The sequence below is a fragment of the Cygnus olor genome, chromosome 4 (genome assembly GCF_009769625.2).
Source record: "Cygnus olor isolate bCygOlo1 chromosome 4, bCygOlo1.pri.v2, whole genome shotgun sequence".
In the NCBI taxonomy this organism is placed as follows: domain Eukaryota; kingdom Metazoa; phylum Chordata; class Aves; order Anseriformes; family Anatidae; genus Cygnus; species Cygnus olor.
This window is the reverse complement of record NC_049172.1, coordinates 12,202,967-12,315,444: the sequence shown is the minus strand read 5'-3', so window position 1 is coordinate 12,315,444 and position 112,478 is coordinate 12,202,967. Positions and strand designations below refer to the sequence as shown.

General features: G+C 45.6%; 7 protein-coding genes and 1 long non-coding RNA gene across 12 annotated transcripts; 5 read left to right on the top strand and 3 right to left on the bottom strand.

Annotated features, from left to right (window-relative positions):
- Window positions 1-8,360: 8,360 nt before the first annotated feature.
- SARAF (store-operated calcium entry associated regulatory factor) lies at window positions 8,361-15,354 on the bottom strand. 2 transcript variants are annotated; one of them, XM_040555166.1, is made up of 6 exons: window positions 15,204-15,354; window positions 14,924-15,099; window positions 13,363-13,753; window positions 10,736-10,844; window positions 9,700-9,818; window positions 8,361-9,198 (listed from the first exon to the last, which is right to left on the bottom strand). In XM_040555166.1, the coding sequence occupies exons 1-6, from the start codon at window positions 15,286-15,288 to the stop codon at window positions 9,173-9,175; spliced, it is 906 nt and encodes a 301-aa protein (XP_040411100.1). In that variant the 5' UTR covers window positions 15,289-15,354; the 3' UTR covers window positions 8,361-9,172. The 2 variants fall into 2 exon arrangements, with proteins under 2 accessions (XP_040411100.1, XP_040411101.1); XM_040555167.1 differs by having other exon boundaries at window positions 9,700-9,815; window positions 15,204-15,353.
- A 55-nt stretch (window positions 15,355-15,409) lies between these two features.
- On the top strand, window positions 15,410-19,073 carry LEPROTL1 (leptin receptor overlapping transcript like 1). Its single transcript, XM_040555170.1, has 4 exons — window positions 15,410-15,539; window positions 15,768-15,843; window positions 16,500-16,686; window positions 17,754-19,073. The coding sequence occupies exons 1-4, from the start codon at window positions 15,524-15,526 to the stop codon at window positions 17,868-17,870; spliced, it is 396 nt and encodes a 131-aa protein (XP_040411104.1). The 5' UTR covers window positions 15,410-15,523; the 3' UTR covers window positions 17,871-19,073.
- Window positions 19,074-20,570: 1,497 nt separating this feature from the next.
- On the top strand, window positions 20,571-34,687 carry SRP72 (signal recognition particle 72). Its single transcript, XM_040555165.1, has 19 exons — window positions 20,571-20,779; window positions 21,418-21,538; window positions 23,366-23,489; window positions 24,281-24,424; window positions 25,203-25,314; window positions 27,092-27,123; window positions 27,740-27,864; window positions 27,956-28,013; window positions 28,211-28,342; window positions 28,739-28,867; window positions 29,375-29,447; window positions 30,025-30,089; window positions 30,517-30,612; window positions 31,078-31,181; window positions 31,778-31,855; window positions 32,494-32,631; window positions 32,881-32,918; window positions 33,250-33,409; window positions 34,434-34,687. The coding sequence occupies exons 1-19, from the start codon at window positions 20,659-20,661 to the stop codon at window positions 34,606-34,608; spliced, it is 2,025 nt and encodes a 674-aa protein (XP_040411099.1). The 5' UTR covers window positions 20,571-20,658; the 3' UTR covers window positions 34,609-34,687.
- A 1,825-nt stretch (window positions 34,688-36,512) lies between these two features.
- ARL9 (ADP ribosylation factor like GTPase 9) lies at window positions 36,513-42,642 on the top strand. The gene is made up of 4 exons (XM_040555168.1): window positions 36,513-36,653; window positions 37,164-37,332; window positions 40,193-40,368; window positions 41,443-42,642. The coding sequence occupies exons 1-4, from the start codon at window positions 36,528-36,530 to the stop codon at window positions 41,620-41,622; spliced, it is 651 nt and encodes a 216-aa protein (XP_040411102.1). The 5' UTR covers window positions 36,513-36,527; the 3' UTR covers window positions 41,623-42,642.
- THEGL (theg spermatid protein like) lies at window positions 41,753-48,741 on the top strand. The gene is made up of 6 exons (XM_040555301.1): window positions 41,753-41,759; window positions 43,517-43,706; window positions 46,241-46,295; window positions 47,080-47,121; window positions 47,283-47,405; window positions 48,198-48,741. The coding sequence occupies exons 1-6, from the start codon at window positions 41,753-41,755 to the stop codon at window positions 48,375-48,377; spliced, it is 597 nt and encodes a 198-aa protein (XP_040411235.1). The 3' UTR covers window positions 48,378-48,741.
- A 1,154-nt stretch (window positions 48,742-49,895) lies between these two features.
- On the bottom strand, window positions 49,896-53,727 carry HOPX (HOP homeobox). 3 transcript variants are annotated; one of them, XM_040555173.1, is made up of 3 exons: window positions 53,615-53,727; window positions 53,210-53,379; window positions 49,896-50,529 (listed from the first exon to the last, which is right to left on the bottom strand). In XM_040555173.1, exons 2-3 carry the CDS (start codon window positions 53,351-53,353, stop codon window positions 50,452-50,454), a joined length of 222 nt encoding a protein of 73 aa, XP_040411107.1. In that variant the 5' UTR covers window positions 53,354-53,379; window positions 53,615-53,727; the 3' UTR covers window positions 49,896-50,451. The 3 variants fall into 3 exon arrangements, with proteins under 3 accessions (XP_040411107.1, XP_040411105.1, XP_040411108.1); XM_040555171.1 differs by having other exon boundaries at window positions 53,563-53,717; XM_040555174.1 differs by having other exon boundaries at window positions 53,567-53,698.
- A 116-nt stretch (window positions 53,728-53,843) lies between these two features.
- On the top strand, window positions 53,844-104,183 carry LOC121069219. 2 transcript variants are annotated; one of them, XR_005819341.1, is made up of 13 exons: window positions 53,844-56,431; window positions 67,008-67,499; window positions 86,767-86,896; window positions 89,246-89,391; window positions 89,480-90,465; window positions 90,558-90,772; window positions 91,641-93,129; window positions 94,636-94,708; window positions 95,260-95,288; window positions 97,382-97,582; window positions 101,087-101,243; window positions 101,950-102,055; window positions 102,587-104,183. It is a non-coding gene; the product is annotated as an uncharacterized LOC121069219 (long non-coding RNA). The 2 variants fall into 2 exon arrangements; XR_005819340.1 differs by lacking the exon at window positions 53,844-56,431 and having other exon boundaries at window positions 66,031-67,499; window positions 89,480-90,772.
- On the bottom strand, window positions 71,143-75,691 carry SPINK2 (serine peptidase inhibitor Kazal type 2). Its single transcript, XM_040555169.1, has 4 exons — window positions 75,565-75,691; window positions 75,204-75,241; window positions 74,305-74,414; window positions 71,143-71,306 (listed from the first exon to the last, which is right to left on the bottom strand). The coding sequence occupies exons 1-4, from the start codon at window positions 75,611-75,613 to the stop codon at window positions 71,261-71,263; spliced, it is 243 nt and encodes an 80-aa protein (XP_040411103.1). The 5' UTR covers window positions 75,614-75,691; the 3' UTR covers window positions 71,143-71,260.
- Window positions 104,184-112,478: the final 8,295 nt, after the last annotated feature.

The following is a 112,478-nucleotide window of genomic DNA, read 5'->3' as shown; positions in this document are numbered from 1 at the left end:
TTTGACCAAGCAGTAAATCCAGTGTTCAGGCCGCCACTGCCGGATCTAAACCACCACAGTCACTTGACTCAAAACATTGTTTTGGCACAAGCTCGTTCTGTCAAGACCAATTTATTTCAAGATGTTCTAAAAGGTTAACTTTGTGCCCTCAGACTTCATGCTAGAGAGGGCATCTCCTGTGCGTGCCACGCACCTGGATCAGGTATTCCTTGTCCTCCTGCAGGAAGCACGAAGCCAGTCCAAAAGCACCAAAGCAGCGCTAACCCCAAAATGTAGGATCCGGCTGATTTGTTAGAAATGCGATCGTACACCCATCGTGTCCGATCTAGTTGAAACGTGTACTGCCAGCAGTAGGTGGCCGAACGTGAGCGATCACAGATTCATGGGCTGCAGCTGCAATTATGGCACACAGGCAGCTGGGGCCTTGCCTCCAGCACCGGGACAGGTCAATACGCACTGACGAGCAGCCTGTGCTGCTTAGCTAGGTGATCACCTTTAACAGCACAGAGCTAATTTAGATTAGGTGGACTTTGGCACAGTGTAGGGATTTTTTGGATATTGATGGTGGCCCTGACTGACGCTCTCGGTGCACGTGAGGTGCATAAGTGTTACCCTCAGATGGAAGAGCTGGAGCTGGGAGACAAAAGGAAATGCTTTCAAAAGCATCCCGGCATCCAGCAGCTCCCATTCATGTTTCTATGGGTTTCCAAAAGATTTCAGGCCACAGCAGAGAGCCAGCAAGGTGCCGAGTGCTGTAGACAAACTGCTCTCAAATTTGTAGCTGAAAACTTTGCAATTAGGTGTCAGAGACAGGCGCTACATGTAGGAATCGTAACACCTACACCGCAGTTCCCTGCTCCTAATTCCTACAAATAAAGTTGCCAGAGCAACTGCTCCAAGGGGAGGGCAACGTACGTGGGAGTTACAGTGCCACAACCTAAACACAAGTGCAGCTGCCACGTGTAAAACCATTTTTAATAGCCTTTCTAGTACAGAAGAGTTGGTGCTGGCGTAACTCAATCCTCTCTACAGCAGCTGTATTTGAAGCAGTGCAGCTTTTTGTCTTGGGTGATGGCAAAGCAGGGAACAGTGCCTCTGGTATTTGACAACATTTCTCTGGACGAGCAGTTGTTTCTTAAGCAATAGCCCTCTTTGTTGTTTACCCTGCCACTGGCTAATTGACAGCGACAGGGATTATGTTGGGAGGAGAGCATGTAATGGTGACATCAAAGCCAATTATTGGGTAAGAGGAACAATAACGGGGGAAGGCTTTATTCAGAAAGAATATGTTTATGTAGCGGGGCTTAGCCAGCTGACTGTGGGCCCTGTGCCTTGTTTTTGCCTTCATTCCCAGCTCAGGCCGCACGTCTGTTATCAATAACTTTCCTGCTGGGAAAAGTCTGGCTTATTCACATAAGGGTCAGGAATTCCACCTAACTTTCCTAACTGCCTCAGTTTTTAATCCACAGTCCTCTTCTCACAGGGCTTCCCGTGCCTACTGGCTTGGAATGGTTCTCAAACAGATTCGGTGTGTTCACCCCATCTGTAATTGCATGCTTTCTTCTTCCATCTCCTGCCTCATACCTTCGCCAGCACACCAGCCGCTGCCCGTCCCCTCCACCTACTGCGCTGCAAGCTCACACTGACAACCAGAAAATATTTCACCCCCAGTCTGACCCTGGAAGAGTTGTGCTTTTCTAGTACCGGGGTCAAAAAGGTCAGGAGTTGAACAGAAGTGAGGAGAAGGTACCCTAAATTATACTGCAATGCTGAAATTTTTTTTCCATTGAGAATGTGATCTCATTTTATCAGTTCAAGTAACTGTTTACTCCAAGCCCAGCTTTCCACCCTTTGCTGTTTGCACAAGTGCAACTATACTGGTGGAAAAAAAATGAAAACATAGCCTAGATAAACATATAAACTACGTGTCCTTTCCATTTCACCTTCGGCAGTTGCTTAATCAAGAGAAACCACATTTTAACAGCATGAAACGATCCTTAGGAATCAACACAGTGTATGAACACTTCTACGTAATTACACTCTTTTGTACACTTCCCTCGACTTTTACAGGCATTTCTAAAAGATGAACTCTTAGTGATGCTGTGGTTTCTAGCACTGGTGAAGCTGTTCAGAACAGAACAGCAGTTTACCAGCTGGACAAATTCCCTGATGATGGTTTTTGCCTGTATCCAAGGTAAGCTGTGGGGTTGCAGCACAGGTTCAATAGGGGTTTCACTGTTGCAGCCAGACTAGTCCGATACTAGCTAACGCCCAGATTTAAGCAAGGGCTAACATTTCTTTTGAATAAGGGAAATTTAGCACTGCGTGGAGAAAATGGCTCGTTGAAAGGTGTAATCTCGCCGATTGACCTGGATGGGCAGTTAAGTGTCAAAACCCGGTTATGAACGCATTCATTTTCTTTCTTCTGAGTATCTGTTCAGCTCATCTCAGCCTAACAAAACTCTGCCCACAAGGTAAGAAAAGAAACAGGAAAAAACACATCACATTCATCACAGCGCTGTAATCCCTGCCCCCACGCTCTGTTTGGGGGCCCATCAGGACGGGGATTGTGTTTTACTCAGGAGATACAGTGCCCAATACAATTGGTTTCCTCTCCCAGTCTGGGCCGGGGCCCTGAGGCGCTACTGCAAGTTCAGGGAAATAATGCTGCTCCTGTTAACTCTTCCCCTGCCAAACAGGCACCGTGCTCAGAGCATCTCATCTGGGACAGATGCGGTCATTTGTCCCCATTGGACTTCAGAGGCAAGGCAAGTCGTTAGGGAAAACAAGCTGGCACAGCAAAGAAAAAGCAAAATGCAAGCTCTATTGCGATCTAATGAAATATATTTCTTCCAATTCTCACCTGGCTTATAAAAGGAGACCACCATGAAAAAGCTGTGACAGCAATCCCATCCCAGGTGAAACTTTGCACTAGTGTAATGAGATTTTAGTTGTGAAGGCCTCGGAGGCTGGTGCTGTAGGCCTAAACATTCACATGACCAGCAATAGCATAGCACTGACTACAACTATATCTCTTGAAACACCAAGGGCATACTGTATACACAGTTTTTTGTTTACTTAGGACATGCAATAAAAATGGCACAGTTTTCAAAAACGTTGACTAGGCTTTTCCCTTGAATTTCAGTGGAAAATTAGGGCAATTATTGAGATGAAACGATTTGGGGATTTCTAAGCCAAAGCCACGTAATACGTGTCACTGATGTATTTACCTTCAACTCCATCCTACATTTCGGCCTATACAGTGCCCTGTGGTAATGAGCTTCATAAACCAAATGCCAGGCCTGCACTCTGAGGTGCACATAATCCCTGACCTGGTAAGATCAGGAAAACGCACGGTTATACCAACAGCCATGTTTCTGGGCAAGGGTGGAAAGGAAGAGAACAGCAGGGAGAGCCTGACCCTGCAGCTGAATTTATACGTTGCTCTTATAAGCCACGTGCGGACATGGGGGGTGCAATTCCTTTGCAGACGCAGGGCACAAGAATAACCTCCAGTACGTTGCCTGACTTTACCAGTGCACCCAACACGGTTTTTTCAAAGATCTCTCGTGCTTGCTGTTCCTCGTCTTTGCTTCATTTGCCATTCCAAAGAATTAAACATTCCTGTAGCTCAGCTGTCTTCCTGGCCCTCCGCAGACATGCTGCCCAGAGTTTACTGAATGTAATCTTCTCTCGCCCACATTCTCTTCTCTTGGAGGTCTGCCAAGTTTAGGCTAAGCAGTAGCACTCATTGCTCCATAGGGCCTATCAGGTGCTTGGGCAAACAAAGGATCACGGCAAACAGACGCCCCAATAGCATATCTCAGGCTAGAAATACTTACCAGTTCCTGTTTGGGATTCCTTTCTCTCCTGCTCTTTTCAGACTGAATGCTTTTGGAGACGGTTTGCATTGTATTTCTCTCTCTCGGCTGGTACAGAAGGGGAAAGTTCTGTTTCTCAGTTACACTCAGAGAAGCTCTGCAATATAAATTAGCAGCTATCCAAATCCTAATTTCTCTTTAGTTCACCTTATGCTGAATTGATAAAGGGCACACATTACTAACTTGGACAGAACTGTTTTCGAGGTTCAAATGTGGTTTTCCTTTCATGATTTATGTTTGCACTGTTTCATCTCTGTTGCTGTTACAGCCTAATCCCCGGCTACTTATTAAAAAGGAAAGAAATCCTCCACCTGTTATGAAGGAAAGCATGTAGAATTATCCAACCAAGTTTGCCAAGAAAGAATCAAACTGCATTGCAACCCACAGGGCCTGGCTGGTTTTGTAATAAGGAGGATGTGGGATTTGTTTACATAAGGAAAATTACACTTCACTGCTGACAGTAGGTGTCATCAGCAGGTGCTGAACAGGATCTCTGACTTGAAAGCAAAGGCAGAAGCAACTTTCTGAGCTACTTCAGCCTACTTTGAACAGATTTTGACCTCAATTTCTGAAACAGCACAGTTTGTCAGTTTATGCTAGTGACCACATGAATTTCTCTACTCATCCATCTTCATCTGTTATCGCTATGAGCACTCGATTATCAAAGATAATTGATATTGATCAATTGATAATCAAACAAGTTGATTATCAAACTACAGTGAGCTCTAACCTAACCAGATCTTTGTTGAACACCAAACCCGTTACAGATCTAAGTCTCCCATTCTTGATGAAGTGGTGCAAAACTCACTGGTAGCATTATTCAAATCCACTACAATAAAGCACTTCTCCTCCTGTGGGGAGGGGAAAAAAAAGAATGCTGATAAAGTATTCCCAGTGTGAAGATCAGCTCTGCAGTGTTGTCGCGCTTCAACATATTTCACCTACACTCATTACACTTTTTTTCCCCCCTCTCAACTATCATTTCTGTGTGTTAAACTAAATGTGATGAATTTACATTGCTAAAAGTTAAACCAAAAGGTGACTGGCAGATGGGTCACTCCCATTACTCAGTAGCAGAAAAAAGGTGTTTTGCATATTTCCAGTGCCTCCGCAATAAATACATCCCCACATGCTGATACAACGGTTCAAGCGGCCTATAGAAGATGGCTAGAACTAGAAGGGACCATAATCAGAAGATCCTGTACAAAGATAACAAAATAAGCAAAGACTGCAAGTGCCTCAGTACCAGAAGAGTCAAGGCAAATCCAGAAACAAACAAAATTCCCTGTGGAGTAACTCAGAGAACCAGAACCTGGTCTTAAAGGAGATTGACAGTATCGTTTTCACCAAATGTCACACTGGATGGCCTGAGGACTGAATTTAGCTATGGCTCTTACAGTCCTCAGATAAAAACATACATATCACTGATAATCACCCCTAGGACTTGTTCAGGAATGCAGGATGAACCTTTCAAGCCCAATAAGAATCCCGACACTGCCGCTATTAGAGCTACCTAGTATTTCCTGCTGTTGTGTGGGAAGGGAAGGCTCCATCTGTAATCCTGACTTTGGTATTGCAGGTGTAAACCTGCCATTTTTCATCATGCTTGTTTGCTGCCCTTTCCATTTCTGTTCTCAGTTCATTTCAGGACACATTCCAGTGGGGAAAAAAAATACAAATGTGGGGCCAAGTTCCCTTCCTTATGCTTGGTACTTATATTGTGGCATTTTCAGAAGCATCTGAAATCTTTAAAAAAAACAAACCTGGCCTGAAGCCACTATGTATGGCTGAGCTAGCACATCCTAGGCCAGCTACCTGGCTTACAAGTCTTAGTCATTCCCAAGGTACAATGGAGAGCATGTTTTCAGGTCTTCTATATGCTGCTAGTTCACCAGCCCTTAATCTGCTCCAGTTGCCATCCTTGACAAAAATCACTTATCTACCAGAAGGCTGAAAAAAGTTATTTTCAAAGCCATAATGACCACAAAGGTCAATTCACAGCCTGTCAGTTTAGTGTTTTGATTTCCTCTCAACCTATGACAGCCATTCCCAGCTCAATGTACTTTTTGCAAGTACTTGTCGCTTCATTACTGAAGAAACATTGACACATAGCATGAAAAAGAGTCAACTATGAGATAGAAGACAGTGGGAGATAAAGAAATAAAGGCACTTTAAAGGGAGTCCGCTGATTATTTTCAGTAGCCCTGTCAAAACACAGCTGCAATAGAAAAGATGTCAAAAAGTAAAAACTACTGTAGTCAGTCAGAATACTGGGAACACAAGAGAATCAGCTGCAGAAAAAGGTTTCAGCAAAATATGCTGAGGGATATTTGAGCTTCTCCCAAGCAGCCCTTTACGTTGGACCACCCTGGTACATATAGAAGAACAAGGGGCCTGAATGTTTCATTACATGCAGCATGAGACAACAGCACTGTCTGTTGGCACCGACTTCTTGTCGTTTTGCTTGTGTACTTTATAGACAGCTAAGCTACTTCTGTGTCAGAAACACTGGTTGATAGATACTCTGCAAAATATTCAGAACACCAAGTTGCTTTAGTAAGGAGGAAGAAATGCAACACAGCTGATGCTAAGCTCAGTCCCTGTGCACGAATACTGCATTTTCAGCTTTTAGGTGACTGCGCAGGCAGGCATTGCTTGCTACTTTATTCTAGCAATCATGCCTTGAAACAACTCCTAGTCCTAGTGCCGGAAAGTATGCCACCTAGCTTTATTTCTCTTTTGCAACTCTGTGATATGAAGTGATGATCATGGAACATTAAACAAAACTTAGAGGGCTTTTGTTTGTTTAACGCATACTTTGCACCAAAAGGAAGGAGAAAGTTGTAGAGCATGAGTCTGCTGAACTAGCTGAGATGTGACCTAGGAGCTGAGTCACAAGACAAAGTGGCATAGAGAAAGCTTATCTCTGTGTCTTTTTTCTTTCATCACATGCTTCAGAACAAGTCAGCTGTAAAACTGGGAGTTTCATGCCTGTAAAGAGCTTTAGTTTTGTGTGAAGGTATAAGGCATTTTAAGAGTATGAGCAGAAATATTCCTAAGTGCAAAGCAGAACTGCAATTACCACACAAAAGCAACTGAAAAACAGACAGTGCCAGCCCTGAAGGCCTCAGGATAGTGTTTAAAAGGAAGGAATACCCTCCACTCACTTGTTTTTATTGCTTTGACAAACAGAAGGGCAAAAATATCCAAAACCAGGTTCAGCAGACTACTGTAATTCAAGTTCATGCATCAAAACAGGTTTCATGCAGGATATAAATACAAACATTGTCTAAAGATGTATAGTACTTCATTATTTAGACCACTTCAAACTATCCAACCTGTAGAAGTCCAGTTTCATTGTTATGTAATTAGTTGGTGAGTGGAATATTGACTGTAATATGTTTCAACCTGTATATACTTACAAATAAGTAAGAACTCCACCACTGAAATTCATTACTATCCTTGGCTACAAAGATTTATCATATACTTCCCCTCACAAAACCAAGAACTTTCTAATAGCCTGGTTTCTAGGTTATTAGAACAGGCTGTTTATTAGGCTGTTTCCCCTTAATCCTCCAACAGCTCTCAGCAGCAAAACACTATCAGTTACCAATTTTATCACGATTGTGTTTTCATTGAGAGCACCACGCTTTTGTAACTTACGTTGGCTTCTTAAAGATTCTCATATGTATTTATATTGTTGCTTAAGCCAGACATTAAACTCGTACATTAACACTTCAGCCAATTATTTTTGCGTACACGAATGGACCCAGTCGCTTTCTCAAGGAGTAACGCTGAAGTCACTCACCTAGACTGAACATACCTGCTAAGCCTCCTCGGGGAGATGCAGCTTGTACCAATAAAGCAGGGCTGTGCTTTCGCTGGAATAGTTTACATCAGTTCCCACACACTGTATTATCTCAAGGGTGAAAGCTATGCTCCTCAGGCTGTTGCCAGCATAGAAGAGCTGTGTACACACATGCTTCTAAGCTGTGCTATGATAAAGGTACGGCCTCTGGAGAAAGTTTAGTGTTCAAGCTGCCCATTGTTCATTTCTGCCCAAATCCCGAGATTTTTTTTTCAAACAATTTCTTTCCCATGGTACTATCAATCATCTAAGAACTACATGACACTTCTCAGAGCCCCAAGAATATCATTACAGACCAAAGCAAGGCGTCCCTGCTTCCCACTAAAAAAAAGCACTGTCAAAGGAAGCGCATTCTAGAAAGTTTGTCCTATCAGACAGTGAATTTCCTTTCTCTGATTAGTCTCAAGGCCTGATACGCTCCAGAGATACCACCAGCTTTGGATTAAGAATGCTCTCTTTCCATTCACAACAATCACTTTTGGTTTATTGAGTCCTGGACAGGTCATCAAGCAGAGAAGTCAAGGGCTGAGATTTAAACTAGTCTATATCAGACATTTTCACAGCATTACTAACACCCACAGTAAAAAGAAGAGGGCGATGTAGGCAAAGCGTCCGCAGACATCTTTATTTAAATTACCTTAGTCCCCCAGAAAAAGGCCCAAATTACACATGATCTTGTCTCACTTCAACTTACTTATGCATTTTTTCATAATTTATAAAAAAATCCAGATTTCCATGGCCACTTGGATAAACTCTAAAGCATGGTGTGGCCTCATAACTGCAACTCTTGTCTCCAACCATCACACAGCACAGAGACAAATATTAATGTTATTCTCTCTATATATTTAATTTTGCCCTTTTTCACTACGGAAAACCCCATTAGACTGCCTGACAGCACTTACAGTAATATTCACATGAATTCTACACAGACAAACAACAGTAGTTTCAAAGAACAGCAACCCTTAGGTATCAGGTACATTACACATCAGGCATTTCAGATGCTGGACCACTAAAACCAAACCAAAACAACAAACCAACCAAACCCAGAACCACAAAAAATCTGGGTTAAATGAAATTGACCCCAGAACAGTAAACCACTTGCTCTGAAAATCTGCTAAGGCTACTATTGCATTAATCCATCAAGTATGTGCAACTGTAACTTTGTTCTTCTCAACATGGATGAGTTTATTTTGTATCTTATGAGAAAAAGCCATTGTGGTGAAACAGTGGATGTTCCAGCACCTGCAATACCCTAAACCAGAGTGAAGGTCCACATTTCCACGTGGGAAAGAGAGGGATTCTTTGTCTAGTTCTTTACACCTCTCTTCACAACTGCTTTTGAAGCCTACTGCTAATAAAAAAGGGGCTAGTACAGAGAAAGACAATTTAGTCCAATAACTTAGATGTAGTAGCGTCAAGGATTTCATCTTCGTTTTGTGCCCCCAAAGCCTGCAAAGAAGAAGAAAAAAGGCTCAGCTCCATTACGTACTTTCCACTGGGCCCTCTCCAGTTCTAAAAAGTCTAGAACTTGGGAGATGAGTTGAATATAAAGTACAACGTCAAGCAACAGCTGTGGACTGACTGGCCTGAAGAATGTTCTTTATAGTTTTTTTTTTTTTTTTTACACAAATCACATTTGCACATTTTCTAGAGAAGGGCATGTGTAGCACACAATGAAGGGGAAAGTCTTAAAATAATGAACCTTGCCAATAAAGAAAAACCCACTACTCGTTGGTACCACGCTCCCTGTAGGCCTGTGAAGGAGTTTCAAGCCCAGCAATGGTGCTCTCTTTCCGTAAGAAATAGAGATATGGTTACATGCTCATCTGTACCCAATTCCTGGCCAAAATAAAGGCAGGAATACTTGCTGAACCTCAACTAATATTCCATGCATTTTGGACAGGTCCAAGTTTCTTGAGTTTCGGGAGATTAAAAGGTCTCATGCCTTACCAGAAGCAGTTCTTGTTCCTGTACTGCTACCTTGTGTAGAATTGCTCGACTGCCCATACATTGGAGGTGCAGCTGGGGGATCTGTCCACATACTGAAATGCGATCGTGACTGTGCTCTGCTGAGGGAAACAGAGTAGGAAGACTTCATTAGTAACCTTATCAATAATTATGGTATTACCACTCCAAACAACAAGGGGAATGCATTTGAGGGAGAACTGTAAACAGGCATTTTTTTTTCAAACACAGAAGCTTCTCTATTTAAAAGAATTAACAGCAAGGATGACCTTAATATTTAAGTGCAGCTATTTGACAAATACAGGAAACTGCTTGGTCTCCGAGAAGTCCCTGCAGGTCATATTTTCTCTAGTGAAGACTACGACAGCAACAATTTCCACCCTTAAATAGCTTAAGAGTGATGCATTTTTAAAGTTTAAAAGTGTTTGGCAATGATCAGATGACCAGTAGATATTTACTCCAGCACTGAAACAGCTTTATTTGTATTATGTCTTTCCAAAAATGCAACTTATGACCTACAAGTCCTTTGAAAAAAATCACAACTCTTGGATTTCCATACATGGGACATTAGGAGACTGCAGATTAAAGGCTGTTTAGTTTGACTGCACTGAGTATCACACAAGAGCAACTGCCATCCATACTAAATTTAAGAGAGATGACACTAACACAAGACAAGCATAAAACCACCTGTAAACAGCTAATATTTTAATCTGTATTTTAAGGCAGTCTGTGGAGAGATTGTTTAAATGCTCATTTTAAAATTGCAGGCCACCAAGCCAGGTCTGAGTATGTACTTAGAGCAGAATGAAGAACCTTAGTCTTCCCAGTTCTTCTCCCTGAAAAGGACATTCAGAATATCTTCGCTGCTGGAGTTACAGATTGCACTTCTAAGTTGTTCTAGAAGGAGGGTTTTAGAGCTTGAATGAGACAAGTCTGAAAATTTACAAATAATATAAACGTAGTATGGGGTATACCCCCTGAAATCTTGAATACTTAAAATCTGACAGTATGCATATTTTACCTGTGACTGCCAGCCAAGTAGCCTAGCAAGCCTCCTGCTCCTAATCCAGTCCAAAATCCTGGTCCTGAATTGTTTTCATGACTGGACCAAGTCCCAGATCTCTCACCTCCTTGAACCAAATGGAAAAACAAAAACACATCAGTTAATGGCACCTAATTCTCCGGCCAGCTGTTGCAACAAAATTCTCCCATTAAACATAATGAAAAATTAGACACTGTGTTCCTCTTGATTTCAGAAGATTCTTGATTAAGTTTATCTTGAAAGGCCTCACAGTTTGAAAAGCAGGAAGAAACACAAACAAATAGTAAGAACAGTAGAGTTTTACATTAGCAATTAGCTTCCAGCCCATCTCATAGTCTTGATGTTTCCAAAACAGTGCAGAGTCCCTGCCTGCGGATTTTATAAGCAGACAGTTTAGATTAAAAATAACAGAGGAACTGAAGAAAAATTGATCTGCTCAAGGTCACACAGCGGGCAGACTAAGGCACAAAGTATTATAAAACTTAACAGTGACCCAATCACTTACACACACTGCATCTGACCTCACTGAAAACATCTGCTTGTTTTGAGTAAGAGTGGCTCAGTTTAGCCGCTAACATTCCTCCATATTGTTTCTGGTAATTCTAGTCTTGTACTCGGTATCAGAAGACATGATAAAAACTTTGCAGTGTGATTGCAGTTATTATGCATGAGTCACTAAGACTGACAAATACCTTGATAAAAATGAAAGCAAAGTGCACTGGGGGGAGGAGAGTCACAGGTTTTATATTTGAACTAAATAACATGGGGTTCTGTCTCTGAACCAGATGTCTTTCACTTATAATTAAGAGAAGGTGCAAAAACAAGGTAGAATAACTTCCTGGTCTAGAGAAAATCGGGGATGCAAAAATAAGCTCAACCACAGGTTTAACGCATAAGGAAGCATAAAAAGGCAAGAACTGAAAGCAATGTTAGAGTCCCTCTGAAATATGGCATGGGAGAAAAATCTCAACTTGAATCACCAGTTTAAGTCAGACTTCTACGTGTAATTTGATGTTGAATTTCATTTTCAATGATTTGGGAGAAAGAAGCTCTCGTTGGGATGATATACCTGTTAAACTACGCCGATACGGGATCCAAAATAATGCTTAATTTACGGTAAAGAACTACATTAATCAGGGAGATGAACAAACTCATTTGTCCAAAAGCACCACGGCTGAACACCAACTCAGAAAGCAATCGTCGCTGAAAAATCCAAGTAAACATTCAAGATGATGTCAAATCACTAACAGAGGAAAAGTCTAATTTAATTAAGATAGGCCAGCTAAACGAGTTTCACAGGACACATTCTGCATGCTAGGGGAATTTGAAATGAGGGAAATTAAGTATTAACAGCAATAAGTGAACTACACTGCTTTTCATAACCATCCAGATTTTCAAAGACAAATACATTCTTAATATGCAAAGCCATATGCACTCAGACACGCTTTCCTCTGCTGTCAAAACTGAAGGCAGATACTAATTAATCCCTACGTGCTTTTTAAGTTTTTCAGTTTTCAGAATCAATGAATAAATTTTCAAAGTCCTAGTCCTGCTAGATTTCAGATTCCTGTTCAGTAAAAGCACATTTGTGCAAGTAAATGACAAGGAACCGGACAGAAGTAATAAAGCAGCCCTTTATTCTGTTTCGACTGTGCCCAGTGGGACAGAACCCTGAAACTGCCACAGTAACACCAGAGGCAAGTGGCATGCACACACAAGGTCGCTAGTGCACGCACAGCACGAAAAAACTGCCCAAAGTCTGAAATAACCACACCAAAATCAATTTGCATAGCCACTAACTAGTAATAGTGAAGCACAACCCTTCTAATCTTCTGCAGCAGGTACATACGAAGCATTTCTGCTGCAAATGCCCTGCACAAGGGTATCTGAAAGAGCTATATTGGCAGCCCCTGTTGGCCAAGTGGTTTGAGCAAGCCTGGAAGAAACCAATGTTTGTTTTAACATTACTAAAGCATAAACTTTTGACCAAGTACATTTAATCCTTGCTATTTAATACTTGATTGGACCCCTCCTCTGTCTCACCAGAGACAGAGGGTTAAATGAGTGGGTCAGACACCAGATCAGTAACATTTCCTTGCCTTACATACTATGACTATCTATTTCAATCCATTATGTGACAGAAAAGTCATCTGTTTTCACGCTTCTTTTGATGTTGCCCAGGATACAGTTGGCTTTCTGGGCTACAAGCACACACTGCCCGAAAGACTCTTCTGTAGATTTTCAGAGAGCTTCTTTGGCATTACTTTTTTTCTGCCTTTACGATCTCATCTCATCTGGAAGAGAGAATGGTAATTACTCTTCCCCTGCTACAATCCTATGAAAAGGATGTTTGGAGAGCACTGCAAGTTGAATTTTCCCAGATTCAAAGAGCAGTTTGCTTCAGTCTGCCTTGAAAGCCCGTGAGAAACCAAGCTTATTTCCATTTTTGAACAAATAGCAGTTGAGTGTTGGCTGGAGGTTTGCAGCCAGTTAAACATAATACACTAACGATGTATTGGTTTCAAGCCTGTCCCACATGCACCTATTGCATATAACACAGTACAATCCTGCTTGCTTGCTAGCATTATAATGGCTTGGAGCCCCACCTGTGAAGCTGGGCTTAAAACCAGGAGGAGGAGGTGCCTGATGATTCTGCCAGGAAGGACGAGCGAATCCATCACCATCACCAGACATCTGCTGAGGCTGCTGGTTACTGAGGAAGAGCTTGTATACTCCAAAAGCAAGAACCAGAATAACAATTATAACAATTGCTCCGGCACCAGAATCAGAAGAATCCTTCCTTGACTGATAAAAGCCAGAACCGAAGCTTTCAGAGTTCTTCACTTTCCTTTCACCTTCCTCAGTCAGCTCTAACCTGAACAGCAAACTACAGGATCCTCTTAAGATGTAAGGATCATCTGGATAATCATAGCCTTCACAGCTCACTTCAATTTGTCCAAAGCGATAGGCGTTCTCCAAGTCTGCTTTGCACTGCCACTGGAAAAATAAACACAATATAAAATAGCAGCTACTTCTCCAGAGACGAGAATACCTGTCTGTTTTCCCAAACATGCTCAGAAATACAACTATCATTGCCAAGAAATCATTTAAAAGGCCAGAGTGTAAGGAATTTCTAAGTTCTCCTATTCTAAGGACTAGAACTTTGAAATTAATTTAGAACGATTTAAAAAAAACTTAAAAGTTAATATCTCATCATTCAGAGCAAAGAAGAGTTACAACTCTGCGAGATTTTCTGAACAGGTTTTTCAAGTGTGCCTTATTTAGGTGTAACATTTCTGAAAATAATCTGTATTCTGCATGACGAGGTGCACCATTAACAAACACCTGTCCAATGCAGACTGGAGAGCAGATACAAACATGGAAGACCATGGAAGTGTGAAAGGCAATGCACACGGTTATATTTGTGTTCAGACAGATATGAAAAGCAATTGGGACAGACATGATAAGGAATTCATATGTGATATTTAATAATCATATTGTCATTCTGTAAGTGAATATATACAGATTTGTCAGTCTCACAATTCTTTGAAGTATCTGAACTTAGGTGTCAACTCTAACTGTAACTGACATACTTTAAAAGAAGTAATTTCCAAATTAATAATTCAGGATAGCAGTGCCCACTGCCAATTCAAATTTGACTGTACTTTTACAATACCGTATCAATTTTAACAATAAACTTCAGCTTTGATTCCTGTTTATTCTATTGCCAGAAGCATAGGTAACAGATAAAAAAAAGGCTCTGTCTTGAAATACCTGACAAAAATATTAACGTGCAAGAAGAAGTCCTAGAAATCTGAACTAAAAGTTTTAAAAGGTAAAGCTGAAGTGCTGAAATATCTATAGTAATTTCTATTCCAAGTATGATTAATCATAGAATGGCTCGGGTTGGAAGGGACCTTAACGGTCATGCAGTTCCAAACCCCCTACCATGGACAGAGATGGCACCCACTAGATCAGGTTGCCAACAGCCCCATCCAGCCTGGCCTTGAACACCTCCTGGGATGGGGCATCCACAGCTTCTCTGGGCAACCTGTTCCAGTGCCTCACCACCCTCTGAATAAAGAATTACTCCTTCCTCTTTCAGAAGCTACCGAGTCAACACGAGAACTATTTCATTAAAGCTTAACGCCAACTTCAAACACTTACCTGCACGTCGTACCCATCCCAGCCTTTGTTGTAACACTGCACAACCTCAGGGACGCGGGAGCACCCGGCGCTGCCTCCCGTGCACTGCAACTGCGGGACGGCTGCCGTGCGCCGGGACGTGGTGTACTGACCCCTGTGCAGAGTGAGCGCCTGCACCTCCCTCAGCAGAACCCTGCCTGCAACGAGAAGCACGGCGATCAGCACGGAGCGCAGGCCCACCGTAGCCACGGGGCAACCGAAAACCCGCCCCCTTCCCCAGAAGCGGCTCCGCAGGCCTCACCCGGCTGGGCCCAGCCCCGCGCGGGGCCGGCGGCAGCGCCGAAGAGGAGCAGGAGGAGCGCGGCCCCAGCACCACCGGCCGCCATGGCGGCTCCCCGCTAACTGAGCTCTTCCGGGTCCGCGCGGCGCTGCTCATTGGCCGCCCGGCCGGAAGGAGCGGGGACCAGCCGGGGAGCACGCGCACTGCGCGCTTTCCGCGAAGCCTCGCCCTAGCAACGCGCGGCGCCTTCACTTCCGGGAAAGGGCGGGGCGCGCTCTGCGCATGCGCGCTGCCTCTCCCGGAAGCGGCTGCTGGGGCTCCGCCGGTGCGCTCCGCGGGCCATGGCCGGCATCAAAGGTGCGCGCGCGGGGGGGGGGGCGTTGCCATGGCAACCGCGGCGCGGGAACCCCGCGTGAGGGGCGGGGGGGGGGGGCCTGGCCCCGCCGCCGCCGCCGCCGCCGCCGCAGCCGCCGCCCCCGCCCCTGACGGGCTCCGGAGGTCCGGTTGTGCCCGTTTGAAGCCTACGGGCGGTGTTTTGTGTCGTTTATCCAGCCGTTTATCTGTTTTCGGTTTGTTTCTTTACAGCGCTGATCAGCCTGTCCTTTGGGGGAGCGGTCGGACTGATGTTCCTGATGCTGGGATGCGCCCTCCCCCAGTACAAGTAACGTAACGCTTGGGTTGTGTTTAACCTCGGGGTTCCCGTGCCGATACCTCCCCAGGCTGGGTCGTATCCACCAGGGAGGCTCTCGGCAAAGTCATCCTTCAGATAACGTAACAAATTTTCCCTTAATGTGTCTGAGGAATCTTGTCTAATTAAGCCACGAGCAACATAGGAAAGCATGGCCAAGTACGACGGCGTAATTTTTGTAATGTTGATTGCACTGACATTAAACAAAAAACGTATCAAAGGTTTTGGTGCTCCATGGCTCCTGAATATCAGCTGAGAGCAATACTCTGATGCTGTATGCACTGAAAGCTCACAGACAAAACGAGGTGAGGACTACACAAAGATAGCTCTGCAATTCTTGAGTAAAGCTGACAGGTTAAATTTAAGAGTTAAGATCATCTTCTGCTGGATTTAGGCTTGCTTAGCGAAGCCTTGCTTTACAAACATCCTCGTAATGAGGTCTCTGCTGAAGCAGCTCACAAACGTGCTGTGTTGGATTAATGTCATCTTGTTCCAAAGTAAAGGGTTTGCTTTGCCTGGGCTTTTGCCTTGTCTTTTCCAAATGTCCATATTAGATGCAGAAAGTACCTTATATTGATTTTCAGGAAGAGCAGGAAGTAAATTAACTTTTCTTCTCCTTTCTTTTTCAGCCAGTACTGGCCACTGTTTGTTCTGTTTTTTTACATCCTTTCTCCTATACCGTACTGCATAGCAAGAAGATTAGTAGATGACACAGATGCTACAAGTAACGCCTGCAAGGAGCTAGCCATATTTCTTACAACAGGCATTGTTGTCTCAGCATTTGGGCTACCTATAGTGTTTGCCAGAGCAGAACTGGTCAGTACTATTTCAATCTCTGAAAATACTCTTTGCTAGAAAACTTGTTGTTGTTTAAACTGAAGGTAGAGCTCTTGTGTACTAAGTGACTTTTATGAATACATACTTAAAATGCTTGCAGTGGAAGCAGAACAGGAATTCTTTCAGGGGAAAAAAAAACAACAATGGAAGCATGACAAAAAGTCATGTTTTCCAATTGCTTTACATGGTCATGGAATAAACCCTAACATCCTAGGATCCTATGTGTGATACAGAAAAAATGAGATAGAATATAGCATGAAAACTTAACAGGCAAGTAATCAAATGTACAAGTTACAGCATACCTTGAAGGTAATTTGTAGAATAGTTGGGTTAAAGAAGTATGAATAAACAGTGAATTTTTGTACTCACTGTGAAGGACATGTGATCTTGTTTGGTTTTTTTTAATCTTCTGAGTAATCATTGTATCCTTCCTGGTGTAGGACTTCCCACTAACATCCTGTAAAAGATGACCTTGTTTGCGTGAATTTCAATTTCAAAGAATACCAAATCAAAAAAAAAAAAAATGGGTGTACTTTCATAACATCTCTTTAGACAAGAACGTTTGAGATGGTCAGTTTGAATGCCTCACGGCCTTTGACTAATGCACTTAGTCTCCTTGGAAAACATTCAGCTCTGTTTTTTGTTGTTGTTGTTGTAACTTGGTTATCTGCTGACATTTTAAAGGCCTCCATCCTTGGCTGTCTGTTTAAAAACTATGGCTGGCAAGTGTAGCTGGTCTGCACGTATGTTTGATGCTGTTGCGTAGCCTTACTGTACTATTGCTGGATGTTAAGTAAAACATCTGTGCCTGCTAGCCAGCACTTAGAACTTAGACTAGAAAAACTTCAGTACTGCTTGGCTGACTATTATTAGGCAAAGCCTTTTTGGGTAAGCCTAACCAGCCTTCCCAGCATAACAAATAATGAGATACTGTCTTCTTTTATCGTGTATCTGTTGCTGAACTTTGTCTATAACATGACATTGAGAGATTGCTTTTTGTCTTGTTCAGTTCAGGATGTATCTAACTAAATTCCCCTTGTTTGCAGATTTACTGGGGCGCGTGTGCACTTGTTCTTACGGGGAATACAGTCATCTTTGCTACGATCCTAGGATTTTTCTTGGTCTTTGGCAGCAATGACGACTTCAGCTGGCAGCAGTGGTGAAAGGAAGATAAAGAACTATCACAGACATCTTGTCGTTCAGTGGCCATGCATACAAATGAGAGAATGGGCAATAAGAGAAGTAGTGTAGCAAGCCTCTCGAGTATTCTAGATACTCCTTTTTTTCTCCTTGTTCATTCTGAGTGTACTACTGTTTTCCTAATGGGTTTCTAGGTTTTTATGAAGTGAAGAGATGGTTGATTTCATTTTTACCTTTGGTATATTTTTAGGTGCTCTGTTTGTTTAAAATTTTCATTCTTGTTCTGCTCAGTGTGTATGTAAAGCTTTAAAGCTGGAACAAGAATGTTAAAAACAAGATTTCAAAGAAAATTTCAAGGCTTTTTGTTGTTTAGCATTAATACAGTGCTTCAAAATAACTTTTTTTAAATGGTGATTATATACAAGCTGAACTGACATAAGCAATTTTACACCACCATTGTCAATTACCAGTTATAAAGATTGTAGTTATATTTTACCAGAGGCAAGGGTGGGGGAGTACCAATAGCAGATTTTTCTTCTGCCCATACCTAAAACTGGGTGATGAATGTTGATAGCCTTCAGTTAAGGAAAAGGCTGAGAAGCAGGTAGAGTTCTTTGGGAAAAATCCTGAATTTAAGCACTGTTAGCACTTTACCTGCTTCTTTATCAATTTTTGTGTGGATGTGACATTCAAATTCTCTGTAAACGTGTTGATGCTATGACATACAAAACCAAATTGCGTTGTAGGGGAAGGGAAAAACGACGTTTAAATTCCATTTTTAAAATCTTTTTTTGAACTGTATTTATAAGTATTGTATGGTTTTGAGCTTTTATGTCAACTTTTTACCACAAAGAGGGTAAAATGTTCACTTACGGAACTACTGGTCTGAGTTAATTTGAAGCATGTACGAAACTTTTTCCTCATTCCCCTTTTTAATTTATTTTATACATAAATAGAATAAAGCTTTTCAAATGTAGATTAAAACTATGTTAAACTTGCCTAAGAATGATCTTGCCTAAGAATGATTCCCTCCACCCTTTTTTTTCCTTTGCACAATGCAGTTGAGCCATGACTTTTTTGGAAGTCACTGGCTGAACTGATTTCACTGACTGTTTTTAAGTTCTTATGCACTATGGGTTAATAAGATTTAATGTGTTGTCTGTAACTGTAGACTTGTGTTCTGTAAGTTTACACATGTAGCTTCAAATATTTCCGTCATTTCTGCATACCTCTCAATTGTCTGTATTTTTCATTTAAAGAAATCTGTCATTAGACATTCCATTGTGAGATAGCTGATGAGGGCCAGTTAAGCAGGTTTGGCTGTACCACATACAGTGATAAACCTCTAAACTACATTTTTATTCACTTCTTTAAAAGAGGTGTTTAATTTAAAAAATGTACTGTGCATAATTAAAAGGTGGTGATTGCTAAGATCTTACTTAACAGTGGAGTGGTATGAAAAGGCACAATATCAGGCCTTAGCTGTAATGTTTGTGCACAGATGTAAATGAAACACAAAGCTTGAATATTTGAAGTCAGACAGTAATAGTAGCTACTTACGTGATGTGCTTATGGAACTTATACCAGCAGGTAGGGGCAGTGGAGGTGTAGTTACCTACAAGTGCTGCTTCATTAATGTCCTCCTGTGCGTAAAATAAGAACTCAACGTTATCCACACTGGTAGAGGAACAAATGGTTGTCAAGACCATAGTGCAGAAGCCAGAAGGTAGCATTTCAGTTCTAAATAAGTGCTTCACCAAACTGCGATCATTCACAGATGCCTAAGAGCTGTAGAGCTACTCATTTCATGATAGTTTTCAGTGAGATGTCTGCACCCCTAGCCCCAAGATGATGGATTCTTCAGAAGATTTTCTAAACCAATGGTTATATTTGCACTCTTTACCCTTGTGAAGGAAGAACAATGAAGACTCGTACAAATCTGAATCTGTTACCAGCTCTTTTTTTTTTTTTTTTGTGGTCCGGAACTGTGGTAGTTGGTCCCCATCCCTTGCTCCCCAACTCCTGTGCTGCTAGCCTACTTCTCAATTTGATGCTACTCTGAAACACCAGGACACTGAATTGTGCGTGTATGCATCGGCTATGCATTTTGTATGTTAATTGTATTACAGTGTTACATTCTTTACCTTGCACACCGAGCACGCGCAGCGTGGCTCTGGTTTGAGCTAGACACTTGGGAGGTATGAACTTTCCGTGTAATAGGCATTGAGACAACATTGCCATCCTATAGAAGAGAATTTTGAACAATAAAAATTTTAAATAGCAATCCCAGTTCTGTACGTTTAATCAAAAATACTCTAATAAAAGAGTACTTTGTTTAAAGTATTATTTTGTTTATTTAATATAATTGTTGTTCCTATTGGGAAGAGATGTCACAAGGTTATTCAAGTCAGTCCTTCAGTGTGCTTGCTTCATTTACCTCAGATTATGGGCAATACCATTTTCTAAGGGTCTGGTTGGCGTGTGTGGCTATTATACCAAGACAGGGCTGGTATTTATGTATATTTTTGTTCAAACACATTCTTTATGAAATTTGGAGCCAGCCCCCGCGCTCCTGGCACCTGGAAGACGTTGGCAGACGGAGGAAGGGAGGGGAACCGTAAGCCGTAACCCCCCACCCCGCAACGGGGACCGACCGCCCCCAGATCCCTCAGCGAGGCGGCCGAGGCCCGGCCCTGCCCGCGGCTGCGGGGCGGAGCGCGGCGGGGCCCCGGTGCCGCCCCCGGGACGTGGCGGGGCGGCCTCACGGCCCTTCCTCTTCCGAGGGCAGGGCGGAGGGCTCCCGCTGACAAGATGGCGGCGGCGGCCAAGGCGGCTACCGCGGCGGCGGCGGCGGCGGCAGCGCTGTGGGGCGAGGTGAACCGCTGCGGGCAGAACGGCGACTTCGCCCGCGCCCTCAAGTCCGTTAATAAAAGTGAGTGCCGCCGCCATGGCGCCCTCAGGCGCGCGGCCGGTGCCCGGTGGGGCTCCTCAGGGAGTTTTGTTGGGCTAGGAGGGGGTGAGGAGCCGGGAGGGGGGGCTGAGGGTCCCGTGTCCTGCCCTGGTAGGTCTGAGATTTGGGGTCACGTAATAAAATCGTCAGAATTTCTCCTCGGTCTTTCTCTGTGTCTTTTTTTCTGGCAGGAAGTGTTAGCATGTAAGACGTGTGCTTGTCTAGAGTCGTGCTGTTCTTCTACGTCAGGCGCTTTTCTTCCTGCGTGTGCTTTATGTGGCACTGAGACAGGTTTTGGCACCGTGTTTTCTGTCTGGAAGTGAAGTGCTAATGAAAGGTTTGTTCAGGTGCACGCAGCTCCTTCGGTGCAGCTCTGTTCCAGGCATATTAGCAGAGCGGTCATTTCCAGTAAGTTCAGTGTTTATACCAGATTCTTTTACATTATCAGGGTTTCGTTCATGGCCTGAACAAAGGCAAGCCCTGCCAGGACCCTTTTAAAATGATGTGACTGTTTTCTTTAAAGATTTTTTTTCCAACTTTAACAATGTATGTCTCTTATAAAGCACTAATGTGTCTGATAACGAGTGAAATCATCATGTTTAAACTGTTTTATTTTCCAGTACTGCAGATTAGCAAAGACGATGTGACTGCACTTCATTGTAAAGTGGTGTGTCTTATCCAGAATGGGAGTTTTAAGGAAGCCCTCAGCGTAATCAATACCCACAGTAAAGTATTGTCCAGGTGAGTTGTGTCTTGCTGTGGCCTACAAAACATGAAACTCTTAAGTCCCTGAGAAGTTGCTTCAGCTGGAAGGAGTGATTGACAGCAAAATCAAGAGCAGGAGGTGCTCAGAGCCATTGGAATTGGGGTTCTCAGTGAGACACTGATTTCCTATGGGTGTGAGAGATGGTCTTGATCGGTTTGAGACAGCCTAATGGCTTGCTTTTTCTGTTGAAGAGATTGGTCGTGGAGGTAGCTGAAAACTAGAAAAGAGACAAATTATCCTTGTTGACATGGGTGAGCTCCATAGCTGGGACAAGGGAAGAAGACGTATTTCATGGGAGTGAAGAGAGGCAGGAGAAGCCCTTGCCAGTGGGAGCAAGCTGTTAGCTTTGCATGGCTTTCTCATCATACTGTTCCGCAGGGTCCTTTTCTTTGCCAGGCTGATAGCATTCAGCTTTTGAGGTGGTGCAAATGCTTTGTGTGCGTTCTCAAAAATCAGGACCTTGAAGACAACTTGCGTTTTAGAACAAGTCAAACTTCTGTATTCCCTTTTAAGTCACTAAGTAGATTTAATTCTCTTCCTAATAAAGATGCTCTTAGTGCAATGACTAAGATAAAAATTGCTACCCGAGAAGTGCCTGGCAGCAACACTTTTGTATTTCAGATGCTATTGTTAAGGAACTTCCCAGAGAAGTGCCTTTTAGTATCAGAGCAATGAAGCTCTTCCATGTTTATATAAGATAATAAATATTATTACCTTACTCACAAACTCCTCCTTTCCTGGGATGAAAGGGGTTTAATTTAAGTTTGTAGCTTGTTTTTTAGTATGTGATGGGGACAGGAGAAATTTCTCTGAATGTAACTGGCTTCAAGTTTTCTCTTCAGCTTGGCAGTACAGTGTGTCTCTCTGTCCTGCATAGCGGGGAAGGTGGTGGTTCTTGTTCTGTCCTGAAGTTGTCTTGTCCTTTACTCATTTTTTCACTCGTCCCACTCATTTGTTTTAATTCTTAATGCCATTTGTGTTTTTTTGTTTTTTTTTTCAGACTCCCCTAATACTCAGCTGGGCTGAGATTATTTTAAATAGGGAGAGAAATGGCTGGTCACAAATGTCAGTCACTGCATTTGTGGCACTAGTGATGAACTGAGGGAATTGCTGATTAATTTTCTTTTGGCTTAAGTGGTAGCTCAGGGGATAGCTGGAGCAGAGCACTCAAGGCTCTGCTTGCTTGATAATGTTTCCCTGCTGCTGTGAGCTTGGCTTTGAAGCCGATTTTATGCTGACATCAGCAAACACTTTTGCTGCAATTGCACTGTGCTGATATTTCAAAATAGGTTACTGTTAGCTTAATATCTAACAGCTAGGAGGAGCTGTGCTTTATACCACTTCCTTTCTCTCTCTGTGGGAGTTGATTATGTGTCTCTGACAGTTTGCAGTGACAATCTTCTGCTGTAGTGATATGCCTTCTCCTAGGGAAGGAGTCGCATAATGAAGCTTGCTGTTGTTTTGCCTTTAAACTTGATTCACATCACCAGTAGGAGGTCTGGGGAATTGCTGACTGTGTAAACATCTGATTTGAAATGACGTGTCAGGAGACACCAGAAAAAAAGGAGGCTCATCTTTAAGATGAAGTCTTGGTATTTCTTCTCTGGTGGATACGAAGTAGGTTAAAGATAGTTACAGCACTTGACAGATGAATTATTCAGTAATCTGGGATCATGCGCTCACCTCTGGTGCTTGGCTATTTGGGAACAGTGCCCAATTAGGGCTGCAAGCGTGTTCAGGTGGGTGAATGCTGTTGAATGAAGACTCCGTGTCTGCTATCAGCCTTTGTCTTGTCATTGCAGTGATGTTATTGCCTTCGAGAAGGCCTACTGTGAATACAGGTTGAATCGTATTGAAAATGCTCTCAAGACCATTCAGAGTGCCAGTCAGCAGACGGACAAACTGAAGGAGCTCTATGGACAAGTGGTAAGTACAAGCTTTTCTTCCTGGTGGCAGTTTCGTATGGATGCCTTGGCTCTCTAACGTGGGGCAACTATGGAGACAGAATTATCTTCTCTGTCTTAAAGGTATGGAGGGGTACAGTTTCCAGCTGTTCCAGTTTGCGCGAAGCCTCAGCTGTCTGTAGAAGACAGACTAATTTTCTGACTGCCACTGAGCCAAAGCACTACATTCGTGACTCCCTCTCCCTTCCTGGGTCTGGCCTGATATGGTTTTAGAAGCTGAGGGGATGAAGGGTGGAGGTCGACTGATCAATTTTTTTTTGTGGTTAAGCCCTCTTAATCTTCGCCATCAGATAGTTGTCCAGGAATGGTTTGTGGGACCTGATGTCTCAGGCGTTAGAGGTGAAGCAGAAGAGCTGTTTCTCCCAGGCTGATCAGAACAGTTTTGTGAAGACAGTTTTTGGCTGTCTTCTCTCAGTTGCATGAAAGGCTGTTCATTTAACTTTTCTTGTAGAGAGATTGATTAATCTGGAAAAAGGCTGTCTGAGAACAAAAGCTTATAAAATGCTGCTTCTAAAGAAGCTCCTTCAGGAGTTACAACTCTGCAGCCTTTATGTATATCTGCTCTTATTGCTTGAGTCCTAGCAAATAGAATTTGCCCATACAGGTAGATGCAAATGTTAGTAATGCTCAGCCTAAAATGTATGATGCTGTGCTGCTGCTGATCCATGAGGAGGGAGAAAGGAGGCTGCAGTTATTGGCATAAAAAAAGGCAGGGAAATGCTGTTCTGAAGGCTAACCCCCTCCTGTTCTCAGCTGTACAGGTTGGAGCGTTACGATGACTGTCTGGTTGCATACCGGGATCTCATACGCAACTCCCAGGATGAGTATGAGGAAGAGAGAAAAACCAACCTCTCTGCTGTTGTGGCAGCACAAAGCACATGGGAGAGAGTGATGCCAGTAAGTGTGTGCTTGTATGCGTGTAAGAGTGGCAGCCAGGGAATAAAGGATCTGGAGTCTTAGATCTCTAAAGGATGGAAATGCATTTCTGTCTCTTAATGACTTCTGTGTGTATTCAAGATCATCTAGTGTTTCCTCCTCTAGAGGAATAAATGCAGTTATTGTTCATCGGGCTAACAAGTTAGGCTTCATCTGTGATTTCTAAGAACCTTGTTAGTAGATGACATGGTAGAGTGGGTGCGTTTCCCTGAGCCTGCATTAGGCAGAGCACCTGTGACGACTAACATTTTCCTCTGTCTCATTATGCTCTTGTCCAGGGTAAAGCTAACTGCCTAGACCACCCTGTCATGATTGGGAATATTTTTGTTAACGAGTAGTGCAGATAGTGATGTTCTTGTTTTTCAGAAGTCTTTGTTTTGGAGATGTGCATGGCACGCTCAATTTTCTGTTCAGTGCTGCGGATCCTCTTCCTAGTTCTCTAGGGTAGTGGTTCTTACTCATCCTCTTCCAGCAGCATAAGCAGTCCCCAGGTCCAGGCTGGAGTTCAGTTGCCGCCTCGTTGATTGTGTCTGACTTCACTGTGCAGTATGAAGGAAGATCCTTTGCACTGTGACTTAAAATTTGCCAGTTGTATACCCTTTGAAAATTGCCTCTAAAGTATAGGTTTCTGTAGAAAACTTATTTTGCAAGGAATGTACGTGAAGACTATAGCTTGTCTGCAGCCTGTCGAATCTGTATAGATAGTTACTGTTTATGCTGTGATTGTTTGCCATGCTAGGAGGATCTGGGCCTTCGAGAAACTACTTACGAGCTGTGTTATAACAGCGCATGCGCGTTGATCGGGCAAGGAAAGCTGAACGAAGCCATGAAGAAACTACGGAAAGCAGAAGGTAAAATCACGGTGAGGTGTGAGAAGCTGCGTGTGATAGAAGTAGTTACTTGCTCTCTCGACACACTTAAACAGAGAGAAAGAGGTTTGGACCGTCAACTTAAAAACTGACCAAGAGCAGAATTTTTTGTAGGTGTCCAGATGGTTCTGGGCAGAAGTGGTGTTTTTGCAGAAGCGTTCCTCTGCAGCTCTTTTCCAGAGCCACGCTGCGTGTAGCATCTCCTGGCTCTTTTCCAGCCCCCTGATTGGGGTGGAATCCCTTTTCAGCAGTTTTTTTTTGAAGTGGGAAGCACATGTGAATGTGATTTCTTCTTGAAAATGTTTAGTCTATTCTGACTCCTGGTTTTATTAGTCTGTATGCATATGTGTGAGTTTGTATGTGTGTATATATATATAACACTGAGGAAAAAAAATGTCTTTCCAATCTGTTTGCTCTTGCACATGAATGTCAGTTCTATCCTGATTTTGATGATAGAATAGCAGCTCCCCCTTACAGCTGTTTTGAGCATGTGTAATTTTGGGGGGTTAGTGAATCCAAGTGCTGTTTATGATAGTCCTTTGGAGAGGAAGACAAGTGATTGGTTTGAAGGCTGGACCGTTCAGTGGATAAGGAACTGGCTTGAAGGCCTAACCCAGAGAGTGGTGGTCAGTGGCTCTTGTCCGGGTGGAGGCTAGTGACGAGTGCTGTCCCTCAGGGGTCTGCCCTGGGACCAGTGCTGTTTAATATCTTCATCAGTGACATAGACAGTGGGATCGAGTGCACCCTCAGCAAGTTTGCAGATGACACCAAGCTGGGTGGTGCAGCTGATACACCAGAAGGAAGGGATGCCATCCAGAGGGACCTGGACAGGCTGGAGAAGTGGGCCCACGTGAGCCACAAGAGGTTCAACCAGTCCAAGTGCAGGGTGCTGCACATGGGCCGGGGCAATCCCAGACATGAGCACAGACTGGGAGAAGAACTCGTTGAGAGCAGCCCTGCAGAGAAGGACTTGGGGGTTCTGGTGGATGAAAAGCTCAACATGAGCCAGCAGTGCGTGCTTGCAGCCCAGAAGGCCAGCTGCAACCTGGGCTGCATCAGCAGAGAAGTGGCCAGCAGGTGGAGGGAGGGGATTGTCCCCCTCTGCTCTGCCCTTGTGAGGCCCCACTTGGAGTACTGCATCCAGGTCTGGAGCCCCCAACACAAGAAGGATGTGGGGCTGTTAGAGAAGGTCCAGAGGAGGGCCACAAAGTTGATCAGAGGGCTGGAGCACCTCTCCTATGAAGAAGGGCCAAGAGAGCTGGGGATGTTCAGCCTGAAAGAGAGAAGGCTCTGGGGAGACCTCATTGCAGCTTCTCAGTACTTAAAAGAGGGGAGACTTAGATTAGATGTTCGGAGGAAATTCTTCACTCAGAGGGTGGTGAGGCACTGGAACAGGTTGCCCAGAGAGGTTGTGGATGCCCTATCCCTGGAGGTGTTCAAGGCCAAGTTGGACGAGGCCCTGGGCAACCTGATCTAGTGGGTGGCATCCCTGCCCATGGCGGGGGGGTGGGGTGTTGGAAGTGGATAGTCTTTAAGGTCCCTTCCAACCCAAGCTGTATGATTCTGTGTTTTGGTGAGATACATGAGAAAGTTAAGAAGTGAGTGATACTTGTACTGAAAGCTTTTCTAGTGATGCAGAAGTTTCAGGATCAGTATCTGCAAGGGATACATGAAAACAGTATGTACTCCCACATGCTTCTAGGCTGTTTTTTCCCCTAAGCGTTCTAAATTCTGTTCTTCCATTTGTTTTTGCTTCTAGAGCTGTGTCGCCAGTCACTCTCAGAAGACACTGTAAGTTGTTGGTGTTGTTCTGGAAAGTGTTTACTTTTCACCAGCATGAATGAGGGTGTGGTCATAAAATGTTAAAAAATAATTAAAAAAAATAGCCATATGACAGGCAAAGCTGCTAACGTGGTATTACCCAGCAAGACATGCCACCGCTGCTGGTACCAGCTGGTGAGGCTGGAGCAGCAGCAATCGTGGTTGTTGCAGAAGTGTAACACCACAAGTTGCTGCTGTGCTTCTTGCACGGTTGCACGTGCTGGTCCAGGCGGGATGGTTACAGGTTGTCTGGAACCTCCCCGTGACCTATCCGTGCTATGGGTGAACACGCTGACTGGGTGATGGGAAGCTTAGGTGACTTGCAGTCACTGGTTGGTTCAAGCAGGGGGTAAATTCAGTGCATAAACTAAGGGTATCTTCAGACTTAGAGTAGCAGGTGGAGCTTTCTTTTCTCTTGGTTCAACCCAGATGTGCTTGTATTTGTGCTGTGGCTTCACGTGTAGTGGCTGGGGTTCTTTGTTGCTAATGCTACTCAAGACAGCTCAAACATTTGCCTGCAGAATGCTGAAACAAGGGAAAGAGACTTCAGATTGCAGCTTTTTTTTCCCCCTCGATTTTCCTTCAGGATGTGACTGAGGAAGACACCGAGGCTGAACTGGCCATTATTCACGGTCAGATGGCGTATATCATGCAACTGCAGGGTCGTACAGAGGATGCCCTACAGCTCTACAATCAAATAATCAAGTTGAAGTAGGAGCTTTTCTAAAACTAGTATTCATTCTTCCATCTGTAGAGAGACCACTGTTTAATAGCAATGTGTTTTCTCCTTTTTTATCTGCAGGCCAACAGATGTAGGACTACTTGCTGTCATTGCAAATAACATCATCACAATTAACAAGGTATAGAATTACCGTGCTCCTTTCAGCGTGGCCCTTCCTTGTGGCTACTCAAGTTGTCTGTTTCTGTGAAGAGAGGGGGATAATCAGGGAAGACTTTTTCCCTAAACAGTAGTTAAATCACAGACACAGAGAACTTCTCTTGTTGAAGGAATGTATTGAAATCATGCTGTGTGATTTTTTTTTTCTTTTTTCCCCAGGACCAAAACGTTTTTGACTCAAAGAAAAAGGTCAAGCTGACCAATGCGGAAGGTGTTGAGCATAAACTCTCCAAGAAACAGCTCCAGGCGATTGAATTCAACAAAGCTTTGCTGGCGATGTACACTAACCAGGTAGGAGAAACTGATCTGAAGTAGTTGACTACAGACGTAGCACCATCCACAGGAGTTTGACTAGGCATAAATGGATGTGCAGCCAGTAGAAGATACAACCACTTGGCTTAGGCACATAGGTGGGGAAAAATCCCTAAAAAATAGAAGAGCCTGTTGTGTGGTGACTTGAGCGTTGCTGTAGGGAGTACAACGTGGAGATGACTAGGATGAGACGGAATGGGTTTGTGGGGTTCTTAGATGCATCTGAACTGCTACGAAGAGGTTTTGTTCTTGGCTCTCTGTACCTATTTCAGGGAAGCCATTGCTAGCAGCTGATCTAAGATACAACTGGTAGGTTAGTCCTAAATTAGGTGCTTGCAGAGGTTGAGCAAAGTATATTCTCTTCCCCCTCCTCAGGCGGATCAGTGTCGCAAGCTGTCAGCAAGCCTGCAGTCACAGAGCCCTGAGCATCTGCTCCCTGTGCTCATCCAGGCTGCCCAGCTGTGTCGTGAGAAGCAGCATGCAAAGGCCATAGGGCTTCTGCAGGTAAGTTAAGAGAAGTACTCCTTCGGTCTTGCTCCCTTTAAACTTGTTCTGTGTGTTCTCTTGCGTGCTCTTACCCTTTGTTTTGTCTCGTTTAAATACCCAGGGATATCTGACTGTGCTTATTATGGTTTAGTTTAACGCCTCTGGAAAGCATTTACACCCAAATGAGCCATGCTGCTTTTAAAGGGAGATAGTTCCCTTGCACCTCTGATATTTGTTAGAAAACTTCTTCTAGGGTAAGCAGTGGGCTCTGTGGCTCTACTCACAAGCAGTTTACAACAGCCTCCTTTTGGAAGGAATGAGCGGCCTGGGATTGAAATCTTGACAGGACACTGGGCCACTGGCACAGTTTGGGGTCCTCGTCTGCTGCATGCTGAAGCCTGCATGTACTGGAAAGCTTTCCTTGGCTCTTGCCAGCTTCCTGGGACTGAGCGTGAGGTCCAGTTCACCAGAGCAGCAGCCTGGTGCCCGTGCACATGCTGAGTTGTCCTGTCCTCTGATTCCCAGGACTTTGCAGAGCAGCACCCTGCCAACGCAGCTGAGATCAAACTGACGATGGCCCAGCTAAAAATTGCTCAAGGTATCCAGTGTCTTCCCTTCTTGCGAAACTGTCAATACGTAATAATGGTTTAAGGCTTGGGGGGAAATGGGCTTTAGGGCAATTTCTGTTGCAGTCACTCTTGTGGTAGGTGCAGAGCAGAGATGCTTTCAGTCAGGTATTCTATAGAGAGAGCTATGGCAGGATGGACCTTATAGCTTAGTGCCTGGATGTTAAAGCTCCACAGATCCCTCGCAGAGCTACCCACAATCTTTGTGAATGATAGGGCTGAAGCTGTTTTGAGGCAAGGGGTGTCTTGGGAGCAGAGTTGGGGCTTCTTGATGGTAACATTCCTGCGTAAAGTCAGAACTTTTTTGCAAAAGGTTGCCCCTGATCCCCCGTAGGATGTGGCAAGGGCAGGAAGGGGGTCCCCTGTGTGAAGGGGTGTCCTTCATTCCTGGAAATGAGGGAGATAGTTTTAAGAAGGGGATCGCTTTGTCCCCATTGTTTACCTTTGGCAGGAACCAGTGGAAGTTCACAGGCTAGTCCCTTGCCCTGTCCAGCAGCCAGGATGAAGTGTCAGTGTGGCACTAAGGGCATGTCCTTCCCTCTCTTACAGGCAGTGTCACCAAAGCCTGTATGATTCTGAGGAGCATAGAGGAACTGCAGCACAAGCCTGGTATGGTAAGTGAAACTCCTTGCTCTGGGTCACTTCTAGTTGTGTTTAGGGTGTCTGTACCTCATTTCTTCAGCAATGATTTTTTTTTTTATGGCTATTGGGGTAGAGACTAGGGGGGAGAAAAAAAGTTTCTAGTGAAATTGTGTCCAGTTGCAAGCAAAGGAAGTGTCAAGACAAGAAATTTCTTTCTGTGAATGCAGTCCTAAGCTTGTACTGTAGGAGAAGGATTGTCGGTGACATTTCTTTGGGAGGGACTCAGGTAGGAACATCTTGCCTGGGTATCCTGCCTGTCACCGTAGCTGCTTTTTAGGGACAGATCAAAAAGCTCACATTGACTCTGTCTTGAGGAAATCTTGTGAATTAAATGCTGGCTCTCTGTCTACAGAAAGCTTGTGTGAGGATCTGTTATAAGCTGCTCTTGAACGTTTGCAGGTGTCTGCGCTGGTGACAATGTATAGTCATGAAGAAGACATTGACAGTGCCATCGAGGTCTTCACACAGGCTATCCAGTGGTATCAGCAATTCCAGGCAAGTCAGTCCCGAGGAGGTAATGCAGTCTTTTCTAGGTAGTCCAAGCTCAGCTTTTCCCACTGATGCACAGCCTCAGCAGTTCATCCAGCTGGGGTTTTGGAGAGCTACGAGCTCCTGTTTTGTAAGCATTTGTTTTATCACTGCTGTATTATTTTAGATGTGTTGCAAAGAAGGAGAAGCAGATCCTTACTCTTCCTGTCAGATTAGGAGAGTGGGAGCTATGGGTGCCCAAATATAGCAGTCAGGCCTCCTCTCTGATTAGAAAGCACTGTGGATCAATGAGCAAGCTGCCTCATCCCATACAGTCTTGCCTCACGTTCTAGAGTGCAAAGATGGTCTGCTTTCTGTATGACAGTGCTAACTCAGTTCTCCCTGGCCAGGTCTCTGGGGCATTAAAGCCAGCTAGAGCTGGGCTCCGTGTTGTGAAATTAAAGACCTAATTACAGCTGCTCTGTCTTTCAGCCAGAGTCTCCTGTTCATTTGTCACTGATAAGGGAAGCTGCTAACTTCAAATTGAAGCATGGCAGGAAGAAGGAAGCAATCAGCGACTTGGAGGAGCTCTGGAAGTGAGTTGTGTGGTTGCTGAACAGGGAGGTCTGCCCACAGACCTCTGCAAGCTGCCTGGTGCCAGGTTGTTTTTGACAATGCTGGTTCACCAGTAGCCCTCTTATAGAGTTGCTTTTGTGCAGAGGTTCCAATGCAAAGCCATGTTTGTGAAGGTAGGGGATCATTCGTTCGGTCTGTAGCTGATGTTCACTTGAAAACCTGATTGACTTGTCCTGGAGGACTCTTACGTGCAGTGAAGGTTACTTTGGTGACTGGGACACGTGGTTTTTTTCTAGTGCTGCATAAACCATGGCTGTCTTAAGTTTTCTTTTTTTTTTTAATTCACTTGGTAGGATATGAGGGAGTTCTGTTAATTTGCCTTCGCAACTGGACCTTCAAGGGGTTTTGTCTTTCATTGCCTGCTTTGTGACAGTGTGATGATATCTGCTCCTCTCTCTGCATCAGTGATGTTTGGTGATGGTCTCTGTAGGAGACCACAGACTGGCATACCTGTCCCCACAGATAGCAGCCGTGCTCTGGTAGCGTGCAACAGGTGGTGATACCAGGCTTTGGGATGAGTGTATGACTTGATCCTTCTGTTTTTTCTTCTCCAAAGGCAAAACCCGAAAGATGTGCACACTCTGGCACAGCTCATCTCTGCCTACTCCCTTGTGGACCCTGAAAAAGCTAAAGTGTATCCTTTTGGTGCCAAGGCATTTATTTGGGCATTGCTTCCTTGGATTTCAGTTGTGTGGGGAATTTGGACTCGTTCTCACCTGAAGAAAGGCAAGGAACATCTCCAGTTGGGTATCCAGGGCAAGTTTTCTGGAGCTGCTTTATTTTCTAACTGGTGTGATTACTGTGAAATTCCAAGACCGTTTTGTCTTTGGCCTTCTCTCTGAGATGTAGTAATTTAAGACTGAGGAACCAAAAATAGGAGGTTCTCCATCTTTTCTGTTGCAGTCTTGGACCTGTGGTAGTAATGCAGGACTGTGCCCAACAGAATATGGCTAAACTCTCCCTGACCCAAAAATCAGGTTCCCATACAGCTTTTGCCATCTAGAACAGCTTTCAGAGTAAGTTGCTGCTTTTGTCCCCCACCTCAAAGAAGGGAAAAATGAGGCAGAGGGCAATTAAGCAGCTCACTCCAGCTTGGGCAGGGAGCTGGGGCTGGCCTTGTAGGTCTGCCTGGTATATTGCCATCAGGCTGAATTTGTTCGAGCTGACGTTTTCTTTTGGTACCTGAACAAAGATGGGTGTTTATCTCTGGTTGCTGCTTGCCAGTTGCATGTTACCTGTTCCGGTTTGCATCCCTGAACTCTTCCTTTGCAGTCTCAGCAAACATTTGCCTTCCTCGGACACCATGTCACTGAAAGTAGATGTTGATGCCCTGGAGAACTCCCATGGAGCGACTTATGTTCGGAAGAAAGCTGGCAAACTCACTGGAGACAACCAGCAGAAAGAGCAAGGGTAGCGTGCTGCTTTGGCTCTGGCACAGTCATTCTTTGGGATGGCACGAGAGCCACACCTGATGTGGCAGGGGTATTGGTGTAGCAGACGTGCTGGTGGAAGGGGAGCCTGTTGTGTAACTGCAGGGAGCCTCGGATAGCAGCAGACCAAGTTTTTAGAGAGATGGGGATGGTTTAGCTTCTTCCAGAACTAGCTTTTGGTTGATTTCTCTGCTGTGTCACAGTGGCTGTTTCCCTGCTTGCTTTTCAGACAAGGGGAGGTGAAGAAAAAGAAGAAGAAGAAGAAAGGTAAGTTGTACTTCCTAGATGTTGATAAGGTACAGATCCCAAGAGCTGGCCAGATTGTTTCTTCTGGTAGCTAACCCTGAGCTCCCTGGGAGCTGGAGCCCTTTGCTGGGACTAGTGAACTGAGGTGTTCGTGACTGATCGCTCATCCTGTGCGGGGCATCTCTCCACAGAAGCGAGAGCAGCTCCCTGGCAGGACATTTGCAATGTAATGTGTTGTGGGTTGCTGGGGTCTGTGTACTTCCTCTCTGCAGACAACCCCTGTGTGTCCCTTGTTGATGCCTCTCTAGCGTGTTGACCCCCATCTCACTTCCTGGCACTGGCTATTCTGCAGGAAAGCTGCCCAAGAACTACGACCCCAAGGTAACTCCTGACCCTGAGCGGTGGCTTCCAATGCGAGAACGTTCCTACTATCGTGGACGGAAGAAGGGGAAGAAGAAGGATCAGGTTGGCAAAGGAACTCAGGGTTCAACCACAGCTGGTTCCTCTGAACTGTAAGTACCCAATGCTGGGTTTGGTTTGGGGAATGACTCCTGGGTGGCTCGGAAGTGTGGCTTTGTGCTTTCCTGTGGCTCTGTCACCTCACCAGCCCTGGGTAGCACAACTGAAGCTGCGCTTTGTCACTTGAACCTTCTACCAGGTGCTCTTCCAGAAGTTCCCTATAATTAACTGAGAACCAAAATGATATGATAGGCGTGCTTGAAGGTGCCAAGGTGCAAATAAAATCCCGGAAGTCTTTTAATGTGCTTTTCTTAGCTTTGAAGACTAGATGAATTTTGCATGCCCCCTCTCAACCTATTTGCTTTTGTCTTTTGGTTACTGGAGAACCATTAGCCATTGTTTGGGAAAATACTGTACATTCCTCTAACCTGATCTTGATTTGAGCTGGAATCAGAGTTTTCCTTTATGTATGAGTCCTCACAGCAAGCTGGTGACTTACTAGCATCTGGGAGAAGGAAGTACGTTTAAAATAATAGCAACATAGGGAACTGATAGTTGTGGATGATACAGCTCTTCTTTATACAGCTCTCTCAAAATGGAAGCATGAAAAGCCTTTTGTGGTACCGTTAGTTTGAGCGGTGTTTGCAAAGAGAGCTGGCACAAAGGTGCCTTTGTCATTAAGGAGAAAAAAGGATGTTGGTCTGCAACTGCATGTCTGGGGGCCCTAAAAGGGTTTTCTTGCATTTGCATGAGTGTCAACTGTCTATTCAGAAGTTGAAAGCCTTGCTTTTGTTGTTGGGATTTCTGCTGTCTGATGAGAAGGTGATTGCCTGTCCTTCGAGAGAAGTTCCCATCATCCATCAACCCTTCTGTGTACACTGAAGCTCATTTAAGATGAGCAAGATCTCCTTGCTTGAGTGCTCTCACATCCATGGTGGTGTTGTAATGCTATTTTATATGATAGCTAAGCTACAATATCTTTTGCTCTCAGCTTCCTGCCCAGCTGTTGCTACAGTGCCATATCTTGCAGGTGTTTGTGAACCCACGTGGTGTATTTTTCTCTTGTCCTCCCTGTAGGGATGCCAGCAGGACTGCCAGCAGCCCACCTACCTCCCCTCGGCCCGGCAGTGCTGCAGCTGTATCGGCTGCAAGTAACGTCATCCCTCCCAGGCACCAGAAACCTGCTGGTGCCCCAGCCACCAAGAAGAAACAACAGCAGAAGAAAAAGAAAGGGGGTAAAAGCGGATGGTAAAAAGCAGGATGTGTAACCTCCCTCCCTCAGTAGGTGATGCTGGTTGCATAATAAAGGTCAAAAGCCAGTGGTGGTGAAAGACTCGTGGCATCCAAATCTCTCTGTGCTCTGGGAGGAGATGGGCTGGTATAGACACCATGATATGTCTGCTCACCAAGTTGTCTTCCTTACATTAGTTCCCACTGTGGCTCATCTTCCTCCAAAACCGTGTTAGTATGGAGCATAAATCAGAATAAGGAGCCCCACTGAGTATGTTTGGGGGGCTGCTATGCCTCCTGCTCTCAAGCAGGAGGCCTGGGGTGCTACATGCGGGAGCAGCTGTGGTACTGTCACAAGGGAACAAGGGTGGGTGAAAAGGACGATGGTCTTATTTGGTTCTCTCTTGTGCCTCTGGGGAACTGCATTCTGAACTGTAAATACACACAGAGCTTGTAGCTTATTTCTGGAATGAGATCTGTTCCATATGTGCAGCCCCAGGAGGTGCATGCTTCCCAGCTCCTGCTCCAACTCCTGTTTTAGTTGTTAGCAGCGATTACTTGCTGGGACAGCATACTGGATTTGCGAAGGCCTGTTTTTGAGAGTAGCAAGCTCCCTTGAAAGTTGGAGTAGTGATGCCTTGCATCTCTTCTCTCCAACGCTTTCACCAACTGCAAGTTAAAAGCTGGGTTGTTGGGCTTAACGTTTAGCTACATCCCCCAGTGAGGGTTAGGAAAGTCCTCTTTTCTTCATCAAGCTCTAACAGCCCTCTCTGCAGGTTGATTTTCATGTTTCCCCTTTCAAGACTGCAAATCTAACTTCTCTGCTGTTGCACCCCTCCCCTGTCATCCTTGCCACACAGTGCCCTGCATCCTGCGTAAAATGGTGCTGGTGGCATGGGACAGGGCTTCATACTGTAGCAGAGAGTTTCCTGGAGTTGTTAGGATAAGGAGAGAAAAAAATGATTTTCAAAATATTTAACTTTGCTTTGGGTTGTGTGCTGTATGTATGCCAGGCAGTTCTCCTGGACAACTGTGTGAAGGAACTAAACAGTTAAGAGCAGTCATTTTTTTTTATCAACAGCTAAGCAAAGAGCAGTCAAATGGGGAAGGAAACTCTGGCCTGGCTATGGCATCTGTCGATTCAGGCGGTAAGTATGGAGGGAACTGGCTGTTACCATAAAATTCAAATGCAGCCTGTAAAAAGAAATCTGTCCACGTTGCTTAACTTCCAGAGGTGTGGAATAACCAACAGCGTCTTGAAACATTAGATTTATGCTACTCTAGCATGTGCTAGTCAAAGCATTTAGCAGAGTTATCTGACAGTGTCTCTGCAAGCACTGTCCTCAGTGTTTTATCCTAGTTAGTCATTGACCACCAAACAGCACAGGCGCAGACGGTCTTGAAAAACAAGATTATACAGAAGATAATCAGAGGGGGAAGAGCAAGACTTAAGATAAAACATGGCAAAGCGTGTGGCGACTGACCTGGTGTCCCCTTTTCTGCTGCCCTACTACTGGGCACGGCAAAGTGAGAACTAGCTAAAGCAAAGCGTCTGGTTGCGATGGTTGCATTGAAGAAGCATTGCCCGTCTCCAATGGAGGCCGTCGGTGAGACGGAAGAAGTGCAGCTGCTCTCCTAGCACCCTACTGCTAGCCCCTCAAACACCTCTTGAAACTTGTGCTTTAGTCCGATGCTTGCAAAACCCTTTTTCCGGGCGTAGACTTGCAGCGGCTAGAAACAGCACCAGGGAGCGAGCCGTCAGCTGCGAGCCCAACAGGTAAAGCCTTCTGTATTGGAGGGATTTAAAACCCGTGCCGCTACCGCTCCGAGGGCGCAAGCATGCGCGCAGGGGCGAGCCGAGGACGCGCGTGTGTCTGTAGGGGGAGCCGTCTCCCCGCCGGCCCCAGCAGGCTGCGCTCCCCCGCGGCGGCCGGGCCGGCCATGGGCACCCGCCTGCGGCCCGCGGCGCTCTGCGCGGCCGCCCTGGCCATGGCGGGCGGCGCGGCCGTGGCGGCCTGGGCGTGGGCCCGCCTGCGGGGCCGGGCGCCGCCGCCCGCCGCCGAGCAGGTACCGGGGGCAGGCCGGGGCGGGGAGAGCCGGGCTCGTCGGCGGGAGAGACCCTGAAACCGGGGCCCCTTCCCTTCCCTTCCCCCGGTTGTGCGCCCACGTACCGCAGGGCGGCCGGGCGGCGGGCTGGCACGGGGGTCTGAGCGAGCCCTGAGGCACGGCGCCACGCAGCATGGCTCGTGTGTCGGAGGCCGTGTCACGACACCGCACGATGTGGCTCGTGTGTCGGAGGCCGTACCGCCAAATGCAGTTTGTTCCTCGTGCGTGCGAACGCGCAGCCTCACCCTGAGGCACGCTGCGCTTCGCAGGCCCCTCACATTCAGCGAACGATGTACTTCTGCCCCAGCGGCCCAGCAGGCATCCTTCCCTTCAGCCTAAAGCGGCTGCCTCTGTTCTCTCCGGACAGGCGTGGATGGATTCCTTGTTGTGACTCCTCCTTTTTTCCCCGGCCCCACTAAGCTTGGCGCTGCCCCGGGTGCCTGAGCGAGTGTGCCGCCTCTCGTTTCACAGGGTAAACGGCAAAGCAAGCAGATACTGGTGCTGGGCCTGGATGGCGCAGGGAAGACCAGCGTTCTCCACTCGCTGGCAACTAACCAGGTGAAGCGCAGCGTGGCTCCCACCGAGGGCTTCAATGCCATCTGTATCAACACCGAGGAGTCCCAGATGGAGTTTCTGGAGAGTGAGTGAACTTATTTTAGTACAGAACGTAGAAGAAGTTCCTATCCTGTGTGCTAGGGATCAGGCTTATATTTTAAAGCCTCGTATTTCCTCGTGCCTGCTCCGGTAACACAAAACTGTGATTATTTTTTCCTTGACGATTCTGCTTTCCCACCCTGCTCGTTTAAGAACATTGTATGCTGGTGTCAGAGGAGGTCTGTGCTCGTTCAGCTTGTCCTCCAGGGACTTTTGCTCAGAGACAGAGAAGGCTAACAAACCTGATTGTGTGAAACCGGCCCAAAGCAGAGGTGTCCCTGGTAAGGCCTGTGTTGTCTGCAGCTTCTGTTCATTGTTCTGTTCATCGTACAGCTTCTCCTTGGTGCTCATGCCTGACAAGGGCAAGTGTAGAGGAGGAGTAATAAGGTGAAAGAGGAGAACGTACAGAGCTTTTCTTTCTGCTTTTTCTTCAAAAACCTATCTAGGGGCCTTGGAGTCAGGTCAGTCCCTGGTATTGAGAAGCTGACATCCTAACCTCATCGGTGCTAGCTTTCTACAGGGACAGAGGCTGCCATTTAGTTCTTCCTGTTTCTGTGTTGTGCTGTGCCAGTTCTTGACTGGCTGAGTTGGCAGCTAGCCCAGGAACGCCTCACTACCTTTGTCAGCAAGCATAAAGCAGTTGTGTTGTTACTAGGCAGATGGTATTTAGGATGTGAGGATGAAGTCTCTAAGGCAGAGTGTCATTCCCAGTCCTACTGTGGAAGTCTCTGCACCATGCTAGGGAAACCACCTCTTCAGAGATGCTTACAGTCTGTGTCCCTCTCCGTGTTGGTATTAGACACTTGTATTTCCCACTGACTTCGCTGGGAATGAGGTGCTCTCCAAGCTAGAGAAACCCACAGTATTTCTGCTGCTGCCTGGAGGTTGCTTGGGCCCAGTGCAGTGCAGAATTGTTGTTTCTGAGTCATCCTTCCCTCTCTGGTCCAGGTTGGTAGTGACTGAGATGTGTTGGCTGCGATCTGACCCATGGGAGATGAAATGTCTCAAGCCAGTTTCAGCCAGGTAAATCCGCACATGGCGCTCTAATCTGTTATTTACCCAGTCTGTACCATTGCCTAGACCAGGGGTTAGCAGCCTGCACTGTGAACGTGTGGCTTATTATGATCTTCAGACGGTAGGGTTTTTATTTTGCTAGCCTGGACAGATAGAACAGTTCTTTTTCTTTGTACCGTCATGTAAATAAGTAGGTGGAATCTTGTCTCTTCAAGGGATAGGAGCTCCTGGCTTTTGCTGAGTTGCTACTGGTTTGGGAAAGAAAAAATGTTCACTATGAGGTTGCTGACCCCTGGTTTATGCTATGCATGAATGCACTGAACAAAAAGAATAGCGATGAGCATACAGAACATCACAGTACAGAGTCAGAGGTATCTGCCCCAAGTGTAATGTCAGTTACAGTCTGTTGGCTCCTTCCCACAGCGGCAGACTTGCATCTGCAGGCAGAACTGCACTGGGGCTCTTGAAGATGGGCACAAACACCCTAACAGAGAAATGGTGTTTCGCTTTGTGTGTTCTTGAAACTGCTAAATAATTTTAACTTAAGGCAAAATTGCTTTGAAACAACAGATTTACTAAGGGCAGTAAATTTGATAGGCTGGCTAGCAAGTCAGTTTTGAAAAGAGTTCCTAAATAAGACAGGAAACTATTATAGGGAAACCTAAATATATTGCTTTGGAAACTTGCTACAGTTGGAGTCAAGTCACCCCTGTCTCTTGAGCGTGGTGTTGTGCAAAGTACCTTCACGCACGCACACCCTCCCCGCCCTTGATTGCCTAGAAGTGATAGACCTGGAGAGCTGAAAATATACAGACGCACAGAATGGTTGGGGTTGGAAGGGACCTCTGAAGATCATCTGGTCCAACCCCCTGCCAAGCAGAATCACCTAGAGCACATTGCACGGGATGGCATCCAGGTAGGATTTGGATATCTCCAGAGAAGGAGACTCCACAACCTCTCTGGGCAGCCTGTCCCAGTGCTCTGTCACCTCACAGTAAAGAAGTGCCCTCTCATATTCAGATGGAATTTCCTGTGCTTCAGTTTGTGCCCGTTGCCTCTCATCCTGTCGCCTCCCTGAAATGCTTAGTATACTGTAAGCTATTCCTGCTTCTATTAAACTCAGCACCACCAATGTTCTCAGATGGGAACAGCAATCTCAGCCACATGGCTTCACCACAGAATTGTTATAAGCCCTGGTTTTGAAGGTGAATAGCTTTTTTCCATAGCCAACAGAAAAGAGTCTGGGTAGAATTGTATCCTGTGCAAAGATTTATCCCATCACCTAAGGACAGCTCAAAGAGTCTGCTGGAACTTGATTTTTATCTCTTCCTAAACACCTCTGGTGCTTTGACAATACGAAAGCTGTGGGAGTTTTGAATTAGTCCCTAGTGTAATACAAATCTGATGAGAGCCCTCCCCATGCCAGAATTAAATTTCTCTCTAGGAAATTGTAGGCCTGCTTTATATTAAGATGAGATGGGCATCCCTGTGAAATGGGGACATTCTCACGTTGTCCTTCTGGACACTGAACCTTTTTCCACTGTCCCTTCTGGCTTGAGAACAAGACCCATGGGGCAGAAAGCAACCGTAAAAACAAACAATCAAAAAACACAACTCAAGAGCTTGCAATGGAAAAATTTTTATTTTTTTCTGAGCACACCCATAAGCTTGCCTCAAGTGGGACTTGACTGGGGAAAATAAAGCTATTTCCATTCTCATGTGCAATAACACAAATTCCTTGGGTTTTCAACCCAGAGCCTACTGTCTGGACCTCTGGGAGCTGTGCTGCTTAGATTATTTGGTGAATCTTGTGTGGCTGTGTTCTCTTCCAGTTGGGGGCGGTGAATCTCTGCGTTCATACTGGAAGATGTACCTGCCCCAAGTGCTGTTGCTGATCTATGTCGTGGACTCAGCTGATCATGCTCGACTGCCTGTGGCGAAACAGCTGCTTCATCAACTGATCGAGAACAACTCCACCCTGCCAGTGGTGGTTCTGGCCAACAAGCAGGTAGGAGTTCCCTGCCCTTACTTGAGCTTGGGCTGGCAGCAGCTCTGAAAACAGCAAATAAAGCTTTTCAAAGAAGGCCACATGCTGGGGAGTTTTCTGGGGCACTGGTTGACAGCAAAGGAAAATAATCTGGCGTTGAGTTTTGGATCTGTAAGATGAAGGTCCTGTGCTCAGAGATGGTGCAAAACAAGCTGTGGGTGGAAATAATGGTGAAAACTGCTGTAGAGTTGCAAGGCTTGAGAGCAGCAAGGGAGACCGCAGTTGAACCTGGGATTAGGTTTCTGTTCTGAGTATCTGTCCCTGGGTACTGCTTTACCTAGTAGCCCCCACATAGCAAAGCACAATCGTTTGCTTTCACGTTGTCTGTTTAGTTGCTCCTATGGTTGCTTGCTGAAATGTAAGAGAAGAGGAGCTTTCTTCACAAGGCAGTGTTTTCTTCTATGATTCCTGTGAAAGTGTCAATGACTGATAACTGTAGTAGAACTGCGGTATGGTCAGATGACAGAACAACCCAAAGTCTTTAAGCACAGATTTATTTTTATTTTTGGAGCCATGTGCTTGGTTTGTTCTATGTTACCACCTAAATTTCTGGTAACTTAGATGTGTTACTAGCAGTCCTTTGTATTAGTCTTGTAAGTCTTGGCTTCATCAAACACAAACGCTACTGCTGATTCTCTAGGTCCCTGAGACAGAAGTGCTGGGGGCTGGGAAGGTAACGAGGGAATGACTGTTGTATATTTGCCCTGTTCTTGTAACTGTGTGGGGTGCTTGGGGTCTTGGACCAGTAATACTTTTTTTCTAGCTTGTACAGCTAGTCTTACGTTATTATTGGAAACACTGAAATAACTGGAAGCAGAGCTATACCATTATTTATTTGGGAAGAAATGAGGTTAAGGATAAACATTTTGGTTCCAAAGCATTTTAAGGCATGGGAACACGCTCTCATAAGGGTACATAGAAGAGCAGTGCCCCCAGATATTCTGAGACCCTTCCCCTCCCTGAGGAAAGGCTCAAAGCAGGACTGGTGCTGCCACCTCTTGCAACTAACAGGCTTGTTTTGGTTTTGTGTATCAGGACCTCGAAGGTGCATATTGCATCACAGATATCCACGATGCTCTGGCACTGTCTGATATCGGGGACAAGAGGAAGATGTTCTTGATTGGTACCCACGTAGCAGAGGATGGCTCAGAGATCTCCTCCAGCATGAAGGATGCCAAGGAGCTGATAGCAGAGCTGTTTTTGGAACTGCAGTGACAGCTCTTTTCCTTCAACGCAATACTTGCAGCTGTGGAAGATGAGGTGTTAGTGTATGGTCGGTTTGCTGCATGGCAGCTGAAATGTAGAAGTACCTTTTCCTTGTGGGTGTGGAATTCCTCTGAAAATGATGTCTAGTTGGTAAGAAAATCTATTTTATAGTGTTTTTAAAATACCTTTGGAAAATAATATTCGTAGCCTACTTGTAGGGGAAAGTGAAACTCTCAGACAGCAGAATTAGGGTTATATATAGCTTAGGCTGAGATGGCCTCTTGCCAGGTTGGAATTAACCATTGACTCTAATGAGACAAAGTTGTATCCAGTGAATTTAACCTGGCCTGATGTCTCAGGTTTAAATTGAATTATTTTTACTTCATAGGTAATGGATTTTACAGAACTCTGTTAGTAGAGTTGTTCTGTTAAAAATGAGACCACCTCTTGAGAGTGTCAGAAATTTAAAGTCCTGTAACAGAACTGCATTTTTGACAGTGATAATTTTTGTTGTTGCTCTGTAGGGGCTGACTTTCAGGGGAGTGACAGATTGGTAATTTCTGGAAATTGGGCTTGTTTACAGCTTCTTTAGTGGATAAGAAAGACAAGAAAATTAAAGCAATAAGACATTAAAATTTTCTTTGCTTACGGGGGGAAAAAAACAAAACAGTGCAATTTAAGGTAGTGACTGAAAGCATTTAAGTTAGGTTGGCACCAGAGGTTGGGGGAATCCATCAGTTTGAGTGGCTTATTTTGGTTCAGTCCAGATTGTGCTTGAGCAAGCAGTGTTATGGGTGAAAAATCTATCACTTTTAGAAAGTGACTTCTGTTAGCACAGCAGATGAGGAAGATGAGTTGGAAAGGAGTGTTACTTTCTCAGTGTCGGTGTCCTTGTAATTACACTCCAAACATGTGATTCAGGTTCCAGGCAGTACTGCAAAAGACACGTTTCGTAACCAAATGTATTATACAAATTTTTTTTCTAGTTTTGTCCTTTGTAACAGATGCATAAATCAGAAAATTTTACTCTTAACGACTGGTCTGGGTTTCATTTACTTCAACAAGGAATGACACAGCAGACCTTCATGGCTTTTCTTGGACAGCTACCTTTAAAGTCGTTCTTTTTGCAATTCTGTAAGGGATGGCCTGTCTCTGTGCAAACAGTCCCCTGCCAGCAGGGCTCAAGCTTCTGCAGGCAGCGGGATTTTCACTGAGCTCGAGGCAGAGGGAAGCCAGCGAGAGCTGGGGCTGAAGAACCCGCAGCAAGGCAGCACGACGAAGCAGATGGGCCTCACACCTCCGAGGCCTCCCAGCGGTGTGGAGGCAGGACAGGAGTGAAGGGAAGGCTGCTGCAGGCAGAGGGGCTGCGGAGGCTCCCTCACAGGCTTCCAGAAGAAGGGCAGCTCGGTGGACAGCCCTGCTATGCTGTCGAACGGTGTGGGGGACAGGTGTGGACAAGCTATCTGCCTCCCTTTGAGGCCGCTCTGCCGGCCCTCCCCGCGTCCATCCCCTCAGCCCTCGGGGTGTGGCGGGAAGGCGCCTCACGGCCCCTCAGGGCCGCCTGTGGCTCTTGCTGCAATCTGGGCTAGGGGCTGCCCGTAGTCTTCCTTGGTTTCCCCACACTTTCTGCACGTTGCCACATCTTTGTTTTCTCCCGTTCTCTCTCTTAAACTGTGACGGCTTGGGTTGTACTTCTGTGGAGTCCTGGTTTAGTACCGCTGCTGAGCCTCCCCCGAGGCTTTCATAACTTCCCCTTGAAATTACAGCTAAAGGGAGTAATAACTGGTGCTGGCAGTGCTTGGTCCTGTGGTCCCGAGAGCTGCTGGAGCCCTGCAGTGAGGAGCAGTTACCAGAGGAGTGGAGTGCTTCATGTGCAAGCACACTGCTATGCAACTGCACTGAGAAGGTACCAAGGATACCGTCAACAACACAAATAACTGCCGAGTTATCGTGAGGAGATGCGCAAACTTAGCTGCCTCGTCATTATTTCACACTGAAGAGCAGGCAGCCCGAGCTGCAGATGTTACCAAGTGTTTAAATTCACTTCTTGTCTTTCAAGTTTCTTGCCACTTGTCTACACATTCACACGACAGGTAAGAAACCCTCCCAGCCCTAGCTTCCTAATCCCTAGTGCCCAAGCCATGCCCCAGGCCTCCAGGGGATGGCTCAGTTGGGGATTTATGCTGGATCAGCAAGTCAATGTATTGGATGCTGCTGTGATAAATACACAGACAAAAGGATGCCTGGTTTTGTCTTTCCCCCTGCTCCTCAGTACAGACAATATCTGACTGTCTTGCCCCTTCAAAACAGAAGCTGTGAACTGAAATTGTAAGGGACTGGTTGTATCAGTTGAATGTTCATAAATCCTTGGGGCCTGATGGGATTCACTCCTGAGTACTGAAGGAGTCAGCGGATATTAAAACTGGACCTCTCAACAATTTATCAGAGGTCTTGGGAGTCTGGAGAGGTCCCTGCTGACTGGAAGCTAGTGAACATTACACCTATTGACAAGAAGGGCATGAAAGAAAACCCAGGAAACTACAGACCCATTAGTCTAACCTCAGTATGTAGAGAAGGTATGGATAGGATTATCCTGGAGGATATTGAAAGGCATGTAAAGAACAAAGCTATTATCGTGCATAGTCAACAACCCTTCATCAAGAGAAAGTTCTGCCTTAGTAATTAGATCTCCTACTATGGTAAGGCCATCCTCTTGATGGATGTGAAGGGAAGGCAGTGGATATAATCTTTCTGGATTTTATAAGGCTTTAAAAATAAATTTATATTTTTTATAATTTTATAAATTTATATTTTTATAGGGCCTTTGATACCGTCCCTCACGGCATCCTTCCGGACAAATTGTCCAGCTGTGAGATGAACAGGTTCACACTATGCTGGGTGATGAACTGAATGAACGGCGGAGCTCAAAGGGTTGTAGTGAATGGAGCTACGTTTCGCTGGTGGACGGTCACTAGTGGTGCTCCCCAGGGCTCAATTCTAGGTTCGGTTCTGTTCAACATTTTAATCAATGATCTGGATGCAGGAGTTGAACGCATCCTTAGCCAGTTTGCTGATGATACTAAACTGGGAGGTGGTGTTGACTCCCTAGAGGGATGAGAGAGTCCTTGCAGAGGGGTCTAGATTGGAAAATCATCAACAGCATCCAGTTCAACAAAGGAAAATGCTGCGTTCTGCACCTGGGGTGAAGTAATGCCAGGCATGAGTACAGCCTGGGAGACGAGTGGCCGGAGAGCAGCTCAGCAGAAAGGGACTAGTGCTGGGAGGTTCAGACTGAACGTTAGGAAATCTTTTTTTACTGTGAGGGTTGTGAAACACTGGAACAGGCTTCCTAGTGTGCTGGTTGATGCTCCAAGCCTGTCAGTGTTCAAGAGGCATTTGGATAATGCCCTCAATAATTATGCTTTAATTTTAGTTTAGTGGTGAGGCAGCTGGGACTCAATTATCATTTTAGGTTCTTTTCAGCTGAACTATTCTAATTCTAATTTGCTTTACAAGGGATTGATTTCATAGGCAGTTGGGACCTTTTAAGCAATGAGACTGACTGACCTCAGGCAGCAGAAGGAAGGTATTTCTGTGTCTGGCTGCAGCAAGGCCTCATTTCCCCTGCTGGAAAGCAAAAGCAGGACCAAATGTCAAAGGCTGCCCTGGGCCTCTCCCTTCGTCAGAGAGATTGCTTAATTCCCTCAGGTTGCAGAACTGCTGAAGATGCATGTGTGGGGATATCTGTCTACTGGTGCTGAGTTTGGATGTGACTGTGTAGTGGATCTGTGCTGTCTGTGGAGGAAAACTGATGAGCCTCTGGAGAGCCGCTTGGCTGAAGCTGCTGAAACTGGTTTTGAGCTCCTGAGATGACTGCTGCCTTCCTGAGCATGTCCCATCTTGACCTGGAGGCAGGGGGCCAACATCCCACAGGCAGTTCCCACCGAGATCCCAGGGAGCTGTGTTGGCGAGCGGTGGTTAGGTGTGACAGCGAGATAAATCAGGAGGCATCTTGCGAGGGAGTGTGAAGTGAGGATGCCCTGGCAGCAGCCCGCCAGCACAAGGTCTTCGTGGTGCTCTCTGGTAAGTATTTGCCAGCGCTGTGTCCCACTAGAGGTTTCAGTACCATCGCAGGAACCACAGGGGGGTCCCCAAAGCACTGACCATTGTCTATCAGCAGACAGTTGGAAGTGTGCTGTCTCCATGGTACCTTTTAGTAACCAGTGGAACCGTTGATACCAGCTCTTTCTGTTTGTCTGGGCTGGCAGACTGTCCATCTCCTACATGCTGGGGTTGCGTGGCAAGCTATGAACCAGAGAAGTACTTTCCCTCTTTCCTCATCGTGTCCCAGAAGGTTTGTATTGTCTGCAGGGAAGACAGGTGGGCAAGTTTGTGTCTCTGCAGTCTGAGAGAGAGCACAAAAATCCATAGCCTGGTGAGATCACCAGGTTAAACGGATGGAAGGTTGCTTGGAGAGAGGTCCCTGAAACACACTCTTGCAAGGGGTGGAGGTAAAGACATGGGTATTCGAGAGAGCATTATGGCTTTGAGTACAGCAGTAGTTGTTTTATGCTTTGTTGGTTTAACTGGATGTTTAAGGACACGTCTGTCCATTTCTGCACTTTTGACAGGATACAAGAACTCGCAGAACCCAAGAAAGTGCCTTGTGCAAACAGTCCCAGGTAAGAATGCACCCAGAGAGTCTGGCCTGAGGACCGGGGACTGACAGGGCCTCAGCCCCTGGGGACTCACTGGCTTTGTCATGCTACTGCTTCCCTCTCAAAAGCACTCGTGACTCCAAGAACACCAAACTACTCAGTTTGCTCTTCTCGTTTTCAATCAAAAAAAACTGGGCTTAACTTTTGCTGCCCCATCCGAGGCATCCATCTGTGTGGTGCTCAGACGTTGTAAGGCAGGGGATGGTTGTGGTGCAAGGGGGCTCAACCCCCTTAGAGCCACAGGCTGGTGTATCCTGGGGGACGCAGCACAGCTTTAGGAACGGAGATGTTGTCTGTATTACGGGGCCAAGCTATGGCTCAACAAGCTGAACCACGCTGAACTGCCATGGGTGTCACTGTGCTCCAGAAAGGCTCCACAAACCTGTTATACTGCTGTCCCCTGTTGTGACTGCTCTGGTACCCTCTCCCACCATGGGAGAGTTCATACTGTCCGTTCTCCATGGGGGATGAGCAACTCCAAATTTGCCCTGGGCATGGGAGACTAACCAGTAACGTACTGGAAAACCTCACCCACTTTCCATGGCACACCCTGACCGTAACGTTATTATTGTTTCTACTGTCATACCTGTGGTGTGGCTAGGTGGTAATGGTGAGGCAAGAAAAATGCAATCATGAAACTCCTGCAGGGGTTTCAGAGATGGAACGAAATGACCCTTTTTGCATATCCACTGGGAGCTGTGAAAACAGATGTGTTACTTGAAGCCTCTTTTCTTTTTTGAATTGACAGCAACCCACCTGCACAGCATTAGGAAATTCAGTGCTGAAGAAGGTGAGTGCTCAGGGAAAGGCAGCAGCACTTTACAGCTGTGGGGAGCCATAGGGACTGTGGGTGTGTCCCATCCTAGGCAGGGAAGAATGATCCTGCTAAGGACATTTCACATTTGTACATATTTCTAAAGGCACATTTCACACCCTTGGTGTTCTTGCTAGGCTTGTGTGGGGAAACCAAGAAACAATCCGGACCCTCTCAAGGGAAGCTGCAACAGCTCGGCCATCCCCAAGAACAGTGGCACTAGCCAAACCCAAGCAAGACTTTGGCAAGCACCATGGCAGGTCAGTGATGCAGGAGCACATTCTGGGGAAGGCTGCAGCTCAGATGCTGCTCTCTCAACAAGGGGATGTTCCTAGGGAAAGGGATGGTGCCATCTCCTTGCCTGCCTGGGCTGCACCATGGGCAGTTCCATGCTACTGAGACCCACCACGCTGTGCTGGTGATTGGAGCAGGGGCTGTCTGCAGCAGGGAAGAAAGTGCTATGGGAACATAGCCACCCTGAGTGCTTGACTTCCAAAATGAAGAGGAACTGAAGAGTGCTAAGTTTTGGTGTCCTTTTATTTCCTCTTCCTGGTTGAGGAAAGGGCTTTTGCAGCATGGGGTGGTTGCTGGTTTGACTAGAGCTGGGGGTTTGGTTGGGCTGTACCAGTAGTGAGCCTTGAGCTCAGTTTCCAAGCATGCGGGGGCATTTTGCTCTGCTGTAACCCGCCTCCCACCCATCCCCCCCCCCCCCCCCAAAAAAAAAAAAAAAACCAACAATGTGGGGCATGGGCCACCAGCTCTCTTTATGGCAGCCCTGGGTGTTTTGCTGTCTGTGAGGCTGATGTAGTCACTTCTTGGGCTGCAGAGTGGGACTTGTCCTCTATCCAGGGGATGGGAGGACAGGCTGGGGGACTGCTTAGGCAGTAGGTTCTTCTTCTGCAGCTTGTCTGGTGCCAGATACAGCTGTGGATGGGACCACGTCCCATCTGTGCGTGATCAGTGGCCATGCACCTAGGTACACTGAGCTGCAGGTTGGTCGTTCTTGGATGCTAGAAGCACCTGTGAGGACCTTCCTCCCCATTCTCCCACAGGTTTCCAAGTTTGCTCTGCAGGCCATTGCAAGCCCTCGGACCCTAGAGCTGGCTCGGGCAAAAAGACTGAACCCTGACTATGTGCCCCCGCGGGATGCTCAGTGGCCAGTGACAAAGGCCGCGAAACAGGCAGTGGCCACACCGAGGCTTGTGGAACTGGCCCAGCCTCGTAAAAGGTAGGCACTGCTCCCCTGCCATGGGGAATGCTCAGTTGTCAGCCCCTTTAGTGCAGGCTGTGGCACCTTGTTGAGTTGGGTTTGACACACGTAATTAAGCCCTGTTTGTCAGCTTCCAAAAGACATGGATTTTACATGGTTGGATGTGTCAGTGCTACAGGAATTCTAGTTTCAAAAGCATCTTTGAGGTTGAAGGAGAACTAAAAAAAGAAGGAATAAGAACTTTTTAATACTAGTAGGAATTACTGATTGTAACATCTCAATTATTAATTGCAATTAAAAAAAAAAAAAAATCAACCAGCTGACACAGGGTAAAGTGCAGCACATTCCTTTTGCCCAGCATGGTGTAGCTGGCCTCAGCCCAGGCCGTAGGAAGTCCTGGGTGGGATGTTTCACAGAGGGTGAGGGCACGCTCGGCAGCTGTGATAGATAGCTTCAGTGGGAAATGGGGTTCCTCCTCTCGCTGGTGTCCCAATGACAGCAGTGGAGGCAACACTGCTTTTTTCCTCCTTTGATAGGGACGGGCAAGACTTGGGTGGAGATGTGTCAGCAGGAAGCTTTGAGAGCCTGGTGTGACCTGCTCTCTGTCCTCACTCCCTCAGGCCTCCTATGCACTTGGCTCAGTTCAACCCAGATGCCTTCACGGTGAAGGAGAGTGCTAAGAAGGCAACTTGTTCCGCTCGGATCCACGATCTGGCTCGTCCGATTAAGCGCTAAGCTTCCTCAGAAACACACTGCTGCTCTTGCTGGCTGCCCCCATCACCCCTTGGAAGATCACCTACTTCGGGTTTTGCTGCAGCTGGAAAACCTCACGGACACGCAGTGCAGAGGCAGCACCCAGCAAGAGTGCTTTCTTACAAGCAGCTCCCTGTTACTGGGATTATCTGGGGAGTTAAATAAAATAGTCATTCCTTAAGAACAAAATGTTTACTGGGGCAAAGAGCAAAATTCGACCTAATGTGGGAAGCCTCTTTCCCTAGGGAGGATTGTGTCAGGGGTTTATCACTCTTGTTTTGCCCTAAAAGTCAAAGAAGTAATGAAATAACTGTTGGGGGAGGCCAGCATAGGAACTGTTCCTTCACATAAGTGTAGCAAACCAAAGCTGATGCCGTGCAGGGTGATGCAACGCAGCTCCTGACCTTGGGTTTCAAAATGTTTGCTGAAGTTCAGAGATCTTAGTGGCACTCAAAGTTATGTGCTTGTGACAGAAATAGGGTCACGGGGTAATGGTGTGAGTTATTTTTTAGCCCATGTAGTTATTTTTTTAGCCCATGTACTGTCCTGCACTACTTACTACCACCAGCCTCTGCCACCCCAAGGCCTGGGCTGTGTGGGCTGCTGTGGATGGGCTGTGGGTGCCCTAGAAGAGGAGGTTGCCCACCTCTTCAGGCTGTCCCTGTGGCAACAGAGAAAACCCACGGTGGCTGCTTGAGGCTGCCCTAGAGAAGTGTTGTCATCCCAGACGGGTTTGTCTTCTACCACTGGGGCAGGGAGCATAGGCAGGGACATAACACAGCTCCTCTCACCAAAAATCTTTGGTTTTTATTTACACATTGGACAAAGAAAAGACCAGTTCTCTCCCTTTGGTGGCATGTAACAAAAATACATTCATCTTGTCTTGATCTGATTATGATGTGGATATTTGGTTTGTCAATATCCAAACTCCTTGAGCATCTTAAGCTAACCAAGACCTCACAAACAACACATCACATTTTCCAACTGCCCTCCTCTCAGGATCTTCTGCATACTAAATCCTAAAGAAAATAAATCTTTCTTCCCGCCTCCTGTGCTTGAACCTTTCATAGCAGCTTTTCCATCAGCCCAGGACAAGGGCATGAGATGGCCTGGCCTGTGCAGCTCTATTAATGGATAAGAATCATTAAACTGGTTATGCAACCATCAGAAGCTGTATACACATATACATACATATTATATATATATAGCATTTTTTCTATAAATAAAAATTATGTTAAATACCAGGGTATTATTTTGTATCTCAAAACTTTTTGCAACAGGAAACCCACTCTGAACATCTTCACCATCATTTACAGCAGGCATGGAGAGCGGAGCAGCATCCTCTAGTCCCTGACAGAGCCGCTTTCTGAGGGCAGCCCTTCAGACTTCCTCCACTGTGCCAGGCGCTGCTTGAACCATTTCTGGAGGGGAAGAACAAAACAAAACACAACTGAGTGCACTGGGCTGAGTGCTCCTGGGTGCGTCAGAGGCAGCAGGACAGCCCCGTGTTCAGCTCTGGTGAGGCCACACCTCGAGCACTGTGTTCAGCTTTGGGCCCCTCACTACAAGAAGGACATCGAGGCCCTGGAGCGTGTCCAGAGAAGGGCTACGAAGCTGGTGGAGGGCCTGGAGCACAAGTCCTGTGAGGAGCGGCTGAGGGAAGTGGGGGTGTTTGGTCTGGAGAAGAGGAGGCTCAGGGGAGACCTCATTGCTCTCTGCAACTACCTGAAAGGAAGCTGTGGGGAGCAGGGGGTCGGCCTCTTCTCACAGGGAACCAGTGATAGGACTAGAGGGAATGGCCTCACGTTGCACCAGGGGAGGTTCAGGCTGGAAGTGAGGAGACATTTCTTCTCTGAAAGAGCAGTCAGGCATTGGGACGGGTTGCCCAGGGAGGTGGTGGAGTCACCGTCCCTGGGGGTGTTCAAGGAGAGGTTGGACGTGGTGCTTAGGGACATGGTTTAGTGGGTGACAGTGGTGGTAAGGGGACGGTTGGACCAGATGATCTTGGAGGTCTTTTCCAACCTTTATGATTCTATGATTCTCTCCTGACCAAACGGTCTTATCAGCTATGTGTGCACTTCTTTCAAGCCTTGCTCATTCCAGACCTTGACAACCTGGATGAGTTCTCATTTTATTGCTGTGAGTCCAGGTTTTTCTTGCAAACAGAGTAAGAGATTGGCTAAGCAGCTGCTGAATGGCATCTGTTTAAGTGGCTGGAGCATTGAAGCAATCACCACAGGTCCAAAAATGACAGAACCAAAAGTTAACCTGCTTCAGAAAGGACGAGAGGGAAACATAGTGGCTCTCTGCAGACTTAAGGACAAATAGATTTTTTAAATGGGTTGAAAATTATCTTAGTCTTCAAGTAGTATGAATGGCTACGTTATTCTATAGTGACTTGGCATCCCTAAGCCAGCTCCAAGATCGGCTGATGCCACTTCAACACAGCTGCAATTTGAAATGCTGGATAAAATGGGGGTAGATAAAGGAAGCCACACTAGCTCCATAAGAAGAGAGGCATAACTCGTGTGTGCTGGAAGCACAGCTCGGGCTTGTCGTTGGGAATGTGCCTATGACTTCTACAACTTGCTTTGTTGCTGCTCGTTTTGTTGCTATATTTGTTCATGGCTATTTCTGAAGCTATTACAGTCACCAATGACACAACTGTGGTGTGCAGTAGAAGTGTCTCTCTTGCACTAATGCTGCCTTGGACCACATCCAGCCAGATGATTGCCCATCTGATCTCCTCCCAAGAATTTCACTTCCTGTCCTAAACCACCGTGTCCCGTTGACTCAGTACCTCTTTGCATTTCGTTTTTACTGGTATTAAAGCGGTTGCTATATCTGGCTGGTAAAGCACTCCAGCTGCCAGGAGGGGTGATTCTGCGTCATACACAATGCAGGCACTTTGCAGCTCACCACCCCCATCTTCATCCCGTCCCTAACATGACCTTTATCTCCAGATATCCAGGGGCACTCTGGATTTGTGGAAAAAGAAAGGCTGATTTTAAGACATCTTCAGAGGGGTTCTGGGCATATGTGGCTTGAGTATACAACTTGCTCAAGGGGGAATAAAATGCAATGACATTTCTAAGGTGTTTCAGGGCTGCTGCCTCGAAACATCTGTACACCTGGTGCTAGACAAAAATATCTGCCTGTCACCAAAGGCCAGTAGAGGAGGGTATCTCCTTTTTCAGTCCAGCCTGGGATGATCAGTTACACTCAGCGTCCTTCCCTGCGACAGATTAAATGCTGGCATTGTCTGCTTGACTCTCATATTCCTGGGCTTTGCTAAGGGAGAGCCAGACTTGGCAGCTTGCTCCAAAATGCTGCTAACATTTTATCTGTTTGATTTCTTTTCTATAACCCTGAAATGCACCATGGGGCTAGGAGTTTATAAAACATCTGCATCAAAACCAGAGCTGCACTGCAATCTACAGGCTGGAAGGAGCTCTTTTCCTTTGACTCCCAGCTCAGCCTGCAGGTAGCCAGATGCGAGTCCCCGACAGGGACAGCCTGTCTGTGCGGATGAACATTTGGAGGCCTCTGTGTCTCCTGGAGAGGCTGACAGACCCGCCCAATATCTGCGCTCAGGGATGCTGAGCTAATGAATTGCAGTGATGGGAAGCGTGCACAGCCCGAGTGTGTCCCACAGCACATCCTGCAGGCGTTGCATCTATCCTGTTTTAAAATGATTGTAGTTTCTTCCAGCTACAAAGCCAGCAGTCATGTGGGCACTTGGGACTGTCAGAAACGGGCTGGATGGAAAGGACAGCACGCACAGGTGTAAATTAATGGCCCTAGAGCCAGTGACACACAGCAGATGCCCTTGCTCTGGCTACAGGGAGCACTAGCTTGGCCTCTTGGTCCGGGCTGGGGCTGGGGCTCGGGGGCAAAGGGACCACAAGGCACCCAGTGGGGCACCAGGCTGCTATGTGGAAAGCCGCGGCTGTGGGCCAAAGGGGCTGTAATTACAGGGGAAGGGGCTTCGGAGATGCAGGGGCAGGGTAGGCAGGAGGCTTGTGGAGAGCTTGTGGGGCGCAGAGGCATGCAAGGGAAGCAGAGCTGGTGTTAAGGTGGGGGCAAGGGGTGCACACTCACCAGGGTCTGCTCCTCGGAAAGCCCAGTTTCAGCTGCAATGAGGCACAGCGTGGTGGGGTCGGGATGCTTGTTCACCTTGCAGAAGTTGTACTCCAGGATCTCCAGCTGCTCCTCGGTGGGAGTCACTGGCTTTTCTGCGTCCATTTCCTTCTGGGCTATGGGGCCAGGCACTGCAGAGAGAGGCCAGGGTTATTGCCAAGACCGAGTGGACAAGAGGTCCGTACTTGCTGAGCTCCACCTCAGGCATCCCAATCACCACCAGCTCCCTCTTCCCCAGCGGCCTCTGGCTGTGGCAGGGCACAACTCCCTTCCCAAAGGTCTCAGCTGGGAGCCCTGTCCCCTGCCAGCAGCACCTGCCTCAGTTTCCTGGCTGTGGAAGCAACACTCCCAGCCGAGCTGCCTCACCATCCCGAGCTGGCAGGAACTGCAGCCTCTCCTCTGCCGAGCAACCTCTGTTGGTTGCTGTATTTATAGCCAGCGTGACTCCCGCAGAGATGATTCCTGTTTACGGCCGTATTTAGGCTTGGGCGTCACTCGGGAGTGATGTCACAGCAACGAGCATGTTGGGGGGGGGGGGGGGGGGGTTACTTTCAAGTTAACAGTTAAAAAAAAAAAACATTATTTATCTTTTTATCTTTTGGGACAGGGGACGGCGTCTGGCATCCGGCCTAGTGATTTTTTGTTTTTTCTTTTCTCCCCAGCCACCAGGCAAAATTGTGCAGGGGACTCACGAGTCAAAGGATGCAGGATCTGTTAGGAGCACAGGCTTGGGCGCAGCAATCACTCTGTTTTCCCTCCTGGTCCTCTTCCCAGCAGCATGGCCGGACAAAACTGGAGACGAGCAAGTGAGCTGCTTTGTTTTTACTAATATTTAATGCTATTGTGCATGGGGATACACAGTTAGTCACGTTGTTCCTGAGTATCCCTGGACTGTTTGTTTTTCAGTGTTCAAGTAAGGGGTCAGTCTTTGGAGGACCATACCACATGTGTCTGTGCCCGAGCAGTCACAAAATTTGCCAAACTTTGCACAAATTTCTGGCAGGCTTGGCACAAAAGCACAAGCAAAATGAGTCACATCTCAGGTGAGTCCCACGCCCCTCTTCTGCAGGGCTCCAGGTTTGCTCCCAGGTGGTGGCAGAGGGTCAAGCCTGCCAATGCGGTCAGCTAAAACAAGAGGACACATAAGTCTCTTGACAGTGAACTGCCTCGGTGTTTCCGAAACCAAACTGTGGGTGGTGGCAGGGGAGGAGCTGGATTCAGATATGTGGCTTTTCTTGATCTGTTCTGCTTTCTGAGTCACTCAGCCGGTGTCTGTCGGGTGGGCTGGCTGGTGTTGCTGGCTCCCCAGTGCTGCCAGGAGCCCTTGGCCTGCTGTGGGTCTCCTCTGGACCACCTGCCTCTATGTCACAATCCAGCTTCTCCTTCTCTTTCTCTCTGGGGATGTAGCCTAAATGCCTCCATCATACTGCACCCCTACTGTGCAGCATTACACCTGACTGTTATCCCAGCTGAAGGATTGCCACAACCCACCCTGTAGCCTGGGGTGTACAGAATGCCTCAGGGCTCTCACTTTCTGGCAGCACTGCTGGGATAGGGCTAAGGTCCAAAACTGCTTTGCAGCTTGCAGGGAGCCAGCTGTCCTGTTCACAAGGGGCTGGGGAGATCCTCGAGCTTTACCCCAAAAACTAAATGCTCCGCTGAGCCTCATCTGCAAGAAGTTGCTTTGACTAATAACAGGATCTCCTGGCATTCACATAGGGTTAGAAAGACCAGAGTTGCTTATGAAACAGCCCACTCTTCTTCTCGAGTCACTTGGTAAATACTGATTGTAACACAGTGGTTGCATAAGGTCAGAGCTCCTTTCAGTGCGATGGAGTGTGCTGGAAAACGGCATCGTTCACCACCAGGAAGAGACCAGGACGAGATCACCCCTCGCACCCAGGCACCGCAGGCTGAGCTTCCCTCCTCTGCAGCGTACTGCAGCCACCGGCCTGTCGCAGCAGCTGGCTGGGCTCTCCTGCCACGGACTCGGTTCAGAGGTGTCCGTACAGGGAGAGGTCAGGCATCACACATCTAGCCTGGGCTCCCAGCAGCAGCAGGGCCCAGTGGTTCATAAATCATCGTCTGCAGCCTGCTCCATTAACGTGCATTAAGGCGTGTGCATGGATTTGCATAGGAAACACGTGCCTCGTAACTCTCCCGTTTCATCTTCGTGGCTGCTTCTATTTCTGATAATCCCCAGGTTCCTGAGGCGTTTTCCCATAGGGCACAGATCTTCCACCTGCTGGCAACTCGGGGTGCCCTGGCACACGGAATAGGATACCTGATGTTGTTTTTTTTCTTATCCCCTCTCTACCCTTGCTCTGGAGGGAGGACATTTGCTGCTTCTTGAGGCTGTGAGATGGCTTTCAGGAAAAGGTCAACATCCTGCAGGTCCTGGAGGGCTCTGCGGGTCTTCTCACATTGCTCCCCTGGGGGCCAGAGGTTTTCAGAGGCCACATGCCACGTGTGGCACCCTGCACAACACCTTTTGGTTGCTAAAAACAGGCAGTATGTGACAGGACTGGAGTACACCAAGAGTTCCTAAATATCCTCGTTGGCCTCACCTGGACTCCTAGACCCATTTAAGCCCAGGCCCTGGCTTGGAGCCTGGCCTTCAGGCTGTACAGGACCATTCCCTTGTCCAGGAAAGATGTTTTTCTTGCCTACATTTCTTAAAACCTGGCAGAAATATGGAGAATTGTGACTGTTTTGCTCATCTGCTGAAAAGCACCACTGCTAGCTTTTTTTTCTGCCTATTTTTTTTTGCAGGCTTTAGGAAAAGTGGCCTTTTCTAGCAGAAAGGATGCAAGCTAACTATGCATCTCTCAGAAAAGCTGGGGTACTGTGGTGTTTGTTGAGATCTGTGAACAGTCCCATGCCTAACGTTGTCCTCCCTCGGCACCACAGGCTTGAGTTTGGTGGCAGAGGGTGACACACCCAGGCAGAAATGGTGGTTCCAGAAACACAGTGAAACCAAAGCACCAAAACAAAAAGTGTCTGCAGCTACAGAGCCCTGGGGAAGTCACACTTCTTTCTGACCATCTTGGTTTTAGGAAAGGCAATGTGACAGCAGCCACCAGCTGAAGCTTGCAAGGGATCTGCCATTGCAGATGGCTATAACCAGCACTGCTGTGTGCATGGAGACCATGCAGGGAGCACCTGGTTGTCTTAGCATGGCTGGTGGGTTATTTAAATGTCCCTCCACATCCACCTTGTAAGGAACTGACAACAAGCAATGGCCACAGGTTGCAGCAGGGGAAAATGTTATTACACCCTGGGGGTACTGGCTGGGAACCCAGCTCTGGCCTGAGATAGGGGAGGGCATCAACCCTCTGCCTCGCAGGGGGGCAGCTCAACACTGCTGGTGCTTGTCAGCACCTACTGTCCTGGCAGAAAGCAGCCACTTTTCCAGAAAAGAGATGATCTCTGTTTGCTCAGCTTTGCTTTTTTTTGAAAGACATGCACAATAGCTGTCTGGCTGCACAGCTTTCCAACCTTTTACTGCACCTGAAGCCCCTGGAAAACTCTCTGGTCAGAAGCTCCTGCACAGCTGATGGGACCCCGTGGCCCCTTCCCCAGTGCTCTCCCCACCGTTAGGGCTGAGAAGGGACTGGAAGCATCTGTTTTTAGCTTGCAACTATTTCCTGCCACTGCAGGGATCAAAACAGCGAGCCGTTCTCAATGCAAACAGGCTGTCCTGTCCTCTCTCGCTCTGCAAAGCTGTGTCCTGTCCCGAGCTTTGCTCAGCTTTGCTGAGCCAGGGCATGGTCGTGGATAACATCAGCCAGCACGGCACACAGGATGAGGTGGGGCTGAGGCTTTAAAAATAAACCAGACCCCACCATAAGGAAAAAACACCTGTCATGCATCCTGTAAGCCTCCCATTCAGCCTTTTCGAAGATAATATCGGATAGGAACAGCACGAACAGTGCAGCAGCTGCTGTAGCTGAGATAGGTCCCCGTGGTACACCTAGCCTGGGCTCTCTGCCTGCCTGTGTGCCCCTCTCGTGCCCCAGCCACAGGGCTTTCCCATTACAGCCCTGCTGGGTACTGCTCCAACCTCCCCAGCAAGTCGCTCACCCCGTCCCCCAACCCGTCCCCAACTGCGAGTTGCCCCAGCACCCCCAGCTCAAAGCTCACACTTACCTGGAGCTGGCAGGCACCAAAAGCGTGTAAAAGAAAAAAGAAACCCGCAAGTCCTTGGGTGACTGCTTAAGTAGCTGCGTGTGCGTGTGACAGGCGGGGGCCTGAAAAACCTGCCGCAAATCGCAGGAGCTCCTAGGATCTGCAGCTACTCTCTGGGCTGGTAATTCAGGTTTGGCATCTGCTCTCCTTGGCAGAGCTCAACACATGGTTCTGTATGCTCCGGGGCTCTGGGGATGGGTGGCACAGGGAGACGTCCAGGCTTGTCACCGCTGTGCTGGGGGACTGTGCCCTGCGGCGGCTGCTGGGACCTCGTGCCCAGGGGCTGCTTCCTGCGGGTTTACAGGAAGGGTGAACACAGGCTGCAGCAGCGGAAATGGTGCTCACAAATTCATCTGTTTCAGCTGCTCCTGCTTGCCTCCATGGGTCCTGCACAACTGCACCCTTGGCCAGACTGCGCCCAGCTCCCTGCTGTGGGCAGCCCCGCTTCTGGCTTTGCTGATGGAGCGTGGCAGCAGAGTCACTGTTGTGCAGGGTTTTATTCTCATCTTACTTTAGTTCCCCACAAATGGTTTGTCCAGGCTTGATGTTCCTGGCTTTAGTACGCGCTGTGATTCTGCCAGGCTGGGGAGGGGCTGGATCAGGTCCTGGATCTAAGCTGCTGCCGCAGCCCAGGTGCCCCTGTGGGCACAGGGCAGGGGTCTGGCTGGGGATAGGAAGGGGCAGGACACCCCCTTTTCCCAGGGAACTGTCTTCCTGATGGAAGGTCAGGGGGAAAAAGAAAAATCTTGGGGCTTGGGAAGGAGTTGATTTTCTCTCAGCTCACAGACAGCTGGAAGTGGATGCTGGAAAATCAGAGAGGAGGGAGAAAGGACTGACAAGAATCACAGTGAAACACAAATATGTGTTTCAGTGGCTGAGCTTATCTGACAGAGCAAAGGAAAACTGGCACTGCATGCAGAAAGCTGTCTAGCTGGCTGGAGCCTGGGGCAGAGGGGCAGGGCTCTCTGGACAAACCCAGGCAAAAACAACAACAACAACAAAGCAACTGCCATGTGTTTAGCAATGAGCCGAAACTGTCCTGAACTTTGAGTGGTTTTGTAGTGTGAGGGGACACGTGGGCTAAGGCATGGGTATTGCAAAGGCATGGGTATTGCAAAGAGATCTGTGCCAAAGGGCTGAAAGACCAGCGCCAGTTTTCCTAGTGGGATGATGCTGACCAAGCAAGAGTGCTTTTGCTGCAGTTACACTGTCTGATAAACCAAGCGATGCTGTTCAGTTGCTGCTAGAGGAGGTTTTGGGGAGAAGACTTGATTCTGCATGCCTCAGGCAGGCACCCAGCCAAGGGGATATGTGGTGTGTATCTGTGGTGCTAAGCAACAGCAGCACGGCTTGCAATGTGTGGAGGAAAGCAGGTTGGAAGAAACATCTGGTGTGACACCTGGGTGGCTGGAGAAATGGGGATGTGGTCAGGTTGCAGGCCCCTGCTGCAAGATACAGCCCTAGAGTTTGACCCCAATGTGCGAGGTGCAGGCAGAGACCTCGCAATGTGTGATGCCACACGCTTGCAGTAGCTGTGGTGGGTATCGCTACCTGCTTCTGCTCAGCCCTGCCACCTGCTCTTGGTCTCTTGTGGCAACAGGACAGCTGAGAGGATAGCCCAGCCCACAGAGGTTTGCTCATGTTTTTATGCTGTCTGTTATTTCCACGCATGTGCCTCAAACATTGCCAAATAGGAGTACCTGGTCCTCAGGAACAGGAAGAACTCCTCTCTTCCCTCGTTTATTACTGTCAACAGAGAGAAAATCTCTAATGTGGAAAAAGAACCCACAACAACAACAAAAACAAACAAACAAACAAACAAAAAACCCACACCATTTTACTTAGCCTCTGAATCCAGCCCAGACTTGCACTAGGAGTACTGGCAGCAAAATGTTTCAGGCTGAGACAAGCTGCTGAAATGCTGGGAGTCCTGCAGCGACAGCGTGAAAGTCACGTCCCGAATCTGTCTGTGTCCGGATGGCAAATGCTAATGCTTTTCTGATCCTGAAATCTTTAAGGATTTCTCTTCCTGGCAGGAGATCAGAGTTCTGCTGGGGTTTGTGCCTGACCTGTTAAGAAGATATCTTGGCCCCAGAGGAAGTCCCTTTGGCAGGAGAGTAAAAGGAACAATATGAAGGGTGCCTCTAGGCCCATTGTGGAGTCTCCCTTCCTTCAGGGGAAAAAGGCAGCTAGTGTGATGCACACTTGACAATTTTGCATGACACTGTGGCATTGCAAGGAGGATTTGGCATTTGCAGCATATGTTTGGCATCCCACTCATCTGGACTCAGCTCACAGAGGCCTGGGTATCATCCAGGCACTTGCACTACGGCAGCATGTTGGCTGGAGACACTTTGTTGGGGCAATTATACACGTAGCTCATGGCTGTCCTGGCCCAAATGTCCATCTAAAGCAGTGAGGAGGCGGGATGGAAAGAAGATTAAGAGGAGAGAGGAGAAGTGACCTGTCAAACCATCAGGAGAAGAAAGGGGTATAATTCAGGTTTCTTGAATGTCTGACTCGCCTCTTTGGCATGAACATGTCTTTCCTGAATTTTGTCACGTTTTCTTTCTTGTAAATGAGGGTTAGTACCAGCATCTCTTTTCTGGGCATTGAGCAGAATTTTTTTTTTTTTTCCTAAGTATGCAAGTTAAAAAATGTGTGCTTTCCGGAAACTCCCTCCACCCCCTGAAAACCAACCATAAGAAAAAGACCCAAACCTTCCCTTTTCCCTGTAACATACCAATGCCCAGGGAAGCTGCAAAAGACATCTTCTGCTTTCTTTTCCTCTTGTTTTGTTTTGTTTTATAATGTGTTGGGGTTTTCTGGCTACACAGCTTTACAGAATTTGTTTGCTTCCATTCAGTTATAGCAGAATTTCCTAACCAGTCAGTACTGACTCAAAGGATAACTCTTGCAGTTGGTGAGCTGCTCTGTAGGGAGCAGCTAACAATTGCCTTTGCTCGAAACACAAGAACTTCACTGAATCGTTGATCTTTTGATCAAAAAGCTGGCAAAACAGCAGCAAGAGATGCACAGAATGACCGTACTGAAAAAGCCTTTCCCCAGAGAAAGGATGTTTATAAGGCAATGCTGTGTCCCTATGGCCATGCCTTCCAGGCTGTCTCCTTGCTATAGCTCTGAAGGACACCGGTCAGCTCACTATACAATTCCACCCCGACCAAAGAGGGGCTTCCCAGGAGCTTTTGGCTCAGATGTAAAGTGCTCAAAGCTGAGCTGGAATGCCTCTTTAGTGCATTTTCCTTTTTGTTTTAGTAGGCAAGGTTCAGCCCGTCTCTCCTCAGCATCAGAACTGATTCAGGCCAGACAGATACAAATCAGATGTGACTTTCAGTGGAATCAGTGCCTTTTCTTTGTCTACTGGCTACAGCCACGCAGATGGAAACTGGGATGTTTTAGTGTTCCTCCAGTTGTGCCAATAATTCTCAGAGAACAGTGTCATCTCATTGGCATTTCCATGTGCAATCTCTGCCTGGGGTACAGTCTTTCTCCATCCTTTCCTCCCTCTTACTAACCAGATTGTTTTGAAGTGACTAAAATAGGCTCTGATACTTGCAGTTCCTTGCCAGGAGGCTTTTCAACAGCCCTGCATCGCTTGTAGGCAGAGCATGCCCTAGCATGCAGAGAGCCAGTTGGGCATCACATGTGTGAGCTGCCTCTTTTACCCAGCCCAGGAAAACACTGGCTACAGTACTTGTGATTATAAAAGCAGGGAAGAGGCAGGAGGAGACAAGCAGATCTGCTCTTTACTCCTGGAGTGCCAGAGGAATGTGAAGAGTAGCGTGTGCCCTTCCAGAGGTTCAGATGGCTGTACATTTTTTAGGAAAGAAGTCAGGGAACTGGGAGGCCTGCAGAAACCTGTCCTAGTCAGAACCTCTAGGCCAAAGCTGTCAGGTTTCCAAAGTCCCAACTCACTTAAATACAGGACGATGAAAGGACTTTATTTCTCACTGGAGCAGGGTCATGAAGGGCTGGATGACTGCCCCTCACTATGGGTGTTTGTTTCAGGGCTGCGGCAGCTGCCTGGCCTCCTTGTCCTCCTTGTGATGGCAGTGACGTGCAGCCAGCAGCATCCTGGTTTCTGTCAGACCGGTCTGAGCAGGTAGCCTTGGGCCACCACAGGCTACCACCTTGCAGGTAGCCTTGGGCCACCACCTGCAGAGAGATGACCACCAGCTGCTGTGGTGTCATTACAGGCCTGAACGCTGGGGTGGGTGACCGTGATGTCTCCATGTGACACATCCATGGTGGCTTGCGGCACCCTTGGCGTCCATGTGGCACTTAGAGATGACCAAAGACTCCCTAGCTGGCAAGGAGGCTGCAGCTATCATCTCTGCAGCACCACGTGGCTGTTCCCTCCTTGCCTGACCAGCCTAGCATGGCCCCTGCCCCCAGCTAGCAGCCTCTCCTGACATGGGGACGCAGGGACTCTGTGGGGTCCTGGGCCAGCTCAGTCTGTGCCAGGGTGGTCAGGGAACCCATACTGTTTCTTCTGGTGGCTACAGGGGAGGCTGAGACACAGGATCTGAGGCACAGCCTCATACCCAAAGTCTAAGATCCCTGACTACTGGCAGAGCATGTATGATAATTGTTGAGTGATCTCCCTGTCCTTATCTCAACCCTTGAGCCCTTTTCATCGTATTTTCTCCCCCTTTTTCCCTTTGAAGAGGGGGAGTGAGAGAGTGGCTGTGGTGGAGCTCGGCTGCCCACCTAACACCTCCACGAAGGCTCAGGCCGAGTCCCCGGCATGGGTGTCTGCTAGACTCTCACTGGAGCCCCAGACTCACGACCAGCCCCACACCAGAGGAGCAGAGAGCACAAGGATGGCCCTGCTCTCAGGGTCCCACAGTCCCACTGCCCCCTCCCCCTCTGCCAGGGCCCTTGCATGGTGTCAGCTCAGGCACTGCCCAGCCAGGCCTCAGGGAGAGACTGCTCCATTTGCTCACTTGTGGGCTGGGGACTCTGTGGGGCCAAAATGATGTTGTGTCCAACCCCAGCACCAGCTCCGTGGAGCTGCAGAGAACCAAGAACTTTGATGAAAAAGAGGATATGTCCCTCCTGGGGACACTGGGTTGCTTTTCTTTCCCTGCTCTGGAGGGCCACCTCAGACACGTGTGAGCAGCTGCTGTGAGCTGCTTGCTGCCTCTCCCTGCTCTGCACCTCTAGGCTGTATGTGCAGGTATTAACTCCACGCAGCTTTCTCTCTGACGAACACATTTCTAGAGGGCTGTTCTTGGGAGCCATGGCTCAAGGCTCAGCTCCCCACTGCAATGGTCAGGCACAGCTCTCCTGGTCTTGCCCACTGCCCTGCCTTGGCTTCAGCGATGTCTCTGAAGGTGGATCCCACCTCCTAAACCCTCTTCAGCTAGTGCCAACATGCTATCACTGGTAATCTATGAAAAAGCAACATTTTTCATGCCCCTTGTCAGCAGCAGCTTCCTTATGCTTCCTCAGCTATGAAGTGTAGGACATTCAAGAGCTTCTCACTATTCATGCCTCTAACCTCCCTTTTTAACCATTACTTCCAAGGGCTAATGCTTTTTTAAAACAATTACAGAGTAAATCTTAGTCCAAAGATCCTCATTTTGTCCATTTTTCCTTTGTATCTGTGCTGATTTCAGAGACCAGAATGTGGTCCTACCAAAAAACATTTATTTTTCTGAATCTGTTCAGTCTCTTTTAAGTCCTGAGCAACTTTTCACCAGTATCTTTTCAGCTGGGGGCTGCAGAGTCAGTTTCACCTTCACAGGTGAACTTCACTGACCACGCTGCCCAGGCCTCTCACTGCCATCTGCTGTACAGCACTGCGTATGTCCCACAGTTTCTCCATCAAGTGACCAAAGACAGGCTTAAGGGACTTCCTTTTCTTTAGTGCTGGGTCTTTCATTAGCTACAATAAAGCAAAATGTCCATTAGTGTGAGGATATACGCCAGTCCAAATACAGCACATCAATAGCAACATGCTTAGACTCCAGATAAGAACATGTTGGGGCTTATTGCAGTTTCTCCCAATAGCACATTGCTTTCTGCAGGAAAGGAGAGTTCACAGTGACATTAATTCAGTGTGACTGGCAGTAACAGCAATTGTGGGACGAGAGGTTTGCAGGAGAGCAGAAATGAGATCAAATCCCATGTCACCTATGTAAACCAGGAGTCCTTATGGAAGAATTTGGACACACATATAACACAGCAGGATTCATTTGCCTCGCATCACCATGCTTATTTAACAAGAAGGTTATGCTACTGCCAAAAGTGCTGATGGCTACAAAGGACAGACTTTGTCACCCTGCCTCTGTCCTTAAGGTCCGTAGCTCTGTAGAGGTCAGAACTGTAAGTCTACATGAGTGAAAAGATCTGAAAGGAAATCAGCAAGTGGTTCTGCTGCCTCGGGTATTAGCATGAGTTAGGGGAAAATGTCTCCTCTACATTAGAGAAATCCTTCCTCTCAGCACTAATTCAGTGTGCAGTCTGTATCAGCAAGAGTGCAACCACAGAAATAAAGGAGAAGATTTTTCCCATCTATTGGGCCTGGGTGAGAGCAAATCTGGGTATGGGTCCAATTTAGGCTCCCCAGAAAGACATTAACAATGGAGTGAGTTCAGTGCAGGGCCACCGAGATGCTTGAGGGACCAAAGCACAGGATAAACAAGGTAAGGCTGGGAGACCTGGATGTAACAGAGGGCAAAATGCAGAGCAGGGAGTCTGCTGGGGTTAGAACCTATAGACTCATGGGATGAGTGGGTTGTACACTGGAAGTGGCCATGAGACAACGCTGTTTTCTCCTGCAGCTGTCTCCCCTTGTGCAAGCACAGGACTTAGACACCTCAGCTGCAGCCCTGTTTAACCGTTGTGGGGGAATAGCTGTGAGTGGCTGTGCCATAGCTCTCTGCTTCCAGACCTTACCAGTCCCCTGAGAGGCGTGTGTCACCAGCTGCACTGAGCTATAGAGCTTCCCCACTGATCCTGGAGCTTGCCCGGCCAAAGGTGCTACATCCAGAGTTCCTGCTGCCTAAAGTGGTAAGGTTCAGCCCTTCTGGGGAGGGTGTGTGTCTCTGTGGGCTGCTGTGAATGAGCTCTGTCTCCGCACATCCCTCCTCCCAATCTGAACCTCTGTAGGTGCCGGCATGGGTTACGAATGCTGTAGCCTTGTACAGAGCATCGTCAAGGTTACAGCGCCTTGCAGAGCCCCGGGTTGAAAAGCAGAGAAACTGCCCACAGAGGCTGTGGAGTCTCCTTCTCTGGAGATATTCAAAACCCGCCTAGATGCCATGCTATGCAATGTGCAGGTGATCCTGCCTGGCAGGGGGGTTGGACTAGATGATCTTCAGAGGTCCCTTCCAACCTCAACCATTCAGTTGAGCAGGCAGCGTGCTCAGGTGGCCAAGAAGGCCAATGGCATCCTGGTCTGCAATATTGTGGTCAGTAGGACTAGGGAAGTCTTTGGACTAGGGATTGTCCAGGACTAGGGGTCATTCCCTTGTACGCGGTACTGGTGACACCATACCTTGAATATTGTGTTCAGTTTTGAGCTCCTCACTATGAGAATTATATTGAGTTGCTTGAGCATGTATAGAGAAGAGGGTCTGAAGAAATCGGGATTGTTTAGTCTGGAGAAGAGGTGGCTGAGGGGAGACATCATTGCTCTCCACAGCTATCTGAAAGAAGGTGGGTGTTGTACTCTTTTCTCAGGTGACAAGTGGTAGGATGCAAGGAAATGGCCTCAAGCTGTGCCAAGGGGAAATTTAGATTGGATATTAGGAATAATTTCTTCATGTTGGTTAAGCATTGGATCAGGCTGCACAGGGAAGTGGTGGATTCACCATCCCTGAAAGTATTTAAAAGACGTGTGGACATGGCATTTAGGGACATGGTTTAGTGGTAGACTTAGTAGCGTTATGTTGTTGGTTGGACTTGATGATCTTAAGGGTCTTTTCCAACCTAAATGGTTCTACGATTCTATGACTAGCCATCTGAAATGACTGTCTTCAGTCTCAGAGGTACAGGAAAGCCTCCAGATCAGAAACCGCAGGCCTGAAACTGAGCTGACAGAACCCAGGATGCTGTGAGCAGTCCGTGACTCACACAAGGTTTCTCCAGGCAAGGTATATGGCCACCTGTGTGTGCCCACCCTCAGGTCACACAGACTGATAGGGTCACATAAGGCAGGGCACTGAGAGCAGAGATAGTCCCTTAGTCCTGAGTGCCCCAAATGGCCTCCTCCTGTTAGGTCTCCTCACAGAGAGCACTGGTCTTTCCGTGTATCTCCTCCCAAGACTTGGACTCCTAAGGAGGATTGCCTGCCAGCATGTGCATAAAGGACATGCTGTTGGACACTTACTGTCCCTAGTTGAGAGGGTAGCAAACAAAGATCAATATATAAACAAATAAAAATATGAATTTCCCTGTCTTTCTTAAAGCTGTGAGGCAGCGATCGGACAAGAGGGAATGGACTCAAATTGCACCAGGAGAGGTTCTGGTTGGAAATTAGGAGAAATTATGAACAGAAAAAAAAAAAAAAAAAAGATCTGTAATTTACAGGTGACTCAAATACATCTTGCTGCAGAAGTTGGACATATGCCTGGGCAGCACACATATCTTGCCCTAGGATTTTATGGCTTGTCCCTTTCCCTGATCCCAAGTATTTCTGTCAGCGATTTATCAGGTATGTCCTGGGGAAGCCTGTGGTCATGCTTCAAACCAGCAAGCAGTTAAAGCAGAGGATCCAGTATTGCAACCTATATTATCCTTCCCTCATTGCCTTTTCTCCACAGCGTTGCTGCATTTCATTGTCATCACTACGAAGCAGTAAATACACCAGTGACGTTACGCGAATAACGCAACCTTTGGCTGCTGTGCAGTGTGTGTGGCAAGCCAGCATTCCTCAAGAAAGCAAGTCCTCCTCCCTGCGTCTTGTCTTGTCTCTTACCCTACTTGGCCAACAAAAGGCCTCGTGTGACCTGGCAGACAACTGAATGAGGGAATTGATTACTCTTAAAAAAGACCCAGATCTTTTCCCTTAGCTGCTGTATCCCAGGGAAATACCCATTCACCCAGCTGGCTCACTAGACAGCTGACAGATGCTGGCACTAGCATGTGGAGGTTGGGCTAAATGCTTTAGGGCTAAATGTGATTCGGTCGGCTTGGGACTTCTGTTTTCCAGCTGGGTATTTTTAAAGCTTCTGTCACAGCCTTGCTAGCTAAAGCATGAGTGATCCCATGTACTTCTTCTGCATAAAGTGAACCACTTCACTGCAGAGCAAAGAGGACAACAAAATGAAACAATGCTGAACTCTTCATTTGGCATGTAGGCAAAAATCCTGGCGGGGCCAGAGTACAAGTTCCTACCCTTTCATTATTGCCTTTGGTTTGGTGTCTATCTACCTCCACTGTTACATCCTCAGGACCCACAAAAAGAAAAATCAAATCGAGTGTCTGTATGTCAGAATTGGCAGATTCTCTGCTAACAGCTGCACAGTGCATCAGCAGAGCAGTGGCGGTGGGAAAAAATCTCAGGAATGTGCTTAAGACTATTTTTCATTGCTTCTTTCAGTGCCCGGAGATCAAACATACTCAGAGTAGCAGAATGGAGCAGAGCCCAGAGCTGTGAGAATGCGCATTCACTGGATTGTTGAGTGGACAAAAAAAAATCAGTGTTCCTGAAAGACTGAGATCATCCCCTCTCCGTGTTTTTCTTGTGCATCACTGAGTATCTCTTTGGTTTTCTATTATTTCGATCCTTTCAACCTTAACAGGACAAGAGAATGAAATATGCACATATGTATGGATTTCCTACTTTTTTTTTTTTTAAACTATATTTTAAGTTTTGGACCACTTTTCTTCCAACTGTTCATTTGCACTACCTGACAGTAAACCTTCAGTGAGAGAGACTTCTTCTAGATCAGGGAACTAACACATGGTGAAAAGGAGGAAGGAAATCCCTTTCTCACAGCCCAAAGACTGACTGCCAGCAAATTACCAGAAAAGCAACTCTGGCAACATTCCCCTGGCTACTTGATACAGGAACATCTCATCTGCTTGTAAGGTAAAAATCAATTCTTTTCATGATGACTGAAATTGTATACAAGAACCCTGTTCTAGCGCATTATTCCATAAATGTGTCTTCTGGCTCACTGGTGCATTGCAGAGTCTAAAAGCACTGTCAAGAGATGATGTAACTTAATAGAATTAACTGTGAAGAGTAGGCAAATGTTTGTTTCCCTCCTCATCAGCCCAAACACCTGGTTTTCATTTCAGAGCTTAAAAAAACTTTTTTTTTTTTTTTTTTTTTTTTTAAGGGCACCTTAAGGGCATCCTTCTTCCTCTGTGTAGAAATGGAGGAATTCCCAATATTACGCAGCTTTTCCCCCCTTTGGGCTCAACCAGATCATAAAAGAAAAGGTGCTACTAAGAGTTTACAGACCCTTATAGTACAAACTTAGGAAATCTTTACTTTGGCTGATCCAGACAGATGAGTTGCTTTGCTGTCTTCTCCTATTTGACTCTGACATGAGTATTATCTAGCTCTCAACAGATGACAATACATATAATTGTTTTAAATGTTGATTACAGTTGCAAAGCTACCTAACTTCCAAAAACAGAAATTGCCATATTGTCCCGAGAGCTCTTAGATAAACTTAATCACTGAACTGATTTCCCATTCACAATCACATCTTTACCACTTTGTATTTTCTAGCTGTGTTTATGTCTCCTAGCTTAAGCTTAGGGAAGGCAGGCACATTGTAGGGCAAGCATATTGATAAATTTACAGAACACCAACTTCTGCATTTAAAAAATCCCCAGGAGAGCTCTGACTCACATGTAAGTGCAAAGCTGATTTTCCTTTATTCACACAGAGAAAAAAAAAAAGATATTTGGAACTTTCAAAAGATTATTGGAAGGTAAGACTGTGCATGCGGATAGCTATCACAGAGCAGCCCCAAAGGTTCATAAAGGATCCACTCCTCACTTTTAGAGATGACTTTCAATTACAGATGAAGGGTGAAGGCTCAGTTCAGCTTCCCCTTTAAGGACATCTGCAGCTTCCCGAGTATCCAAAATATCTGAAGCTGGGCATGGAAGATAAGACAAAGGATTTCCAGGAAAGTCAGACCGTTCCAGGGCACAGTTTGAGGCTTGCTGAAATATTCTACAGCACCCATAAGGACACCAGACAATTACAAGACAAGTTTAACATCTCAGTCTGCTCTAGAAAGCATCACAGTAGGATTTTTCAGTACCTTTGCCTCTCTTACTGGTAAACAGGAACAGACTAAAGTAAGTAGGTACAGTTTTAGGTCAACTTTAAACGCTTCTGTATATAACGTCAAGGAAAAAAAAAACAACACATCTGTGTAAATGTTAAAATAAAACAAGTGTACCAGAATCTTACAAAATTTCTCACTGATAGATAAAAAAGCACTTCAAAAAGAGTAATTTTTTCTTAATGTAAAGGTGAGACTCAGTTAGAGGAAAATGACTTTTTCTAAGGTTATTTAATTAAGAATGCTTTAACCAGAAACCTATGCTGCTTCCATAAATGTTTTGTAAATGCAACTTTCAAAAATTGCTATGTGACCAGCACCAAAAGTCATGAAGCTAAGACAGAACTCAATGCAATCGTAACCATGTCAGTGAATGCCACAGATATCTGCCCACCGAATAGAGCTATTACAAAATACTACACTGTAGTCTCTTGCAGCAAACATCCTTGGATTCGATGATCAGGAAAAAAAAACAAGTTTATTCTGCCAAGTAAAATGAGTTTGACTACGTACCAGGACTGTAATGACACTAATAATACAGATGAAAATAAACAGCTTCTAACAGAATATTTATGTGTACAAACAAAAGTTATTAATAGACTTCTGCTACACCTCTACCAAGAACGTAAAATAAAATGAGATTTGAAAGAAAAAAAATGCTGCCACCTAGTGAGCAATATTAAAACCCACAAGTTCATGCCTTTCATTCTGACTAGTCTCCCATGGGATTCAGACTGTGGTTCTCACCCTTCAACTCTTGTTCATCATCCAGTGCAACCCAGGACAAACACAATCACTGTTTAGCAGTACAGGCTAACAAAATACTGGTAATGAAAGGGAAAAGAGATGTCCTTGTTGGGTTACCGCTAATGGCCAGCACATTTGGATATATGTTTTCCAGTAGACAAGTTTTCAACTGCTAGCAATATTGTTTTGAGCCTTAAATGTTTCATTGAAAGCATCGTGGGTTTGATGCATTTTTATCACACCCAAGCGAACCTCGGGACATCAGTCCTGAAAGAATCTGCTAGGAATTCAAGGAGAGACGCTTTCCATCTTGTTCAAATAAGTGTTGTACAGCTTCTGGCTGAGAAAACCTGCAAACCCACAAAATAGTGCCTGAAGAAAAGTGTCTGAACGTTTCCAAACCCACCACAACTAAGTTGGGAGCTGCAATCTAGCTCTTCCTGAAAACACACCCACATTGTGTGCTGGGTAACAGTGCATGAAGCCTAGTGAACATTTTGGTTACACATTTCCTGAACATTTTTTTTTTTAGGGGGAGGGGATTGGAGGGCAGTTGAGGGTATTTCCACAGGAGGAAGAGTCAGGAATTTAATCAATAAGAAAGCCATTGTTTTAGATCATTGAGGAACAATACCATTCATATCCATCTGACATTTCTCTGGAGTCAGGCATGTTCCTTCATGGTCTACTTCCATCAGGCTTTGAATCAGATCTCTGATCTAAGGAAAAAAATCAAGAAACTGAAATATTTGATTGAAATATTTTATTTTAATGTGCAGAATATGAAAAACAGATGGCAGGGGCAGATTTGGTGAGTTCACATACTCTTGCACTGCTGAATTATCTCTTTTAATGCAGAAAAATAGGAAGATTTAAAAGCACCTCTAAGGTTTTATCTTTAAGCATTCCTATGCTGGAAGCAGTGCTCTAATGTAATTATAACTGTCAGCCTAACATGCTATTTTTTGTTTGGATTTCTTTTGTTTAGTGGTGTTTGTTTATGTCTGAGTTTTGCAAAAAAAAATGCAATGCTATACACACTTTCTTCAAATACTGAAGGGACATTTCTACAGCTAAGAAGACTGGAGTTGTTAAAGTTCCTTTGCAAGCACAGTTATTTATCAAATAACCATCATGCCATGAGTGAGATCACTCTGTCAGCGATTGTTCTTTGCACTGATGGAATGAAGACAGGCATGTGCTGTAATGTAAGGCTGAGTCTGGCCCTTTGAAAGGAATGCAGGACAATAGCATTGCTGTTTTCAAAGCACAAGTCACCAGGCTGTGACCCCTCACCAGGCAGGAGGCACACCGTGCACCTCTGCCCAGGGAGGCCTGACAAAGGCCTTGGCTGGAGGCAGGACGAGAGCAGGCCTTGACCAGAGGTAGAGGGACTGCCAAACAACCCAAATGCCATCCGTTCAGAGGTGCTTAGCAGAGAGGCAGGGAGCTCTATGTGCTCGTTTGCACGACAAGGGGTCTGTGGCAGAACTGAACCCCAGTGTTTGTCCTGCAGGCAGCGGGAGGCCTGCCAGACCCGCTTCATGCTGCACCCTTTTACACCAGCCTTCATGTTCCCCTGTAATTTTCGCTGTCACTTCTACTGCAGGAAGCGACTCCAGTTCAGGTTATCAACATACTATGGCTATGAGGTTTAAATACACTAACAGTACCTTGTTTAAACAGGCAAAGCTATTTATTAAGACAGACTACATAGAAGGTACATTCAAAGTATTGTTTCTATTTGAACTGGCTTTGTCCCTCCCATTTTCTTCATGAGGTGCCATCTGACATATCAGCATGTTCCCCTCTTGTAAATTTGGACATCCTTTTTATTTTCACTGCAAGCAAAACAAAATTATTTTAGAGGAGAAGCACCGTAACAGAGACATTTTATAAAGTGGACTCTCCCATGTGCCCAGTTAAATGTAGCGATGGCTTTAATTGAATCACTTACAGCAAACCTTACTGCAGAGTAACTGATGAAAAGATTTATGAGTCAGACACACAGAACAAATAACTTACCAGAGACAGTCTCACTTCAGGCTAATAAGAAGGCCTATAAGAACACAGTAAATCTAACCGCAAGTCTGAGATGTATCAAACCACCTGACAAAGCTTACCATGAGGTCTGAAGTGTCCATTAAAAAGCAGTAATGCAAGTCAAATTCACAGTGCTCGAAGTGGGAACCAGGTCTAACACTGACAGAATGTCTCCCTTGCATTTGGGAGTTCAGTGTACATCCTGTGCATTTCTGCAGCCCAGACTTGCTGAATTTTGCATGTCTGGTTCTTGGAATGATGGAATCTTCTTAAAGGAAATTTTAGCAAAGTCTCTGCTAGTTTGGGAACATTTTTTTTTTAACAAGTCCAATAAATGGTAGTTTGCAGTGCTCCAATTGCAAATCTCTGTTTACCAAGTAAGTGTGGATGCAAGAAGAAAGTGATATAATGCAGACTGCCCTAGATCTTCAGTTTGTCTCTCTATCTTAATAGAATCAAGCTATTTTACTCCTCATGAAATTCAAGTGGTTTGTGATTACCCAAAGGTCAGGAAAATCTGTACTAATTAGGGATCTTTTAACCAGAAGGTAGAGGAGCAACTTGGGAATATAAAAGAAAAAAAAAAATCAATCCCAGGAGATGCAAAACCTCTCCTGCAGTACCGTAATGCTTTTCAGGACCTGGGGCTTTCCAGGTGCTCACACAGTCTTGCTAAAAAAGCCCATGGGTGGTACTGCCTTGGCCATCAGGGAAGTAAGTCCTTTAATGGGCTTAAACAGGGACTGGAAATGACTTGCCACATGACTGCTAAGAATCACCTAAGTTAATTTAGAGCTGAGTGGTTTGTAATTCACTATGGGATATGCCCATGTATCTATTTCTACATCACCAGATTATTCTATTTATCTTGGCAGCTACTGGTCATGCCGCTTGCTAAGAAGAGCAGAAAGACCTCTCTGTTCTCTCCTCTTGAGTTACGGACTGTACCCTACACTCCTTGAAGTGAAATGACCATTGCTTACGACCAAGAACCATTTTTCAAAGCTGAAATCATTCCAGTAAGACCAAGTGTTCTCTCCTTGTGCTCATGCCAAGTAAAACACTTCAAAACAAAGCTCTCTGGGCTGCACTAGAAAGACAATGAGTAGGCCAACTACTGAATTATGAAAGAAAAAAAAAATCAAGATAGTATCTGACCACCTTGTGTCCCTTTAGATGAAAATACTTTTCTGATCATGTAATAAGCCAGCAAAAGAGATGGCTAAGACAAAACCCACGTTGTGTAAGCGTCTGAAATCCTATGTTGCATATTTCACACAAAACATGCACATTTATTATAAGACATAAGCCCCATCAACAACTACTTAAGGAATGGAGTGGAAACAAGTAGCAAATTTGCCTAGAGATCCCTTTGTGCTGTGTGCAGCGCTGTATTCAGGAATTCAGCATGCACGCCCCTGGAGCTGAGGGATCATGCCTAAAAAAAACAGTATCCTAGAAATGGATAAAAAAAGACTGGATCTCAAAACCCATCATTCTATTCTGAAAAAGGATCGAATATCCTTTATCAGCTCAGATAGCTGCTTTTCTGACATGCTCTTAAAAATATCCTGCAAAGGACTGCAAAGTTTATTAATAAATATGCTCGACAACTTAACTTTTCCTTATGTCTAGGCTTCCTTTCCACCTACTTAACTGTTTTGCAAATTAAATCAACAACAACCCATCCCAGCACGTGGTGACCACCACGCAGTGGTCAGCTGCTATTTGGTCTCTTTGCCAGCCTTGGAGGCCCTGTTTTCATTTGTCCACAGCATGCAGCTCTTCCTTATGTCTTGAATTTTTAGCATTTCTGATGCTTTCCTCCTGACCCCTGGGAATTCTGATACTGCCCTGCACAGATCATTGTATCACATGTAATTTTGCAAATTTTTATTGTCTTTATTTCGGTATCCAATTCATTACACAAATATTAAATTATGTACTGCAGCTAAAGGAAATCCCATTTAATAGCATTTTCCAGTTTGATTACTGCTGTTAAACTCCAGCATTTCAAACTGCTCTCTCTTCATCCTTTAATTTTGGTTGAAAAACTATTTGTCTTCTTATGTGAATGTCAAGTGGAGCTATGTAAAATGCCTTGTTAATGTCAAGGAGTAGCACTTCTGATTTCTTCTACTCTGCTAGGCCAGTTATCTTGCCAAAAACCCTAAATCTTATGAATTTGATTGGATTATTTCTGACAAATCTGTATCAGATTTGCTTACACTTTTTTTCCTGTCTGACTATCTACATGTAAATCACTTATTAACTTACTCCGTTATCATTTTAGGTAGCAAAGATGAGCAGGTTCTTAACAATGTAACATGACAGCACCTCTTTTCTCCCCTTTTCACAGGTAGCACTACGTATGCCCTTTGATTTGCTGGGGTTTCCAAACTTTTCCCAAACTGTAGGTTTAACAATTGGTTTGCCAATTTTCTTTCAATTTTGTCATTTGCTTGGGTAGTTTGTGAAGTACTCTAGTGAAAATGTTACCAACGTAAACATGATATTTAGTAGCAATGTGGCACTGGGTGAACGCTACAGGCAACATCCCTCCCCATCTCCCCGTCTCCCATGATGCCCCTCCTTAAGAATTACAAAAAATAATATTCAGTACTCCCAGATGATGCAATCCAAGCATTTCATGGCTATTGACATTTGAGAAAATGCTAAAATTGCAATTAACAGACTGTGAATGACTCGAAGCCACTAATTGTTCAGTTAATTGGGATGTGAGGGTGCATGTTTTACTTGTAAAGGAAGCCAATGTGAAAGAAAGGTTAGAATTACCTGTTTGAAAGGCAGAGCACACACTCATTTGAGTAGGTCTCTCCATCGGTCCCACAAACCGGATTGTAGTCCTTTGGACATCCAGGCACACCATACATGTCGCATGCAGGCTGGAGAATACAGATACACAGCAAGTCATACACTAGCTGAAATGGGTTTCTCTAGTCCTCCCAGTTCAGCAGGATAATTTCTGAGAGCTTCCAAAGGATACTGGCATATTCACGCACAGAAACGAGAGCTCAACAAGGGGTGGCACAGCATTATAAAGTGCCACGTTATCTGTCATGCTTGTATGGGAAATTATCACTTGGCTTCTGCTGCCTAGCACAGATTGATCTGCAAGTGTGTGGCTGTGTCAGGGCATATTGACAAGTCGGCGGCGTGCTACAAGATGCAGCTCCTTCCGATGTCTTGTGTCAGAAGTGGGCAATGGACATCCCAGGAAGGATGTCGACAGACCTAACTGATAGGAGATGGGAATTAAGAAGTGATCTCTCCATGGCAGGCGTGCTGCAGCCCTGTAACAGGCAGACTGGCTGGTGCAGGTGCCTCAGGGTGCTCTGCAGAGCATCTCCTGGGGTCACAGCCCCTGACAGGCACAGCCTTTCTGCAAGGAGGTCCTGAGTGGGGGTACCGGAGGGGTAGCCTGGCTTGGCAGGGTGCTGAGGCTTCCCCCTCAGTGCCTGGGATTTAGGGGGTAGCGGCTGCAGTGCCCCGGGAGGCACACGGAGGTCTGCAGGGTCTCCCTTCCCAGGGTTAGGGTTAGGGTTAGGGTTAGGATTGGGGTTAGGGTTAGGGTTAGGGTTAGGGTTAGGGTTAGGGTTAGGGTTAGGGTTAGGGACCGGGGGGGTCTCTGGGTCCTCTCCCGCGGTCCCCAGCACGGAGCAAGCTGCACCCACCGGCACACTCGCAGCGGCGCCGGGACGCGACAGGAGCCCTGCGGAGAGAGAAGCCGCCGTTAACGGCGCCCGAGTCCCGCCGAGATTCCCCCCGTCCCGGATCCCTCCCCCCCAGAGGCTGGGACAAGCCTGTCTGGTCCCCACGCCCCTGGCCGCTATCTGCCCCCGGTGCCGCTCCCCACATCCAGCCCGGTACCGCCCGGTTCCACCCGCGGCATCCCCCCGGGAACGGCTCCTGGCCGGTGCCCGGTGCCCGGTACCGGCTCGGGCTTTCCCCTTCCCTGCCTCCGGTCATCGTGCGGGACCCTCCCCGCTCCCACGTCCCCGCAACGGAGAGCTCGCCGCCGCCCCGTGTCGGTACCGGCGAGGAGAGCCGGCAGCAGGACGAGCACCGGCAGCGCCGCCGCCATCTCCGCCAACGCCAACGGCAACGGAACGGGGGCGCGGCGGGGCGGGGGCGCGCGGCCGGGCACCGGCACGGACCGGGGGGGACTGGGGAAAAACCGGGGCTGGGAGAGCTGCGGGGGCTTGGCACGCCGCCCCGGCAGCACGGGGTGTCTCGGCAGTCCTAAGAGCATCGTCTGCTGGATAACATGGGCTGGCTCCGCGGAACCCAGGGGTCGGCTTCGCGTAGCATGGAGGGTGCTGGCCCTGGAGTCGGTTTTATGCGGTTGCCGAAAGTCTGGGCTCCTTGTGAAACGGGCTGCGGTTGTGTATATGAGCTGGGGCACAGAACCCAATGATAGTTGATGAACCCGATAATATTTGCTTTGTATAGAACCCAATAATATTTGACGAACCCAATAATATTTGACGAACCCAATAATATTTGATTTATATGGAACCCAATAATATTTGTCGAACCCAATAATATTTGATTTATATAGAACCCAATAATATTTGATGAACCCAATAATATCTGATTTATATAGAACCCAATGATATTTGATGAAACCGATAATATTTGACGAACCCAATAATATTTGATTTATATAGAACCCGATAATATTTGATTTATATAGAACCCAATAATATTTGATGAACCCAATAATATTTGATTTATATGGAACCCAATAATATTTGACGAACCCAATAATATCTGATGAACCCAATAATATCTGATTTATATAGAACCGAATAATATTTGATGAAACCGATACTATTTGATTTATACAGAACCCAGTAATATTTGCTGTGTCTCATATGGGTACATACCACGCTTCACACATCCTTCCCGTCCCTGTGTTGGCCTCCAAGATATCCCAACCATGGCTTTTCTTTATCTGTGTGCCCCCACAGGGCATCATAGTGAGATTATGTTGTTATCTGACGAATATGTTATCTTTCCTCCAGGTGACCTCTGCAAGCTAATTGAGGTATTTGATTTGTCAGGACACACCTTTGACATTGATACCTGACACAAGAGATGTTTGTTGCCAAATCAACTTTTAGCTTGGCTATTTTAAGCAAGATGCCTAACCAGAATGTTTCACGGCTGGTGGAGCATTTAATGGGGTATTTCTCTGTGCCTGTCTCCTTCCCCAGCCCTGCCCAAGTTTTTGCCCCAGCTTTGCCTGCTAAGCTGTTTGAGAAGGCAGCATCGTTCTGTTACCATGTTATTTTCCAGATGGTTGCTGGATTTGCCTTCCCTGGGGAATCTTTAACTCCTGGAAAGGTTTTACGTGGGAGAAGTGTAGTCCCAAACCTGGGAAAAAATATCAACATCAGGGAGTTTAATACTGGAAAGTTTAGGCTTGGGTGGGTTGCCTTGCTTCTTGAAGGTGTGTTTTTAAAGGAAAAGGTACTAGCAGAATGAAATAAAAACAAGGGGATTGTCTAGGTAGGAGTACAAAATTCTTGGAGAGAGATGTTTTTGGGACAGGATCCCATGAAAAGCATTCGAGTTAGTGTATTAACATCTACTTTGGGCATTTCCCAGTGCCTCCAGAGAGTAAGACCGTTGAGCCTACTAAGAAAATACATTCTTTCATGAAGATGGGACAAGTGGAGAGCTATTTTGGACCCTTGTTTAGTGAAATCAGGTCTCTGCTCACAGGGAGTCAGTCTGCCCAAGGACATGATTATCGACTTTGCTTGAGGATGTGAGCAGCATGGGCTTGTTGTCAGTGCAAGGTAAGTAGAGGCTAGGAGGCACCAGTTCTCAGTGTAAAATTATTTCACAATTTTGAAATAAGCAAATCTACCACCCCATCCACTTAAAACAGATATAGGGAGAGGTCTTAGTCTGCTATGGTGCCAGAAGGGCTGGGATTAAGGCATCAGATTTCCTGCTACCTTAGACTGTAAGATTCAGCTCTGTGGTGTGGAATATGCTCTTTGCCACAGGTGACGGGTAAATGGCAAAAAAATTGTAAATGGTAAAATTTATAAATGAAAAAAAAATAGAATTGCAGAGCAAGAAACCATAAGGGGCTTTAATAGCACAAAAATTCCCACTGGAACAGGTTCCTGCTGGCTGCTGCAGGCTAGAAGAGGACACAAAAGTCTGGCTGTGCATTTGCTCCAGCTTGCCTTTGTCTCGGCCATCATTGCTGGGCTCTCTCAAAAGGAGGCTGGTGAGAAGGATGCTACAGTCACCCATAATGTGTATTTAATGTCCTCTTGCAGCCCCCAGTTAAAGGGGGAGGATGTTTTTCTCTACTGAAGCAGCAGGGTGGTGCAGCTGGCTTGCCTGAGCTGCTTCAGGCAGTGCTGGGACACAACACAGCTGTACCGACACCAGATATGTGAGTCTCTTGCCACAAGTACAGGAGCATGCCTATCCCTCTGAGTAAATACAGGGGTAAAAACAAATGACAACCTGGAAGCAGCGTAGCACAACACAAGGGGAAGTGCTGAAAGCCTCTTCCCAGAGTCACTAGAGGGCCCATGCTCTTGGTGAGATTAGGAACACCCTGGAAATAGTTTGGCGCTGGTTAGTTGACCATTTCTGCCAGCTTAAACCTGGCACAGAAGCAGGACAGAGAAGGACGCAGGGGTGAGAGCTGAGTTTTCTGACCATTTTAGTCTCCCTGACAAGTGTTCTGATAACCTTTTGGTGTAAGCCTGGGTTTGTGGTGCAGAGGGAACTAATGCCAGCTGACAAGCTGACTCCCTGACCAGGTCCAGACTGCTAGCTGTGGCATCATGTCTAATTTTGGCAGATTGTTCCAGGCTGTTCTCGTAAGGGCTATGCTCAAAGATTTACAGAAGGATGTAGATGAAGCCCCTCATCTCATCAAATTCCCTCACCATACTGTCAGTGGCATTCCTACCTCCAAACCCATAAAATATTGCTCTGGGGGTCCTGTCTGTCACACGCACACCATGAATCATTCAGTTCTGTGCTTCTGCATTTGCAATCCCATGTAGCTTGAAGACAGGATCCAGGCCTCAGGGATTCAATTATGTGCTTGCCACTCAGGCTCTCATTCCTTGATCCCTCTATGCCCATTCATTTCACTCTGTCCTGCGCTGCTCTTTGCTGTATCAGCCCCAGATGGGCAATTTATTCTCTCCTTTTTCCCACGTGAACCCCATCTATCACCTGCCTGCCTTTGAAATTAATTTACTGGCTGGCCAGCTGCCCACGTTTTGTCCCTGGCTCCCTCTCATCTGCGTGTAACATGGTGGGGTGCTGCCTGGAGGGGAGTGAGCTCCTTGTGGTGTCTGCATTTACTGCCTCATACCATGGCCCCAAGGAGTGTTTCCCTCCTGTGGGCAGTGCTGCTGGATAGGAGCTCTGCAAATGTTGCAGGATGGGAGGGAAGGAGCTGTTGTGAGTTACCCACATGCTCCTGGGATATCTGTTCATGCCAACAGTCACCATCATTACACAAAGCAGCAGCCTCCTGCTTGATGGAGAAATATGTATGTATGGTTGTCATAAGCTTGAAAAAGGTGTTTAGTAATCCTTGGAGCCTCCAGAAAGCTCTTGAAAGGGTGTTCTGGTGTTCAGAAACCACCATAGTCTTCCTCTTTTCACTCTTCTAGTTCTTTCTGCTGCTGTTTTTGACATCTGTCTAGTTAATCTGTCACGGACAGATTTACAGGTGCTGGCTTAGACTTCTGCTCTCTGTCTGCCTGCCAGTGTTAAGGATGCATGGCTGATCTGGACAACACGTCCCACTGGAGGGAAAATGCACTTCAGTTTAGCGTTTTGCCCTGGGATCAAAACCACTTTGAAGGCAGGTGACTGGTCCCAGTGGCATTTCTTATGTCAAAAGTTACCTCAAAGAGCAGAAACTTGCAAGACAGGCTGTAAGATCCTCTCACTGCAGAAGCTGTAAAGGACACAGTGTTAAGGGAACCTGCCTGGAAGGCTGTTCACCTATTTTGGGTGCTATAGCTAAACCCCATGGATGATCTGCAGTAACAGTGAAGTTGGTGGATCAGCAGAAACTGTTTACAGACATCAAAGGGCAGAGATTGTCCACAGAAGTGGGAGCAAAGCTGCTACTGAATCGGTGCAATGCACAGAAGTAAATTGATCCAGCAACATAAGTCTTATTTCTGTATAGGACAAGACTTTGCAAACTCAAAGGCAGATGCCTATGCCTTTAATGTCCAGCTATTTCTCACAAAGTGGGTGGAGAGGAGGTGGAAAGGAAGACAGGCGGTAGGATGAGCATCTCCATTTTCCCTGTACTTTGTTTATGCAGCACTTTGCTCTGAGCGTGTTTTATGGCAGGATATATTCTCTCAGACCCCATAACTGAAGGTATCCGTATCGTGGGAAAACCCACCCAACGTACTTTAAGATTTTCAGGAGCGAGAATGAACTGCAGATAAGAATTTCAGAGTTGGCTCATATCTTGCAGTCAGGGTCAGTTAGGCTAGTCAGAATAAAAGTTATCTGAACTGCTCTGTAGTTCAACATGAGGGGTCAAGGCTCCTCAGCTGTTATTTGAAGTATCATGGATTTGGATTAATTCCATGCCCACTAACAATGTGAGTTTAGAATCTGCAAGACCTTTTTATGCTTTTGTATATCAGTGCTCTCAGGATCCCCTGAGTTCAGACTTCTGTGATTTTTGGGGAACTCTTTCACTGGCTCACTTAATTCAAATTTTCCCTGCTGTGAATAGCCAGATCTCACGTATTTCTTAGGGCTCCCTAACTTGCAAGACTCTGCTGGTTTCTTTGCAAGAGATATTAATAACTTGAAGGGGTGGGAAGGGTATCAGCACTTCGACTATGTGCAAGAGCAACACTTGCTGACCAAATGAATTGATCAGGCGGAGACATCAAGATTTGGCTATAACTGTCTAAAGAGGCCAGGATTGTTTGGAGATGTGAGGTTGGTTTTCCCCACTCCTGTTCTGGGTTTGTCCTTGTACCATGTGGTGGCAGTCTTGCTCACAGTACATCCTCCTGCTTGCATGACTGTTTCTGTTTGCAGCACGGAAAAGCTCAATGGACCATATATGCTATCAGCTGGATAATATCCTACTGTAATGTACTGTGTTCATCCCCACAGCATCAGCAATGCACAACTGCTTCCTTTCCTAGCCATGCTGGAGACATTTATAATTCAGTATGAAAAAAAACATTCCACTGGCCTGGGTGCTCCAACATACATAGTCAGGGCAGCACAAGTGACTGAGGGGAGGATGTGACAATGGGGCATGTGGCACATCACCTGGCCTTTCAGACCTCTTCCTGGCAACCTCAGAGGTGCTAGAAGCTGTGAGCGAGGCTTGGTAGCAGGTAGCAAGTGTCATTGCTTGCAGATCCCCTCCCCTTTCCCCCCGCTAATTCATGCAGGGCTCATATATGTGCCTCTCTCTGAGCCCCATTTTGAAGATCTGGGATCTCTTCTTCTCTGGTTACGGCTTTTACTGTGCTGGTGGTTGTGTGGAGAAAGGAGATAGGTAGTATTTATTCTGATGAAGCTGCAGTGTTGTGTTTGGTGGGGCTTTCCAGCAGCAATGGCTTAGCAGGTTGTGTGCAGTGCGTCACCAAGCACTAGTAACAGCAGGAAACAGGGGGAGATAAATGCTCCAGAAATTGTTCAGCTTCTCCTGTTGGCAACCAGGCACAGGGACATGGTTTACTGTAGTGGTAGGAAGTATCTAAACTGGAAGGTTACCTGACATGGTCTGGGGACATGGCTCATTTATGGTTTCTGTCTTGAATCCTCAAGCATTGCTGTCACCAGCTGAGGTGGAGACTTCCTGACAGACACATACGATGCTGAAAGGAGAACTTTTTACCTGTCAATTTGTCTATTCAGCAAGAATCAAGCTTGAATTTCTTGCTGGTAAGTGAGACCATGCAAACTCTTTACCCTGCTGCATCCATCCGTGGGAGATGCTCACTGTTTTCCTGTGGTTCCTGATCGTTTCTTGCACATTGCTTTGGTTATCCACCAGACCCTGGAATTTAACCCTCATTTCTGAGGTCATCCCTAAGGAGTCTAACTGAAGTGCCTGGAGGAGAGGCAAGGTCCTTAAAGCAAGTTGTGAGAGGCAAGGAGCGAGCGACACTCTTTGAGTTTGTGTGGAAATGCTGAGCTGAAACCAGCCATAATGCCTCCTAAAAAAATCCTTCAACCCTGGGTCAGGCCTGAGATGTTTGGGGTGGTCAGGGTGACCTCTGTGTTAGAGGGGTTTAGGGATGTGGGTTCTCTCTGTTTTGGGAATGGTGGTTTTGGATAAACAGGACATGGCCAAGGGATACCTCTGAAAGTGGCAATGAAAGGACACATCCTAGCCACTCAGCTCTACTTTCCCCTGATTGCTCCCAGCTCTGAGCCTGAGCAGATAGTGACCAGGGGCAAGGGGCTGCATACACCATGTGAAGGGAGCCAAGAAGGTCTGGGGACAGCCCCAAGCTCTGCGATCCTCCCAGAACAGTTTGGGAAAGAAAGACCTCTTGTAGTCAGAGTAATCCTTGTGCATGTGCAACCATCCTCAAAGTTGAAATGATGCTCTCTTCTCTTCAGTGTTTTTTTTCAGTTCCTTCTCCTCCTGCCCATTTGTGTGGTGACCACACCTGACACAGACAAGAGCACACCTCTGCAGTTTCTAGGAGGTATCAGCAAGCCTTTCCATGGGCAGCTGGGAACCAGATACAGAGTAGAAAGATGCAATGTAAGCACAGTGGGAATTTGGGCCTAGGACAGCTTAGACACTGATTTGAGTAACTCAAAATGCAGCAAGAGCTAGAAGGGCTCTTGCTCTATGCTCTTTCACCTCCAGATCTGGAGCACCCAACTAACCCAGAGCACTGCTGAGAATTAGAGCTTTGTCTAGAAGTTTTGGAGAAATTCAAAATTTTGTCTCTGAAACAAAGTGAAGCTGCAGCCTTGTGTCGTTCTGGTGTAGCAGGACAGTAGATATCTACTCAGTTGCAGCTCTGCCCAGCCTGGGGAGCATGAAGAGAGGTAGGGTTCATATCAAAATATGTTCTCCCCAAGGAAAGAAAGTGATGTGAGTCAACTGTGTCTGCTCCTCGGTTATATTATCCTCTTAGAAAAATGAGTAAGCAAATCATGAACATTTGCAGCAGTGGATGAAAGAGATTCTGCATGGTGTGGGAAGGGAGGTGGACAGGAAGGCCAGGCAGCAGATAATTTGTCTAAGGGGCAAGGAGAATGAAGGGAGTTACTCACCATTTTTACAGTTGCTGCAAGCTAATTAAGAGATTGAAGTAATTCTGCAAACTTCTGCATACATCATGGAAAGCAGCTAATTAATTAACAGTGCAAATCATAATCATTAAGGAATTAATCTTTCATGAACTTAATTGGGAATGGTGAGTGTACATGGGAGGATGACTTTTGGAGTATGAATTACAGTTATTTCTTTCCAAATCACTGCTAGTTAATGACGAAAGAGAGCAATATTCTGAGCAAACAATGCAGAAGGGAACACGGGCTGTGTAACGATCACAGCTACGAGTGGTAATTGATTTGTGTGTTGGTAAGGCTCACAAATTGGAGTGGTATTTGGTGTGATGGTTCTGTTCCTAGAGACCACCATTTGCTTAGGGTAATGAAGGGTTACATTGTCCTTGAGCTGGACCACGAGACTTCCCTATCTGGGACTACCCTAAGGGGCATGTTCTTGCTAAATCTAGATTTAAAAACTCCAAGTGATGTTTCCCAGGGTTTTTGGATACACTTGTGGCTTTCCAGACTATTACAAGCGTATCTTTCATTTTACGCCTGTGTTTGGGATCCAATTCCCACTGGCTGACCCCCTTCTCCTCCCCTCTGCCATACAGAGGTCGTTCCTGCACCAGGGCGTTGTGAGCGTGTCAGGGTGCTCCCAGTACAGAAAGCCCTGCCTGTGCTTTGGAGAGCTTTCTGCCTTAGATAATCGTCTCTGTTTCCTCTAAGTTCTAGCACGGGGGTCTTGGCTTTAGACTGCATGCTGCTAATAATCGTTCTTAAACCAGGCAGTCGTACAGAGTGCGAATTGGGTAAGCCTAAAGACGTGTTCAGGGTGGGGGGAGAGGCAGATCTTACTGAGATTTACCCTGGGTAGCACATGCCAGTGGAGTCACACTAATGGAAAAATGTGGGAACATTTTTTATATATAAAAATATATTTTTCTTATATAAAAATATATTTTATTATATAAAATTATATTTTTATATAAAAATATTTTTTTATTTCTGGTTAGGGAGTCTGACATAAGGGTCCTCCACAGACCAGGAAGCTACAAATTGGAACAAAAACTAATTAACAACCTCCCTTATTGAAACATGACTTAAACTATATAGTTAGATACCCATTGCTATGATAACGCAGCTCTTCTAGGAGCAACATTGTTCATTAAAGCCTTTAACAATCTTATTCTCCTTGTTTATTTATTTTTAGTGGATTTAAAGTGTTTTATTCATTTTTATTTTTATGTTCTGGACATAGATAACAGCCTATGTCAGAAGCTAACACAGTCTAAGAATAAAGGATGCTTACAAATATCACTCTCCTCTGAAAACATTTCCTTCCGGATGCTATACACCCGTAGTTAGGCTGTACGTCTGCACAGACATCTGTTTGCATTCTCCCCTTCCAGCAGAGTAGGAAGTGTGTCTTTCAGGTGGAATTGCTAGGAGGCACAGGATATTTTCACGCTTTGCTCTTCCAGGCTTTCTTTGACATTCCCAGTCCCTTCTGTGAGTTCCAGTAAACAATAGCCTAGCCAGTCCTCTTTGGTATGCAGGCACTTGGTTCTTGTGCAGTGCAGTAAGGAAGACAGCAGTGGAGGCAGTGGAATCAACCTTTTGTATAATGGGTGGTGAACTGGAAAGAAAACAAGCTAGTCATGGACCTTGCTTACCAGATTTGGTGCAGAATGTCCAGCACAAACCAAAGGATGTGGTCTTATGAATTAGGAATTAGAGTCCTTTCAGACTGAGTGTTTTACTTTGCTTTGGTAAAGGGCACATCTATAAAGTTCAGACTTCCTTCTGGCATGAGTGCTTGGACTGTTTCAATGTTTCCCCACAAAACTTGTGCCTTTTCTAGGGTTCCATGTGATATTGGAGAGCATGCAACAGTCCATGCCCTGCATGATGACTGGGAACCAGACAAATGCCAACTCAACTGTTCTTCAAGCAGGAGACCCATGCAGAATGAAGCAAAGTAGCTTTTTTTTTTTAAAAAAAAATATATATATATTTCTCCTATATACGTATTTCATAGTATATACATATATACATCTACATATATATATATTCATATGTATACACATACATATCTCATATTTCTCATATATGAGAGCAGGTTGTATTAATATGGGCTTTAGGCTCCTAAATGCCTTTGTGAATTTGGGCTTCAGATATTAGGGAGAACGAAATATTCATGGCTTGATGGAGTAAACCAGTCCCATGTATTCTTTATGGATTTTACTGAAAGAAATAAGTGAGCAAGTATGTGCTTATCAAGAACATTGCTAGGCTAATTTATTACAGTTTCATGAAACTAATTAAAGAGGAACAAGACAAGGATGAAAATGAGGTCACAATTAAGGCTGAAACAATAAATCACTGCATTCAGCAATGTAATATAGAAAAAAAAAAACCACACACACACGCAAAACCCCACACTGAGCTGAAGTATGAGTTTGGCACCAGAAAGAACTAAATCTTTGTGTGAATTCTGTTCAGAAGAAGATAATGTAGACTAAGCTCTGTTTGAGCCAAAAAGTACAACTCATTTCCTTGTGGATTAGTGCATTGGGCTTTGCTGGGGAGAACCTGATGCATCATGAGCACAAGTCTCTGTAGGATCCAGGCACCAGGTCTGGTTTTAGCCCGTTGCTGGATGGTGTTGCTTAGTGTAGCATCTCTCTGCCCAATATTCTTCCCATAATGAAGGAAACAACATGACTGCTCAGAGCTGCTCCCTTTTAACATGCTCTCCTTGAACATCTCTGTGCTTACATGGTTTTATGTTGGTCCTTATTTCCCTCTTTCAGGTATGTACAAATATAAAAAGTTTTTTTTTCTTCCTTTTCTTTTTTTTCCCCCTACACCCTTCGGACAAAGGCAATTGCCAAATCAAGCTGAACAGAAGTTTTAAGTAATAGTCTTTTTAATAGCCTATATTTACTGACAAACCGGGATATGCACATGCTCAAGAATAAGAAATCGGACCTGCCAGGGTCCTTTCATCAAAGCAAAAGAGAAGATAGACATGCTTTATCTCTGCGGTTCCTTCCCCTGTGCTGTGATCAGATGGAGAAGTACTGTCCTAGGACAACTTCTCCAAATGACACGAACCTTTCTTTTCTCTTTCTCTGAATAGCTTGCCTGAGGAAGGGAGAGACATGCAAATTCAGATGTTGCCCAAGCTTTTGCCTTTGCATAGTTTCATATTTACCTGGCAACCTCTAAATTTAGCCATATAGGAACGGCTAATGAAATTGCAATATTTTAATCCTGCCTTTTCTCCATCACATGTAGAATTTACCTTTATTTCTGCTGTAAATTCTATTTACATTTTAAATAGGCAGTGAGACGGTGGACAATGGAGTAAAGGAACAGACCACAAAAACTAGAAGGAAATGAAAGAGAAAAGAGATCCTGCATGGTGTGGAAGAGCAGAATTTGTTACTATTATGTGTACTGCCTGCTGCATAATAACAAACGAGGTCACTATTCTTGCGAAGCAAGTTGACTTTTCACATAGAACACATGGAGGGTTGACTTCTGTGCTGAATGCAAAGGCTAGCTTCAGAGAGCTTTCTCGAACCTCCCCATACCACATCCTGCTCCCCTCTAATGAAAAAAAATTATTGCACTACTTAGGAAAAAAAAAAAAACCAAACACCTCTTAAACAGTGTAGAAATAAAGATGCTTTGTGTCTCTGCGGTACAGATGATTGCACCCTACTGTAGGCAAGGCAAAGACGTTACTTAAAGCACTGCAGCCTATGCTGTTAGGGTGGGCTGTTGTACTGAATTCTGCTACTTCCTTTTCTCTTCTATATCTTTGGGCTCTGTTAAGGCTCCTCCAGCCCCTGGGTATGTGCCTCTTCCAGGCACGCATGGATCTGGCTTGACCAAGTAGAGTTGGCTTGGACCCTTCTGATTAAATTGTTTTCCCAGGCTTTGAGTCGACTTGCTAGGATTGCTCCAGCTCCATTTTGATCCTGGGAGCCTCCCATACAAACCTACTTCTGAATTTCCCATGAAGAACTGATGGAGGAGCAGACTTCTTCCCTCCCTTTCACAGCTGGTATTTTTTGCTGAGGGGTGTCTGCGTGTGTTTGTACGTGGTGGCTGCCTTATCTCCTGAAATAGAATAATAAATGTGTCAATCCATAGACGGAGACAGGCAGGGAATAGCCCTGCTGCTGTCTCTTTGTCCTATATACTGCTCACTGCATTAATTAAACTTCATGCAGGAAAAATAATATGTTAACAGTACTAAAACAGCACTAATAGATGACCTGGCCAATTTCTTTAGTAGCAAAGTATAAATTTTAAGTGTTTCTCTTCATTAAGAGATCTTCAAGATTGCAATGCTGTAGATTACTGTTCCAGGACACTTGAGATTATGCCCTAACAGCAGATTTCACATTGAAATGAGGGACAATTTAGTACTTACATGAACTTGCAACTTTAAATGGTTATGTACTACACATAGTGACTAGCTACTGCTCTTGCTTCATCATTCCCAGGCTGACACTATAATGGCAAGCTGTCATTTTCCTGGCTGTTGGCAGCAGGATAGAGTGCTTAGGAGTGTGCCTTTGTGGTGCTGACAGCTGTGAAGCACAGGAACAAGGCTAAAAACAAACCAAATTTGAACTGTAACCATGCTGTACTTAACAGAACTGGAAACTTGGTTTTCTTCAGCAATGTTTGCAGCTGACTCACCTTCAAATGTGATTTTTGTTCAAACAGAAACCCAGCTATTTCCTGAATTTTAAGCTGAAATATCTACATGGTATCATAGAAGGGAATTAGTCTGACATCGCTAAATTCCAAACCCAAGCACACCTTTAAAGATGTGAAATTGCCAGAGAAAATGCAAAACTTTCTCTAAAATATTTGCGGTTAATTGTCTCTTACTGTTGGAACATCTCAGACTTTTTTTTTTCTAATGCTCCTGAGATTGAAATGGGGAGAAAAAAAGAAAAAAGAAAAAAAGAAACAAATGAAAATGAAGGCTCCAAGGTTTGGTGCTTTAAGAAAAATGTCACTCTTGGGTGAAATTGCAAGTGTCAGCAAAACTGTCAAGGACTGGTGGAATCCATAACATCCATAATTAGTGTTGCATTAAGTGGATGCTGATCTCAGCTCCAGTCCTTAAAGTGAAAGTAACTCCTTTGATTTCAGTAGAGTTACTGAAGATTATTCTAACTATAAATGAGATCATACTCACAGAGAAGCAGTAATATTTGTCACTTATATATCTTATTAGAATGAGAGAGATCTCTGAAATAACATTGTCCAGAAGAAGAACTATCCAGGCGTTTATTCCCATTTATTCATCCTCTGCAGGCAAATGTACAAACAAGACAGAAATAAAGACAGTGAACGAACTGCAAGAAAGTGTCAGAGCATAATCTCAGGAAGACTGCTAGGGAATTCCCAAACAGAGGTGCATCTTAAAGTGCTGTGATTCTTGCAGTTCTTGCAGCTGGCATGATTTTTAAACTACTTCCCTTGCTCTGCTGGCCGCTCATCTAATGTAGGCCAGGATGGGGTTTGCTTTATTTGCAATGAAAGCACACTGCCAATTTATCACCCCAGGGTCTTTCCAGTCAGGGCTGCTGGTGGTAGGAGGGCTCAGAGCTTCTAGTTCACTGCTCTCACCCCTCCACTGGGCTCAGCTGCCCTGGACTTGTGGCCAACAGCTTTCCAAGGAGATTTCTGCCCATTCGCATGGGGCACATCTTTTCAGCTCATCAGCATTAAGTACCGTCCATGCTCAAACCCTTGCCCTGTGGGAATCACTCTGAAGATCAGAGACATCAGGGAGAGTGCACAAATAAAGTTTTCTTTTTTTCTAAAAAGAAAATTGGCCTTTTCTAAGGGAAAATTTTGAGGCTTCCTTTTTAAACTGTATATAGAATAAGCCTTGGAGCTAGAAAAATGTTTCTTTTGCCTTTTTTTTTTTTTTTTTCTTTCACCGCAGATATTAAGACTGATTCAGTGGTGTCAGAATAGGGCCAGGGTCACTGAGTTGTTTGCAACACAAACTAAAGTTTAAGGTAGTTGAATTTAATTTTTAATGTATCTGAGCAACGTTGTAATGAGACTCCTGTGTAAGAAATGTCAGTGTGCAACATTAAAAGGTGAGAAAAACCCTGGTATACACACTTTTAGCATTCTTCTCTACCCACACCTTTCAGGACATCAACTAGAAGAGTACCTTGTTTTCAGGTGTGGATCTCATCTTGAATGCTCAGATTTGGCAGCAGTAGAGCAGTCAGGCTGAGTGTTTGCAGTTGAGTTAAATGTCAGTGTGGTGAGATTTTGGATGCTGAGGATAGATATATAGCACTTTGTTTCCACCTAAACATTGCAGTAGATGCCTAAATCCATTGCCCAGTGTAACTGTTAGTGTCTTTTGCAGGGTTCATCTGTCCAGATTGAGATCTCCAGTACCATGCTATTTCTGTGCTGGCAGGAGCTGAGAGCACATAATAGTGCAGACCAGTGGTGTGACGTGTTTTCAGCACTTGCATTATCATGCAGCATCTTCTTGTCTGAGGAGGACAGGTAAATCAGGTGACGTGATGCTCACCTCTAGCAGCAATTTTCCTTTATGTATCTCATCTATGGCATCTTCTATTTATCTTCCTTACAGATAGAATAGCCCTTGGAGCGCATGGCACATACCCACCTCTCTAAGACCTCTTTGTGCTTATCAGGAACTCTCTTTCCACTTGAGATCCCCACACAGCTGTTACGCTGCTGTCTTCTGGTGTGAAAAGAGAAATCCTCCAGCTGGAGAAGCAAATCACCTGCTCACTTGCTTCTTTTCTGTATCATCTTCTGGAGGCCGAAGGCATAGCAGGGAGGAGGACAACTAGCTCTGCAGGCTGCTTATGAGTGCTGCCTGTTTTTGTGGCATGAGGCCAGCTGGGTTGCCCTTTGGTGGTGTGGGACTGTAAAATGGATCGGATGGTGTGTGGTCTCCATGCTCGAGTGCTCAGGGTGCTGGCTCAGAGGAGTAATGGAGCACTCTCTGAGACACGCGCTCTCCTCCCATTGATTCAGCAGGCTGTTCTCTTCTGTCTGTCTGAGCTTGCGGGCTTTTTGAGGCCAAGGCAGGATGAATGAAACTCTGGTAATTACTACAACATGAATTCAGAAGGATCCTATTGGTAGGGTTCATCAGCAACTCATTAATTAAACTGTTGCCATGGTGCCAGTTGCCCTGGTAGCATGAAATCCTTTCTCCTCCCTTTCCCCTCCTCCTCTGCAGTTCACAGGATTCTCATTCATATTCTTGTGCTTAACATGAATGAAGCCAGAGAGCACGGGGCTAGGGGAAGAGGCACTTGTGGAGAGAAGATGCCTTTTTCCCCACTGTGACTACCCCCTCATGGGCCTGAATAATCACTCAGCTCTTCCCCTGTGTTTTTCTTTCCTTGGAAACACAAATTCTGCCTCATACACATCCTGTCTTTTTTTTTTTTTTTGGTTGCTTACAGCTCAAATCCCAATTACCCTGAGCACCTGTGTTATTCTGGGTTCTTGGAATGAGTTCCTGTGATTGACAGCGGTGCAAGTAAAGGGCTGGGCGCTTTATCTGCAGCCTAATTGCAAAGGCTTGGCAGTTTTCTAGAGGTAAGCCTTTGCCTGTGTGGGTTTTCTCTGCTTGATTAAATCACAATATTTCCTCTGTCTCTGAAGCCAGAAAGGACCATTAACTCTTCCAGGCTGTCCACCTTCATAGGACACAGCAGTGACTCCCCCCATGTCTTCTGCTTTGTGCCTGAAAGCTTCTGGCTGAGCTGTGATTTCCTTGCCAGAAGATGCCTCATCTTAGTATAAACGTTGATAATGATGGAGAACGCTGCACTCTGTGGCAACCTGTCCATCCAGGTGTCTAACCACTCCTTGTTGCCAAGAATCAGCCCCCCCAACATGCATGGTAGGTCTTGTATGACATTACTTCTCTCTTTCATGTTTTTTTGCCTGTGGGTGTTTTCTCACAGAATCTAGCAGCTCCCTTCTTCAGAGATGAAATCCCATCTCATCTCTGTGGATGTAGATGGATGGTTGATGATTTGCCCTCAGCCCACCATTCTGGCCATGTCTGGCTGTAAATATTTGCAGAAGAAATGCATCCATAGGAAGACATGGTTGTATTCATTCTGTAAGTGTGTTTTTCTGGTTCAAAGTGTTTGAAGTAATAATGATAGGGCTGTATTTCAGCATCTAAGAACAATGTTTTCATAGCACAAAACTGAGAGTGTATGGTATGTATGAGTGTGAGGAAGTACAGCCAGCTGGGATGGTGTCAGAGGAACACACATGATTAAAGAGTCAAACCTGACCTTGTCCTTGTAGCTGCTGGGAGTGATCACTGGTGTGTGCTGTCCTTTGAGCTCTGTTCTGGGGAAAGACACAGTTGTTACGGACCAAAATCACACCTGCTGTGCAAGAACAAGTAGGTAGTTTGGACGACTAGGGTTCTGAGGTCCATCTTTCTCCCTAGCTCTGTTTTATTTAACAGTCTAGACATTGCATTAGAAGTAGGGATGAAATTTATCCCATGGGCTAGATTATTCCCTGTCTGCCTGCTACGAGGTGTCACCCAACTTCGTCCAAAGTCTCTGGCAATGGCAATGTTTTGAAGGAGGGCAGTGAAGCAGATGGGGCTAGGGCCTGAGCAAAAATGAAAATTCAAAGGTCCCTGATTTGGCCCTACCTAGAAATGTGAAAAAGTGCTAAGTCTGTAATATCAGTTCTGTTTTCTCCAGGCATTATATGTTCTGCTTCACTCCCTGCCCATTCAGATGAATGTAAAACCCTTGTGAAAGTGCCATGAAAGCTGGAACCCCTGGCACAGGACAGCACCTTCTTCCCTGGTAGCTCAGAGCCAGCACGTGTGACTGCACTGGTGTTACTGTGGAGCTTCTTGAGCACAAATACACAGACAAATAGAGACAGACCAACTGCCCATTGCAGTCTGTTGCCAAAATAATTTCAGCCCATCTGAGGACAAAGCAAGAAGGACCCCACTTTTCTCATTGCCTCTAAATTACTGTGTGAGTAAGAAATGCTTGTATCTGCGGGGAAAAGCTGCCTGTCCTAGAGATGAGAAACCTGGTGCAGCCTGGCCTATCTCTTTGTGGGCTATTACTTGGTTTCTCACTGTGGTTTTCCTTCCCCTCGAGTTTTCTGCACTAATTTTGTAATAACAGTTAGTGCTGGGTTTCATAAACAGACATACAACATGCAATTAGAGTTTGCTTTGTGTGAAATAAAGTAGCTGTGAGTCATATCCAGACAAGTGAATTATCTGTGATTATTCAGCCAAGAAGGGAGACAGTGGTGTGCAGAGGAATGTGCTATGTATCCTTATTAACATTTTGCTATATACCATGGCAGGGCTGGCTCCTTGGGATGTCTGCATACAAACAGCAACACGACTGACTCCTCAGAGGCCATGTTCCTCTGCTACTAAGACTTATGCATCATGCTTGGTCTTTCTCTGTTCCTAAAAAGAATAAAAGGGGGGTTACTTGGTAGACACAAGCGTCTTTAGGAGTCTGAAGTTAAATGAAGCAAATCATGTATGTGGGGAGGAACACGTATGAAAGAAGTCCCTTGAGGGAAGATAGCAAAAAATAGGTTTTCAGCAGTGCCCTTGGTTGATGTGCCTGATGAATCTATTCCTTTTTGTCCTCTGGGAATGAAAAGATGTCCCAGGAAGGGGCCTTGGGGTGCAGAAGGAACTGGGAAGCCTTTTGGGGTGAGAAGTTGCAAGCTCAGTGAACCAAGGTGTTTTCTGCAGTGGCATCACAGCACATTTCTTATTTATTGCCAGGTAGGAGACTTACAGGCTGTGACTCTGCAGTGAGGAAAGCACAGACACGCGAGCCATTTCCTGATGGCAGCCAGGGAGAGAGAGTGACGAGGTGTGGGCAATGTGGGCAGGGAGCATGCAGGTTGCCCGCTTCACACAGTTGCATACTTGTCACAGGAGGGGTGATTCTGAAACCAGTGGTGCTTCTTCAAGGGCAGGGTCACTTTCAGGGAGGGAGTAGGTAAGAGTTGCTAAACAGCATCTTCCCCGTCCCCAGCGCATAGCTTCAACTGCCCAAGGAAGCTTGTTTGCCATCCATTGCAGGGAATCTGTTGACCCTTCCTCATCCAGTTGCAAACGCCTTCATCTACAAAATGACAAGGAGAAATGCTTAATCCTCCACGATGAATCTAACAGATGCTTCTCCCAGGAAATGAACTAAAGGTTGCAGCTTTGCTTGAGTGACTGTGAGTCAGGTATGAGTCATTCCTCCCTTGAAGGGCATATGGATGTGCTTTGCTGATAAACACACAAAGAGCACAGAGCCTGGGGTGAAAGGTTATCACAGGAAGAAGGAACTAAAAACAAAAAGAAACAAAAACAAACAAATAAAAAAACAAAACAACACAACCCCCCCGCCTCTGAGATCGTATCGGTATACTCCAAACTGTCTTCTGTTGACAGCACAGTGCATTAGCTGGAGGTTTTAAAGACATTGTCTCTTCCCTCTGCACTTCCACTGCGTAGTAACTTGTAAAAAGTGGACAGGAACCTTCTGTTTTAATGGTATTTGGATATTTCTACCATATAGATAGTTCATGTTGAATCTGATCACTGCAAGATGCCTTGAGCCCAGGGAACTGGCAGTTGTGGATAAAGGACATCTGCAGCTGTTTTTGCACACTAGAGCCAGGTGGTCTGAGTATAGATTAACAAACCACTGAATGTGACAGCACAGAGTACTTGAAACCCCAGTAATTAATCTGTGTAAAAAAAAAAAAAAAAAGTCATTTGCAGGGGATAACTTCATACTGGATGGCTTTCCAACTAGCAGTGAGCATAAATGAATGAAATCAGTACAGAAATTGCTGGCCAAAATTACCTAACTTTGTGATATGCCAATAAGAAAAAGGGTTTGCAATAGTTGTGTTGGGTGTAAAACTGGTTCCTGGAGCAGACTGCAACTGTTTTCAGATGATCCTGTTAGCTCAGTGATAATCCCTGATCCCATCAGACATCAGAGGCTGGAAAGCTGGCTGCAGCAGCAACAAATTAGCATTAATTGTGCTTCATCTGATGGAGCAAATCCTACCCGAGTGCATCCAGACACCAATTTTCATACGCAGCCATTCTGACCATTTTACTGTCAAGCTGTTTCTTAATGATGTACATTTATTTATGGCAAAGTGCCTACGAAAAGCAGTCTAGCATCCTACCTTAGGAGGCCAGTGGAGTGTGATCTGTAGGAACAGCTCAAATCTTTTGCTAGGCTGACTGCAAGGAGAGGACAGATGTGCTTGTTAGCACACAAGTCCATTCCCAGGTCAGGAATGGAAGCTGCTGCTGCTTCCAGATTAAAGCAGCTCAGGACCAATTCCTCTGGGTTCAACTTAATTATGCTAATCATTAGAGGGATAAGAGTGGGTGACTCGCAGGATTGAAGAAATAGCTACCCTTTTTGGGAAAAGAGAGTAACTTGTAATTAATGTGAATGGAAAATGGAGAGTTTAATTTGGGCAGAGAGAGGACGAGGTGGTGGGGAAGATTAAGATTAAAATTAAAATCTCTGACTCAAGTCTGTGGTGTTAGATGTCTGGGAAGGTTATGATTTTTAGATTTTGGGCTCATAAAGAGCTTACACTTTGCCATGCGGTAGGAAAGTCCAAGGAGATGCTGTTTCTCCTGGCTGCTGACCATTCCAAGCTGTTGCTGGTGGATGCTTGGAGTACCGGTGTTCCTTTTTGTATGTATTCCTATTGCAGGAGACCTCCTCCTTGTCCCAAGTCTGAGAGAGGAAAGTCTGGGACCAGCCAGACTGTATATTTTTTTGCATGGGTATGTAGAACAGAGTTAATTTTTTCACATTCGTCATCACAACAACCAGGGGGATTACAGGTTTGGACCACCTCATAGCCAACGTGTTGGGCGTACCCTTGGCCTACACAATTCCTCCTGTATCAGCGGTTCAGAAAGTGCCTTTCACCCACTTAACAGCATTTTGTGCCTAGCATAGCTAATGGGTCCAAACCTCCAGAAAATGGGAGTCCGCTCAGAAAGTTACCACTGCTGGAAGGTTAGCCCTGTTGTCCTGCTCCATGGAGGAGGTGGGAGATGCTTTTGGGGGTTTCAAATCTTCATGGCCATGACATTGGTATGAAGGAATAGCACAGAGAAGAGCCTGTTCTGGCTCAAGTATCTCTTCCAGGAATGGTGACTCTGTTGAATAAGTCTTAACTTAAGAGCTGAACCATTTACTGTGTCCCTTGAAAGTCATTTTACCATGTCAATGACCTTGACTGGTTTTTCCTAAAGGGCAGGGGAGAGCACATCTTTCTTAGAGCAATGGCTGTTGCTGGATAAATGACATGGTTTTGGTTCTTCCTCAGGTCTGAAATAGAATCAGCAGACTTTAAAGGTAAGCCCTTTAAAGTAAATTAAAATCCACTTAATATTTAATTACTTTTGTATCAGTGAGGTCATCTCTGAAAGAAAAAGGTATTTGATACCTGTGAAATAGAGGATGGAAGAAAGAGTGGAATGAGGTATTTCTGAAGGGAGCAAGACTTCAGTGTGTCCTTCTGATGAAGAGGGCTTTAGTGACTGCAGCTTTCCCTGCCTGGGAGGGAAAAACATCAGTAGGCCAGGATCGGAAGCATAATGTGTTGGCCTGCTCTGCTTTCTCCTCCAAACTTTGCTGTCACAGAATGGCTTTGACAAAGCAGCAGCAAGGCATACTGGAAATCTTCCTCAGAAATAGAAAAGTCAAGTTGCATTCCAGTCAAAAAACAGCTTCCCAAGGCTGGTGACGTACTTCAAGATAGTGAATAAGTGACCCAACAACAATATCTGCTTTTCCCTCTGGCAGGCTTCAGCACCTTGGGAGATGGCTCCGCTGAGTCATTCAGAAAGCAGTTTTCAAAACATGGCTTCTTGGCCTGGATCTAGACAACTTCTTTCTCTGTGAATTTGGCCCAGTTTCACTGATCAATGAAGGCGGGGTAGGAAACCTGCCCTTCTCCTGCTGCACTGCTCTCATGTGGCAGCCAGCTCAGATCTCATGGCAAAGGCACCTCCCGCTCTTTAGTGTCCAATTAATTCTGAAAAGTCCAACAATTGCTAAAAAAAACTGGGATCTCATTTTTGCAAGTCTCTCCAATGGGATCTTCGTCTCCTGTGCTCTACAGTAGCGAGCCATGTAAGATAGTTAATAAATATAAACATGAAACAGAAGAGATTGCTGGTTTAGATCTTTTCCATTAAATATTTGGTTTTCAATACATGAAAGTTGGAGCACAGTGCAATGTAAATACAGCTTCATGTTTTAAATATAAAAGTTCTGTCCTAGGATGGGCCCTAAGTTACCTGGCAAGTCGTAACAGGTAAGAGGTGTCTCTGTGCTTGTCTGGTTATAGGGAGGTAAGGTGCTGGCAGCATGGCACCTTGCACGACCCTTTTTGTGCAGGTGAATTAGGAGTCGTATATCTAATTTCAAGCCAGAGGGTATTCTAGTATCTGTCTTGCAGGTGCTGAGATGGTTTTTTTTGCTTGGGCATAGCTCAGGCAAAGCCACTGGGGATGTTAGAGCTGTGAGAGGACTGTGTCAGAGGACAGCCAGAGCAAGACCACCTTTCCTCTGAGAGCTCACTTTGGAACCAGGACTCTCAATCTGTGTGAGACTTTTAGTGCTGGCACCATTGCAATCTCCCCCACAACCTGTGATTGGGGAAAAAACACCTGAGTGGGAAAAAAAGAGAATTTTATTTGCACAGCTCTGGGCAGGGCTTGCTCTGCCCTGAAGCAGAGATCTGTGCTGGAGGGAGCATCCAGCTCCTCGAGGTTGTCCCCGTGAATTGCCATCACTTTGGCATGGTTGGTGAAGCAGAGAGGAAACAGGAGAGCCCCTGTGGGAGCTGTTGAGGTGGAAAGGGGTACACTGCTACTGCTTCCCATCTGATCTGTAGTGGCAGAAGCAGGCTCTTGAGCCTCAGTGTGAACCGATGTGTGAAGCATTTCATCCCTCGCCAGCTTCCCAGGAAGTCAATTGTTGTTCCTCCCTTTACAGGCAGCCTCTACAACCAAGGGACTGGGGAGCAAATAGGAGTTGGGGCCTGGGCACCTGTTTCACAGGACATTGGGTCAGATCTGCGAGGCTGGCTACTGGCTCATCTCTGTTCCTGGCTGATGACAGCTGACAGCTGTGGAAGACAGAGGGGGAAAGGAGGAGACAGGCTTGATGTGAAAAAAAAAAGGAATTGGGACTGTAAAAACACACCGATGATGGTTTTTCTAGTAGAATTCCAATTCCAAATCTACATGCGCTGAATTGGTGTTTAGCAAACCCCACTTGCCAGGCCAAATTAGCAGCCTCATTTGTTGCTAGTAGCAGCTCTTTAAAACTCTTAAAGAGGGGCTCCTTTTAAAATGTGGCATAAATAGGATGTTTTTTCAACAGTAGCATTTCCTTGCTTGAGTGCTGCAGTAATTTTTTTACCCTTTGGTCTCCCACAGCTGGTATACCAAAAGAAAATGATAGCACAAAACCCAGCCAAGCTCCTTGGAAATGTAAATAGACCGGAAACACTGATGTCCTCTTAACACAGCATCAATCACTGCTGGGTGCTGGAAGTGGCAGCACATTCATTATGGTCTACGTAACCATCACAAGCAGCAGATGGAGCAGGTTTAAGACCTAACAGTGGAGTTTTGGAGGTATGCATGATTCTCTGCAGAAAATGGAGCACAGATGGAATCTGTCTTGACCTACTCACTCAGTAACTGCAAATTCCTTATGTTTTCAGAGCAGCTCTCTATTTATCAACAGGCTTTGCGATGAGGTTTGGAGACCATGCATGTAGTCCCTACTCATGCTGGTCTCTATTGACTGTTAGCTGAGCGTCCTGTGCATTTGCAGTGAAGTAGCAGACAGTAAACCAAGGCAGGCTGTTAACTTCCACTGGCCTTTTCTCAAGAAAAATTAACCCATTTACCTTTTTTAAGCGGGCTGTTTCCAAAAATAGCAGGTTTTGGAGACACTTCTGCAGGTAAACCATTGCTTCTGGTGCTCAGCACCACATTCTTCAGCCACAAGAAAAGAATCAGATCAATCCATACTGGAAAATTCCTATACCACGGAGCCTTCTCCCAGGATATAGAGGAAACTTAGAAAGCATGATGGGCAGTGCTAGGGCCTCTGTTTGAATGATGGTGGTGTGAGATGCTTTGACCTGGTGATGAAGTGTAGGGTGGCTTTTAGCTATTGTATGTTCTGACCAATAAATACTGTCCCTACCAAAGAAAGAGTAAGATGAACTCTGCTTCTAGCTTCAAGGCAAAGGGAGCAATTGTTTTAAAGAAAAAGCTGTCAAATTGAAGGAATATAATAAATACTGTGCTGTACTCCTTGTTTCAGTTACGAGCCTTGCAGGGTGGTTCTTATTAGGAGACATTTGCAGATGTAATTTTTTGGGTGTGCCATCTTTGTCTGAAGGGAACAAGCAACAGTCACTCTCCAGCTGATGGACCTTTTTCAGAGGTCTCCCTCTTGAGGAGCTGTCTCTTACCACCTCCTCTTCCCCACTGACTATCACGGGAGCCTGTGAGAACACATAAAAGAAATGCCTGTGTTGTAGGTGTCTAAAGGAATGCAAGATAAATCCCACTTGCAGAGTCCTGATGGGACCTTGTCATGTATCCAAGTCTGGTGGGCTTCGTGTGTCTTCAGCTCTAACTAAATGAGAACAAAATGAGTCGCTCCTTTCATTTCTCCTTGTGCACTCGGACTTCAGTGAGGTCTCTGGTGGATGTGTACCTGAAAGACGCGATCAATGGAAGCTATTAACTCAATCAACACATTAATTCATACATCAGCAAATCCATTTTTTTTTCAGTAGTGCATCACCAGTCTATATAGACATTTGGGCAGAACATCTTTCTTCATTCTTCTTGTCCTTTGAGTCCTGATTGTTATGTCTGTGTGGACAGCTCTGTTAAGTATTTCCCAGGAGACACCAAGATCTTTAATTCTGGGTTTCTCTTGGCCATGTCTACATGGCACATGCCTGACTGCATTTCTCTGTTGATCAGTGATGTAATATGTGATCCTAATGGACACAGGAGGCTGGAAGACTGTGTTGAAAGTTATATTGAGGCTGTAGTTATACCAGCAACACTGTTTTCAGAGCTTGTTTTGCTGAACAACTCTAGGGATGAAGTTCGGCCTATGCTCAGAGGAATAACACATTGTTATATTATCCTGACTGCGTGATGTAGGAGCATGCCTATTCTTTGATGGCCTTGTGGGATGCTTGTTTCTCGGCCAATTGCTATGGGAAAGCTTGCTTTTTCCAAGTACACCAGGTGGTTATGCGAGTCATTGCTTTTCAGGTTACTGTCTTTTTCATGCAAAGGGGTATGTGATACAGCTGCCCAGAGGAACTGCCAAGGAGTCACTGTCACTGAGGGTTCTTACATGGTAGAATTGATTAATAGCTGTGCTGGCAGTAAAACAACTGAAGAATCAATCCAGCCTGTGTAGAGCCACAGCTTAGAGTAGTGAAAGACATCTTGCAAGTGTAGGAGGATATTCACGCCACCTTTGTCTTTTAAGATGCTTATCCCACCCAGGAAGGGTGGTTGGGAGCTGTTATATATCCTTCTCTTTTTTGTTAACTACATAGCTGAGGAGTCTCTAACTTAGGGAATAGTTTGACAAGTCTTGCCACCAGAAACTTTATAGGCTTCTTTTCCCCTGAGAATGTCCTCCTCTTCCTCTCTATCTCCTTTCAAATCACTGTAGTCTGGGAAACTGATTCCACTTAAAATTAACCTTTTTTCGTCCACCCTGCTTTTTTACTTCCCTGAACCTGCTTATTGAATGATCACACAAATATCAGGGTAGACGCAATGAAAGTGGTGGTCAGAACTAGGTGGCAGAGCAGTGGCCTCAGTTGCCAAAAAAACAAGAGTTGAGCTAGGCCATAAAACCCCAAATGTTACAAGATGAGACAGGTTAGAAAGGATGGAGGGCTACCCTTGCCCCCAAAATTAAGAAGGATGATAGGAAAAAGAAGGTCATGCCTGCAGTATTCACTGTTTGGTAGAAGTGCTAAAGGATCTTCAGCCAAGTACACAGTCAAGGATGGCAGTTGCTCTACACCAGCATGTGGCATTACATTAACAGCAGGCTGTTGTGAGCCCTGTGAGGTTCTGGCACGTCTTATGCAGCTTTACAACTTTCCTACCATCACCAGCATGCACACACTGGGTGAATGCTTCTTGTGCAAGGATAAATAAGCTCCACCTTAACTAAGAAACAATCTCAGTTGAAATTTAGAAGAGGTGAGAGCATTCCCCACTTTGTGTTGTGCAAGATGGTCCCCAGGGAGACATGCCTTCAGTGTCCATCATATGGCTCCTGTGTGTGGGAATCTGGCATCCAACAGCACTGGGGAGGCTGTTTACTTCCATCCGGCCTAGTTTCTGTGCAAAATCCAGTGACAATTTAGGAAAAAACAAGACATCCTTTATGATAGATAATGTAATTCCATGAGCACAGTGTTGGAGGGAAGTTAACAGCTGTGTTCAGGACTCCATACCTGCAATTGAGTTAGTAGGACAAAGGGTGACACCACCACCATCAAGGGAAACAGACGTGTCTTTTCGGATTTTCCTGTCACAGGGACTAATCCATCCTACGTGGTTTACTGAAAGCATCTGGGCAAGCCTACCTGATACCCTTCAGGGATTTAACAATCTGTGGTAGAGACTGAGCTAGGTCTGACCCAGATGCACCCTTTGTCCCAGTTCTCCTCAATTTTTCTATGCCAAGCAAGGGTGGCTGCTGGCCTGTAAGGTAGATGCCCTCCCAGAGCTCCTCTCTTGTTTTGCAGTACAGCTCTCCCAGGTACAGGGTGGGAGCAGGGTAGAAGATAGACCTTGGATGTAGATACAATTAGTTATAGAGGATGTAAAACAAGCAGCACTATTTAGTTTCTGTCCAGAGCGGAAAATACACCCTCTAAACTTCACCTTTCCACGCAGTGTTGCAGTCAAGGCTATTGTATTTATTATTATTATTTTCTTCCTGGTTGTTAGAAGACATGATTTCATTGTTGTTATATTTAATCTGCTAGTTCTGAAGCTTTAGGATGCTACCTGCCGACCCTCTACTTCAATTCAAATCATACCTTTTTCTTGGTATCATTCATATCACAGCAAGAAGCCTGCTTCTGAGAACAACAATGGTGTATTATGCATACTTTGACTTCTTGGCTGATGCGAGATAAAAAAGAGGGGAAGGTGAATCATCTTCTCTGAAGCACTGATGAATACACACGAGGCTTTCAGATCACAGCTCTGTGTGGTACAATGAGTGAGTGGAGAAAGGGAAATAATAGGGGATTCAGACAAATCAAGAAAAGCAAAGTGACCGTATATGCCGGTAAAAGGGTGTCTTTTTCCACTCTCTTGCTGGACTGTCCTGGTAGTACTGGAGCATTATCATGGTGTTTTTTCTTTTTTTTTCTTTCTTTTTTTCTTTCATTTTTTCTTTCTTTTTTATTTTTAATTTTTTTTATTCTGTCTCATGGTGGATTCAGTGAAAAAAGGGGATTGGTGTGGTGCAAAGATGGAGGCCTTTGTCTAGCCAAGTGGTCACTCACTAAGGTTGTGCTCACTGCACAACAAAGTGGGTGAATGCATGGAGAGGATCAAGAAAGAACTTTGAGAGAGTCCCTGAATATACCACAGCATTTACAGCTTGGGGGACATCTTGAAATATCAGAGTTTCATATCGTTATTTTTAAAGACATACGATTTTCCTTCCTTAAATGTTAAAGGAATGGGGAAGATCCTCTTTTTTTTTCTTTATCCACTCTTTCCTTTGCTTCTCTTGCCTCAAACCTCAGGGAAATATGTTTGCTTGGAGACTTTTATTAAGCCCAAAAAAACTGAGAGGGTGGAAAGCTCTCTATTTCTTTATTTTCCTTCATTTGTAGGGCCCATAAAGACAAAAGAAGGTAGTGCTTCAAATTATTAATTAATTAATTTATTTATTTTTAATGTTGCTGTCCTGCAAGACATTTTCTTCACGCCTGAGAGCAAGTTTTTTTAAAATTTATGGAGGAAACAGAGCATTCAGAAAACAAATCTACACTTCTCTGAGTGCCAGACCATGTCTCTGAGGTAAGAATCCTGAACGACATGAGGAACTTCTTTAGCACTAAAATGGTGCCAAATCTGCCCATTTTAGTGAGAAATCCAGAAACTGATCTGAACATGGTGTCTCCATGTTCTGTCAGGGGTGAGACAATACATGCCAGAAAGTTTCTGCAGCTAACAGGGACATGTCCAATGAAAAACAGACATTGAAAAATAATGATAGGAAATAAAGTCTGCATACTATATAATAATGTGGGTAGTGAACCACTGCCATGAGAAGAGAGGGAGACATCTTTCTGGTCTAATTTGTCTCATCTCAGCTTCCTCAGATTTTTATTGCACAGTATGAAGCAGGTTATTTTTAGGGAGAGAGAGAATGACCAATGACTTTATATGACATCAGATTTCACTGCATGGCTGTTGAAGCACTTGCTGTGGAAGAAATGTAACAGGTTCTCAACCAATGTGGAGACTAAACTATTTGTTTATGCGTACATAAATAAAATATTGTGAAAGCACTGGGTGCACCAGAATAAATTATTCTGTCATTTGCAGCACTGTAAAGACAATGGATGGGAGTGATCTTCCTCCCGACATAAAAAGTGCAGAAGAAGGTGTGAAGCTCTTACCCTCGCCGTTGAAACAAGTCCCAGAAGAACTGATGTCATTTTATTTGGAACAGCTGCTATCTGCCTGTACTGTGTGGAGAGCCATATTTCGGCTGAGTCACCAAGGCCCGCCACACCCTGCTCTGTAGCACTTGCTCTCCATAGCGATTTAATAACTCACATTTACTGCAGAACTGTTATTCATATCTCATTAGATTTTGTGGGAGCTTCAGCAGTAAGCAACGTACATTGTCATGGTTCACAAAGCTGTTGTGATACTTGCCAACCAAGAGGAAATTGCATTTTCCCCTGCTGTAAAGCAGCTACGGAGATGGAAGCTATGAAATTAGTCAGCCTTAACATGCATTAATCAAGGAAGGGAAGTTGAAGATGCCCGTGGAGAAAGATGGGCTGAGAGGCTCGGCCTAGAGGCTGGGCCTAGATACTGGGCCTGTCTTGGGTATGAGCAGTAGGCAAGATTCTAAGTGGCCAGTCTGGAGAGACCATGCTGTCATGAGAGCAGGTGAAACCAGGAGAATGATGAGGACAGCACCATTAGGAGCAGCAGGAGAGGGAAATCTGGAAATAGCAGGTCTAACAGAGGCTCTCCTTAGCCACCTGGGATTTCAGACTTTGTTTTGTGCTCTGTGGGACGGGTAGAATATGAGCACTGGAAGGGACACATTTGGCTCTGCATGTTTACTACTCTAACGTTGTCCCTGTAAATGTGGCAGGTGACTGGTCTGCATGGCTTGTGTTCCCTGTAAGTGTGGGTCTGCAGGTGCCAGACTGCAGGCAAACCTCCTTTGCACAGGAAGATGCTATATCCTCCTTCCGTGCAAGTAATGTTTTGCTTTCTTATGGGGTAGCTCTGACACCAAGACACAGAGACTTTCTACATATGTCATTGTGCAGGAAGAAAGAAGAACCAGGAGAGAAAAGCTGATGTATGCTTCCTCTGGGAAAAGTCCAGAGGTTTACTATTGCTGTGTTGGAAGAGGAGGCACACAAAGGAATCACAAGCCAGCACATGGACTGCCAGGAGCACTGGACTCCAAGCATGGCAAGAAAGAAGTTATTTCCTGTAACTTTCCTGTAAAACAAACAAACAAAACAACAAAAACACACCACCACCACCAAAAATGAAACAAAACAAAACACCACAACAATAAAAAAATAGCTTCATCCTTTTCAGCTTTTTTTTGTTCAATTTGTTATTCAGCCCCACCCCCTAATCCTCACTCCAGTTTATAGGTAGAGTTGTGATATTTCTTCTCCTGTGTATTAAGATCCCTGCGTGGAAGATGATTGTCTCTGGTGCTGAATACAGCTTTTGGGGGTTGATACAAGACTGATTCCATTCACGAAACTTGAAGTGACTTTGCTCTAGCAATATGAAATGGGAGTACAGCTCACCTTGCAGATGGTTGCCTAAAATATTAAACAGTGATTCACCATTACTCACTGTCTCATCAGCTCATAAATTTAAAATAACTCCCCTTTCCTTTCTTTTTATTTAAGGAAAAATAAAAGAAGTAAAGGTGTATTATGTATAACTCTGCAAAATTGATCATACAGAAAGGTCTGCTTAATAAACTTCTTACTGACTTCTGCCTCTTGACATTAGTTGAGAACTGAAGCAGTGGGAGGGGAAAGATTTAACATATAAACACATTTATGTATTTATAGAGAAAATAAGGATGGTGACATCTCTGGCAAAATAAGGGAGTGGAAATGTCCATTTGGAAATGTCCAGTGGAATTGTCCATTATACTACTTTGGAGGATAAAAATAACAGCTGGACACTGTGATCACAGGCAAAAGAAAATAAGGAAGTGATGTGTTTTTTTTTTTTTTTTTTTTTTCCTGGTGTTGCTATTAGGTATCATTAGACATTGCCCAGGTAACAATTCATAAAAAATCCTCTACTAAAATCCTCATAGACTTCTGCCTGTAAGCCAAGCAGGTTCTTTTTTCCTACAGCAAGCCTCTTTCCCCTCAGCTGGACACTACTTACTACCTCTGTGGGCAACACGAGCTCCAGCCCGTAGGCACTAGTCCCACAAGTTTCCTCCCCCTTTTCTTTCCTTTGAATGTTCAGTATTCTGCTTGCAAGCCCTGTTTCTTAGGTAGGTTGGGATCTAAGTGGGAAAGCAGATGTGACTCAGGATGCACAGTCTTGGACCAACGGGACAGTGGTGGGTTGGTCCCTTCTTTCTTCTTTTATTGATTTAACTAACCCTGAAAGCTTGTCCTCCTTAGGGAAATGGTGAATCTGATCCAAAAACTCTGGAGAGACAAAGCCAAAAGGAAAGAGAGCCCCCCAACTTGTGCCCACTTTAGTGTCTTCATGATGCTGGTTCCTGTCTCGTATAGGAATGAAGCCAGAGCTCATTCAGAGAATACGCTCTGGTCCACTAGGCTTCTAATGAGTAATGAAATTATGCCACTATGTAGTTGTCTTCGTTGCATTATATCTCAGTTGCTGTCTTGTGGCTTGCCAGTAAATCAAGTCTTTAATGATAGAGTCTCAACATCGACTGCTATATCATCATAACAGCAAGCTCATTCTTCAGTAGGGGGTGGGCTTGTCAGGTGCCTTGGCAAAGGAGGGAGGAAACTGGTCCCCTGGAAACCCTGTGAGCAGGATTTGACTCACACTGCAGAGTCTTCATTGTGCAGCCTGGGCCTCACAAATAAACATGATGTGTAGGCATTGAAGAGCTAGAAAAACACCACAGTGCTGAAGCTCAGACTCTCTAGGGCCTCTTTTCTAGCTTTGCAGCTTGCTATGGTCTTTAATATCACTTGTGTCTACCCCTAGCTCCTCTTTGCAAGACATTACTGTGCTGTGTCGGGCTTGTTTGGATGAGTAAGCACTGCCATAAATTTCCAGAGAAGCTGTCATGCTGTTGTGCTCACGGTAGCTGAATCTTTCCTGTGGTGCCTCTCACTGGTTGAGGTGCTGGTGACTTGCAAGGTGCCTAAGCTTGTCACAATCATGCAGCCAAGGAGTTTAGGCACAGAACATCAGGGGTAGAAGAAGGCAGGCAGTGGTAGCGCAAAGCTGCCTACTTCTGCCTTGCCCCAGGTTCTTGCTACCTGTAAGATGCCATGGATACAAATTTGAGAACCACTGCAGATGTTGCCTGAGGGAAAAGTGCCTGGAGAGTGGTGTATTTGTATTTGGGTGGTGGATGCTGAGTATGACAGGAAAGGCAGATGGTCCTTCCCTTCTTTACGCTCTCACCTCTGCCCTTAGACACTGGCAGCGCCAGAACAGCCTGTCTTTATTTTGGTGACTTGGCCTCTGTTGTCCTGATGAAGATTGAGTCCTGTTTGATTCTTTCTGTCCCTTCAGGGTTCCTGTGAAGATTTCCTGCTTTGTCCCATTAAGGGGACCAAAATGCTTAGGGATATGTCTGTTTCCCAGACAACTACACTCAATGATTTCATCAATTAATCAAGAGGAAACTAAGGAAGAGAATGAGAAGCAGATGCTCTGAACAGGACAGGGCTATGAATGATTGATGCCATTTAAGAGACAGGGAGGATTTACTCCAAGAGAGACCCCAGCCTGGGGCTGAAGTGATTTCCTATGTGAGAGCTGGTTACTGCAAAATGGTGGCAGGGAGCCAGGAACAGCTCCCAAATGGATGTCCAGTCCAGCATTTAGAAAATCACAAGGCATGTTGCAAAAGTATAACCAGGTTGACTAACAAGGGCACAGAAAGACTCAAGGAGAGGTGGAGCAGAATTAATATGCTGGTTTTCCCTACCACATGTGGCAGTTCTCCTGTTGAACCAAAGAAAAATAGATTTCTGATGCTCCCCAGCCAAAGTTAAGGGTAGGTGTGATCTTTTCAAGATGTTCATTTCCTTCTGCATTTATGTCATGACTCTTCATATGTCTATATGTTGCAGTCCAAGCAGACACATCTAACAGCCAGTATTGCTTTAAAGTACTGTCTGCATGTGCAACCCAGCAAAGGGAGAGACTAGAATTCTTCTGCAGGTTCATAGTCAAATTAAAGGCTATAGAGGTCTTAAAATATATCAGTGCTTTGTTCAAGCCTTGTTGAAAATCATAGAATCGTTTGGATTGGAAATGACCTTCAAGATCATCAAGTCCAACCATCAACCTGACCTTCTGAGTCCCATAACTAAACCATGTCCCTTAGTGCCACATCCACACATCTCTTAAATACCTTCAGGGACTCCACCACTTCCCTGGCAGCCTGTTCCAATGCTTGACCACCACCTCCATGAAGAAATTCTTCCTAATATCCGATCTAAACCTCCCCTGGCACAATGGCAAGAAGAGGAAGTCAAGTAAAGATTCTTCAGGTGTTGGCATTTTCTCTCAACTCAATTAGAATAAAAATGAAAAAATCTTGCAGAATCTCCCCAGACAACAAAGTCAAAACTGTCTTGGCTTGATAGAAGTTTGTTTTAGTAACTCTGAATCCATTTTTTTTCTTTTGCTTTTAAAACAATTTTGTATTTCATTTTTTTTTTCTTCATGGATTTTTTTCTTTATAACTTTTTATTTCTTCCATTTCCCTTCACATTTAATAATCCACCTTTTGTCTCTGGTAGGTGCAATTAACTGGAAGACAGCAGTGTAAGAATCCTTTTTTCTATATTTTTTTTTTCTGTATGTATTCAAATGAAACTGTATTCTTCCCTTGGCACTTTTATTTAAGTGAGTGCTGCAACAGTTTATTTATAAATCAGCAAGGAAAAAAAATCTCTTGCTGTAATAACTTGTTTCTTTTACCTTGATAATAAATTCTTCCTGGGTATGACTAGCTGATGTAATTTTTCTGTTGCTCCTTGTAATGAACATTGAGGTGATATATTTCACGTGTCTGGAGTGCATCTTTTGGTTAGAACAGACATCAGGTTTCCGTTTGTAAAAGCAAATGAAAAGATTCTCTCAATAGCAAAGCTGAAATGGGTATTAATTGCATTAAAAAAAATCAATAAGTAAAAGAACAAGATTCAGACAAAGTGTTCATAAGGAGAAAAGCTAATCAGAACTGTCAGAGCCAGATGACATCTGTCATCTTTACTGGGATGGATTTGCTGTCTGAATGATATCAGCCACTCTTCCTTTCTGGCTTCTCCCTTTTTGAAACACTCAAAAAACATCGAATGCACTTTCTGGCTTGCGTTATGGGTACCTGAAATATAAGACGTTTCAGTCTCAGCTTTCTAACAGTTAATTCATTTTAGGCATTTCCTTTGGTAAGGAGTGGGAAATGGTATTTCACACAAACGAATTGGATTTAACAGCCTTTCCAAAGCAAAGTAAGACCTGTTGGTCCTTCCAGATGCAATTTTCCCTTGAACTTGCTCAGAAGACACATAAGTGATTATTCCAGGTTTCTAGGCTTAGCAGGGACATGCATATTTCTCCATCTGTTGTGTCAAGATGGTGGTCCATGATGGTTGAACATTGCGGGTGTCTCAAGTTCTATGACTTCCCACCTCTGCTGCAGCTGTACAAAGAAGCATTTTTCCTAGTTCCAAAATTATCATCGTCCCTTTTGCAGGAAATAAAATGTTTCTTTGTTTTTTTATTCTGGGCCTAATATGAAAAACTCGTGAGAAACTAGTAGCTGTAGCAATGGAAATGGGCCCAAAGTCTGCAGTTCTGTGCTAAGAAAAAAAAAAAAAGAAGAATCTAAGCACTCAATTTACCCATCCCAAAGCAAATGTAAACCACAGCACCCCAGGGATGAGAATGAAACAGGGGCCAAGTGCCTTCCTTGGAGGAACACTGCATGGAGGCACAATGCAGAAAATTGACGTGCATAGTTTTGCTCTCTGATGCTTAACATGATTAGATTGTCAGAGGAAACTCCTGTCATCTCAGCATAAATCTGAAGCACCTCACGGCCAGCAGTGGACTCGCTTGGATTGATCCTGGTATAATCAAGGTCAGAAATAGATCAGAGGAATGCGCCTGTGTACACACAGGTACCTACCACTCGTATGACTAGAAATACTGCCAGAAGGCTGCCAAACTGCTGAATTAAATAAACTTCAAGATATCTTTGATTTCCCAATGAAAGTGATGCAATGTGTCTCTTTTTAATTTAATTTAATTTAATTTAATTTAATTTTATTTTATTTTATTTTATTTTATTATTTTATTTTCTTTACTATGTGGTCCTTAAAAATATGGATCCGGTTGTTGTGGTCAGACGCTAAATGGCTTTTAAAAATAAAGATCAGTGGTACTAGCCTTTTTTTTTTTTTTTTTTTTAAATCACAGGGCCTTGCCTTTGAGGTATGCTAGGTTGTACTTACTTGTGAAAAGCCAGGAAAAGCAAGGCTGAGAGAGCAATTACAGAGGCTGCATTTTGAACACTTGGGTGTGCACTGTCACCTGGGGAAGCCTTTTGCTGTGGTTCTGCACAGTGCTAATGAGCTGGGTAGCACTGTGTCTTCCTCCCCATGAAAGAGTGGTAGTAGCCCAGGTGCAGAAAGGTGCATAGAGATTTCCTTGACACTTTAATTTAAAGGACCTTGTCTGCGGGATTAAGCTCGAAGCAAAGCATTATTCACTCAAGCAACAGTGTCCTTGGTGTCTGCATGGCCCAGGCTTTACCTTTTGTGGAAAGCTGAAGCTCAGGTGAGTTGCCTATTTCACAGGAAGAGGTGAGGCAAAATGTTGCTTTAAAAAAATTTCTGACATCTTCAGGACTGCTCCTGTTTTTAAGCAGAATGTGACAACTGGTAGAAGGAAGCCAGCCCACAGTCTGGCTTTCCTAGCTCTAGCTAGAGGTTGCATTGACCAAAGCTTTAATTTTTCTAGTCAAAACCTCCTGCTGTAAATACATCAAGCACTGGGGTAGCCTGAAAGCAAGGAACTCCTCTGCTTAGCTCAGGTTCCAGTTGCCCCTGTGTTTTGGTAGAAAGAGCATCTTGATTTTGAATGTTTCAGGAAGAGTAAGGAACAGAAGGAACTGAAGCGCTGTTGGTGGTCATGGACACACAATTGGTCTTGGAACTGCTGTCACTAGTTCGAAGGAGCAATTTTCCCCTGACTCATGCTGAAAGGGAGTGATGGCTGGGGCAGATACTTTCCCAGTCATGGTCTACATTTTCTCCTTTCCAGGCACTGGTGGGCAGAGAGGTGGGCTAAGCCTGTTTCACTGTCTGACACCAGTTTGAGTAGGCAGTTATCTGCTAGTATGATTATGCTTCAGGGACAGAAAAGGGAAATCCCTGTTCTCTGGTACTTAGGTCCTGGCAACGAAGGTCTGCTGTCTTCTTGGGAAATGTGTCTGTTTATCTTTTTGCAAGCTTTCTCTTCTTTTCCATGGAAAATCCTCTCATTCAGCTGTGTCTTTCAGCAAGTGGAAAAGTAGAGTGATTTTGTCTGCATAGGAGATACTTGTTAGATGGGCAATTGGTGCTTACAAGAGTGGGACTAGCTTAGGAAGGCAGTTAAATATCAGTGCTTTTTAGCTTGGCTTTCCTAATTAGATCTGCTCCACATTGTGAGCTCAGTTGTCAGACAATCCCCATCCTGGCTGTGGTCCTGACTGCCCCATCCTGCAGCAGTGCTTAGCCATGATTCACGTGAAACAACAGGGCAGGGAGTGCTCCCAGGGTGTATTGAAAGAGTAGAGAGTTTAGTTATACGGATGTGAGCTCTACTATACTGCTTGCCCTCTAGGCCAGTGAGCCTTTGCACAGGTTATCCAGCAGCCTGGATAAAGCTCCTGGGACTTCAGCCCACTGTTGGGACCTATTCGAGATGAGATGCCTTTGAGTCACACCACAGAGTCAGCACGGCATCACCTCCTCCATCACGAGAGCACAAGCAACATTTCCCGTATGCTGCAGGTTTTGTGGAGGGATCTCTTTCAGCTGGCAAGTGGAGAGTTGTGAGTGCTAGTGAGAAGGGTCCCATGTGCTATCCTCCAGCAACCCACCTTGGTGTTTGAGTCAGAATGACTTTTCTCTTTCCCTTTCTGAGTCACTGCCACAGCCCATTTCTGGTGTCTGCTTTAGAAAGAGAGTGGGTTGATGGGTGTGCATTAACGAGGCCATAGCTGACACTGAGGGGTACACACCAGGATGCTTTCTGTAACTGGATTAGTTCCACTGAGCTGTACGTGGTGACACTTTTGTATACTTTGCTCAGAATCAGGCTGAAGCCAAAGTCCAACACTGCTTAGATTCACTGAGCCCAGAGAGTCGGGTAAGAGTTGAGACTGCCACCAGTGTTGGGGTTGTTTCAGGTCCCTGGTCATCTCCTTGATGGGCTGAGTTCTTCCCTCCTGGAGGTGCCTGGCTGTATTGGGCTTACGTGGCAAGGTTTTGGTAGTGGGGGGTTGCAGGGGTGGTCTCTGTGAGAAGATTCCAGAAGCTGCCCCATGTTATATAAGGGCCAGTTTCATCCAGCTCCGAAGGGACCCAGTGCTGCCCAGAGCCGAGCCAATAAGCGATGTTGGTTTGTGCGTGTGTGAAAGCAGATTTAAGAATGGGAAAAAAAAAATGCTGTGCATTTTTTTTAGGAGGGACCCAACACTGAAGCAGGGGCAGAGAGTGACCATGAAGGAGTGGCAGAGATGAAGTGTTGTGGACTGACCGCAGCCCCCATTCCCTTGAGCCGCTTGGGCGGGAGGACATAGAAGAGGGTGGATGGGGGGAAGGTGTTTTTAGTTTGTCTTTAGTTTCTCACTGTTCTAGTCTGTTAGTGATAGGCAATAAATTATATTAATCTCCCTGTGGTGAGTCTGCTTTGCCCATGACGATAATTGGTGAGTAAGCTTCCTGTCCTTATCTCAACCCTTGAGCCCTTTCCATCATATTTTCTCCCCCTTTTTCTTTGAGGAGGGGGAGTGAGAGGTCAGTTGTGGTGGAGTTCAGCTGTACAGTAGGGTAAAAAACACCCTCTGCTCCCCCTTTGTGAGGAAGCTGCAGACCACAAAGAGGTCTCGCCTCAGTCTCCTCTTCTGTAGGCCGAAAAAAACAAATGACTTTGGCCACTCCTCATACATCTTGCCCCCTTCACTATCTTTGTAGCCCTCCTTTGGACACATTCTAATAATTTAATGTCCTTCTTATATTGTGGCACCCAAAACTTCACATGGTACTTGAGGTGACGCTGTACCAGCCCTGAGTAGAGCGGGACAATCCCTTCCCTTGACCAGTTAGCAACGCTGTGCTTAATGCACCCCAGGGTACAGTTGGCCCATTTGACTGCCAAGGTACACTGTTGACTCATCTTCGTCTTGCCATCAACCAAAACCATTCCATGGGGCAGCTCCCCAGCCTCTTATTCCCCAGTCTGTACATATACCTGGGATTACCCCATACCAGGTGCAGAATCCAGCATTTGCTCTTGTCAAATTTCATATGGTTGATGGTTATCCAGCACTCTAATTTGTCAAGATCTCCCTGCAAGACCTCTCCACCCTTGAGGGATTCAACAACTCCTCATAATTTAGAATCAGTTGCAAATTTACTTAGCATACATTCAAGTCCTGCATCCAGATCATTTATAAAAACATTAAAGAGAACTGACCCTAAAATAGAGCCCTGGATAACCCCACCAGTGATTGGCCACCAGCCTGATATAACTCCATTTACTATAACCCTTTGAGCTCCACCCATCAGCCAATTGTTCACCCATTGTATTTGATAGGACAAGGGGTAATGGTTTTAAGCTAAATGAGGGTAGGTTTAGACTAGATATTAGGAAGAAATTCTTCACTATGAGGGTGTTGAGGCCCTGGCACAGGTTGCCCAGAGAATTTTTGGATGCCCCATCCCTGGAAGCGTTCAAGGCCAGGCTGGATGGGGCTTTGAGCAAC

Coding starts and splice junctions, on each gene's coding strand:
- ARL9 (XM_040555168.1), top strand. CDS start 36,528: ATGGGCACCCGCCTGCGGCCCGCGGCGCTCTGCGCGGCCGCCCTGGCC. Junction 36,654..37,163: donor CGCCGCCCGCCGCCGAGCAG/GTACCGGGGGCA, acceptor CTCGTTTCACAG/GGTAAACGGCAAAGCAAGCA. Junction 40,369..41,442: donor TGGTTCTGGCCAACAAGCAG/GTAGGAGTTCCC, acceptor TTTGTGTATCAG/GACCTCGAAGGTGCATATTG.
- SPINK2 (XM_040555169.1), bottom strand. CDS start 75,613: ATGGCGGCGGCGCTGCCGGTGCTCGTCCTGCTGCCGGCTCTCCTCGCC. Junction 74,415..75,203: donor GCGCCGCTGCGAGTGTGCCG/GTGGGTGCAGCT, acceptor TGTATTCTCCAG/CCTGCATGCGACATGTATGG. Junction 71,307..74,304: donor GTGCTCTGCCTTTCAAACAG/GTAATTCTAACC, acceptor TTTTGCTTGCAG/TGAAAATAAAAAGGATGTCC.
- THEGL (XM_040555301.1), top strand. Junction 47,122..47,282: donor GAAATTCAGTGCTGAAGAAG/GTGAGTGCTCAG, acceptor TGTTCTTGCTAG/GCTTGTGTGGGGAAACCAAG. Junction 47,406..48,197: donor TTTGGCAAGCACCATGGCAG/GTCAGTGATGCA, acceptor ATTCTCCCACAG/GTTTCCAAGTTTGCTCTGCA.
- LEPROTL1 (XM_040555170.1), top strand. Junction 15,844..16,499: donor TGCGCCCTCCCCCAGTACAA/GTAACGTAACGC, acceptor TTTCTTTTTCAG/CCAGTACTGGCCACTGTTTG. Junction 16,687..17,753: donor TGTTTGCCAGAGCAGAACTG/GTCAGTACTATT, acceptor CCTTGTTTGCAG/ATTTACTGGGGCGCGTGTGC.
- SARAF (XM_040555166.1), bottom strand. CDS start 15,288: ATGGCGGCCGGTGGTGCTGGGGCCGCGCTCCTCCTGCTCCTCTTCGGC. Junction 15,100..15,203: donor GCGGGGCTGGGCCCAGCCGG/GTGAGGCCTGCG, acceptor TTCTCGTTGCAG/GCAGGGTTCTGCTGAGGGAG. Junction 13,754..14,923: donor GGGATGGGTACGACGTGCAG/GTAAGTGTTTGA, acceptor TTATTTTTCCAG/TGGCAGTGCAAAGCAGACTT.
- SRP72 (XM_040555165.1), top strand. CDS start 20,659: ATGGCGGCGGCGGCCAAGGCGGCTACCGCGGCGGCGGCGGCGGCGGCA. Junction 24,425..25,202: donor CATGGGAGAGAGTGATGCCA/GTAAGTGTGTGC, acceptor TTGCCATGCTAG/GAGGATCTGGGCCTTCGAGA. Junction 27,865..27,955: donor AATCAAATAATCAAGTTGAA/GTAGGAGCTTTT, acceptor TTTTATCTGCAG/GCCAACAGATGTAGGACTAC.
- HOPX (XM_040555171.1), bottom strand. CDS start 53,617: ATGGTGAGGCAGCTCGGCTGGGAGTGTTGCTTCCACAGCCAGGAAACT. Junction 53,380..53,562: donor CAGCCAGGAAACTGAGGCAG/GTGCTGCTGGCA, acceptor CTCTCTCTGCAG/TGCCTGGCCCCATAGCCCAG. Junction 50,530..53,209: donor TTTCCGAGGAGCAGACCCTG/GTGAGTGTGCAC, acceptor CTTCCCCTCCAG/AAATGGTTCAAGCAGCGCCT.